Genomic DNA, 143,471 nt, shown 5'->3' with positions numbered 1-143,471 from the left:
GTCCACCAACACCAACTTTGGTCTGGATTTAAGTAGCAACCATTTGATGGACTGCCATGAAATTTCGGTCCTCAGATGATGTATCCTGGCGACTTTTGTGGTCCGCTGACATTTCTTCAAGCACCATGACGTCTACATTTGTGGTTTTAAGTGTTCAGTTCAAATGCGCGCATTAGCAAATGCTAGCATGCTAACACTACACTTCCTGCTAAACATTATCATATTAGTCTTGTCAAGATGAGCACATTAGCATGCTGACTTTAGCATTTAGCACCACTCTGCCTAAGTACAGAGCTGCTAGCATGTGTGTTCATCTCCATAAACAGAAGGTTTTGGTATCAGAAGAAGCGTTTCCATTTGCAGTCAGAGTAATAGTGACACATTGGAGCAGGCTTTGGTTGCATGCAGGTAAACAATAAGGCGGAACACATTGGGCAAAACTGACCACACTGATTACTGTCTGATGATGATTTAGCTTTATGTTAGCTTTTTTCTGCATCTATTTATAGAGATTAGCCCAAATGTTGAGTTGTTGGGAATTTGAAAGTGAAGTTGCCAATCACATAATTATAATAAATAATGACCGGCACGTGGAAGAGGAAGTTTTGGTCTGGATATGTTATCCGGATATCCGCTGGATACTCTGGAAACCCCAAAACATTGGCCGCTGCCCCCAGAGGCTAAACCGCCATCAGACAATAGCCCATGGGTTCCAACATTGACTTGCATATTGTTTGAATTCATCACTGGGGTTGCAGGCATATAGATGACTGCTAACTGCCCGTACAGCTTCATGCTTGCGGTCAGCATGTGACATCTTTATAGTTCTTACAAACTCAGGACCGTAACTTAAAGCATTTGTGCATCCACCAGTGACATCTTGTTTTCGCATGCAAGTTCACGTTATCTGCATTTAACAATGCAGACTTGTGCACATAAGTGTCGAAATCCTCCGCCTGTATCCACCTATGTTGGTGTGTTTGAGTGTGTGTGTGTGATTGGGGGGGACTCAGGAATGGATTGAAGCCACAGCATGAGGCATTCTTCTAAAAATGCCATTCCCACCAAGCCACAGAAGCAGCCAGCAATTGCTCAAAACTTCCACATTAAAAAGAGAGGAAGAAAAAAGGGAGAGAGAGAGAGAGAGGAGAGGGAAGAGGAAAAAAAGGAGCGAGCGAGTGAGAGGGCGAAGAGAGAGAAAAGAGAGAGGTTCCAGTGGTGGCGGCGGTAGTGTTGGTATGCCTTCCAGCAGACGAACCACAAGGCTCCCATGGGACCTTCGAGGCAAGGAGGAGAGCGGAGGGAAGGCGGAGGGAGGAGGAGGAGGGAGGAAAAAAAAAGGAGAGAGGGATAGAAAGAGGAGGAAGAAGAGAGGAAGAGGAAAGGGAGAATATAAAGAAAAGAAGGAAGAGAATGAAAAGGAAGTAAGGAAACAAAGGTAGCGAGCGAGCAGGAGAGGAGGGGAGGGTGGGGGGGGGGTGATTGGGCGAGGAGATAATAAATGAGAACCAGAGCGAGGGGGGAAAGGAATGACAGCGGGGAGAAAATGAGAGAAAGACACCGAGCTGACAAATTCATGGGGCCCACCACACCCTGGCACAAACATCGGCCTCAGAACACGAACGCTCACCCCTGTAGTGGAAGGAAAAACCATAGGCGGTAAAAAACACACATTTTATGTACTGTAAAAGGAACTGGCTCGCAGAACATTGTACACCATTCATCTTCCTCCAGGCTTTTCATCTTCACAGGGACCCAAACTTAACAACAGTGTGATCCTGGTACAGCACTGGCACACTCTGAGAGCCTCGGCCAAAGAATCCCCGACAGAAAATTACTGAGAACGACGAGGAAACGACCCCCTCTTGTGGTCAGATTTAAAAAAGAAAAGTTATGAGCGAGGAGATTTTATTTTCCAGCGAGGGCGTCTGGTTCACTCCTTCGTGCCGAAATGTCCCGAGGGAATATCCTGCATTATGAAATGTGCCCATTTCAGGACAGACAAATGGAAACGAGCAGAGATGAAGACAAACACATGAGCGGAGAGGTCCTGTGTGTGGTTTTACTCCCGCCCTCTCACCGTTTGAGATGGCGACACATGAACTGCAGTGTGTCATGGTTTGGAGGAGGCATGTTGAGCACCAGACACTTCAAACGATCCACTTTGTCCATGTAGTCCGACATCTCTGCAAAACAGATCAAGAGGCATGTCAGATCACCATAAATATGATCGTTTGCATTCCATTTCATGAACTTTATTAGCATCGGGAACCTGATTGACATCCACTAACTGATATCACATGTACTCTGCTAGCACTATCTAATCTGATCCAACAGCATGCAATTATCAGCTATCACCACTGCAGCCTGATGAACAGCGAACTGATGTTCACACAAAAACATCGCATGTATTGATAAGGAACAATTCACACCAAGAATGCCTTTACATTTGTTATCATTTTTTCTCAATGTGCAACTTTTCTTTCTGAATGTAATTTATTTTGAAATGCAAGATTATCTACTGTTTCAGGATAAGATATTATAATACACTGCTGTACCACAGAGTTTCATGCAATTTAATTGATGGAGAACACAGTTAACAGAAAAGTTAACAGTGAATCGTTCCTGCTAACAAACGTCGTATGTGAGCCTGATGTGGTTTATTCCTCAGAGCTGAGCCACACTGCTGCACTGCATGACATGTTTCGTTAATACCATGAACACGGGCATATACACTGTGCTAATGAAAATACTAATGAAACCACCAAATGTGCATTCGCCCGCAGCTGAAAATAGTCCCTCAGTCCCTTTCTGAGTAAACTTTGCCTAAACCTACAGTGTCCTGTTGTTGTCAGGAAAAGATTTTGGACATTAAACTTTAAATTTGTGGGCTGCTTTTAGAAGTTTGGTCTGAATGCACAGCCACAGACGAGGTAGGTAAGTGAAGTGAAAGACAAACTCCCACATTGCTGGTTTTGGTCTTTTCACTGCGTTTGTTGACAAGAAGAAAAGCAGAGAATAACTCCGCCTTTTCCTTTCAGTAACGGTGTCAAAATTCGAATACGAACATAATATTTGCACACGGGTTGAGGATGAAAGGACTGCAGCTGAAATGTGAGGATTTAAACTGTGAGGATTTTTTTTTTTTTTTGCAGTAAAACCATCACTTCATTTTAATTCAATACTGCCCAATAAATTTCATTTTTGTCAGTATGTAATTATTCCTCTCTCATCTTGGAATTCATGCAATTTTCTGTTTGGGAGGCACCGTTTTATTTTACTCTGTCCATATATCACTCGGGATAATATGTGGCGTTGTGCAACATGTTCCAGAGGTGGATAAAAAACGTGCTGTAAATACACTATATTCTATAATGAAGAAAACAACTTCCACCGCAGCTTGACAAAAGTGTGAAAGCGCCCAAGTAAAGAGGGGGCTGAGCTCTCTAACCAAGACTGCCCTGGTTTTGACTCATTAAAACCACAGCAGTGCTGCGAGGATCGAAAATAAAAGCACCTCAGAGGATAAATAATGAAGTGAGATTATGAAGTATCCTATGTGGGCGTCCTGGTGGCCTCGAGGTTGAAGACGCTGATCATGTAATTGCACTTTGAGTCCAGCCAGGGACTTTCATGCACATCATCCTTCCTGTTTGCTTTCCACTACTTACACTTCAGAAAAACAATGTCCTATAAAGATGCCTCACCTCAAATATAAAGGGGATTATTTTGTTTTACTTCATACAAACTTTGTAAGCAGTGATGAATCATTCTGGATGAAGTGACGCAATTAGAGAAGAGGTTGTGCTGTACACAGTTTATATATATACATATATAAAACAAAGAGTCTGAATGGGGCTGAGGCCGGTCACTCACTGACTGTCTCCACGATGTCGGTGAAGAAGCCGAAGGGCACCAGGGGCTCGGGAAGCTCGCGGAAGAAAAGTTTGAGAGCTCCTGTGACGACATGAATGTCCTCCCATTCACTCTCGTTCAAATTCAGCTTCTCCTCTGAGAGAGCGGGAGGATGGAGGAGGGAGGGGAGGAGAGGATGAAGGAACCGGGAGAAATTCAGACAGACAGGGTCAGAGGAAGTGAACAAAAGGCACGGCAATGTGAAAGAGAGCGACAAAGAGTTCGAATTAAGAGAGAAACGAGTGGACAGAGCGGCGTGTGAATTCACGTCAGTGTTAAGGCGTAACGTGAAGGCTCGGAGCTGCAGGAGGGAGATAGAAATGGTCTGTAAAAGCAAAAGACACAGAGGCACAAACACATAAAAAGCACAGATTTTCTTCAAATCCAGACAAATGCTTCTTGAATTGGATGATAAGAGCCAAGGGGGAGTAAAATAAACTGCTTCAATTTGTCCTCAATGCTCCATTTTTATGATACAAACATCTAATGATGAGACACATCAGTCAGAGAGCTACTGATGAGGGATTAGAGCACGTCACAGCACACGAGCGGCTGATTCTCCGCTTCGTCCACTTGGTGGCAGCCGTGGACTGTGTGAGAGCTCGCTGTACAACCTGCTGCGTGTTATTACATCAGAAAACTTAAGGCAGAAAAGCCTGAGGGACACACATACATGAAGCAAATGGAGGCACAACCACCAAACTGTGCACGTCTGCGCCGCAGCTCGGCTCTGAGTGCCTGTCTGTGGGTGGGCGTTTTGAGGAGTTTTTCACTGAGGCGTTCACATTATGCAACACAGCACGCACAAAGCAAGCAGGCCGAGGAACACGTGAAAGCGGCCGCTTTCCTCGTCAGTCTGAATCTACCTTGTACCAGCTCCTTTGGGAACATGAAACGGCCGTCGGTGGTCACCGCTCGCTCTGCAAAAACCAACAGTTACTCAGCCGGCTTGCCTGCAGCGTCCTCTTAAAGGATGTCATGTGGTGGGACAGTCACAGGTTTACAGTGTGTGTGTGTGTGTGTGTGTGTGTGTGGGTGTGTGTGTTATACAATATCATGTGTAGTCAGAGTGAACCAAACAGCAGCAGATGACATTTATCCAGGCTGTAAAAACAGGATGCAATTCAGCGATTTCTAACAAATGCAAGAAACGTCCAACTTCTGCTCCTCCGACACTTCACTCAGATTAAATTAAAAGTTTTAATCCTCACCGTGGTTCACCAGGAAGCGTAGTTTCTGAATCACTGCCAGGTTCCCTGAGACTCGATAGATGCCGTCAGTGTCCAGTCCTGCAACGAGCCACACAGAGCTGCTTTTATCTGCTGAACCCGGGTGTCTACTGAGACTTCAGGAGGTTGACACTGAAACTTGACTTTGCGAGCGAAAGAAAAAGTGTTTCCTCAGATTTCAGGCAGTCGGGGCTGATATAATTGTTTTGCCGCACATTGTCTGCACATCAATAATTGAGTGTGCCGAGGAAGTTTGCTTTGTTGCGTAAGAGCCCAAAAATGTGTGAATAAAGTTGAGCAAAAGCACATTTTGACACTTAAAGACATCTAAAAAAAAAAATTGTTTTTAAAGTTTGCATGATCACATGACCCCCATGAGTAGTTTTAAATTTCAGAGCTTTATGCTTGATGAAGGGCCTATAAAACTTTCTTCTGACACTGAGTTTCTGCTTTTTCCACACTGATTTCAACATCAGGCAGGTGATACACTGAAGAGAGAACTGTGAGTGTCACCTTTGTTTACTTGTTGGTCAAGTTAATTTTAACTGTATTGTCTGTGATGACGTTGCAATCTGTACAAGGCCTGAATGACTAATCAGTTAATTAAACTGATGAAGAAAATGAATCATTTTTCTGAGCAAAATGCTAAAAATTGGCAGATTCCTGCTTCTTAAACATGAACATTCGCTGCTTCTGTCAGTCCTCTATGAGAGCAAATTTAACTTTTAGCTTGTTAGCATGCATTTGAATCAACAGGGTGGTGTTTCTTTCTTTTCTTTCTTCTGCTATTAGTATATACCATAAATTTAACGATGAGAGAAGCTACTTTGTCCTTAAAGTTCTCCCGTTTTTTAGCCGTCTGTCACAGCCTTGATGTCTCCATCTGACTCCCCAGAAATATTTAATTCATCAAAACCAGGTTTTTAAAGCTCTAGTGATCAAAACACTGATTTTGTTCCCTGCGTGTATTAAATATTTATTTGCTGCATTGTTTCTAAACAGTTTCCAAACAACTCCATTTTCTCTCATTTAGATCTCTCTCTGGCTGGCAGCTGTCATGACTCCTCTGTACGCTTTACTCTCTGTCGGCGATCACAAATATTTTTCAGTCAATTTTTGCAGGATGATTTACATCCCTGAGCTGAACGGTAGGGGCAGAGTGACTGTAGCTAAAAACAGGACTGAGGGGGTTTTCTCATGCATCTGCTTTCAAGCTGAAAGCTGCACGTTTGCAGCGACTGTACCTCTCTTCTCCACGGCCTCGGTGCAAAGCTTGACGAAGCGAGGGACGGTGCTGTTCTCCCTCTCGCAGAGCATCTCCAGACGACAGCCAAACACCTGATCTGAAGCGTGATGACAGACGGACACAAACACACACACACAGACGGGCTTTTTATGTTGCTTCAGAGGTTTTTTTCTCAGATAACTGTGCCAACACATGATGTAAGAGCTATCTAGTGATGCATTTACTGTTCATTACGGAAGAAAACCTCAATGTTTCCAGCAGAGATGTAAGCTCACCCTTGATGATGCAATGCAAGTCATGCACTGTACTGTATATACTATAGGATGAAAAAAAAGAAAATCATATGCAAGCCTTTACTCCACGGCATGCTACGATTCCACTGCTGCATGATCGGACCGTGTTATCTCTGATGACGACTGTGAGAATGTCATCAAGAGGTGAGAGGTGCAAGCAGCTTAAATATAATGAACCATGTTTTCAAAGTAGCTGTGAAAGCATTTGTGGAGTCATCATTCCCTCCATCTGAGCAGCTTCTTCACTCCTAATGACATGCAGAAAGTCACGCTACGCCTCCTAGTGGATGAAGATGTAGCTGTGGCATTCTGTCAAAACCTTAAGGGAGATGAAGCTTTTCAACACGAACCGAATAACTGTTTTATCTATGAGGCGCTGGAGCGTCCTGACCGTGCAAGTGCAACAATCCCAGTTTGAGTCTGGCCGGGAACCTCTGCTGCATGTCACCTCTACTGCTTGCTATCAAGTGAATGCAAAGAAACACCTAAAAAATGGGTGCTTGGAATATTTTTGCTTAAAATGTGGAGAAAAAACTTAAGGAATGCTTTTCTGAGAGGCTCATAAAATGTTAAAATGTTATAAATGTCTGTTTATTTTTACTTTCTTGCTCTTTCCTCTTTTTGATGAACTTTATCTATTTTTATTTTTTAATTTTCAGGACACTGCTTTGTCTTAAATTCAGGTCTTATAAATTCTAATGCCTTATCTTTGTTAGAGTTCAGTGAGAATGAGAAACAGCTTTTCAAAGAGACTCATTATAGAAGTGCCGCACCGGAGTTCCTACACAGAACTGATGAGGGAGAAATTAAAAGGAAAAACCAACGTGAAGCGTTTTGGTAAGCTGCTGGGACAACGTGAGTCACCAGGACAGCTTCAACGGTCCCGAGCATCGATTCTCCAACTCTCTGAACGCCGCTGAGGGGGCGAACAGAAAATATTCCCTCGTGGAGATGCGCTGTCTAACACATCACAGCAAAATCTCCCTCAGGTGTTCGATGGGGTTGAGCCCCGAATTGAAGGATCATCCACTCAATTATTCAGACTTTTCCTTTAATTTGTCACCTATTCCTCCCCTTTTGAAACATCTTTTGCTTGGAATATGAAAAAAAAAAAAACCCCACAAGATCATTTCATCCTGAGAGAAGAAAGATGCATAAAAGATGTTAGACTAGTGTTGTAATCAGCAGACAAGCAGAGTGATGAACTTCGTCATTTTGGAGAAGCTCTTGCCAAACAGGCGAGCAGGATTGCGACGCGCATTCACTGGGGGATGTGGCATCACCGCAGGATAAGTGCTGAGATTTCCTGCCAGCGATCACAACTGCGATGCAGCTCAGTTGAATGGAAAAATAGCTTCAACTTCACAGCGGATAGTTTTAGGTGCAGAAGTGCTGTCTTGTAATATTAACAACTGAGCAAAAGAGAACACGCACTTCCATTATTCACCACCGCACTGCATACTGCTGGTGAAAGAATACTTGCATTGAAATGAAACTTCAAAAGGAAATCTCACCTTTAATGAGCCCTTTCTCCTGCAGCGCCTGCAGAGGAGGTCTCTTCAGGATCAGCTTCTTCAGCCGGGTCTTCACTCTCTTCCTCTCTGTGTTCTCCAGGTTGGACGACGAGCGAGGGACTGCAGAGGGAGGAAAGGAGGAGGTGGGGGAGGAGGAAGAGGAGGAGGAGGTCAGTGCGGGGCGATCGGCTGCGGCGCGGGAGAGCAGATGAGAGGGGATGGTGGTGAGGATGAAAAGCGGGAGGGCCGGGCGGCGGCGGAGGTGAGACAGGACAGACGGGGGGATTATCTGCCACGGGGGCCGCGTGAAAATATAAGTGGGCTGGATGGAGGAGAGGATGGAGGAGAGGATGGAGGGATGTAAGAAGCCTGTGTGGAAGTTTGGAGAAAAAGAGTGACGTTGATGGAGTGAGAGGCCGTGAGTAAAGTGAGGTGGACGGCAGGGACGGTTTCGTGTGAAGGAAGGAGGTCAGGGTGGAGCGATGACAGGCATCATGTGGAGATGACTTACGAGACGTTCTCCTGTCATCCTCGTCCCCGCTGTGGTCCAGCAGCTCCACGCTGCCCGCCCGCCTCAGAGAGTACAGGAGGACGTTGTCTAAGGGGTTCTCACGGTCCTGGAGGGCAGGCGGAGTGAAATAACGCTCATTGTCTTGACTGCATCACATGTAAACACTGCACGACATGGGCAATATATGGGCTGATTCGATCTCTTTTAAACAAACTTTTTTGAAAAGAATTCCTCAAAAGGAAAACATTTTGGTCACTTGGGGGCAGCAGAGAGTGAAAGAGACAGAACACCAGAAAAATGCTGCACTTCCCGTTTTTTTTGTTTTTTTTTTGAGAAAAACTGCAACAACTGCAGAGAAAGTTGTCATGTTGCTGGCGTGATGTTGTATGATTAACAGATCATTTTCTTTGTTTTTTTTCTATGCACGAAAGCCAGCAGTTGCTTATGTACACGTTCAGCAGACACAGAGCAACATCAGCATCACTTGGAGTCGTGTCTCTGACCACCTGCTGATCTCTATTAGCTGTCTCTACCAACTCTCTACCACGATGTCTACAGAGCGGGAGAATTTAGTGGGTAAACTACGCAATGGTGACTGTTTCTAAACTGCATCTGATATAACTTTCAATTCTCCATTTAACTTCTACAGTTTCTTGATACTTACTGGCCTTCATATACATCAATGCAGATACACCTCTAGTGATCAAACTAGTAGTACCAGCCATGCCATAACATCTGCAGAGATTCACGTTAATTATTCACCCGCTTGTGTTACACAAACTCCTGATTTTCATTAACCGACCAAGAAAACCAAAAATGTCTAAGATAGGATCTTTCTATGTTGTAATTTTCTACACATCTAAATTTGTAAAGCTGACTCAGCAGCTGTGTCACAGCCTGCTACAGTCAACAGTTACGACCTGTCCATCCACACACAATTATTCTTCCTTTTTTATATATGTAGATGTTTACGATTGAGCTGATCTTCACTACTTTATATACTGATGCACAACTTAATCTACAACAATGCATCCTATTCTATCAGTTTGTAGCATCAGCATGTCCAGTGAGAACCACGAATCTCTAACAAGTCAATTTTTCAAGAGCTCAGGAAAAACAGCCTGTTTTCAGCTTTGCGACAATGTTAATGCTAATTCCTGCTAATCCGAGAGGGTTTTTAAATAGTTTACTTAGCTTAAGAAGCGGGATCATTTTCTCAACTCGTGAAGGAACACTTAATCCTTCAGTGTATCACAAACATCCACATTCAAAATCACCAAATAAGGAGACATGTGATTTTTACTCAACAGGAAGGGTATGACAAACTGTATTCTGAAGAGCAACTCGTGACTAAAGCTATCAGACAAATGTAGTGAAGTGAAAAGTACAATATTTGCCTCTGAGATGTAGTGTTGCATAAAATAAAGTACAAGTACGTCAAATTTGTACTTGGTGAACGTACATAGTTACACTCCACCACCGCTTAAATGACACAAAAACTACATTTAAAAGATTCTGTTTAATGATGTTTAAGATTCAGAGAAAGGCAGCAGAGAGCATAAACGTTTCCTCTGAGGGTACCCGACACTATATTTTCATCCAAAATTTCACCACTAATGGAGAAGTGATACAGTATGAAAGTATGGCTGTGTGTGTGTGTGTGTGTGTGTGTGTGTGTGTGTGTGTGTGTCTCTCACCAGCCTGTCGATGACGTTCTGGATGGTGTTGTACCACTCTTTGATCAGAGAGTCTGTCTCTGACTGCAGCAGGAACTCGTTTCCTGTCACTGTCCTCAGCTACAACACACACACACACACACACACACACACACACACACACACACACACACACACACACACACACACACACACACACACACACACACACACACACACACACACACACACACACACACACACGTACAAACCATATCAATGCTTGACAAAAAGCCCCCAGAGCTACAGTATCTGTCAGCTGGTTCAAGCAGAAGCTGCCATTCATTAAACTCATCCTTAAACTCAATCTGCCAAACTTCACTGGAAAAATTCCTGATCACTGCTTCCTCTTCCTCACTGAGGGTCACCGTGGAGTGACTGGGTGAAAAAAGCTTCCCACTCTCACTTCCCTCACTGATAAGGACGATTTGCTGACAGAAAATATGAGTCTGTGTTTTACTGCTCATCAGCCATCGCGTTGTCCTCACTGCACATCAGCTCACATAAGGACTCCAACGACAGTGAAGTCTGAACATTGTGAGCTCACGTCCGACGTCTGTGTTTGAGGATGATACCGTGAGATCATGTGATTTTTCCTCCAGCTGGGTTTTCTGATCCTCGTTTCCACTCGTTTTCTTACCTTGAACACGTTCTTCTTGCTGGACAGCTCGTTGGCCCACTGAAGCTGCGCTCCTCTTAAATCCACACTGCTCTCAGGGCGACTGTTTCCTGGTTTCTGTTATCAATAAACACAAACACAAACATAAAAATCATGTTTTCTTCTGTTTTCTCAACACCTCATTGGCTGAATTGACCCGTGTGTGTTTCTAAAACTGGAGTTTGGGTGTTTTTTGCTGCACAGAACATCACTTTTTGCCCCTTTTGGCCGACTCCTACACCAGGATCAATTTTCACACACAACACTTGCAACTGTTTGTGTGACCTGTTTCATGATCAGAGGAGTTGCTGTCCAAAAAAAATCCAACATGAAGAAAATCTTACATCTTACAAAATGAATCACAAGAGCTGGCTGAGGATTTTGAAATGAAGAAATGTGCTTCATGTGATAATTTTGCACAGAGCTTTGTTCTTTAATATCCTGGATAAAAGCTCATTTATGCTTCTATGAAGACAGTAACTGGACTAAACTCATTAAACACAGACTCTGTGTGAGCTCTTACCCAGCTGGAAGGTGTCTGTGATTTAGGATCTTTGAAGAAAACCAGGCTGTTGCCGACCAACACCACCCAGGAAGGGCTCCAATTTTTCCTGCAACCCAACAAACACACTGGTCAGATGGGATGCTTGTCTTTTCATTTACTCAAACGCTATATTCATCCACACTTCACCTCAGTTTCCGGCCTCCTTCTGCAATCTTAGTCTTGTTCAAGAGGCCGGCTTTCTCCAGCTCCTGAGAACAAATGAACAGGGCTTTAAAATCTGCAATATTAAAGCGCTAACACTGTCACACTAATGTTATTACGCAGAGCGTGCACCAGAGTATGTGAGGAGAAGCTGAAACGTTAACAGTAAAGTACAGCAGAGGGCTTTTCCTCTGTGTAATATGCTGCATCCTGAGCGAAGCCATTTAACTTGACTGTTGCATCATTCAAAAAATAGCAGGAGGGGAGCTGCTGCAGAATCCCCCACTGCGGTGTGGCCTTGTTTAAGGTGCGAGAGGACAGAATTAAGACTAACTATGAAGTTAGAAGTGTTGAGTACAGCATATAGAGACAGTGAAGAAGAGGGAACAGAGAGAGTGGCTTTCAGTTTATTCTATTTGCACAGGTTTTGAGATCTTCATGCTGAGATTTATTTGTCATAAGGAACTGAAATATGACATAAAAAAAACCCCCTCAAAAGCTTTATATTTATTTGGACAGTGAAAAGCAGCTTTTTCTCACCGGTGTGCAGCCATCGCTGTCTGGAGAGCTCTGAGGAGACGGAGGCTCCACCACGATGTTGGTCACATTACAGGAGAAATCTCTGCACTGCTGGACCATCTGAAAGACAGAAAGTGGTCCTCATCAGCTATGTTCATTTGTCTCTGTGTGTATGTGCACATGTCCACAGCTTTGTGTGACGTTTATCAGCATTTCCTCTTCTCTCCGCGTGTGTGTGACTGCCGTGCACGCAGTTTATGAGCTCGTGTGTCCGTGCTCTGCGGGTGAATACCTTGCCGTTCTCAGGCAGGAGCATTGATTGGGAGTGGCTGAGCTGCTGCTTGGCATCGTGCTGGGGGCCAGAGTTATGGAGCTGGGCATCGCCTTTCCTGAACGCCATCGTGCTCAGGGTGTCAGAGGAGGCGGCACGCTGCATGCTCTTCATGGGGGTTTAGAGGTCAGGGTCAAATGTTTGGGTGAGTGGTGAAAAAGGGAACAGCCAAACAAGGGAAAGGGAAATCACTGGTTTATTGTGTGGGAACTGGTAAATAAATACAATAAGCTCCCATTGTATTGTTCTGCCTGTATCTTGTTTAAAGCATGTAGAGCTTAATAGAGCTAATGTGTTTATTTCGTTCTGAGTAAGAGACTATAGAGGAACCTTTTTCTTTATATTACATTTACTGTATATTCTAGTCTTTAGCGGATTCTTTGCCTCGAGCAAGCTTGAATGGGTGCAACAGCGCAAAGAGCATAAATTCCTAACAATTAAAAACACAAACAAGCAACAGCGAGGAGCAGCAGAGAGGTCAGGGCCTTTCCAAAGATTAAGCTTACTGCTTCTCTGCTAACGTCTTCATTTCCTATAGGAGCTACTGTTGGCAACACATTCAAATTGACTTGCATTTTCAATACAATTCATGTAAACCAGCGCAGAAAACTACATGAGGACGACATTAACTCTCTCATTTGCACTTTTGATTTTCAATCTGTGCAAACTGTGTTCACCTTAATGGAATAATAGTCAATAGCTAAAAGGGTTGATGCTGGAAGCAGTAATTTGTCTTTGTGGCTGTTTTAACTTCCATCTGCTCTTTTATTCCAGGACCTTTGCTCTCTACTGGGTCTGTGTGGGACTTTTTTCTTGTTGGTTTGTTTCGTTCCAGTGGGTAGTCGTTAACGAGATGCTTTGATGACAGCTTGGACAGCAGACAGCATTCAGTGCCACAGTCAGGGCGCTGAATGCTGGCTTGCAAATCATTCTTACATGTGTTTGGATGCCACTTCAATCACACAAACAGATTTTTTTTTTTTTTTTAAATCTTTCCGTGCTCTCAGTTCCCTCAGCTGATATCACACAGCCATTATGAAAGCTTATGCCATGTCACATCAATTCTGGGTAAAGTTGCAAGTATCTTAAACAATTCATCATGACTCTGAGAAACAACACTGACCACAAGTGCCTATTCTTAGCAGCACACACTGACAAATGAGCAGCTTCCTTGAAAAGTTCAAATTGCTTTGTTCCACTTCACAGGAGCAGCTGAGGCACAGAGCATCACAGACTCAGTGATACATGTATGTCCATCTGTAATTTACGTGCAAAACATGTATGCTTACAATCGCTCGCATGTACACATACAAGTGTGCATGATGGCACACAAATGCACCAATTCCCACAACTTCAACTTTTCATGCAGCAGCAGCCATAATTAAGTACCTTTCCCAATCCCTGTAACCCAGTTTCAACAATCAGACTAAATATCCCTCCTAATGTTTGCCGTCTTTTCATGCAAGGAGGATTAGCACGAAGAGCCAAATCTGCTCCTTTGCTAAGAGGAGGCCTTTAAAAGGGCTTTAAACCAAGTGCACCCACACCCCACTGTGATGCAACATGTTGCAGTAAGAACTGCTTGGTTAACAGCCTTTTCTTTTTACACCATGAGTTGCTATTTCACCACCTTCATATGCATAAATGCTGATATCTGAGAATCTAAAGAGCATAGCTGGCATTACTTTAATGTATTCTACAGTAATACAGTGGAGATGCAGCTTTTGCAAATCTAATGACTCGAGTTCATTGATTTTCATGAGGAAAAGCCCTTTAAGCGCTGATAAAACACTTAGGATTACCTTCCCAGTCAGGCATGCACACATGAATAACAAGGAAAGAAATGTCAGCTAAATGCCTTTGAAAGGAGAATACAGTACAAGTACTCTATAGATGGATAGATATTCATGTGCAGAAATGCAGTTCAGTGACAAAGTCAAGGTGGCAGAGGTCATAAGAACAGCGTGAGTCGGCCTGTTTTGGTACATGAATGCATCCTGTTATGTCAGGAAATGAAGGCTGTCAAAAGTGTTAAAAATGATACAATCTCTGTTAATTATACGTTCAATAGTATTGAAAGTACCAAACCTATAGAAAAAACAGATCTACAATCAGATTTCCAAGGCCAGGCTGCACAGACAAAACAACAGGGATGAAATCAACCGGTCCTCAACCCGAGGCTGATACGGCTCCATTCACTGCGGCGAGTATTAAACCAAAGTTTCAAATTCTGGACATTAAAGTACAGAAATGTACATAAAACTGGTAAAGGCTGCTTATCTTCCACTTTACTCTTTGACAGTTTTTTTTTTTTTTTTATAAAGGTGAAAGTCAAGGTGAAATGTTTTAAATGCACTCTGGTGATGAAAGAACGCAGCAGGTAGAGTTTCACCTGTTTCATCTGCCAGCCACCATCAGTATTCCTCTGGTGGCTCCCGAAGAGGAAATCAGGTGACAGCTAGAGAGAAAGAAAGAGAAAAAGAGGACAGAGAGACAGGAAGACGGAGACAGGAAACACAGATGAACAGTTACTATTTATATGTCCTAATTTCAAACGGGTGAATCTACTGCATTTTCTGTACTATCGGCCTGCCAAGAAGCATCAGACAGTGTTTCACTGTCGGACTTTCCGTCAGTTTTCTTTCGTTGCAAAAAATAGACACTGTTTACAAAGAATTTTCAGTTTGGATAAATTTCACACCAATGTGTAAAAACAGGATGCTGGCAGATGTGTTCAGTTAAGATCAGCCACGAGGGCCGGGCTAACGCTCACACCAACAACGAAACTGCTCCTCTGCCCTGCTTACATCCTGCAGGGCTAAAAATGGTCTTTGATTGGCCGCCACAGTGCAGAGGGACACGCACAAACACACACACACACACACACACGCACTCGTGGCTGTTAATGAGAGGCCGTTGCTGCCATTGCTCACAGGCTGCGTAGTACTGGTTTGACTCAAGCGTGCTGATTTTAAACTACTGAACTGACTCAAACACATCCAAGGCAGTCAGCGCCAACCTGGCTGACGATGACAAATCCCAATGAGTGAAACATATCAGCATGATAATCAAATGAAACACATTCAGCTCCATTTAAGGTCAGTTCACATTGCTGTCGGAGGTTTCACACAACAATGATGTGAATGAATGAAAACACGATTCAGTAAATAAAACTGTGAAAGAATGAAAATGAACTTACAGCATAGGTGCTCATGATTATCAACAATCAGCTACTCGATCCAGGCCCACTCTTGTCTCTGAGAGCTTTTTTCCTGTCGAGTTTAAGTCCTCGGCTGTCAGTCGTTTCATGTCATGACACTTTTTCGTCTGCGTGTCAAACTGTACAAACCAATTCATCTCTCCCTCGCGTCTCAGCCTGCGTCTACTTCCCCATTCAGGAGGGAAGCTGGCTTTATCAGCCGGTGCAATCGTGTGTCACAAAAAGGAGCTCAGAATAATCACACCCGAACTTTGCTAACGCTGCCACGTTAACCACAGTGCAAAAGGTTTCTGTTTGCAAGTATGAAGGCAAACACAGCCTTAATTCAGGTTAGCTACGGTTTAGCCTTTATAATAACTTAAAATGAACAACAGCACCTTTTATTCTGTTAGATTATTATATTGGATTTTTATTACTGACACCTGAGCGTGTAAACAGTATTTTAAGGTGTTGATCTTACTATTTTATAAAGTGTTTGGCAGTTTAATGCCGTGAAATAGAAATTATGATGTGATAAAAGAATTTTAGGGTCATGTTTGCATTTAGGAGGAAAAATAAACACACATTTAGGGTTACAAATTGGTGCAAGGCTCATTTTTGGTATATTTATTGTCACAATAACCAGTAAACTACCAGCTGCGACTCCACAAGACGCACCTCCCACCAAGATGAGTCAGTGTTAAAGCCTCGAGAACGCCTGCTGATGTTCAGAGTGTGTGGAAACTAGTGGCCAGTGAGCAGAGAAGGTAAAATGGACGACTAAAAATAAAAGATATTGGTATAAAAGTCCAACCACACATGGAACATGATGCAGGTGCAACGTCAAAAACACAGAATTTGGCGACCACTGGTTGATTCTACGACAGCGCTCAGTCAACTCTGCCTGCCACATACATGGGGCTGCAATGAACAACTACCTTTATTACTAATCAATCCGCAGATTGTCCATCAGCACTTCTCAAAACAACAAAAAAACCAAAGACATTCAATTTACAGTGATGTAACTCTGCCAATCAACAGACGATCCAAATCATTTTTCTAAATTGACTGCGAAATGAATCATCTCATCATTTCAGCTCTACTGTCAAAACTACAAAAACGTCTTTTAAATGTAGTAGAATACACGTATAAACTGTTGTAATTACTCAAATTCGCAAATGGAAATTATCAACAAATGTAAACGCATGAGCTCACAAAGGATGGAAAGGGGCCAACACGGTGAGGGCTAACATGGCTTTTAAAAATAAAAATCTAGATGACAGAACACTGCAAACAAGCAATGTGGGTCACTCGGGTTTTAACACCTGGGCCATTAACTCGTGAGGCACACAGCCTGCATAATATATCGATGGTGAAGTTCCTGTTGGGTAATGCATGTAGCACAGAATAAAAAGTGACACATATAGGTCAACAGAATGCATCTCACACTGACTTGATGGGGGAATCACTGCTTTGATCATCTGGGTATTTTTTTTGATGAGCAACATTAAACTTGAAACACTGACGCAACGTTGAGGCAACGCAACCTTGAGATGCAAAACGCTTATCTCTAACAATCTGGATCACGCAGCTGGCGTCGCTTTATCGCGCCGATGTCGTCATTGATTCAGTGGACAGGTCAATTTCAAGCACTGTTGCATAAATTCCTTTAAAAAAAAAAAAAAAAAAAAAAAAAAATCGTCCCTGTCTGACACAACAGACGCACTTCCTCACTGCGAGCATGTAAACACAGAAGGTGAAATGAATGAAACGGTGGAAGTTTGACGATGGCAACATCTGTGAGGTCAGAGAGGCTGATGAGAGGTTCCAGCGAGTGGTTTAAATTTAGCAACGCTTTGTAATGTTTTGGATTTGGAAGCGTCCTCCGTCTCGCTCTCTGCGCGGCTCTAATGGCTTCTGCTCATCTGCATCAGATCAAGAGGCATTACCTTGTTATTCCCTTCAGGGATTAGCCCAACAAGAACACCATTTGAGAGGAAGTGTGTGTCAGGGGGCAGTTAATAAATAAATAAGTAGGCCAGCGAGTCAGTCAGTAAACGACGGGGCAACTAGAAAGATGTAATCCCCCTTTTTAATTTGGCCTGCGCTCAGTGTTTCTCGCCGCTTTAATCCAGAACACAGTCCCGGTCTGGATCGTGTGTGCGCTCACAGATGCTGGCAATACATTCACATGTATAGAAATGAGCAGCGGGTGTGTCTTTTCTCTCACTGTGGTTCGTTCTGTCTGCCTCTGTTTACAGATGCCGAGCACAGCTGTTTGCACTTGGAAAAATGTCGCATAACAATGATTATGTAACGCTCTTTACATCACAGGACAGAGCAATAAAGTGAGAATATAAAAGCTTCGTCACAGTTCTGAGGAACCAAATGAATGATCTCAAAGCTAAACCAACCACTTTGATTAATCGCTGACTTGGCACACAGGGTCATAAACACATTCCTCACCACCTCATCAGTGCAAGCTCCCTTTTGACAGCGATCATTGGCTAAAGGCTAGAGTGCAAAGCCAATGTGTGGGCGTATCTTAAAATACACGAACACGTAAATGAGCAAATGAATGGATGTCAATGCCAAAGGTTCAGACTGCGATGCTAGCACACACACGTAACACACCTGAGCTCACTTCAAAGAAACTCCTGTGTGCTTCAAGGCAGTCGCTCTGTGTAGTGTAGTGGTTCTCAAACTGGAGGGTGGGGCCCCCTGGAGGGGTAAAGAGCCACTGCAGGGGGGGACATGGTTGACCAGGGGAAAGCGTGGAGTGAAACTAAGTTGACTGATGACTCATGGAGAGAAAATAAGCAAACACTGATGCTATCATGCTGATATTTATGTCAATAAAGTTCAACTTACATCCTTTTTTATGAGTTGCTTCCCCTGTCATTAATATAATCTGTGCGGTTTTTCAGCTTCTGAAAAGGTTTGAGAACCACTGTTGCAGTGATAAACGTGGCCATAAGGTCAGCATAAGGTGCCATAAGGTCAGCGGGACCTTATGGCACTTTAAACACATCGGCTTCAAAGTGCTCGATGGTGCAGAGGTGAAGCATGAGAGGAAGGTGTGTTCATGTTGTTCTCAGCGGTCAGTCACAGGTGAGGGTGGAGAACACAACAATAACAGCAGAACAAGAGTTTATCTAATCAACATGTCGTCATCATTATGGAAGCGTGGCTACATTTTGTCACCATAGTCGGGGTCAAACCTCACTCTGATCATCCCAAGAAACCCACATATCCTGTGATTTCTACTGTGAAAGGTGTTCCAATGCAGGTGAGGTCATTCAGAACTTAGATGTTAAATCACACAGAACGTCATCACGGAGGCTGAACTTGACTGAACCTTAGAAGTACAGCAGTCTTACCCTGTGCATTGTTCCATTGCCAGCTTCAGGAAGCGGTAGCGACAGGTGGTTGGTTTCCCTGGGTAATGTCTGAGGTTGTGCTGGACTGCCCTGCTACAGAAACAGAGGAAAACACACAGACTGTGAAACAGGAAAGCTCTTAGATACAACTTACTGTTGTAAGATGAGTTATTTTGCTTTAATAAATCTATCAGTAACCTTGGTCAGTTCCTGAGAATTGATTTTCACTGGAGCAGGTCTTTAGTATGCAGTCAGTTAGCTTAGCTTAGCACAAAGGCTGGAAACAGGAGGAAACAGCTCGCCCAAACTCACCCTACCAGCACCCCTTCATCGCGGGTTGTGACCCCGACTCTTTCTTGGCAGAGAGCAGGAACTTCCTGGAGTCTGTGCTGGTTGCCTGGCAACTGCTCAGAGCCTCATCTGTTTTTACACCTTGTTTTTGTACCAGTTAGAAAAACAACATATAACGTGTTAAATGGCGGGCCTTAGAGGTGCTGGTGGGCAGAATTTGTCACCTTTGAACAGAGTCGTGTTATTCGTTTCCTGCTATTTCCTGTCTTTGTGCTTTACTAAGCTAACTGTAGATTTAACAGACTGATATGAAAGAGGGGTCAATCTTCTCAGCTTTGTCAGGAAATAAGCATATTTCCCAAAATGCTGAATGATTCATTCTCTCTATCAGTGACCTTGCTCACCTACTATACAACATTCAGCAACGCTCCAAGTGTGAAGTTCAATGTGACCCCATGCGAAACAGAATATTTAGAGTAACTGCAACTCCAAACTCATCGCCGAGTCTCCCCACGTGCACGAGACCTCCGCTTCCAGCTGTGGAAACCTGTCCTGTGATCACAGTGTGCAACCCTCTCTGCAGCACCTCATGTCTAAGCAAAAAGGAAATATGCAAGCCAGCGTGCTCTCCTTCAGGTCTGATGAAGTTCTTTGGCTGAAAAGGTCCCTTTTAGTGCTGACACAGTCAAACGACGTGAGCATATAAACGAGCAGACTCTTTTACTCCACACCCTGACCCCTTTCTATCCTCTCCTCTGAGAGAAGAAGCTTTCATCCAGCTCTGAAATTGCCCATCTTTTCAAATTTAAAGCAATTTCACTGAAAAAGAGGAGTGGCGAACAGCGAATGAACACTGGCCGTGGTGGGTGTGCTACCTTGTTGGTGGTACGTCCTCGAGCCCGGCGGGGGGGTTTCCAGGACCTCTCCTTGGTGACACTGTTGACATAGTAGCTTCTCCCCGTGGACGCGTCCAAGTACTGCTCCCACAGGTCCATGATCTGAAGAGGCTGCTGACCTGGGGCTGGACTAGGCGGCTCTGGCTGAGACATACGTTTCTCTGGCTGCATTTCATTGTAAAGAGGGGAGTCCTGCCAGGACAGCTGGGACAGGTAGGACTCTGTTGGGACCTTGTAGAGTAAAGGGGGAAAGACGGAGAAGGAGAGAGAGAAAAGTAGAGACAGACATGGAGGATAAAGAAATGAGATCTTGGAAAAAATGGTACTCACTGACATAAGTTCACTGATGCTAACTACGACTTAAAGGACAAGGCTGGTGACATTTTATATTTTTCTTCAGATCCCATGAAAAGACCAAAATCAAATTTTTTTCCAATTAACAAATTTTGTCTGTGAGGCCAAAGCCTGATGTGTTAGTGCCATAAACCTCCATAGTTATCCAAGAACAATTAAAAACACACAAATGAGGAACACCGTTTCACTGGCTGAGAACAGCAATTTATAGTACGGTAAATAGTGCAATTGTTGGGCACTATTTTCAGCTGCGGATTAATACATATTTAATGTGTGAGTGAGTACTTACAGCAGCAGAATGGTGTATGTTTTTGACATAAAATAAACGACGCTGATGGAGCAGCTTGGCACATTTCAGGCTCTGGCTACACAGGCGGTACATGCTCATTGAAAAGATCAATTGCTGGCTTTTGTGGGATGTGCTGACAATGAGAACATCAATGAATATTGTCAGCGTTGTCTTTTAATTATCTCGAGTATGTGTTTGTGGTTTTCTGCATTATTAAAGGGGGGGGAATAAAGGGGAATGTCTCCCCCCGATTCTTCTTCTTCTTCTTCTTCTTCTTCTATTATGGGAATGCATGCACTCTGGACGTGTTTGTGCAACCTTACCGGGTTTTTCTTTATCACATTGTACAGCATACAGGCCACATAAGCTTGACTTGACCGCACTATGTGGATAATGTGCATTCAGGAAAATCCACATAACAAATACCACAAGCAGCACTTTGAACAAAAACGTCTCAGTGTACAAGGGAAACAAATAAGCCCCCAGCCTCTTACTATAGAACTAACAACGCGTCAGACTTCGGATTAAGACAGAGCTTATAGAAATATGTGCGCTCGCCCAGATAGAGAGGACTAAATCAACAGCTACAAGGGAGGACATCTACAAATCCAGTGAAATTAATTGAAAAGATATGCATGGAAGATCATCTTTCCACGAAATATAGCTGGGACATAATTCACTAACTGATTGACTGGCTAGCTGGCTGATCCCTGTTGCATAACACATAGTTGTTACAGATAATGACGGAGGGAGCATGGTGCGAATGGAGGCGCGTGTGTGTGTGTGTGTGTGTGTGTGTGTGTGTGTGTGTGTGTGTGTGTGTGTGTGTGTGAAGCGCATGTATAAAGGGATGTGACTGTAGTTTACTCCAGGGGGCAGCACTGAGCCCTGAGCGCACCTGAAGCCTCCTGTTGCCTCGGACAAATCATCCTGATTTGTATCTAAATGACAGAATCACTGATTTGAGGAGGGCATATACAGTATATTTTTCCTGATTCCTGCCAGTTTGCTGCCATAACACATAACCCACATCGCAGTCATGTAAACTACTGTAAATATTTTTGCACTGTGCAAAAATGATGTGAATTACATAAAAATATAAATAACTTTCTACTATAAAAGATTAAAGACATCTCAGCTTGTTTTTCAATCTGGTTTTTTAATGTACAAATATGGTAATGAAATCTGACAATGAGCGCGATCAGATTGCTCTTGGCGAGTGTGTGTGTGTGTGTGTGTGTGTGTGTGTGTGTGTGTGTATCAGCAGCCTCGTCATTGGCTCACCCTTGATCTTACTCAGTAATGACTATTTCAGACACTTCCTCCTCCACCTCTTCTTCTTCAGGTTTGATATTGTCGTCCTCATCAGAGCTACGATCGAGTGCTTATTCACAGCTGGTTGCATGTTCATCCTGACTGAGCATAAAATACACTAAAGAGGAGAGATATGTGAACTGGTCTGTGCTGTATCGATCAAGACATAGTGCACTGCAATACTGTGTTTACTCCAATAACTAACCAGTGTGAAAGTTTTCATGTTTTGGTCCTCATGGTTGGGGAAAGTGGGATATGAGAAGCAGCTGTTGTAAGTGTAAATGTGTGACTGTGGTTAGACGTGACAAGTTTGCGTCCTCGCCCCACGCTTTGCTTGAAAGGTTTGGTTTCTGTGGGGGGAGGGGTCTAGACAGAGTGGGAGACGTTGCAGGTGTGGTGGGTGTGTGTTTCAACTGTATGTGCTTTTCTTTTTCTATGGTAAGTCGCATTTGATTGGGAACACAACAGATGTAAAATCATAGTAAATTACCTTAATTTTGTCCTGTGATAATGATTTTTCTCTCCCCGTGTCTCATGTCTGTCTCTGCTTGACTTGACACTAAATGGCCCAAAGTATGTGGACATGTGCTCCAATTAAGGGACACCAGCAAGCAATTTTAGACAGTGGTGCGCTTCCAAGTTACATCTGTGCACAAAGTGAGGTCCATAAAGACGCCCATAGTGGAGGAACTCGACTGACCAGTGCAGAGCTCCGACTTACATATCATCTCTGCCCTTAAAACACCAGTAGGTCACTTGACTGGTCTGACCGGAGCTTACTGGTCGTCCCTCGTGTCTGACTGAAAGCAAAATGTGAGCGTGCCTTTGAAGTGCTGGCTCCGACGCTGAGGAACACTAAACCTGACAGACAGACTTAGATTCTGTGGTCTCTGTCTTTGTCTCACTTCATGCTGTCGTGCTTGTTTTTTAAGATCTAATGTTGCTTATGTTTTATTACTTTCTTTATATTTTTCTTTGATCATGTATTTAACAATTATTACTCTTGAGAAGCACTCCCTGAACTTTCTCTGAGAAAGGTGCAACACTAAATAAACTTTCCTTACTTAACATGCAACACCTTCAGGATGAATTTGACTGCGAGCCAGAAAACATCACTACTGCTCTTGTGGGCTAAATGGAAGCAAATCCCTGCAGTTATTGCAGCAGCATATCAACACCCATGTTTTTGGGATGAGATGCTAAACCACTACTGGGCAAACTATGCAAGTGTCCACAGACTTTTGGCCATGTAGTGTACTTACATATTAGCCATTAAATACCATTAAACACAACCTTTTTATAATTGTCAGTCCTTTCTCTTCAAAATCAAATGGAACTTCGCCCCCTGGAGGACAAAGATTATGTTGAATTGAATTTCATCATCACTGGGGCAGAAACATACAGTGAGAGTGTGTTTTCTGCATGAAGCACGGGGAGTTATGACCTGAATGTGGCTGCAATAATCCTGCTGACTGGTATTAAAGGCTCGAACGGAGAAGGTCCTCAGAGAGTGAGAGAGAGAGAGAGAGAGAGAGAGCGACAGATACAGAAGCAGACAGGGGGGAAGAGAGAACGAGAGACGCAAAAAAAAAAAAAAAAGAGCGCTGTCATTTCCAGGGAGATCACTGCAACCCAAAGTCAGGAGTAACTGGTGCACGCATGGTTCAGTGGAAGCAAGAGCCTGTTTGTAGAGACTAGCTGTGGGAGCTTCCCTCAGCTGAGGGACGGACAACCTGCAGCGTCCAGCCGCGCCTCGTCTAATCCCCTCTGATGTAATACAGGGAGGCTCTGACGTCACGACAATGCTAACTTGATTGCTGCTCTAGGAGGATTATTAAGGTCAAGTACAGACGTAGATCAAAAACAAGCCCTGCTGCCGCGGCTGTACTCAGCTGACACACAATGTCTTTTCTTATTTTAATCAGTTTTTTTTTTTCTTTTTACAAAATCTATGTCACTAGAATAATTTGTTTGCACCTGAAATAGCATCTCTGACTGAATGACCTGTAAATCCACCAGATTAGAGATTTTGACTATGAGTGGACATCAAATTTAATCTCATCCCACACTTCCATCAACGCCAGCGACAAGTGATGGATTTGTTTGACCGATCTTCATTCATTCACGACTCTTCATACTAATTAGGATCACAGAAATCATCAAGTAGCAGCTGAATTTATAGTCGAGGCTGTAGTTTAGCGGCTGGCTATCAGATGAAAATATCCATCGCCTTAAACCTGTCAAACTTTGATAACTCCTAACCATCGGAGGTTTCACTTACAGTATTTATGAAAATCTTTTACGAGCGTTGGCTTAATCTGCGTTGTTGTGTTGACCCTTTCTTCCACTTTCTTGCTCTTAACTGATCCAGATGAACTTTCTGTGCGAGAACTTAAACTCACTTTGTGCTTTGTTTCCAGGGAAATGCAAAGGAGATTAAAGTGCTGTGTCCAGCTTTACTGGGGTAACCGAGCACAGGGAGCAGATCTTTGTGAAAGGCATCGACCTCACTGGGCCAAAGCTTTACTCAAACACAGCTGATGTGAACATCCTCTACTTTGGCTTAACTCAAGGGAAATTCGGCCGTTTGTCCGCCTGGGTGTAATTCTCATATGTCTGTCCATTAGGACGACTGCTCAGCATGACCTCTACTTTTACTCACTGCCTTTGTTGTAAAGAAACTTGGACAAAGGACATTGATTGAGGAAAAAACATTTCCAAAAAACATCAATTTAACATAAATCATCTCAATCATCAACATGATAATAATATGAGAATAACACCCAGGTTTACAAACACAGTCCAGTAACTCCGCTCTACGCTCCACTGAGGCTCTGCTGTGTGAACCACATGTGTGAGTAACATCTGTGTGAGGTCTGTGAGCCTCTTCCAACCTGCAGATGGTTGTTCTTGCGCGGAGCTCCCACCATGTCCCACTGGCTGCAAGACTTCTTGGGCATCCTGTGGCTGCTGAAGCCGCCGCCCACCTCGTCGTACGGGTTCTCCGCCAGGTTTTCGGGCAGGTTGCTGGAGCTCTGGCTGCGAGTGATCATGGGGACCACCCTGGGGTTCCGCTGTGCTGTTTGGTCCGTGGAAGCTGCCGGGGACGCAGGGACCATGAGGTGGCCCGACGGGGAGGTGGGAGAGCTGGGGGTAAAGGTGAATCCAGAGAGGGGCAGGGTGGGGAAGCGGCCTCCACCCGCGCTGGTGTGGTTGCCCAGCCCCTGGAAGGCACTGTTGGAGCTGAGGTTTTCCATGGAGCGGTAGATGGGTTTGTTCACTGAGGGAGGAACAAATTTTACACAGATCAGTGAGTGATGAACTTAATTTCCTTCTATACATCAACGCATACATTTGTGTTATTTTTCTCCTCTCATAACACAGAATTAAACAGTCTTTGCCACTGAACACACACAGCAGATGTTCTCTCACACTTCCTCTCACCTTGATGCTGTTCACTATAGGGGGTCGCTGTGGGGCTGGGAGAGAGCGACACCCTCGGCAGTACCCTGAGGTTGGAGTTCAGCGAGGCGGACATGACCAGGCGCTGCGGCGAGGCCATCGGTGCAATGGGCACCTCCGTCACATATGTGGCAGGGACATACAGTGGCTTCGTTTTACTGGCTGCCCCAATCCTGCGCACCTGCCAAAGAACAAGCAGAAACCAAATGCTTTTTCACCAGCGTAGCTCCAGACATACACACACACAGTCTCTAAAAGTGTATGATTCAACTTTTCCACACGGTCTAGCATTAAAAAAGCTAAGAAAAATCACAATAAAACATAATATCAAATCACAATACTTCAGAGTTGCACTACTTAAGAGCTGCAGCACATATTGAGTATCACAAATAGTATCAAATTGGAAGATAAGCGTATCGTCCCATCCCTATCTGATATAGCATAGCTTATTTCTGTCCAAAAACTGCTAAAAAACATTAATGAGCCAACATGTTTCTTCACTATGATGAACACAGACACTGCACTTTATTTGTAGTCTATCATAAAATACACATTCTGCTGTGGTGAATACTCACTAGAGCACTAAATCAACGACGGAAAATATTCCCAACGAATGCATCATTTACTCCAGTTTGAGTAACGTTTGATAAAAACTAAAGTGCCCAGCTGTTTTAGGAATTTACTTTTTCTCGTTCTGAGACATTTATGTCTTCAGTGAGAACAAATGGGCTTGAGGCTGAGAGCCACAGTGAAGAGGAGCTGAGAAGTACAACAGATGAATTATCACGTTGTTGGTTTTGGTCTTTTTGTTTTTTGCTCTACAAAGAGCTGTTGGTGATGCAGATGTCCATGTTTTTCTAAAATCTCTGGTTCCACAGGCTCAAGACAAACAAAAGATGATCCGGTTTCTCACCTGCCACCAGTCGCTGTTGGTCTTTTTCAGGAGAATAAACCGTTCGCCCTCCCTGATGCACACCTGCCGTCCATCAGCCCCGCGGTAGTTGTAGTCATACTGGGCCTCGAGGACCACCGTGCCGCTGGGGACCCCGCACACCGTCATCCCCCTGGAGGGCACCGCAGGCGCTGCAGCAGACTGCTGGTGCCCCACAGAGCGCCGCCAAGTCCCAGACAGCATGGCTCACCAAACAGTCCTGTTCAGCAAGCTTTGCTGGAAGCGTGCCGATGCTCGATACTGGTGATACTGACTGGGTTAGCACAGGGCAGCTGAGACTGGAGCCGGGCCAGTGCCATGCTCTGAAACAGAGGAAAAATGGGCAGAGAGACGCAGAGAGAGGGAGATTATTGACGCTGTCAGAGAACAATGAGAACATGTCACCAGGCTGTGCGCAGGTTCAAACGGAGACAACATGAATCCTTTTAGAGCTAAAAATGGAAATCGGGATTAATCTGGGGAAAATCACTGATATGTGTGACACATTAGAAAACTATTAATTTTTCTCTGCATCTTTGACCCTCATACAATGTCTACATGCTCCACATTCAGTGCTTCCAGCTTCTTTTTTCCGCTCTATGTTTGGGCTTTGGATGAGCAGATTGAAACCAGCCCTGTCTGTGTTATAATAACATAATGACTGATGATATAATGACTGATGTTTCCCTCTCTCTTTGTACAAGGTGCTAGCTCAGTTTGTACCAGGCTGACAGCAGATGCAACAATTCTTTTGCTTATTGATTAAGCACTCATTATTTTCTCCTCATCTGATTCATCATTTAGTCTGTAAACTAAAAGAAATTACAGCCACGATAACGCAAAGCAGAGAGAAGCAGCAAATCCTCAAATCGAAGATACAGGAACAAGTGAATTACTATTTTTGGTTGATATATGACTTAAACAACTGACAAAGACAAATATTTTCTGGAGATAATCAATGGCATGATTAATTGCTTCAGCATCAGACAGAAGTAACTGACTGCTATTGCCAATATCTGTAGATGAATAAATTATGTTTTGTTTTTTTTCCTCTTGACAGACATGGATGAGGATGAAATGTCACTGCCCATATTTTCACACCCCAGCACACCACTTTTCTATTGTCCTTTCATGGTGGGAGACCTAAGAGACACGTGTGAGTGAATAACTCATGTGTTTGGAGGATGTAAGGAGCGCAGTACACCCAAAATAGCATCTGTCTCCATCTCTCCACCTGAGCCAGCATCCCCGAGCCAAACCCCTGCTCTACCCAGCCAAGACCCGCTTACGTAAGAGAACATCTAACTTTCTGCCAGACACATAGCGATACAGCCTCACACAGTGCACGCACGCACCCACCCACTCACACATGCACACAAACACACACACACAGAGGGGAACATCCCTAGGCACCTAGCAACAGTGCTTCAGTCACAGTCAGGCCCAACCCATCTCAGTCTGGGTGAGGAGAGGAGAGGCAGCAAACAAGAGGGATCCCAGAGCATTAATGGAGACATGCATGTTATTAGTGAGGATGTGCAGGGGCTGGGATACAGGGAGGACTCAGAAACAGTAGATGGACAAGACAAACCAGAGGAGAAAAAAGAGAATATATATATAAAAAAAGAGCAGATAGTCGGGTCTAGATAAAAAAAAATGGAGAAACTGAGACACGGAGGAACGGATGAAGCTGGATGGATCTGTGAGGCGATGAAAGGCAGGACAGGGTTAGCTGGCTGAACCTTGATAATCCCGCTGTTATTAAAGCACAGGAATGAATCTGTGACCCCCACCGTGACCGAGAATTACAGTAAAATCCTTCTGTACCAGCATATGGGCAGAGGGGCTGCCTGCCTGCCTGCCTGCCTGCCTGCCTGCCTGCCTGCCTGGCTGGCTGGCCAGCTCACAGAGGAGCATTTCCAAATCACTTCATCAAAATGTAATGGGTCAGAATAAAATACCTTTCCACATCAGGGAAACGTAAATATGGTAGACTGGACTGACGTCTACTGAGGACTCACATTACTGTATTAATGATAATATATTCTATTTTACAAAGATGTAAGACAAATATCCAGTAAGGTAAGAAACAAAAGGGATCCATGTCCCATAATCAATGAGAGATTCAAGAGTTTTCTGCACAGAGGCTATTTATCAGCAAGAAGTCAGACTGGGTACACATGATTTAAAGTGAGATGATGAAACTTTGCTGAGCAGAAGGATGATTATGCTAAAATGTAGTGAAAAGTCAGTGAACTGCTCCCAATTATGCAGTTAAAGTTCGCTAACGTTAGCTTACATTAGCCACCATTCGCCACCGGTCGTACCAGACCAAGCAAGGCGGTAGCAGCAAAACCTGTGAGTGTGAGAGCTTTAAACTGAGCAAGTGTGTTTTGTTGTGCACATATTTAGTGTTTAATCTGTAAAAAAACAGAATGTGTAACTAACCTAAATACTCATTAAGACTCCAAAACCCCACATGCACTAAACGGTAGAGCCCCGTCACAGCTTCACTGATACATGAGGAAATTAAAATTATTAGAACAGAATTAAAATAACACAAAAATAATCCAAGAGAAAACAAACAACAACAGAACACATTTAAGAACAGGTACGTTCAAGAGCTGCTTCTTATCTTTTATTTGACTTGAATATAATCTGTACAAATGTTAAAAAAAGCTGTACAAAGAAAAAGAAGAAAATGCATCTGTTGGTCTGCTGTTCACCAAAACTAAATAAAAATTAAGTTAAAAAAAGTCACATCGTGTCACCTGTGAGTTCATTCCCAGAACTCCTACACCAGCATGATGAAGCACACATGAAATGCTCGTACATTTGCAAAAAAAGAAAAAAAAGAAAAAAAAGTGAAAAGTCAATGAGTTCAAGCCTCCGCTCAATCTTCTGGCGTGCAGCAGGCCTCTTCTTCATTTCTGAAATGCCCCATCTGACTGACAGAGGCAAAAGCCAGAAGTACAAGATCAGCAAGCAAACAGGAAACTGCATAGACACGTCGAGTTCAACCACAGTTTGGGTCATATCCTTCTCCATCTTCCACTTTGTTTTTCCGACACAAAACACCTCAGTTCTGAGACCCTGTTGTGCCGCATTCACCAGCACTTAAACACAGTCAGCGACGCTGCGTTGCCCTGTTGCCCCATCTGATCACTGTGCAGCTCCGTGAGCAGCACTAATTACTGCCAAGCTGAGCCTTGAAGCACAGAGCAGCAGCCGTTTCTGGCCTGACAATCCTGCAGCATGGCTTCAGTAATGTGTAATTTACCATTAAGATAGGCAGGGAAGAATTGCTTCATACGACAGTGCCTTTTCACACACCCTGTCCACGATTTTGATCGTGGGTTCTTCTCCCTGCACGCACAGGAAGAGCCCTTCTGACACTGCTGCACACCTGCTTCTCTTTTCCTGTCGCTCTTCACGGCTCAAAACAGATTAAAAAGACAGAGAAAAAAATGAAGAAGCACAGAATAGCTGATACCCCGCCACTGTGGGGCTTTACCTAAGCTAAGTTGTTGAGTTTGCTGGGTACTCTCTCATCAGCACGGTACAGATGTCATACACAGTGGCGGGAGGCTTTATCGCGTCATGTGCAAATTAGGCTGTGACAGCGGGGTTAAAGTCCCTGCTTGTATTATTCAGAGTTAAGGCACTTTAACAATGCTCCCACAGGGCAACAGCTCAGCTAAGGGGAGCCAGGATAAGTCAGGAGTGGAGTTGGCCTTCCTCACCACATGACTCAAGAATTTAGTCACAGTGCTTGTGATTGATTCACACCAGAGACCTAAAAGGCTTTTTTTTTTTTAATGAATTAACAGGAAGTGCTTAAATAAATCTACCACAAAGGGTAAACCTCAGTTTAACATCAGTGGCTGTAAATTTAAAAGAAGAAATTATGCTGGGATCCTCGAAAAGGAAAAAGAGTCCAGACTGTGTTTCTATTTACAGGTCAGATGGCAGCGGAGGGGGCACTGGCGTCACACACTCAAACACACAGAGAGGCCCATATGGTGTCAGAGACAGACACAGGCACCCTGTCACGGCTGTTGAGAGGCAAGGAGAGTCTGTGCCAGCGGCTGAGGGCACAGGGCTTATGTTGTGGTATCAACAACGCAAATGGAGAGACGCAGGAGAAAACATAGAGGGAAGGAATAGAGGAAAAATGAGAGCAAACTTTCAAAAAGGCAGAGGGGAAAAACTGAGCACTATTCATGTGTCTGCCTTTGCTCGAGCGCTCAGACTGCGTGTGCATGCAAGCCAGACTGAGCCGAAGAAATGGAGAGTGCACAATTTGTGCATGCATGCGAGAGAGACGGAGAGAGAAGGGCGACTCACCATGGTCCTGAAGTGAGAGCGTCTCCGTCAACAAGGTCACCAGCTCACTCTGCAATCAGATCCATGCGCGCAACCCCACCGATAAACCTTAAAAACAAACAAACAAAAAAAAAAAATCTGCATGAGAAACTACTGAAAATGTCTTCGAACAATTGCCCACCAGCTCAAACAGAAGAGTCGAGGCTCTCGGGCCTGAAGACGATTAAAAAGCAGACGGGTTACGAAAAAGGTGGAGAGCAAACCACGAAAACCGACACAAGCTAGCAGCTCACTCCTGCAGGAAATCACACACAATCTCTCTCACACGCACACACACACAGTTAATCCTATGCAGCAAAATGATCCTGCCTCCAGTCACTGAACCCCTGCTGACCCGACCGTCCCCCATTTTGCCAGCATTTTGCTTGCGAGGTAGAAACAGGGGCTGGGAGAGTGTCACCTGACCATTACCCATTCATGTAAATAGACCATACTTGAACTTAAGAGGAAAAAAGTGAGAGGGAGAAAGAGATCGAGAGAGGATCTGTGTGCTGACCCAACAAAGGCAACCAGCAGCCAGGTCATCGATTGAGCTATTGATCCGTACACAGAGCCGACTGGACATCACAGATCCACCACACAGTGAAGCACGTCCACCGAATGGATGTCAGCAGCGGAGCAGAGGACATTACGCTCATCCACATCATCTTGTTTGGTGTCTGACGACTTTAAAGGGGAGATAAGCCAGGCTATGCTGTAAATGTTTTTATGACGCCAAACCACCTGCATTTTATGTTTTCAGTCACACAACAAATCCTGAAAGGCCACTGGATTAAATATTCCAGGGATTATAGGGCCTCCTGGTGGGTTTGCATGTCTCACTCAACTGTTTTCCGAAGCACACATCAATTTTTAGATTTACTTCTCAACTTCATGGAATTCAGCTTTGGCCACACTGGTATGAAAATCCACTTGAAGCTTGTTTAGGAACATTTAGTTGCTTCAGATCTTAAAGAACCCCTTCAGACCTGTTTTAAATAAAACAAAAAAGTTGTTAAAAAATCTTAAAATTCCATCTACCCCTTCTCCACCATTTAAACACGTATCAATATGGAAATACTGCTCACTTCAACCGTTTAACCACTGCAGACAAGATGTCTCAGTCTGTTTTCAGTGTTTGTGCACTGGAGGCTGCAAGTTTCCACACATACAAAATCACGCTTGTGAGCACATCTTTTTAGTCGTGGGGACTTTAAAACCTTTTGCCAAAGCGGCATTATCATCACATGGTGCCACAGTTGCATGCAGCTTTCTTTGCTGCCGTTCCATTGAAATCTGAGGGAGGTAAACACTGACTAAAACCTGTTGCGTGGGTCCCCCTCTGACAAATTGAGGGATGGACACAGGCCTCTGGGGGTGTCCTCCGTGGATTAAACTTGTTCCACAGCATCCCGCAGCAGCTCAATCACATTGAGATCTGGGGAGTCTGAGTCTGCAGCGGCGTTCAATGATGCGATCTGTGCTAGTCACTTCACCTTCCAGTGGTTTTGATGTTGTGGCTGATCTGGGTAAACACATGTGGCGTGCTTCGGAACAAGCAGTATAAAGTATAAACAATGTGTAGTTCATGGGCTAAGTTATGCATGCAAAACCAGCTGAGGACAATGCTATCGTGACACTTGAATACATGAGGCTGGAGGGCAGGGTGAGTGAGACGGACGGCAAATGCAAATGACCATCTAACAAATGATACGGTGGAGGGATGAAACAGGTCTGAGGGCTATCTGAGGGCAGCGAGCACCTGAGATGATGACCAGCGCCACGAGCTGCGTGGATAAAATGAAAAAGAAGTGCAATGTTTCAAGACAAGCCGCTAAATGACAAGTTCAGCTCCCACAGAGATAGTTTAAGATAACAGGACCTGTGAAGCCGCAGCACACGGCCGGACGTCAGTGGAGTGCAGGGTGGTGGTGGAAAGTTTGCTGTCATATCACATCCATATTCCTTCCATACGTTTGAAGTCGAAAGAGGGCGGCTTTAATAATCATGGCTACATGGCCTTCAAAGAGAGATGAGACATGGGGAAGAGGAGTATAGAGTGAATGAGGAACTTCAAAGGGTTTCTGCGTGCACTCCCACATCCGTATACACATAGCAAACAGACACACACACGCACACACACATTGGCACGTAGACTGTACTGTATTTACATATGAATGTCTATAACCAAAGGGTTCACAGGAAAAGGAGAAAGAAGAACAACCTGCTCCACATCATACACGCTGTTAGGTAACTTTAATCACTGCGAAAATACGGAAGAAGTGTGACACTTCAAGTTATCGGGACCGCTGATTTAATATCTGTGTCAGCCAAAACAGCTGCTAGTAGGTCTTTACAGTGATGTGAGCCAGGCTGCCTGCGCATCGTGACGAGGTTCCTCATGCAAACGAGCATCTGATGCTTTGTCTGCTCAGCTGGCTGTTCGAGCCCCAGCTTGAAGTCAGGTTTGGCCGTGTGAGGTGAAATGTTGCATCATGTGTCAAACATCATATATTATGAGTAAAAGGAGTTTTAACAGAGCAGCACATCTTAAGATAAAAACAGACAGGCCTCCAAATTTTCCTAAAATCAATGCTAAACCAAACCGTGACTCCACCTGAGCTGCACCTGAAACAGATTAAATGATCACAAAGTGGAGTCTTAAACTACGACGACTCGAGACGTTCAACAATTTAATACTTTTAGAAATGAGCAAAGAGCAGCTTCAGTGTGAATCCGAACAGCAACATTTTCAACACACCCCCAAAATGACTAAATAAAGCCTAAATAAAGGCGAAAAAAACGCTTCCCTGATGAACTAATTTAACCATTGAGCCTGAAATCTCGGCTTGACGAGCAGTTCTACTGAGGACAGCCATGAGAAGGAGCGCTCACTTTGTCTATGGATGTACAGTTAAAACTACTAGTGCTGATGTCTCTCTCTCCATATGAGACACACGCCTCAAGCCAAAACAGCCTTTCATCCTCCCAAAGCCATGCATTATTGATGATCAGACCAGAGAGAGACACTGAAACACACACTGTGGTTCCCAGTGTGACGGCTGGCTGCCTCTGCGAGCGTGTGTATGAGCACACGTCTCTGGGTGTGTGTGTGTGTGTGTTTTTGTGACTGAACAGGTGGGCTGGATTCTTTCAGTGATTAGCTGTGTAAATTGTGAGAGAGCCAATCAAAAAGCAGATGATGACAGTAAAGCAGCCATTGGTCTGTGCTCTCTCCCATCATCATGACAACAACTCTCTGTGACCAGCTCCCATCTCCAGCGTCTCCAGTATGTGTGCTATTTGTTTCTTGTTGCACATAACAACATTTCACATGTGTGATGCCATCATTTCAAGCGCTTGCTGACGCAATGCTCGTGTTTACAATGAACCCTGCGGCCTCCATCGACACATAGCGAACTTCTTTAGAGGGTTCGCTTGAATAACACTCTCATTTCTCCCACTTCAATACAAACAACAACCAGACAGACCAGTGCCTGCCAGTTAGGCAAAGTAGCGCAGGATCGCTCGGGGGCCATTTGAAGCTCCTGAAAGAATTAATTCAAGCGTCACATTTTTAATTAGCTTTATGCTTCTTTTTTTTTTGTGGGAACGAAATGGAAGGTGGAAAACACACTGCTAGTATACTTCTAGTTAAATCATAATAAGCTTGCTATAAGCTTGCATAATAAGAACGCCTCTTCTTCCAACAAGAAGCTTTTCTTATTCGTTTCAGATGATTAAATGACATCATGAATTAATATTACAGCACAGGAACTGGGGCTGCAACCAACAATTATTTGTGTTTTCAAATAATCTATTAATCATTAACTAAAAAATGGCCAAAAAATAGTGAAGATGATCATAACGAGTCCAAATTGCTTACAACTAAAGATAATCAATTTATAGTGACACAATACAACAGAAAAGTAGTCAATCAGCTCGTTTCAGAGGCTGGAACAGGTGACTGTTTGGCATTTGCTCGAGAAACGACTTTGACTTATTATCAAGGGTCAATTAATCTTCTCCGAATGACTCATTCCCTGCTCGTAAGAAGTCAAACTGAACTGCAGCACTGCGGAGACGTCCAGCCATGTTGCTTTCAAGACGGAATATAAGACTAGAGTTGGCAAGATATGGATTCTGCAGTGCATTGATTTTTGTCTGCAGCAGTCAAACAGAATAAGAAGTTTTTTAATTATTTGTTATTCATAAAACATTCTCTAAAGAATGATCACGATTCACTCACGTGGACGCTGATGGTCGGGCATGCTGTGGGTAATATTCATTTGTTAAGCATCAACCAGTGACAAACAAACAAGGTCCTCCTCTTTCACCATATTCCCACAATATTCTTCAATTGAAGAAAATAAAATGTTCCACAGAAGTTGAGAACAATCTTCAGAGAATAACAAAATAAACCTTCACTCCCTGACTGGGCTCATGGGTTTGTTGCTGAGCCTGTGGGAATGTGCGGTACATTGATGTTTCTAATGAAGAGCGCTGAGCTCCATTGATCCACCGGGGATGAGAGTGAGCTGTCAAAAGCTATCAGGCAAGTCAAAGACCCACTTTCAGCTCTGTGCGGCTGCAGAGAGCGCGATACTGCCGGGGCACGAGGAAGAGCAGCGAAATCTCCCAAGGCAAACGCTGCAGAGGAGAGGCTCACACGCAGACACAACTTTGATGCTTCGCAGGGTTAAAGGGGCTATTTGTTCAATAAAGAAACATTACACAAATAATAATAAGGGGTTAGGGGGTGTCAGACATGAGAGGAGTTTCTACCACTGGTGCCTTCAGGTCTATTTGGTTCAGCTGGTTTTCTAAGAATGACTTTCCTTTCATTTTGTCTTAAATTCACTGGATATGTGTAGGCAGCCTGGGCTACAACTGACGATTACTTTCATCAAAATCATTAGATGAATCAGTACAAAATGCACAAAAACACTGAGAATGTTGGAGAGAGTGTCTTCAAATAACTTGTTTTGTCTGACCAAAAGTCCAAAACCTCAAAAATAGCAAGTTTACAATGATGAACAAAGAGGAAATCCTCCCATTTGAGAAGCCAAAACCAGAGATTTTCCACTACTTCTGCTTGAAAAATGACCAAAATAGTCACAGATGTTTCTGTCAATCCATTTATCAGATAATTAACTGTTGAACAGCTCTAATGCAAACATTCTTGTGGCAGTTATCAAATGTGCGTTCTGTTTCAGTCCTGTTTGACGATGATATTTATCCTCTCCTCTGATGTTTGCACTGCCGTACCTATGCATAATACAAGCTAGCGAAAGCACAAATCATTGCACAGATACTCAAAGTAAATGCAGGATTAAACTGGATTAAAACAGAGCGCAGATGGGAATGTAGTTGGCGTTATTACACTGGACATTAGTTGTGACATGGGCAGCTGCTTGTATATAGACAACACAATATAGGGTCAGTAAATAGATGACCCGGTTTGTTCTGACTGGAGTCACATACTGCATCAGTATCACTTAACAATGTACACTGGACGCTAACTGCATATGCATTAAAATCACTTTCCTGCCAATTAGTAATATCTCTCAGTATAACACAGCACAATTCAAAAGCACAAAAAACTGTAGCCGCTAAAATGACCATGAAGTGAAATTACCGCCTCTCTAAAAGATTAATAAGTCTTAAAAGTAGGATTTATTGCAGCGCTGCTGTATCAGACTACATTAGCTTCAACTAGACGTTCAAAATAAACTGGCAACTGAGTGTACGTAGTGATATTTTTGGCATATTAGAAATTAAAATGTATATGTTTGAAATATACTTTCATTCGTGTTCAATCTGATTGAGGCTCCTAAAGTGTGTCAAGTGACAGTTTGTGGTCATGAGAGTTTCTGTGGGACAAAGAAACGGGGTCAGGGGGTAGAAAGGTTGAGAAATCCTCCTAAGACCAGAACTCACTGTCAGTTTAAAATGTTGACAAGGTAATGACCACTTCAGTGCCTTCGACAGACTAATGTGACCTGAAGAGACAAACCGGTACATTAATACCGAAAAAACAAATGTCCATCTGTCAGTTGTGGCAGTTTGTGAAGGACCGAACTGCTTGCAGAGACTGAATTGCGTTGTGGCTGACACCTGGTCTTTACAGTACAAAGCAGATGAGGTTTTGCAGCACTTTCTGATCTGCTACTGTATAATTTCACTCCCCAGCAGTCAGCATGCATGCATGCAAGCAGACACAAATCTCACACACTGAAAAAGAAAGAGAGAGACAGACAGACATAAGACTTGCTCAAATATCCCAAAGCAGCAGAATAATCTGACTAGTAACACACCACGATGTAAAACACTTGAGTATCTCAATCTGTCTTTGACACTGCATCCACAGCAGTGAAGCACACGCGCAATTACAGAGAACTTCCAACCCCCCTGCTAATACTGCACATGGTACGGGGCACTTTTAATCAGTCAGTGTTGCAACTGGAGAATAATCTTTCAAGCCTGTGTCGTCACAGGCTGGCGAAAAGGGGAGCAAATCTCCTGCTTTGCATGGACTTAAGAAAGATTATGAAACACCAAAAATGCAATGCGTCAGTCAAAGTGTTTCCATCACAGCCTGTGGTTAACCCGTCCATGCGCTTTCTGTGAAGCATCTAAGGGCTAAAAGCCTGCAGTAGCATGCAAATATTTCCGCATTAAAAGAGGTCTGTCATATGTAAAGTGTTGAGATTAGCGATTCTTATCAGTGTGACATTTCGTGACTGGGAAATAGAGATGACCAAATTTGTGGTCATGGAGTCAGCGCCATTGTAGTGATGGCATAGGTGATGATGAATCATCGCCTCTGAGGCTAGGTGCACATAAATTGAATTAAAATTAAAGAAAGTGAATTAGGTGTGAAAAAGAGTGTGTGAATATTGGCAGGGGCTGAACAGGAAACTCTGAAAGGTGGCTGGATGTACAAGTGTTCAGTGCCTGGTGGGTCTATAAAGGCTGGCCCTTTGTGGCAGCTGTTGTGACAGTGTAGGCGACGTGTGGTTTGACACTATGATGTGGAAAAAAAAAAGATGCTATGGAAAAAATAGACTGGTAACTGCAAAATGCATGACCTATTTATGTTGCTTAATATCAGTTACACCTCTGGTCTGTAACTTTTTGCACAAACTTTACAGTGGATGGACTTTGATCAATGCACTGTAATTTTATCCACTGAATCCAGGCTTAATCAGTTTTGGAATTAAACTAAAATTCACTTTTCCAATAAAGAGTAAACAGCTTACAGAAATGTACAAAATGGCAATAATTCAAGTAAAAAGAACATTAAAGCCATAAAATACATTGTGACAATCTGAAAAATTGCTTCTGTTGTAACACTGAATGAGTGATTAGCTTGAGAGAGAATAAGAGATTTCTTAAACCTGTGGCAGGTGATAAAATAACAACTTGAAAAGTAATACCTGCATCATATTTCAGTGTCGTTTCGTGGCTCACAGTCTAAATAGTTGCAGTTCTTCTTATGCAGATTAAAATACCGACGGTGAATGAACAACAGAAATCATGCAGAAAATGGTTCCAGCAATGATGTTATATTTCACAGCAGAAAAGAAGTTTTTCCGACCGAACCATTCTGCAGAAATCTTATCTTTTGCACTCGAGGTACACATCACTCACCTTGCAGCGGCTCGATGACAGCTCAGTTGTTTTTGGGGTGAACTGCAGAGAGAAGAGAGCAGGAGTTGCGTATTTTTCTCGTGGGAAGAATAAAAATATTGATGACTTCACATATTTCAGGTAACGGAAGCACGTAGATAACTCCGCCGTGCACTTTTGAAAATTAACAGTCACACACGAGCACTAAGTTGCCTGGTTCAGCCCTTGGTAACACATCCTCCTGGCGCTTTAAGTGGATGACAAAAAAAATAGCTTTCGCTGTGAGGTTTGGTGGTTTAGGATTGGCTACACTCTTCTAATGTGATTGTGCACACAACCAATAAGATCACTGAACCGGCGGCGTTGCGGTGCGCGCGTTTCAATACACGACTTCGCCCGGTATCTGATGCACATCACGAGAGACGAGTCCCGCCCGGTGGTGCTACAGAGGAAAGGCAAACAAGCGAATCTCATGGATGTCTCATATGACGCCCTCTGAAAAGCTTCATGGGAGATGTAGTCCATTTGATAGAGAGCTGCCGTGTATATGAATAACACAGACACCGCTCTAAAACTACAATCCCGCCATTTGTAATATGACGAGCGCCGCTTGCATCAGCGTGTGGACGGCACACACTGGCAAACTTTCTACTCGCAGCTTCTTGTCTTGTTTAAAAGTCAAGATATCGCCTATATTGAAGTAAGTCGCCAGTCCCTACATAGCGGAGTAGCTACCAACGGCCAAATGAAGCTCTTCGTCAGTGAAGGCAACCCCCATTGCGTGAAGGTGTTAGCCGCTTTAGAAGTGACTGGAGTTCAGTGTGACGTTCAGTATGTCAACCACGAAGGTAAGAAAGCATGGTTAGCTTAACGTTAGTCTGTGAGTCTACCAGCTATAAAGAATAATAACAGCTACCGTTTGCTACAAGCGGCAGTGGCAAGTCTTTATATGTGTTTTTGTCAAGTTTGAGTTGAGTTTGTAGCGTAACCGACGGTTAAAACTGTTCAATAGCTAGCTAGCTCTCGTCCTGTTCAAGTGATTGCTGTCTGTTAGTGTCTGTCAGTCACCTGTGAATGGAGTGAACAGCCCACCTGTATCTGCATCCAGGAAGCAGCCAGAAAACTCTCTTACTGCACATCACTGCTTTGTTTGTCTTGTTTTGGTACTCTTTGTGTAGTTTCACGTAGCCTTTGTTCAGCAGTGCATAGCTTCAGGTGTTACTGAACCTGTACAGTAAAGCTCACTATAGCTACACCTTTCATGCCTGGAACAGTCCGTATTTACTTGGATAGGGTTACATTATAAAGTGGAAGGGCTGTGTTATACTGACACAATCAAATGTTTTGTTAGAGCTTGTTATACGACATTTGTCACAAATCAGAACAAAATCTGACCTGGCATACAGTGTTAGGCTGTTATTCCTGTCTGACTGGCCAGGCTGCACCCAACGAAATACTTGATTAGATAAGGACATGAAAACTTACAAAGAGAGAGATTACTGCATATGCTCATGCTACTGTGATTCAGGGTATTTATCATTAGATGCATTGTTTAACTAAGGTCATCTACATGCTGCTGTGCAAAGGAATTAGACTCTAAAGTGATACACCCCAGCTTCAGGCTTGCGGTCTGATTGTCTCAGACATGTGAGGGAGGCTTCACTCCCAGTCCTAGATGAGAGCTAGTCCTCCTTGAGACCTGGATCACAGAGCTGAGTAATCAGGACCATCTGGCTTACAGCCACAGTGTATGACTGAAGTGGACTGTACTGAGATAATACCCCTGGATTGTCAATTAATTCATACAAAGTCTGAAATATTGCAGATTTATTGAGGCTAATATAATAAAAAATGAAAATGTTGTTATGGCTGTATTCAATCCCAGAGCCATAATAGCATATCAAATTGTACTGGCAAATGTGAAGCCAAGACATCAGTAATGGTTCAGTATCAGAATCCCCTCCTGTGGTCATCTGCCCTGAGTCCTGATAAATACCAGATTAAGAACATCAAATCCTTGACCTTTCACATGACCTCTGTGATCTTGATAGATCAGTCCACTAACTTAACTGATAAGCATGGAGCCTCAGAATTTGATCGAAGGATTATCCCTGAATCATCGAAGCGTTTGCCGAGTCTTGTGTTATTAGTTCGCCTTCAAAGTGTAGAAATGAATTAGTTTTTTCTTCTCTCTCTAAAGACACAGGCATTAGAAAGAGGAGTTACAGTTTGAGTCAACATGTTTCAACCAGGTGAAGAATCTAGTCTAGCTAGTCTATTAAAATACTCATCTGGGTAATAATCTTGTCAGCTGTTGTGTGCGTTTCATTTGGTGTTGTCTGAACAAGCGTATTGCGTTTTCTTTCTCTCTCCCCCCCCCCCCCCCCCCCCCCCCCCCCCTCAGAGAAAGTGGTGCCCCACCTCAGCCGTCCAGCCTTGCCAGCCCTGCTCCTGCCTAATGGACTGCACCTTTTCAGCTCCAATGCCATCTGCCGGTCAGTAGATTATAGTCCTTCTTGCTTGGTCTTTTATGAATGTCATTGCCAAGTTGGCACAAATGTGGAGGCTGTTAATCACTGCCTCTAGATATCTTTTCACATGTCCAAAATGGTGAAAGGCCAGTTCAACAGCAAAATATATTTTCACTTATATCAGTCATTATCTAGACGTGTGGATAGCTTCGGCTCAGGTTTTAATGCTGTGAGCCTAAAGACAAATAAAACCAAAACTATCTGCATGGCCAATAGGTAAAGGTGTCCAAAGGTACATGAGAAAATCTGTTTTTGTAATATGTATTTGTGTATTTTAACATCAGTTTCAGCCTAAGTCTGGCAATGATTACGTGACAATAAAATTGTGAGGCACACTGTAAGTAGCTCTCAAAGATGGAGCAGATACGTGACAGATATCTATATTTTAGATGTGTTTATTTGGTATATATCAGAGGAAAGCAACTGTTTGACAGGACTTCCTTCTGCTTCCCACTTCCCCTTTAGGTACTTGTTTGAAGTAAGTGGACAAGACTCCAGTGAACTTTGCAATCAGTGGCTTGAATGGGAGGCCACAGATCTTCAGGTGAGCTTAACGTTAAAAGAGTCTTTATTTCTTTTGTAATCTGTTGTACAAAACACCAAACCTCTGTAGAATGCAAAGCCAGACTAAAGGAGACATAAATCTTTGCAGCTAAATGATTAAAACTCCTGCTCTCAAAAGAACAAACAGAAGACATCTGTTAGTTTGCTCTGTAGGGTTTAAGGAAATGAATTGTTTAACCTCAATCGTGCATGTTTGGTTTACGGCTTGGTTAAATGTCATTCAGTCAATTCTAATTAATCTCTGCTCTGCTCTGTTTGTGCAGCCTGCACTGCTACAGGCCCTTCACATGGCAGTGCTGCAGGGAAAAGGATCAGAGGTCTCCACGGTCCTCCAGGGGCCCCTAAACTACTTGGACCAAAGCTTGAGCAAGGGGAACACGCCATATTTAACTGGGGTACAGCAGAGCGTCTTCCTGTTTACCTACTGCACTTCCTGTTTTTCAGTGTCCGTTTAGTTGCTGCATTTAGAGGATAAAGACAAACACAGTCACTCAAACAAGGCCTTTTCTGTCTATGCTATATAATATATGATGCAGTCAAAAGTTCATGATACCTTTGTGGAAGCTCAGCGGAGCTTAGCTGAGCGTCTCCTCTGTGCCGCATCGGGCTCCTCCGGCAACATTTTTTTTTTTCTTTTCTTTTTTCAGCTGCTGATGCTGAGCTAGTGATGCATTTTTGAGTTAAAGCGATTTATCTGGGGAGGAGGTCCCTTATGTTGCAGATGTGCCTTAGTGTGGGTGGGGGGGGGGGGGGGATCAGTTCTCTGTGCTATTTGCAGCCCCTGTGGCAACAAGTCATCTGCGTCTGTCATATATTTCATGTGTACAGAAATATGTTTTGTTCAGTCTCTTGGTGATTGGCATGGCTTGGAGGAAGATTGTGGTGAGCGCACACAGTGAGGAAGTACACATAGTCCATGTCTACTGAGATGCAAGAACACAAAACAATCATGCTGAAAATAGTCTTCCACATGGTTGTTCTGTATGTATAAAGTCAGCGGGGGTCTGCTGGATCCTTCTTCTGCCTTGTTTAAGGCTTTCAAAATGACAAGTGTTTAGGTTTTTGATGGGGTGACAGGAAAGGACGTATGGCAATTTCAGGAAGAGTGTATGTTAGTTGCTTAGAAAAGGCTGTTCATTGCACTGTGCTGTGTTTCAGGAAGCCGTTTCACTTGCTGATGTTGTTTTGTGGGCTGCGCTGTACCCCGTTTTATCTGACTCTTCACTAGCATTGGGTAAGCATTATTAAACTTTAAAATTCTTTGCTGTTGAGCATGCCTAAATTCTCCATCCATTAATTAATTCCTTCTTTTTAATACCTCAATGTCTTCCCTAATGTCATGTAACAAACCTCTCCTCTTATCTTCTTTCTTTAAGTTATTTTCAAATATTTTATTTCCAGTTTCTTGTTGTCTATGTTCAAACAGTCCTTACCACAACCCTTCGCTTTCCTCTTCAGGTGAACACAAGTCTGTGAAGACTTGGTTTGACCGTGGGGCTGTTATGCACAGTTTCCAGTCTGCTGCTCAGAAAGTGCTGCAGGGAAAAGGCCTGGAGGGCATGAAGAGCTACATGCAGAGGCAGCCTGCCCCTCGGAGCAGCCAGCACAGAGACACAGAGCCATGCAACAGCAACCCTGCTGAGGTATCAGCCAGATCATCAGGATAACTATTAGGCTTAAAGCTTCCTTACTGAACCAAACGCATTCGAAGTTGCTTCGGTGCCTAACTACAGTTATGCCTATGCTTCAGGAAACATGTGAGGTTTCCAAGAATTTGTACTGTCTTTTTTTATTTGTATAGATTCGTGTATTGTCGCACATGTCCTTTCCCACTGTCGCTTTTTTCCTTTGGGGGAAAAAAGTAAAAACATTCAAAGGGTTGCAAGGCCTGAATTCACCTCACTTAAGCTAAGCAAGGCTCTCTTGTAAAGCAGATGCAGTCTCTGTGTGAGAGTTAACCTGGCTCTGTGCCAGGATATAGAACGTGCAGCATGTAAAGGTTACGTCACCGTTTTCTTTATCCTCTGTTTCTTTCTTGTGTGAGCATGGGAGGATTTGAACAGGTGTCAGTCAAATATAGCAGCAGCCGTTATGGCTCCCAGTCAGAGGAAGTTGCAGAGTGTGGGTATCTCAGACTGCTGATTGCTTTAGTTTCTGGGTTAGAGGTCAAAAGGCCAGGTGAAAAGGGTCAACAGCTGGGTGTGTTTTTGTCTTTTTGATATGATAGTTAAGCGAGAGGGCGGCTGGTTCTTTACAAGGACTGATCTGCTAGAAAGGGAAATGCTTTCAAAAATCCACTCACTGTATACAGTGTGAGTCCTTTGAGTTTATGCAATTGCACTAAACACAAGACCAACTTTGTGCACGTACTTCAGTACCTCTTCTTATTTTTGGCTTGTTTAACATTCATGTTTACATTGAACTAATTCTGATTTTCAGTTCGCTGTGGTGTGTATCCAAAGCTGGCTCGTTATGAATAGTTAATGGAACGGCTAGTTTTAGCCTTTCACTGCTTTCAGTGTCAATAAACTTTTTATGTGTTGATCAAAATTTCCAAGATTTGAAAATTTGTCAAAGTATCACTTGGAATTTGTGTCTAGTATTTGTTATAGTTATCTGATTGAAGTTAATAACAACAGGAGTAAACTACAACTTTGTATTCGTGGAGACTTCTAACCTGATGATTCTTTGTATCTAAATGTTTGTTTAGGGTGAGGAAGGTGAGCGTGTGGTTTCAGAGGAGGAGATGGAGGCAGCTGTTCTCACCTGGAGTAAAGGTTTGAACGCCTGCCCCGTGGCTACAGAGAGACAGCATCCCATGTGAGTAATTAAAAGTGCCGTGTCCATCTGTGGTCATTGAGCAGACACTCAGAATGACTTGCAGTGAATATGGATGCTGCAGTTTAGGTCTTTATGTGACGTTATTAGGATCACATCACCTAAGATCATCTTCCTGTGGGACAGTCCCACAATCTAAAATGATACCCAGCGACTGTCACGTGCCGTCTCAAGAGGGCCAACCTAGTTTTCTAAACTCCTGAAATTTGTCAAGCAATCATTTGACAGCAGAAGAGTAGAGTCCGTTGAGCTGAGTGAAGAGATAGGCAGGTTAAAACCCAGATCTATTCTTTTTTCTTTCAGTTTGCCACAGGAGGACAAGCGAAACCTGCTTGTGACCAGCGCCTTGCCTTATGTCAACAACGTCCCCCACCTGGGAAACATCATTGGCTGCGTCCTCAGCGCTGACATCTTCTGCAGGTAGGATTTGTAACTCCTTTTTTCTGTCTACATAGGTGCCAACAAAATCCTTCACCAAGTAAAATTCTCAGTTGTTCACCGTGTAACTCCCCACCGTCATCTCTCTCCATTTCTTCTGTACACTTACCTCCCTCACTTGGCCCCCGTCTCTCTGAGCGCCTCTCACGTCTTCCTGTACTGACTCCGTGCGTCTCCTCCTCTCAGGTACGGCCGTCTGCGAGGCTGGAACGTGCTGTTTGTGTGTGGCACAGACGAGTATGGCACAGCGACAGAGAACAAGGCCAGAGAGGAGGGTCTGACGCCGCAGCAGATCTGCGATAAGTACCACGCCATTCACGCCACCATCTACAAGTGGTTCCAGATCGACTTTGACTTTTTTGGGAGAACCACCACCGAGAAGCAGACGGAGTAAGTGGAAGCAGCGAGGATGGTTATAGTTGGCCTGTTTTGTAAAAATATGATCTGCTGTTATGCGAGCCTGGTCCTCTCCTGGGTTGGGGGTCCTGATACTGCCCGGCTTTGGTACGTTAGGGCACGTTTCCATGTGATTACTGTACAATTACGCAACATAGGATTACTATAATCTTGCATTAGATACTGGTGTGGATGTCTAGCCCTCTCAAGCATATATTCTGCTGTACTTAATCTCAGATTATTGAACGTGATTGTAGAATGTAGGTTATTGCTTACATCTCTAGGGTTTACCACGTAAGAAAAAGAAATCCTATTAAAATATATTTGTTTTAAGTCTTTAGTTCAACACATTGTGTCTGGAGCTGCAGCTCTCACGTGTGACACCTGTCACCTATGAATTAGTCAAACACTGATACAGCACGTGTTGACTAATATGAGGGACGTGTGTAAATCTAAATTTAGACAGTGCAGGAAAAAACATCAGACGTTCTATAGTTAAATTATCCATTAAAATATTGATGAGGCAACTCTAAGGTGACATGAAGTTATGCATTGCTGCTCTATTGAATAACTGAAAAAATGAAAGCAATGGCGTGGGTGTGACTTCTTGTCAGGGTGTGTATGGATGAGGTAAATAAATGGAAAGATGGGGTTTTGATGGATTTATCTCCTTATATGCGGAAATGGGATACAAAAGAGGAGAATTTAATTCTTGAGCTTATACATTACCGAGATAAAAACTCTTGTTGAGGGCCTTTGCTTTGATAGAGTACAACATAAAAGGCATCAAACTCCATGCACCACAACTGTGTGCTTTGAAAAATGAAAACAGCCCACAGATTAAAGACTTTCGACTGGATTCGTGAAAAGTGCTTTGGATGTTAGGTCTTACATTTTAGATTTACTATCCACCACCAAAGATTACAATCAGCTTTTATTTTCTCATCAAATCAATAACAGAAACTCGCTTCCCTTCATCTTCTCTCTCTAGTGTATTACTCTTTACCTATGATGCTGTATTGATCCATTAAGTTTACATCACTTTCTAGCCAAAAGGGAAGAGCAGTATTAGAATGGGGTCAGGATTTAATGACGTGTTGCTTCCCACATGACACAATCATCCGTGTGTTCGCACACCTTTCATTCAGGTCAATAAACTGTTTCTCCTTGCATCTCAGGCACAACCCCTGAAGTCTCTTTCCACCATCTTTGTCTTCTGTTTCTTCCAGGATAGCCCAGGATATTTTCTGGCGACTCTACAAACACGGTTTCCTGGTGGAGGACATGGTGGAGCAGCTGCGTTGTGAAAACTGCAAGCGCTTCCTCGCCGACCGCTTCGTAGAAGGCACCTGCCCCCACTGCAGCTACCCAGAAGCTCGTGGTGACCAGTGTGATAAGTGTGGGCGACTCATCAATGCTGTGGAGCTCAGGGTGAGATGGAAGGCGCATGTTGATGAGAAAAGGCAAAAAGTGGATGATCATGATGAATCTATGCTGATTACTTCCATTAATTGACTCGAGTGTGACATATGGGAACATAAATATATATAAATGAGGTCTATGATGGCAGCTGCACCATGTATTAAAAATAGATCATTTACTGAAGTAGCAGTTCATGTATGGTCTGTTTGGGCTGCTGTGCCTTTTTTACCATATGTATTTTTCACTTTGTGCAAAACAGTGAATCTAGAAACAGAGACTTTCTCTTCTTAAACCGCAACCTTTCATTTGCTGTTAGTGTAGCGTTGTTGCTGCACAGAAACTTTTGAAATTGTTTGCTCTCACAGAGGCAAAAATACTGCTACATATTGCAGATTCAGGTAAAAATCAGGTTAAATTTAGCCTAACCAGTGTTGATCATTGTTGATGGCTGTCCCCTCCAGGAACCCCAGTGTAAGGTCTGCAGGCAGACTCCAGTCATCCGCTCCTCCAAACATCTTTTCCTGGACCTGCCAAAGGTATGCTTTTCACTCTGCACAGTAATGGCCTGACAGTTTAGATGGTTCTTTTTTGGCCACGGGGATTGAGACAGAGTTGGCCTGTTTAGAAAGTAAAAGCATAAAGTTGAATTTAAAGTCAAACAGCTTGTGCATGGGAGTTATCCCTGTGGTACTTTTATTGTTTAAGCATCTTCACTCATTCCAGAGCTGTGGTGTAGAGTTAAGACATTCGCTTGTTTTTGTCAGCATTTCCATTCCCCCTCCTTTCGCTCATGCAGCTTGAGACTCAGTTGGAGCAGTGGCTGGACAAGTCAACCAGCACAGGAGACTGGACAGCAAATGCCAAACAGATCACTCGTTCCTGGCTGAGAGATGGACTCAAACCTCGCTGCATTACCAGGGACTTGAAGTGGGGAACGCCAGTACCTCATCCTGACTTCCAAGAGAAGGTCGCCTATTGTTGCCTCGAGTTTCACATCTAAAAACATCGCTGTTTGAGAGCATTTGTTTGTTTATTGTTTATTACACAGTAGAAAAGATGCACACACCATTCTGAGTTTTTCCTCATTTATTGAAGTATAATAAAGCCCTACGGCTGAGCTAAAGTACCTGCTGAGGAGATAACGAATATCTAAGGTCAGGTTCCTAATTAAACATTGGAAATGACTGTGCACTTCATTAGCTGTTTCCAAATGCTGCAGTGACTGATGATACCGCAGTGCTCTCTAATAGCATGTTTGTGCTTCACTGGGAGGCTCTCTAGGTCTGACATGTCTAAACATGTCAGAACACGGACGACTTCTTCTAGTACATACCTCTAAAACGTTCTCCAAACACTAATGCATAAGGAAAGTTGTTAAAATCAACATTTGTATCCAGGTCATTTTTTTCCATTCCTCCCAAACTTTGTGTCCTTTGTAGTGTGATTCATGCCATCCTGAATTCATTTCTGTAGCACAAAGCAATGCAAAAATTGCATCCTTTGTCACTCACGCCTCTTGCTTCCTCTGTAGGTGTTCTACGTGTGGTTTGACGCCCCCATTGGTTATCTGTCCATTACCGCCAACTACACCGACAAATGGGAAAAGTGGTGGAAGAATCCTCATCAGGTAACCCACCGCGACGCACATGTTGTCAGAATTTATGAGCCGAGCAGAGTGCTGATGCACGAGCTTGGCACAGATTCTGTCCTCTTTACAACACAGAATGGGTCTGATTGCTTTTTTCATTGCCCCATCTGGTCTTTTGCACTCTCCATTAGAACACAGTGTAATTCCTAGCCCCATATAACCCTCTTGTGAAACAGATGAAGACATAACCTCTTCGATTGTGAATGAATTGCACATTCAGTTGAGTACCCACAGCCACGATGCACGCACAGTATAATGTGTCGAAGGCAATACAGGCCCAATTCTAGATTCCTCCCCTCTGAGATTAAAGTCTTGGCATCATCTGTCCACGATAGATTTCTTGATTTCTGCTGTTCATGATGCTGTCATCAGCTTTACTTAGACAAGGGGAATTAATTGACTCATGCTAGTTAGTTAGCTCATTCATTTACATGGGGACTTAAACTGCTACTGCTGCTTTAAAGTTCTTATAAAATGACTCAAACCCCTATAGGTAAAACAAGCTGACATATCTTCTCCACTCGCTCTGACTCATCTCATCTCCACCTAAAACCCCAGGATTGAGTTCCTGTAATGTGTGTGTGATGGCCTGTATTTGCGCACACAGAGAGGTGGGGGTCGGGAAGAGCTGATAAGACCTCTTTGAACCGGATGATCTCACGATGATCTAATATGATGTCATCCTAACGGTGCAGTGTTGTGTCTGTGCCATTAGGTGGAGCTGTACAACTTCATGGCCAAAGACAATGTGCCATTCCACAGTGTGGTGTTTCCCTGCTCTCTACTGGGAGCTCAGGACAACTACACTCTGGTCAGCCACCTCATTGCCACTGGTAAGACTGACTGATTCACTGGTTGATTAATTATTTTTATGTGATATTATTAAACTAACTGCCCTTAAAATGCTTTTAAAACTACTGTAGTGGCACATTCACTCTTCAGCAGTTATGCAACGCAGACACTGTGATTGATCACATTCACTCTGGGAATGAAGGCTCAGCTTTGACAGTAACTTACGCCGTAACTCCCCCTCAGAGTATCTGAATTACGAGGACACTAAGTTCTCCAAGAGCCGAGGCGTGGGCGTGTTCGGAGACATGGCCAAGGACACGGGCATCCCGTCTGACGTGTGGCGGTTCTACCTCCTGTACGTGCGTCCAGAGGGACAGGATTCAGCCTTCTCCTGGGCTGACATGGCGGTGAAAAACAACTCTGAGCTGCTCAACAACTTGGGCAACTTCATCAACAGGTTGGTAGACTTCAGATTTGCCCCATGACCCTAACAAGGTGACCTGCACCAGTTTTCTCATGACTTTGTGTTACTCATTCTTTTTCTGCTTTAATTGTTTTGATCAGCTCAGATCAGTCTCCAGCTAAATACTAAAAATGGGGCAATCCAACTCAAGTTGTCCACATTTTAGTACGTAATAAGTTTCACTCAAAAAGTAAACACACAGCAAAACTGTCATCCAGTCCAATTAACAACTAAGTTTTCACATTGTTGTACTCATTGAAAAAAAGTCTGTTAGAGCAGTAACTATTACAAGAGGCTCACCCTAGTTTTCTAAATTTGTTTGGGATGGCGTAATTTAGCCCCAATTACATCGCCTCAAATGATTTTTAAAAGATCGGGGTTAAATCCCACATCAAAGATTTTTCTCCGCAGCTTTTTTCCAAAGTACCTTGATCTTCAAAATTGGTCTCGGGCAGCAACGTTAATGCCTAATTGGCTCAAAAATATCTTGTAGATTGCATCCAGCCTAAGGTGTTGGAGGTGGAAAGTATTCTGCTTCAGAAAAGAAATTCTGTCCTTGCCTGGATCCAGTTGCTAAATCACTGCATCATTAGCGACACTGTGTCCATCTTATGCAGCTTTTTCAAATTCATAACTGATTCGGGGCTGTGATGCTCCAGCTAATTGCTGTTCAGTTGAAACGTTGACTCTTGACAATTTCACAAATAATCAGCTTGACAAACAGAAATGGGTAAATCCCTACTTAATATTTACCAGCAGCGTATCTTACTGTATTGATTCGGATGATTCAGTTATTATAACAATGAGAATATTGTTCTTTATTTTCCCAGGATGGAAAAAAACCCTCAGGGCTCATCAGTTTGACTAATTGAAAGACTTAAACAAATTAAGCATGCAGGTCACACAAAGTTCACGCTCACACATCAGAGTCACAGTTCATTGTAAATGTGACGGTTACGTCAAAGCGCTTCGGTTTGGCAGACCCTACAGAAGCTGAGTGATGTGTAGAATATAGAACGGTCTGTTGCATCAGACGTGACAGAGACCTTCTCACTATGAACGTCCCCCCGATGTACACATCATTTAAAGTCATAGAAAAAAATGCTTCCATGCACAGCTACAGCACGGAGGCGATGAAGGAGCTGTGAGGAGGCTCAATGCAGCACACTGTTGTTAGTTTACGCTAGCAGAGCACTGTATTACATCTGGAAACAAAATCTATAATTTATAAACAATTAGCAAGTCAAGCAATGTGCCCTTCTCTCATTATGCTCCCTCTCTTTTTCTCTCGCTGCCTTTCTCTCCACATTTTTTCCTGACCCCCGTTTTTTTTTTTTTTTTTTTTTTCCTTCTCCGTCTCATTAAAACCCCCATCTCGCTCTCTCCTCCAGAGCTGGCATGTTTGTCACCAGGTTCTTTGAGGGCTGTGTGCCTGCGATGGAGCTACAGCAGGAAGATAAGAAGCTCCTGGCTGTGGTGGGCTGGGAGCTGCAGCAGTACATCCAGCTCTTGGACAAAGTCAAGTAAGACTGCTCACATACCTGTCAAAAGGCTGATGATGGACAGAAATTTATCGATTTAATTCAAATGACTGTTGAGAAGAGATTTCAAATGATTACATTTAAAAATACATGTAAATTGTCAGTTCAGTTACGCCTCTTAGATTGGCAGTTGTGTCTTGAGCATCTTGAGATGCATCTGGACTCAGACATAATGGGTTGTGGTCATTCAGTTGTGGTCTGCCACAATCAAATTTTCTCTCAAATGTTTCCACCAGAATCCGTGATGCTTTGAAACACATCCTCAACATCTCTCGCCATGGCAACCAGTACATTCAGGTCAATGAACCCTGGAAGAAGATCAAGGGAGGAGACACAGAAAGGTGAGGCGGCCTTGACCAGCTTAACAATCTGTGCCTCTGTAGTTCAATGCAGGGAGGTGGATCTGTGTAGAACTCTGTCGGCTGTGACTCAAGTGTCGTTTCATATTAAAGACAGAGTTCTTTTGATTTAAATCAGTGGAGCGGTAATTAAGATCTAATTTCTGTGCATTGTGAGATGAACCAGAACATTTGAATCTGTGATGAGACTGAGCGAGCTGTTTCTCCCGTTCAGGCAGCGTGCGGGCACAGTGACCGGTGTGTCTGTGAATATCGCCTGCTTGCTCTCGGTGATGCTGTTGCCGTACATGCCAACGGTCAGCCAAACCATCAGGGATCAACTCAACGCCCCTCAGTCTTGCGTCAACACCATGTTGCAAGGCACTGGCACCTTTGTGTGCGCCCTGAGTGCCGGCCACCGCATCGGCACAGTGAGTACAGCCTGAGAAAGTACACACACAGTTCACACGTGAGCAGACACACAAACCTGTGGAGCCTCCTGTGTGTTGATGCCGGGTGATACAATGAGGATGCAACAGTCTGTCGATATTTCAGTGCTCTGAAGGACATTGTAGTCGTGTTGGCACTCACATACACACACACACACTTAAGAATAATAGCCTAGACGGTGTTTCGCGGCTTCAGCCTTTCGAACAACAAGTTTCTCTCAGGCCACTTGTCCCTTCAGGCCTAATTGTGGTGACCTGTGTTTGCAGCAGCCTGCCAACGCCGCATTCAGTCTCCAAGGCTATCACGATTCGTGGCTGTGGTCTCCGGGCAAGGAGCAGCAGACAACACTATTCCAATGTCGCACTCATGCACCGTACACGACGCTCATGTGCGCGCAACTTCGCCGACAAATCACGCCTTTTGTCGTTACTGTGTTGCTGCATTGAAGAGTGGCAATCATGATCGAAACTGTGCAAATTTCTCATCCAGTTATCTACTTACTTACTTGCATAATCCTCTTTGTTCAAAGACGAGCACAGAGCCTCCAGGTTAAATCTTCCAGCTACACTGGCCTTGGGCTGGATCCACAATCGCAAGCTTTATAAATATTCTTGAATATGTTTTTATGAATTTCCACCTTTTGTTCCCTTTGTCAACCCGTTTTATTCCCAGGTCAGTCCGTTGTTCCAGAAGCTGGAGGTGGACCAGATTGAAGCTTTGAAGAAGAGATTTGGCGGACAGCAGGTATTTGATGTTTATGATGCCTAATGGTGTGTGCATTAGTTCAGTCAGGTCTTGTGGTAATATAGGTTGACTATTTATGAATAATGAAGTGAGAAAGAATTGATCATGCATAGCCGTTCACAGGCCGTCTCTCAGACTGCTGTCATGAATAAGAATTTGTACTTAAGACTGTCTTTTAAAACATGATGCAGAGCAAACACACTGTTTAAATTATGCATTAAGCATCCATCATATACAGTAGATAAAAATAATCCCTCTCTAAACCTTCTTCTCAACCGCCTGCTTCTAGCCTGAAGACGAACCGCCTAAAAAAAAGGTATTGAGCGGTATTTGCGTGTGAAGAGTCACACCGTTGTGTCAATGTTGATTAGCGCACGCCTTCACTAACACGAGCACCCCATCTAACGTTTTTAATTTTCACTCATCCCCGTGTGTCCGGTGTGATTCACTGTCCATTCACATTTCCTGACTCATAAAATCCCGTCGACGTTTTGAGTGATGAGTGTTATTGTCTGAAATGAAGTAAGTAATCTCTAGAAATAATAACCATCAAAACGCCTCAAATTCAGACATCGTCATCTGTCTGTTTCCTCCCTCAGACGACGGCTCAGAGCGCTGCCAGCGCTCAGCCTGCCGCTGTGCCAGCTCCTGCTCCTGCTGCTGCTGCTGAGGTGGCGACGGTGAACGAGGTGGACCCGGAGAAAGCCAAGCAGCTCACACAGGCTGTGGCTGAGCAGGTGAGGTCGCTGCCTAGTGGCAACGCAATGTTGAGCTACCATCCGTAAACCCAGTTCTTACATTTTTGGACATGTTGGAATCAAGCATCCGTTAATTTGGACGGATTTTGTTTTTCAGTAAGATCATATTAATTGCATTATTTTGTCTTTAGCATAGTCCTCTCATAACAGCAGTAACAAAACGGATGTCGTCTTTCGTAAGGAATGAAAACGATCCCCAAAAATCAAATCACGCACGCAACGAAGTGCTGGCCGCTAAAATAAAAGACGCCTAATTTTAAAAGCTACATTTAAGTAGTATCTCTGTTTGAAAATTATCAGGCACTCGATTAATTCATCGAAATTGTTTTATCTGCAAATTTAATTTTTTGAATTTGACATTATACTTAGTACTATAAGTGCGCGGTTAAATTTTTTTAATTCTCAATATTTCCGAGCTCAGACAGACGCATATGATTTAAAAAAAAAAATAAATCAGAAATTGCCGCTTTAGTAAATTGCGTACTATTTGATAAGAAAGCTGCCAGTCTGACCATATAAGCTGAAGTGTTTAATCAAAGACAAACGCGAGCGTGAGAAATCTATTAAACCTGTCATTTTATCTCTCACAGGGGGAGAAGGTGCGAGCCCTCAAAGCCCAGAAGGCGGAGAAGGCCGTGATCACAGCAGAGGTCTCCATACTGCTGGACCTGAAGAAACAGCTGGCTCTGGCTGAGGGGAAGAGCCCTGAGCCTGCACCTCAGAAGGGCAAGAAGAAGTGAGACAGACAAAAAGTGAAAGCAAAATGATGGAGGTTTGTAAGAGGGAGGGAAGAGTAGAATGGTTTGAGGTATGATAGTGGAGAATGGGAACAAGATGTACACTAAGAGAGATGAGGGTATTAGCTTAAGGCAAAGCCGTGACAGGATCTAAGACAATGTGGTATTGGCACTGAGGACTAATGAAATGCTGGATAGGCCGACGGGGAAACGAAAACACACAAAGAGAGAGTCAAATGAATACAGCTACAGAATGGAGGGATTTTTCCAAATCCCTACACCAAAAGAAACTGATTTTATACTCTCCCTGTGATAAAGTCGGCATACGATATTAGCGTTGGAAGGTGTGTTGCATTTAAAGATGTTTTTTTATATCCTCTTGAAAATTGTGTTTGCCATTTGCTGCAAATACCTCTTTTAGATCCACAAAATTAAGTGATTAAGTTCAGCTAAAAATTGTTCTCTTCCCCTCCCCCTCTCTCTGTTACCTCTGGTTTACACCATTTTATAAAAAAAAAAAGCAGGTAAATAAAAAATCATTCATACACAGATCATTAAAAAGGAAAACCAATAAACATTACAATGACGCGAAAAGTTGGCACATTTTTTCTTTTATTGCAAATTTGGGATTACAATGAAGGATAAAATAAACGGTTAGGTAAAATACATGTATTTGATGCCATCAGTGATAAAAGCCATGCATATTATTCTACGATTAACAATTTATGTGACTACAATGAGAAAAGAAAAGTGGATATGTTGGTATTTTACAGTACAAGCCATTACAGTACAATTGTGAATATATATTACAGTGGTATATAAAAATAGTAAATCAGAGTAGAATAAGTTGTGGTAATTCTACCACAAATCCCCATATTGATAGAAAAGGTCAGCTTAGAAAGTATAGCCGGGTCCTACTTACTTTATCTAAATACACATACACACAAGCCATGAGTTATAAAAAGTAAGAAAGGGTATGAATTCTCTCCCAAAAAACTCATTCTCTCATACTCACACTGCACAGGGCACTTTCAAACTTTTCCTGAGCTCCTAAACTCTCCACAAATTGGGGCAAATAATCTCTGCTAGCCGGATTGCAGCCCTTACCGTAGGAGTTACAATTATTGCAAAATGGTGGGAACGGATGACAATGAAATGCACTCTCTGAATTAATTTCCTTTCTGTCCAACATACAAATCATCAAATGCTCCTAACTGTTATTTCTGCCATCCTATTTGGTGGAACTTAAGAGTTAGGCATCCTTTAAAATGATAAACATTCATCAAATCCACTGCATCGTTTGCACTTAGAGCTGTCTGTTCTTCCCTTTCCTTTATACATGCTGTGTCTTTTTATCTGCCGCAATGCTGTTGCAGCCCCTTCTCTCTGTGCCTTTTCTTGTCTTGACTTTCATCACTTTCCTGCTTCTTGCCATCTTAAGCTCTCGGGCTTTTCCAAAAAACCATCTTGCTTATGAAATATCTTTGGTTTCCATCTGTCTCAGAGGCATTTCATGACCACCTTGTTACACCTTTCCCCACCACTGCTTATTCCAATTCTGCAGGACCTGTCATCTTTAATTCCTGTCTTTCATTTTTTCCCTCATTTCCTGGTGTTGACTAATCTCTCTATCAGGGCTCTACGTGTCCTCTGCACCTCCTCTCCAAGCCTTTCAATCTCTGCTTTCAAACGCTCGTTCTGCTCCGTCAGCTCCTGTACCTTCCTCTCGTTCTCCTGCTCTCTTTCTTTGCGACTCTTTTTGGCAGATGAGTAGGATGAGGATGTGCGTTGCGTGGAGGAGGTGAAGGAGGACAAGGCACCGTTGGCCCTCTCGCTGGTGGTCCTCTTGCGTTTTCCCAGCCGGGAGGACGGGTAGACAGAGGGGGAAGAGACAGGTGAGGAGGGAGAAGAACAATTTTGCGATGGTGACTGGGAGGCTGAGGAGGAGCAGGATGGAGAATCGGGGACACAGGGCAGTTCCTCCTCGCTGGCTGACGGAGATGCAGGATGGCCGTTAGTAGCCTGGTGGTGTTGATGATGGTGGTAGTAATAGCCGCCGCTGATCACCGCTCCGCTCGGATCCACCATTCCCACTCCTCCTTCACTCAGCAACTCGAAGAACTCAGGAGGCAGCAGATCACTGCCACCTCCTGCCGAGCTCTCTCCACTTCTGCCACTCTCAGCCTCCGCCCGACGCTCTTCTGCAACAGCTGGACTCATGCAGGAGGAGGAGGAAGATGAGGAGGATGATGATGAGGTGTGATGCAGAGGCTGGGTGTTGTGGATCTCCTCTGTTGCCCTCTGAACACCCTCGCCCCACGTCTGGCTTCCGTCCGTCAGCCACGTCAGAGAACAACTCTCCAGAACATCCAGAAACTCCGGCTCCTTCTACAAACACAAAACGGAAATGTCAACGCCCGCCAACACATCCAAAGTATCACAGCAGAAGTACACTTCACATGAGTGTGAATGGATTTTTTTTTCACGAAACACTTAACAAATCTACAAAAGAGAAATATTGACGAAAATACAACCCGCCGAACACACTCACACTCATCATGGGTGTGATAGCCATTTCGCTCTTCAAGCTACTGACCTCGGTACATGTGGGGGCACGTGCCAGTTTTGCCCCTCCCGTGTCGGAGCCCAGAATATCCTGCAGGTCCTCATACCACGCCTCCAACTCTGCACCACACAACGGCCCCACACCAGGGGGGTACGGCGGGGGCAGGTGTAGCCACTCGGCAGTCATCTCGCCAATCAGTCGCAACTCACAGATACTCGGCCACACGGTTCACACTGGACCTGAGAGGGTGGGGTGTCCGCCACACACAGGAGGGTTGGGAAAACAAGAAAGATAAAGGGAAAAAAATGCAGAGCAGCAGCACGTTAGATGACTGACACATCACAAAAAGTAATTCGTGTTTTATCTCTATCGTTCCGCAACTGGTTGAGTTGTGGTTTGTAGGTATGCAGGGATGAAAGATGCCGTGTATCATTACTCAGAAGCCTTTATCTGTAGAATTATTTACATCGAGATAAAGAAAACTAGACCAAAGTACACCATATTGTGTAATCCACTTAACTGTGAAATGGAATAACAGTGACACTAAGTGAGGAAATGTCTGTACTGCACTAAAACTGCTGAAATGACGAATTTGAAGATTTAAAATATGTATGAAACATTTTGATAACTCCACTTCAATGCAAAGTTAATCTTAAAAGAAACGGGTTCATTCAAAATCAACGTTGCATGCAGCATTCAGAACGTCAAATACGAGAAGACCAATTTACCTTTAGAAAGTCTCTGTTAATCAAGTCTGCAAATTTGTTGGAGATAGATTGTCCCAACAATTCTGAAAGAAAAAAAGGATTTGATAGGTTAGTCTTAAATGATGTGGAAAATGTCTCTTCTGAGGGCCGAAATTTGCTGAGATTTCAGAACTGAAGTGATGATTTGCACAAATACAGAGCAAGAGAACAAAGGGTACTTTTAAATGAAAATGTGAGGGCTGCTTCAGGAAATTCAGAAAAATCAAAATAATGACCAAACAAAATAAATTGTCAATAATTGTTTAAATGATCAACAGTGATGAAGGAAATAAAATCCCATCACTTAATTCTTGTAAACAAAGACCAAAATGTTCTCCACTGCGCCCCCTGCTTTCTACGGTCCTCAACACACGTTGGGTTTGATAAACAAGTGGTTAAAAACGACCAGTTAATCCTCATATTGATCTTTCTTGGCCTGACAGTCAGGTCTGTTATTTTTATTAATTGCTTAAATCTGTCCAAATCCAGAATTACTCCACAAAAGCAATCAAAATTACTATGATGACTGTAGACAAAGCTTGCAGCTGAATAATTTCCTATTAAAAGAAATTCCAGCTTTTGCTCCTTTGATGTCAAAAATGGGAAAATAAAATGTAAATATTCCTACATAAATATAGCGTTGGCAGGGGTGTGAATTACTAAATTAAAAAAATGCTAAAGAATAAATAAATCCTCTTTAACTTGAAGCCAAACGTTAAAGTCCCCGTGGCAGCGCCATCACACAGGCATTAAAACTTTGGTTCAGTTAAATACAGCGTACCGGTTATTATTTTATTGTACCAATATTTAGCATTCACTGTGTAAATAATTTCGTCTTTAGTTGGGCGACATGTCCACTGTGAGCCAAGACAATTACGTCATGGAAATTCAAGTCCAGCAGGAGGAATGGGCGAAACAAAAGGAAATGTAGAGAGAGGAGCAGAGTGGGTCGGGAGAGAAACGACCAAACATTAAGAACATCCATTCATTCTGCGCTAAACATTTACTTTAAACGTGTTCGTCCAGAGTGCGAAAAACACGCACAGCTGTCAAAAATAAAAGCCGTGAACAGCCCCACCACTGACTGTCAGACGTCACGCGGAGGAGGCTCGTGTCTGTCATACAGTTCAAATGACATGACACCTCAGAAATATCCAACTATTGGATTTAGCAGCTACAAAATTCACTAAATTATTTTTGAAACGTTTCGCACGCTCGTGCCAAACCCCCCAAACTTCCCAGCCTGAAGTCCGTAGGAGCTCGACAACTTGTCAAACGCAGCAGACGACACATGAAAACAACTAGATGTACAGTGTGACTGATTAAGACAACTGCTCTTCTAAAAATGGCACCGGGACACCTGCCAAAAACATGAATTATTTCTTCTTTCCAGGACACCAGACCACTTCAAGAGTGCGTTAAGTAACCTTTACTCCCCGAAAGACTGAAAAACATCGACCAACTAATCGCTAAAACTACCGACAAGAAGCTCTACTTACCCTTTTTCTTCTATTCGCTCGCCTTCTCGACTGTCTTGAACTCGAATGTGGATATTTTAGTAAAAATTGGTGATTGCTCATGTTAACCATTGTTCAGTCTTGACGGCTGAATGTGATTTTTCGGAAACTCCCGGCGGTGTTTATATGGAGGGAGAGGCCAACCGAACTATGCATGGGAAGGTAGTTTCATCACAACCTAGCGGGGACGAGAGTGGCTGGCGTTTCAGCGGTCCAATCAGCGGAGCGGAGTTAAGATCTTTTCCTTGGCGACATCCAATAGAGTGACCCGAAATCAGCGCTGAGGCGGGGCTTGTGGACGTCTCGGCTGGTTGTTCTCTCTCCAGCCCGTATAGTTTGTACGAGCAGCAATTGTGATGCAGTCATAAGACGGCCAGGACGAATTTGGGGCGTATGGGAGTCACATGAAAGGAATGATGCAATGCTTGGCAACCAATTTCTAGCTGGGGATAACACCAGCAGAATCAGAACATGTTTTATTAAACAGTGTTGGCTCTAACTAAAATCTAAAAATATACATATATGCATGGATATCTAATGTCGAAGAATTGTTTGTTTCCGGAACACAAAAGCTGAATCGGTTTTCTCACGAATTGTTTTATCGCAGTAGGGAAAAAAAATGTCCGTTACGCGTCAACTGAGCGTTTATTGCTGATGTTTTCACTCACTGTTCTATTATCTGCTTGTTTTCACCTGACTTTTGACTGCAGGTGCGAGTCTAAAGTTTGTCGGTGCTACTGACATCACACACACCCCCTTCGCTCCAAAATCCACGAGGAAGAAAAAAAAAAAACGGTCCTCCCCTTGAGAGACACTTTCCTAACGGACCGCAGTCGCTCTGGAGACAGATGTCTTTTATTTGCCAGGTATTTGTGATATGCCACAGTCCGGACGTTAAGCACACATGTCCAGCGGTGTCATATTCTCATTCATTTCATACCGCGCGCTCTGTCGCAGCTCCGCGAGATATCAAAACACACGGCGGCCGGCGGAGCGTCTGTAGCGCGAGCTGCTGCTGGGTGTGAACCAACAGCAGACTGTCCCCCTTCTCACTGTCCGCTCATATTTTCAGCTGTTAGTGATGGAATTCAGCAGAATTCTTCATTAGTCCTTGATTAAAAACTTTTATTAGACGTTAATACACCTGATAAGTGTCTAATCGTTTTCACTTTATTGATTATTTCTAATTTATTTGGCTATTTTTACTATGAATGACCATAATGCAAGGTTGATTTTTGCTAGAATAATATAGGCTGATACATCACACCCAAACAATACTTTCATGGGACTGTTTTGCTAGATTATAGCTGAGAAAAACGCCCCAAAAACACCACTGAGCAACGCAGACACCCTATGCAATACAGTGTTTATAACAGATGTATAGATATACAAATTGCAGCTCTCCATTAAAATGTTCCACCATTGTGTGATTCCCACTTACAGACCAAGTTTAGTCCCTTTGGTGTGCATTTACATATAAATAGCCTATGAAAAGCTATATGATGGCTTTGTGATGCCACAGGCGCGATGAAGTGGCTGAGTACCATTGTTTTACACGGAAAAGAATCATTCATGGGTCACTATCGATATGTTAGTTGTTCCATGTAAGAAGTGGCAAACATTGAGTCCATTAATGTCACATTTCCAGCTATAAATATCCCATGAGAGGTGATATTGTCAATATGAAGCCACTATTCAGACGAACATTGTAGCTTTGTGACACCATAGATATGATAAAGTCAACTTAACACTGAGTTCAGACAAACACACTAAAACTGCTTTATAAAAATTAAATGTTATAATATGAGATCAACAGCACGCGGTTCAACAAGGTCACCATCGCAGACACACAAGAAGCCGCTCATACACTGGTGGACGGTGACCATTCATAAGGTGAACAACAACAACAACAACAAAAGTGACGGCGAAATAAAAGCCCGTTTCATCATGTTGCGCTCTTGATGCGGGCTCCTCGCCCCGCTCCTGACACTTTGAGCCCTAATCCCAAACTCAGCACACACAAACTGTTTTCCATGCACGGCTCAACGTGCGCAGCCCCATAGCAACAGCGCCAAGCAGCGAATAGAAAGCTCAAATACTGTCTCTAGGACCCGGGTTAAAGCCTGCAGGAAGCACCGTGAACACGTCACGGCTTGAGTGGCTGTTGCTGAGTAGTTCAGCATACTTTCTCTGCACCCCCCCCCCTCCCTCCCTCTCCACCCGGCCGTCTGTTTATTTTGTCAGTCCCGTCGTCTGTGGTTGTATTCATTATAAAACACTGTTTACGACCCCAGATCCAGGCTGCCTCCTTTCCCCTGTTTCAACACAGTCTGGCGATGACGACCCCTGTTTTAGGTCGATTTGTCGTTTTTAATATTATTCTAATGAAAAAAAAGTAAGTATGAAATAAAGATGCTGTATGTTATAGATGAGATCTGCTGTTTATCCTCTGTTTTTCTGTTGTTGTTGTTTTGTTTTGTTTTTTTATCACGCAGCTGAGTGTAAACAAGCGCTCATCCTGTCAACTGTCTGGTCATGTGGATCAGCTTACTGCTGTTTTTTGGAGACATCACTTGTAGAGCTGCAACCATTAATCAAGTAACTGTCATCTATTAAATCAACCAACACCAACTGTTTTAATATTCGATTAATCAGTTTGAGAGATGATTTTTTTTTTTTAATAGGGAAAAAAAAAGTCCAAATGATCTGATTTCAGCTTCTTAAATGTGAATACTTTCCTCCTTACAGTCAAAACTGAATATCTTTGAGTGGTGGAGAAAAACGAGACATTAGAGGAGGTCGTCTTAAGCTCTGGGAGACACCGATCGACATTTCTCCCCATTTTCTGACATTTTATTGACCAGACAACTGGTCGATTAATTGAGAAATAATGGACAGATTAATTGACAATGAGAATAATTGTTATTTGCAGCCCCAATCAGGTTCCACGACGTTGCTGTAATGTTTTACCTGCTGTAGCTTAATGGTCATAAATAACTGAATATACTTCTTTTGTTAATTAATATTTTTCAGAAGACCTTCATACTGTAATTCCTCCACATCTGCCACATATTACATCACATATTTTTAAACAGGCAAAACAAGAAAATCCAGTTGTGCCCTCATAACTTTGCCCGAGTGTGATAATGTGAAAAGTGAAGCCAAAATTTACAATAATAATGACAAAAACTGATCTGATTTCTGTGTTCAAGTGTGGACAGAGGACTGTATTCATCTCATTTTTTTCTTTGCTTATCCATTAGTTACTCTTTGTCATGCTACCATACTGAAAACCAACGTTCAACAACTCAAAAAGACACAAAGAAGAAAACATTGACACTGGTGGTTGTTAATGTTTTGACTTATTTTCTCCCCAGAAATCAGATTTGGGCTATCGCTTCTTTTGTTTTACAGGCACAAAGTGTCTGGGGAATTTCCAGCCACCACACTCCCTTCTTTCTGTCCTTTGCCCTTGGTCAAAGCTCCACACCCAGTTCCCCCTGTCACACACACATACACACACACACACACACACACACACACACACACACACACCAGCTGTCGGAATCCTTCCCCTCTCTGAACTGAGAGCACTGATACAGCTGTTAACATGTACTGGTGATACGGTAAATCCTTTTTTTCTCTCTTGGCTTGCCCTTTCTCGTTGTTTGTTTGTTTGTTTGTTTGTTTGTTTGTTTCCACTCTTCTTCTGGGTCCCAGACAACCAGCAGAAAGACCCTCATCACCTTATCACAAAGTCTGGCCGGCTGATGAGAACTGGGACAGAAAGATTCAGATAAATCTCTGCTTGTTTGAGCAATGACACGTCAGCTTGATACACATGTGAGATCCTAAGGCGATATAAATGGGATATTTTGCCCCAAATTATTACCGCCGGTGCTTTGTCTTTAAGCTTTAGGTCCCCAATGATACTACATTCATCTCTTTTGCCGATGGTCGTCTCAGCTGAGGCCAATATTGCAATTCTCTATTGTCTGATGATGCCCATTAATCAACTCATTAGCATTTTATTTCCTCATCCATCATCTCCTTTACAAGGAAGACGTCCTGCATCCACACGCAGCAGGGAACTATCCGCATTCCCTCAGAGTTAAGGCATCGTTTCAGGTTTATTTTCCACAGTGTTCAAGTTATCCACTCAATCCCGTCTCACCCCGTCCAGATTTAACAGCTAAATGTCACGTCCACTTGTTGAGATTTCTGTGTTTGGAGCTTCAGGACGACTTTGCAGACAATCTTGTTAGTCAGTTAAAACCCTGTTTACCTCTCAGCCTCACCTCTCTTTACCCAACCGTCTGCGTCGTCTTCTCTTTTTTCTTCCACTCGCTACAAGCCCCATTCTGCCCCACGACAGCATCCATCCTATTTTACTCTGCTTACCTCCGCCCGCTTCGTCTGTCCTCCTCTCTGTTTCACCACAGGCTCCTCACCTGTCCAGAGCCATTCAGGGAAATTTGACAAACTGATGCAGAGGCCCTTGTGTGATTAGCTTTCTCTTCTCTTCTCCTTATTTTTGCTTTCTGATGTCAGATGTTCTTTCTCCACTTTTCCCTGCCTCCAAATTAGTGTTATCCATAGCTCTGCAGTAAAGGTAATACACTGAAATTTTACAAAGAATTTCTTATGTGACATTATAATTAATCTGTAGTCAGTTTTCACAATCTTTGAATTGCTCCAAATAGTCAAATTTTCTTGATTTTGATTTCATTGTCTCAAAGAATCTCAGTACAGCACAGAACAGACAGCCTTGATTTCTTCATTTCCTGACAAATGTGTCAGGGATGAGACATAAGAAAAAAGGCAAAGGCATAAAAACAAGCCAAAGCAAGAGACTGTAAGGCATTAAACTTTAAAAGCCTGTCTGAACAGGTGCGTATACTGGCAGCGAGACACACACTCCAGGCTCTTACTCCATCATTTTCTTCCTCTCCTCTTAGTTTCCCCGATCTCAGCACCAGAAACAGAGATTTTGGAGCAATTGGCGATCCCTACGGCCTCCTCTGTGTTCAGCTGCTCTGTGCTGCCCGAAGACTTCAATATGTACTTTGTCCAGTGGAGTAAAGGTTGGTGTGGGCTACTGACATATATAAGTAGCTGTAAATTCACTGTAGGGTCAAGAATGACTGGAGATTGAACGTCATTTATGTTACAAAAAGCCCTGTTCGGATTTATACCCCGCTGCTAAAATCGTCTGTTTTTCAAATGGGCTTCTGTTTATCATTCATTCATCATCCTTCTGCTCTCATTCATATTCAGGGCCACATGGAGAGCTATAGTCTGAAATAAAACCGTAATGCTTTTTCTCGTGGACAGTCTGGGCTGACCTCTTGGTAATCTTCAGTTTGTAATTGTGCATAAACGCCTCTTAACAGACGGGGGCCAGGCTGACCCAATGTAGCGCACCCAAAATAGAAGGACAAATGCAGTATAACATGATATACAGTACATGGTATGTCTCTGTGCTCATCTGGGGCATTCCCTTCTAAGTTGGAGCTCTGGATCGAATTCCCAGCAGCTCACACTTGATATGTCCCGTCCAAGCAGGCCAGTGTTGAAGTCCCCCCTCGTGTAGGGGACACGGAAAGCTGCTCAGCACTTAATCTTCTCTGAAATAATAATAAAAATGTGACGCAGGCGATAAGATGCAGCTGTAAAACTCAGCTAAAGGAGAAATCCGCAGACAAATTGGCCACAAGCACACGTCCAAAAGGCTTTTATGTAACTGACCTCTGGACTACAGTGCGCTGTGTCTGGATGACTCATCAGGAACACCTGATCCTTACCTGCCTGCCACTGTCCCCAATGCCATCAGCTGACATCAAACATGAGCGAGATGAGCGCTTTGTTTGGATAAACCTGCTAATGCCAGAAGGATTCGAGGTTGACCTCTCAGGGAAATTCATGGAGTGTCTTATGTTAATTTACTCTGTGAATGCCAAAGACTAGCTGTCCTTGGTGTCTCACTCGGCCGTAAGTCTTCATTCACTGTCAAGTAGAACTGCGGTTGTGGGCACGATGGGAAAAGAACATTTGCCATTCAATCCTTCAGGACAGTGGTCTTATCCAGAATCGCTAGCCGACATGTGAACCGGGGACGTTGGCCCCTAATCTCTTGTTCACTTCAAGTTTTCAAGCACTTTTTTAAATGCAGTTTTCACATTGTCTAAATTTAGCTCTTCCTATTTGAAATTCAGTTGGCCAAGAATGTCAAGTCACTTGTTTTTTAGGGATAACCAACGCTACAAGGTTGTTAGGAGTGTGATAAAATGTATTTCTGCAGGGACAGAAATACGTTGGCAGAATAATTTTCACTGATGGAATCTATTTGGTCTCTTTGAGAGCTGAAAAACTGTACAGTGAGCTGGACCTTTTTATTAGATGCTGTGCTGCCATCTAGTGTTCATACATGGGCATAACAATTAATTCCAAGAAAACACAAAGGAGCTATTTTTTTTTAATTATTATTATTTTTAAGATTTTAAGCGTGTAGGTGCACCAGATTAGAGATTAATTAAAAAGGCAAATATGATTTTCAAACATATCCTTCTCTATAAAACATGTTTTTACATGACAGAATATCACAGCTGTATTTCGCAACACCAGCAGCTTTTGACTCATTACTTAACATGTAATCTTACATCATCCCTTCATTCATGTGGTGTTTGTCAAACTGTTCAGGCACCTGGAAACACATGGCCACGTAATCCATAAAACTGCCAAAAAGACTTGTGTAACAATAGTAGTTTTATTTTTAAGAGGTGGGCAGCCGTGTCAACGATTAGTAATCATTAAAAAAGTGATTTTCATGTCACAAAAAAAAACGAGCCAATCTTATCGCACTTTGTTTTATTGATCAGTTTCCATGACCACAGATGTACAATACAGTTGACTTGTAGGCAATGACAAAGCAGATTAAAAGTTTGTCTGTGGTGTCTGATCTCAGTCATAATAATATAGTTACAAGCGACTGAGCGTGAAGAAACAATAAGGTACACAGGCATATTTACAAGCTTTCCTTCTGTGACTTGGCCCTGACACTCGCACAGACGTGCTCCTGCTACAACACTATGATCCTGATTTCCTTTTTACACAGCTGACAACATGTTCAATGCGTCATCCATCAACCCAACATTACCGTGATCCATATAATCTGACCAAAGTGTACAGTACAAATCCAGAATTAGTGTGAGGTTCCAAAGGAAATGGAGGAATTTCTTATATTTAATACCAATAATTATAAAAACAATCCAGTCCAAAACTTAACAAGCTTAACAGGGGACTGCAATCAGTGGCATGTATAGAGTAGACAAATGTGTTTTCAGTGGATATCAATTTGATGCAAGAGAGAGGAAGAGGAAATGAGGGTGGACAAGGACATTTGGTCTCCTTTTTTTTTTTTGTTAATCCATCTTTTCCATCTTTCTAAACATTCCACTTAGTGAAAAAAAGGCAGAGGCGAAGTAGAGAGCAAGAGAGGAACGGCCAGAAAGGACAGAGTGAAAGCCCAAATCCCCCCTCTGTGCTCTCCAGCCAACTCTTATTTGTCCATGTTCTACACTCTCCTGGACCGGACCAAACTCTGCCTCCGTTTATTTGGAGAGCTTCTTCATCCTCTGATCTAGTGCAGCAAAGTTCTCTTCTACAGCCACCAGGTTTTCCTTCATTGTCTGTTGGACCTGCGGCGAAGACGGGGAAAAAGAAAAAAAACGTTATGGAAGAGAGAAGGCAGTAAGAGAGAGTTAATGTGTGAAGGAGCACAAGAGAGACATGTTGATGGAGCAGAGCAGAGCAGAGGGAAGTGGCAGGAAGGAAGCTGTGAGTGGAGAGAAGGACTGATGATAATGATTTGAGGTGAGGCAGGAAAATAAGCAGGGATGCAGGAGGAACCTGGTCACATTGTAGGAAAGTCAACATTCACTGTTTCCAGCTACTCGAATGTGCGAATTCACTGCTTTTGTCTCATTTATCACTGTAAACTGAACATCTGGCTTGTGTGGATTTGCTGCTCTTGCTGTTTTGTATCATTTTAAAAGGGATATCCTTTGACTGTTTTTCGCACAAAACAAGCAATTTGTGGGCAGTGATGGGCATTTTCAGGTTCACCGATAATAAAAATAGTTGTTAGTTGAAGCCCTGTTAAATATATTTACACAAATCTGTCATGGATGTGCATGGTAAACTTCACAGGGCGTTAAAACAGACAAATAATGACTGAAAATGCTACTGAAAGCCGTCATTACAGGGCAATGTTGTTCCAGGAGGCGAGAGAATAACTGAGCTTGCTGCAAAAGAAATGACATTTTCTGTGAAAGCATGTTCACGTCAGATTCAATAATCCTCTAAAGCCTGAGGACGCCACTTCAGAAAATGGTGCAAGTCTATGAAAAGTAAAAACAGAACTTTTCTGATTTCGTATTTTAACTCTCAACAAACACCATCAAAAGAAATGCTTTACTTGACAAGGCACTGCTTTGACCGTGTAGGCAGGAGCCTTGAACTGTGAAAGCACAGGTTGAGTATTGACTGAGCCCAGAAGAGGCTTTTTAGACAGCCTCTGTCCTTCTAATGGGGAGCTGCTGCACTTTGTTAGATTGTTATTTTCGGCTTTAAAGCGCACTCCAAAGTGTATTACAGGACACGTTTTACACTCATTTATTCTGCACGCAAGATGTTTTTGCCAAGTGGTTGAGTTTGTCCACTCTCTTCTTTGAAAAAACAAGTCTTTGGCTACAGAAAGCGATTAGTTCCTGCAACATGACGGTGTTGTCTGAAATCTTTTTGCGTGAACCCACCACTGAGACAAACATCAACTGGCCTCATGCCGACGGTACCTCACACGAGAGGTCAACATTTAAGTGGCCAAAATAGTTAAAGTGAAGTTCCACCCTCCAGCAGTGTTAGACAGGACCTGTGTTGAAGTTCTACCTGTGTTAGCAGAGTGTTGTTGTCCTTCAGAGAGTTGTTGATCATCTGCTGAGTGGTGTCCAGGTGAGTCAGCAGCTGGCCAAACTGCATGGCTGCAAGTCGGCGGGGTTGGATGAAGTCAAATGGAGAAGCACGAGCAAAGAGAGAGGGAGAAGGAGTAATAAGATGGAGCATTAGCTCTCAAAGTTACACATTTGTGGTTAAAAAAAAACAACTTTTGCTCTCAGCTAAAGTGAAGGGCAGCAGAGAAAACTGTAATCTGAAACGGATGAATGACTGCCTGAAAGATTAAACATTATTTTCTTTTACTCGTCTGTCTTTGTCTGTAAAGCAAGATCAGGAGAGAAAAACAGAGAAAAATAAAGTCAGCGCAGCTAAACTCTATCGAGCGAAGAGCACTTTAGCTGCAGACTGTGACAGATCGGAGCGAACAGAGTCTGGATGATAAATGACCTCTTTCAGCTCTCAGAAATGAATTATCAATATAATCTATTAATGCCAAGGCTCTGCTTTCATGTGCTAAATAATAAAAAGATGATAATGTGATATATAATATCATGCATCTCTTTCTCCCTGAGGGGCTGTTTAACAGTATTGCTAGATTTAGTGTAATTCTATTACCATTTTGAGGCTCCCTTTCACTGATTTTTTGCCCTTTGTTGTAATAGAATGGCATGGTTTTGGCTAATTCCATTATCCCTTTGAATCCCATTTCCGCTTAGTTTTCATCTTTTGTCTCACACGCAGACGTTCCCATTGCAAATGCAAATCTTTCAGACCAAGCATCACTTCCCAGCACAGACGCGGCCTGAAACATGATCCGGGTTCACACCCTGTTATGTTCTGTGGCTACATCCTACATATTTTGAATCTTTAATCCCACTCCCCACCCCCACTAACCTACATATATCCTCTCCTTGAACTCTCATGGGTGTCATTTCAAGGTTCTTCACCCACATAAAAGAACAGAACATAAATTATATTATTAAGTTTTCATTCTTATCATCCTCATTGGAGTGAAATTTGCCCCTAGAGCAATATTATTCCAATATTTGCAGTATGAACCAATTACTCAACACCAGTACACCAGTCCTATAATGTTAAGTGATGTGACAGTAAACTCCTCTACCACAACAGCTAATACTGTCCCATGGCTTGGTGACTGAAGCTGAAGAAAGTCTTGGGCTGAAACACTGTGAACCAGCTTCAGTTCCTGTGTGTTACTGTACCTTGCTCATGCAGCTCCTTCACAGCGACAAGCCTCTGCACCACCTGGGGTATAGAAGTGGACATGGCATCCCACTTCTGCACCACGTCGTACAGCTGCGACACCTGACAGGTAAACACACACAGGCACATTTCACACCACGGCAGAGCCCTCCAGCGCGAAGAACGTGTTTGTTTTAGCCAAGATCGATAGTAATGATTATACTTTTAATTATAGAAATGCACACTGATTGAAAAAAATCATGAACCTCTGCCTATAGAGCAATCAGTGCTGTTGTGATGATTTGGTAGTCGACATTTGAGCAGTGTGAGGACTGAATGGTTTCTGTCCATCCTGCATACATACTGCATTTATTATTATGACACACAGTCACACAGTGCTGTGGTACTGAATGCTACAAACATCACTCATGCTGCTTTCCAGTTCCAGCTGTTTTTTATGGCTGAAGACATGGGTTACACAGTTACTGTGAGTGTACAGTTTAACAGTAAAGAATGCATTTGTACTTCTTCATTTTGCAAGTAATCCAGTCACACACTCATTTAGTAAATCTCGATCACAGTACTTCACAGTCTCTCAAAGAATCAAACAGTAATATACAATATGAATCAAAAACTAACTCCACTGCATGACTTTACCATCCACCATCATGATATCACTAGCATGCCCTGCCCTCTGCTGGCCTTTCACACGTACAGCACTTCAAACAATCAGTCAACGACTAAGACACATGAAAACGCTGGCTGGAAATCGCTCAGCTGAATCTAACACGGAAAAAGTTTGACTCATTACCGACTCAGAATCTAACTGCCTGATGTTTGGCTCTGACTGCTTAAAGGCTGTGCCTGCTGCTGGTTAACGACAGCACTGAGTTCAAATTTAACATACGTATGATGCTGTTCTTTACTGGTTAGTCCAGCTGACGGATCCTGTCAGCTTCTAGTGAACGTTCATGTTGTGTTGACTGGATGTGCAGGAATTACAAACCTTGTTTTGTGTATCAGCGTCCTCAATCGCTGCCTTGTGTTTAGCGATCTCATTCATCTTCCCGAGGACGCTCTGAACGACAGGGGAGAAGGTACGATTTTAAATGAGGCATTCAAATACATAAAGAGGAAAAAAAAGACATTGATTAGATTAATGTCAACCCGGTGGGCTACGCCACAAGTAAACCGACCGTGTGGATTATTTTTAAAGTTAAGAAAATACATTTTCAAAAGTATTTATCAACATTTCACAACAAATGGATGGCTCCCCTCCCTGAGTTTCAGCAACCATTCAGTACTTGGCTTCATTTCAAGAACACCTTTTTAACTTTTACTCCTGTTTCTATGGGAAAAATGCTGCACAAATCAATGTTATCAAACTGCAAATGGCTTCTGTGTGGTGCGCATGGATTAGTCACCTGCAGTCTGGCCTCCACTTGATCCAGAGTAGCAGAGTCCAGTGCACTGACCCTCGCCTGCAGGAGCTCTATGGTGTCCTGATACAAACAAGCACAGACACACAAGTTAAATATAAGCTTGCAGATAAAACTTTTGTGTTCTTGCCCTAGCTACTGGCACAGCAGCGGTAAACAAACTTGGAGCAACTGATGTCATATTTGAAGCGTGACCCAGTTCTCTGGCTGCACATCAGATACACAGAGTTACGAACACAGACACAAACTCCACACAGTGTTTTCCAAAAGAAGGGAGTCGACTTCTTACCATCAGACTGGCTCCTTGTACGCTAGCGCTCAGAGGCCCCTGCAACATTAACACAAAGGAGGAAAAATACATTTTAACATGAAGCAGTGAAGCCACCCCCATAATTTACATACATCAAGTGGAAGATTTTATTTCAGTTTCTCTTTGTGGATGGTTACACAGCAACAGGAGCATGAAAATTCTGCTGGTGTCAGAGTGAAAGAGAAAAGGAGATAAACAGAATTAGTGTGAATGAAAGAGAAAGGCATTAGAGAGGGTGTGTGTGTATGTATGTGCGTGTGTGTGTGTCAAGACTGTGTGTGAGTCACTGTGTACCTGCTTGTCTGATCCTGAGCCAACAGCGATCTCCAGCTCAGCGAGACGCTTCTCCAATTCCGCCATCTACAGGGACAGAACAAGGCAACACATGGCTGGCAGTGACAACGGCATCCCACAAGACACGCACGAACGCCCACGCACGTACCTTCCCGCCTTTGTCCCGCTCATTGCCATCAAATATTCTGACATTCCTCTCGTGAGAATGAATACAAAACGCGTCTAGCTGATCGCGCCACTTAAACATTTGCCCGCACATTCATCCACCTCCCTCTCCACTTTACCTTGGCAGACTCATTGAATTTCTCCTGCTCTGGTCTGCTGTGCAGCTCGTAGAGCACCACTCCATCTGGGGCCTTAGCGGACGCCGTCGGCTTGCTGTCCCCTGCGGTGCCGCCACGGCTGCCCTTGGCCGCTTCCAGCTGGGTGAGCAGACGCCTGTGGGAGGAAAGGATAAGGAGACACAAAAGGATTATATGTTCAATATTGCGATCAGCCCCACGTGCTGCCGTGCCCTCCCTCTCTACTGGCACCAATCATTTCGGGCCCTGTCGTGAACTGCAAGGTCAAGGTGAGCTTGGATCTTTTCACAACACCCTCCTCTCACGAGTGTAACTGCCTCTTTGCCGGTTGTAACAGTATGTTTTTATGCTCTCTCCACCTTCTCTCACCTTCTCCAGTTTTTATTTCCTTCCTCAATCATCTGTCCATCAGTTCTTGTGCTCCCCAGGTAGTGCCACAGAGCGGTCGGTGGGATTTATGTGAGCAGTTGACACCAGCTGTACTGCCTTGCCCTTATTACTCTCTCACTCCTTATATCTGGGTTTTAGTCCAAGGCTCAGTAAAGTTAATGCTCCTGCCCTTCTCTCCAACCATATATTATGGACTCTCTCTATTTCTTTTTCCTCTCATACTTTCCATCCTGCCCCCGCCTACCAGCTCATCACTCTGTCAGGGTCTGTAGCTTCAGGTTTCAGATTCCAGATGCTCATCCTCCTGCTTTATTGTTTACCCCCCCCACCCTTTCTCAGCTTACCTGGCCAGCGCTCCATCTGGGTCAGCCAGGTTGATGTGTGCCTGTGGTCCCAGCAGCGAGTCGAGATGGGCAGAAACCAGCTGCTGTTTGAGCTGGGCCGCCTGCTGGGCGAGTACCACCGGGGTGAGGCGCTCCTCTGCATTGCTTTCCTTTGTGGCAGCCTTGAAGCAGAGGAACACCAGGGTCAGTGAGTAACTGAGATCTACACAGCAGTGACAGCGTTCTTTATTTGTTTATTTATTTTTTTGACAACAAAGCAGAGGTCTGTCTGGGCCAACAAGGTATGTTTTTCACTGAGTCCCATGGCAGATTAAAGGAAATTCAGGAAAATGTACTGAATACATAAACATGCACGCTTGCATGAGGCATATGAAGTGGATTTGTTCTGATGTTATATTTCAAATAACAATGCAAATACAAACTACAGGGATATTTCAGTAAAACCTAGATTTGGATTAGTGATTGTAGCTAACCACACAGGGATCTACTTAAGGGTAACGAAATTAAATACAAAAATGCAGCTAATTTCTGTGTTTACTTTTGTTTCAATTCAGACAAACATTTGAAACAACTCGTGTAAGTTTGTTCGGTAAGCTTAGGAGACTTGAGTTTGACTCGATGTTTTCCTGAATCTCTACAACAGACATGGCAGACGCAAATTATTTTCACTCATTGTCAAAACAGCCATAACTACGAGATTAAGACCAGAACAAATTCCAGAATCTTCCTGTAACATTAACGATAGCCACAGTTGATGATCTCATGATTTCTAGTTGTTCAGCACAATTTTGGATAGGCACGCTCACATCTCTGGTGTCACCCCTGCGTGATAATTTACAGTATCATCAAACATTATTTAATCTGTGAACTGCTGACCATTCTCCCCCAAGCATGCAGCATTTGACTTCACTACAGTCAACCTGATGAATGGAGCCACATTACTCGGAGCGAGTCCATTGCTCCATGGAGGTATTTCATAAGTGCAAATCTAGAGGCTGTAGCAGAGAAGCAGCCTGTTCCCCACTGTCAGACTGCATATTCTGCCAGCATGACCCATATGAGCTAAAACCCACACATACTGTCACAAAAACTGCCAATTCACAGATTGAATAAGAATTTGGTGTTGGACTCATAGAGCGCCAGGCCCTGCTCTGTGTGTATCCAAGTTAATGACACCCAGGGTTTAATTAGTTTCTGGATTGTGGGGTCTTTGTAAGTCCGAAAAGCAATTCCTTGCACTGGTTTTAATCAAACTTATTTTCAGGGAGACTTTAATGCTTTGGTGCACACACCATACTAAGCTTTGGATTGGACATTCAGGTCTGTAGTGCAACAATGGACTGGACATAAATATTACACCTCTCAAAATGTTCTGACTACAAGGTTACACTCCCCTGAATAAATACATGAGAGCAGAGTGGAGGACAGTCCCTCCGAGGAAGGCTATTTAATTTGCGTTCAGAGAACAGGATTAAAAAAACGGATTACCAGAGAGTACCAACCCCTGCCAAGTTTTGTGGGCAACGGGAAAAGTGTGCTCAGGTGCGTGTGTGCGTGCGTGCGTGCGTGCATGTGTGTGTGTGTGTGTGTGTGTCTCGCTGTCAGTTCACCTGGATGGTATCCACCTCCTGAGTGAGTTCCTGGATCTCGTTCACCAGGCGCTGGTACTTCTGCTGAGGCGTCTCCTTCACTCCACAGCCCTCTCCAAGCTAAACAAAGGTGAGAGAGTGGGGAAAAAAAAGCACATGAATATTATACAACAGCAAAATGAGTCTAGTGCAGAAGAGCGCACCTCTGAGATGACCTATCACACACAAACACAGTCTACGACTTGTAACTTTATCAGAAAGCACATGTAGCGACTGAAATAAAAATCACAATGGTGTTGTTACCCTCAAAGTAGATCATCTTCTGAAAGAATAAAAAGTGAAGTAATGAATTTCTGCTGAACAAAATGCACTCACAATTTCATATTCTCCTGACTCATAGCCCACTCTTCTGCTTTTACTGATTCGGTCTGAGAAGTCTGCGAAAAAGGAGACAAATGGGTTATAGGAGAAGACAAAAAACAGACAGAAAACGCAGACTGGTCATCAGTAAGACGCCCAGTCTGAGCCACAACAAGATTTGGGGTTTGAAATCAACAAAGGGACAGATCGGTTTTGTTATGCCTGTATCAGAAGAGCAACATTTTGAGGCAACAGCACTTGCTAACTTTGTCTGCCAGTCTTCTGCAAAGAGCATTTGAGCATTGCTGTACGTTTTTAATATCCAATAAAAGTAAATATTAGATTTTCTAAAAGCTATTCAAAAAAGGAGGACAGTAAAGCTGTCTTTTATACCGAGTATTCATGGTGATTATTGGTCACAAGACTGACGGACGTACTGTGTATAAGTGCAATGGAAATAAGCTTCGCAACCTCTGTGATGAAGGAAATACACTCAGTTAGCATTTTATTAAGTACACCTAGCTAAAACTAATGCAGTCTAATACAACAGTCCTGCAATAAATCCTCCTTTCATACGGATGGATATATTTTATACTCAGTTTTTGTCTGTAGGTTGTGGTGCCGTTGAATCGTATTACATCATACTGACAGCCGTTACTATGATTTCGTCCACCCCACTGTTATCAATGAAGGTAGGCTAAATAATAGAAACACCTCTCTGTATAATGCAACACAGCTATTGCACTGTTATATTTTGTATTTGTTGTGAACTCACAGTCCATATCCTTTCTGACAGTGATGTTGCCTCTCTGTACTACCTTCATGAGTCAGTTAAATGAATATGTAAGGAGTAAAAGAGAAGCTGAGAGTGATTTTTCATCCAGTATGAACTGACCAAGTCCCTTGGTGGTGACGTGCTTGTCTTTGAACTTGTCATAGGCTGCATTGGGGTTGACCACAATCCTCTCCACGCTGTCACTACAGAGCTCCTCCTGTCATTGAAACCAGGAAATAAAGTCAGACGAAGATGAACAAAATCATTGAAGGCATGTGAGACTATACAGACAGCAAAGACTTAAAGACGAGCCTTTGCTTACTGAGCCAGTGAGCCAAAAGACTCGAAGCCCAAGGTAGACTTGAAATAAGTTGACAGGGTGGTAAGATCTGTGAGGAGATTCTACGCTTGATCTTTGCCCCGAAATATGATTTAAAAAGATCATGAATTCTGCAGTTAAGTCAAAAGGCGTATTATAGCTTACAAAAATCAGCCTCAGAAATTAAAAGCCAGTGTAGCCATGAATCATGAAAATCTGCAAGAGTTTCAGTCCCATTATTTGGGGCCGATCTCTTGGAGAACCAGATTTTTTCAACACAGTTTAGAGTACCAGCAGGCAAGAGACCAATGTGCAAAATCACAGATGTAGCTTTACCCAGGCCTGATTGTAGACTCTTTATAGCATCTTTAAAAAGGTTCACCTTTTATAAAAAATGTCATCCTCATGTTATAAGTCTACGATGGTAAATCAGTGTTATGTGAATGACAACGGCAGAACCAAAGCTGGAAGCCACTAACACTTTCTTTCTAAATGACTTTTTTTTTTTTTTTTATTAGTGATTCTGAGGAGCAAGAAAAAAAAACGTAGATCATTTGCTCAAAGCCTCCTAGTGATCAATTATGATGAACTAGAGGTTATGGGTAAGATTAAAACACCACTGACACATACAAATAGATGACATGAGTCTGGGCAAACACACAGATTAAAAAAAAAAAAAAAAAAAGACAGATCAAGGAAACACACTGAACACGAGACAGTTGCACAGATGTAGGGAGGAGGAGTGAGGAGGAGGACTGAGGAGGAGAGTTAGTCAGGCTCTTACCAGCTCCTTGGGTTTCCAAAGAGAGTTAGAGAAAGTAACGGAAGAGCAGAGGGAGAGAAAAAAGTAGGGGGGAGAGAGAGAGAGAGAGAGAGAGGAGAGAGAGACAACACAGATTAATGTGGTTATCACATGCCATGCACACAACAGGAATAGCTGGCCAGGGTCGGGGAAAGATAAGAAAGAAAGCAGTGTTCTGAGAGTTGCTGCTAAAAAACCCTGGAGACACACTGCTCAGACTGCTTATGATGTCTCCAGCTCTTTCTCTCTTCCCCGATTCAGGATGGTAAGATGGACCGTTAACATAAACAAGTTACTTTCTCCTTTGATTCCATACTGTACCTTATAATGCAGTGCAACCATTATGCTCTCATGGAGGGCATTGTAGGTCTCACAACATTATGTTATGGATGCAGGGGACTGGTGTTTTAGAAAACAATCAATGGGTAAGAATGGAGGGTTCGTGGTGTTTTAAGGGTGCCTAAAAGAAGTAAAGCAAAAAGGCCTCAAAACCCTAAAACGCATTCCGCTGCGAAAATTGAGATCTCTCATAAATCATTCAGTCGAGGGAAGTTATTTCTTAATGACATGCAATTCAATCTGAATGAATCTGCTAGACTGAACCAAAGCAGTAAATGAAGTGTATCAAAGTAAAGGTCCCTATACACTGTGTGATTTTGGGCTGTCCCTGACAATGTCACATTATGATGACTTTGGTCATAAATCCATGATGGTGGTCGTGTTTGGTCGCACTTTCAAAACACGAGAGCACCGCAGATGAATTGAGCAAGTTGATGGCCTGTTTCTGCTTGCATTTTTTTCAGTTTACATAATTAATGCTATAATTCATTAGGGATTCATCAAACAGTCTGTCATGTCTCAAAATTGACAACATACACTCCAGCACAGATTCTATTATTACTCTATCCATTTGGCAAAGCATGACAATACAATGAATCTGCAAGATGTTATCGCACAGTGTATAGGAGCCTTGAAAAGGTCCAGTTAGTTAGAATAGTGTGGTTAGCCAAGGAGCAACTGTTAGAACATGAAGACAGGTTAAAAAGGGAAATATCTACAATAAATTAACACTTCTCTTTCTCCTGCAGTGCTTCACACTCACACATACACCTTCACTGCTTGGTCAAAGCATGACCCAGCGAAAGAGAGCGAATTTGAGTGCTGCCAAAGTCCCATCAACATCATTATTCCCTTAAAGTAGTTTAAATGAGCAACATAAATAGGAGGAAAAGAATCAATTCCTTGCACTTCAAAAGAATCAAAAATTGATGAATTACAGAGCACGAAAAAGGGACACTCCATCAATCTATTTCTCATTTCAATATCCCAATCAATAGAGGCAGGAAAAGTGGATATGAGATTAAAAAAACATGCATAAAAAGCATGGCATTAAGCTCACTGAGAGTAAAATGGAGCCAGTCTTACTTGTACAAACTAGGGTCCCAGGAGGGGTGGGGAGGAGTCAAAACAAGGGCAAGGATATGGGAAGAACGAATGTGGAAACATGGAAGGGAAAATGCCAATTAGGATTCACTCAGCTGGTCCGTAAACAGCCCAGACATGTTTAAAAGCAATGTCACACCAGCATCCCTCAACTGTTTACAAAATCACAGTTAAAAAAAGACTATACTCTACCAATGTGACCCCTAACTATGGATGACTGCTTGACATTGCAGTTAGGTGACAGTGAGAACAGACATTTCTAAGAGTCACAAGACCATCCACCGCACATTTTGTTCCTAAACAAAGGACGCTTGGGTGGGACTTTGGGACAAAGTGTTTTTTGGGACATTTTTCATCCATTTTATACTTATTTTCCTGTAGCTACTTCTTTCCATGTCTAAAGCAGATATGCTAATATAACAATAAACAATGACCTCAAATGGGCCCTTTAAATAAAATAACATACATCAATTTTGGAAACAAAAGACCCTCAAATGAATTACAAGTCATTTATTAATAATCAATAAAGTCAAGAGGTGGCTAGATATCATTTTACAACTTTTGATAGGTAGAGGAACACGTTTTAACTGCCCTACAGAGTTAATAAAGCCGGGGCAAACGCCAGTTTAACCTAAATTTTATAAATGACACCTCAGTAACTAATATTAAGCGACATCACGTCACTTACGTGCATCAACACAGTCACTTACCGCTGACCTACAGCCAGAGCTTTGCCATGTAAGTAGAAATGGTAAGACAACTACATGCGTGGTTAGCTGTTGAATCGTGGCACGGATAATGCAAACTGATTACTACGAAGACATACGCCGTTATCTAATCTGTATACGGTAGGTTAGCTTATATGCAGCGACTGAACTAGTGTGCAGATATACCCACTGTATACAAAACGTCCACTTACCGACTCAAACTGAGCCTGGTCATCTTCTGGAAGGTCACCGGTCTCGTATACGTCCGGCTCGTTAAAGGCCTATTAAAACAATGAGGAAAACAGAATATAATACAATGTGATATCCAGTTTATTGTCATTAGCCTGGCCAACGCCCCGGCCCATTCAACAACACGTATTTGCTAACCCTTGCGCTCTGTTGGTTTGTTCTACGAGACACAACATTAGCAGAAAACTTAGCAACTACAATTATTAACGCTAGTTGCATAGAACTTGCAAGCAATACAACAGGGTAGACAGCAGAGACGTTAGCTAACGTCGCTGCCACAGCTTGGTGCTAGCTTTGCCACATAGCAATCAAGCTAATCTGTCTGCTAGCGTTAGCCACTTACAATTCCTGGCAAGTTTGCGTATTTAGGATCGGCCATTGTCAACAGGAAGCAACGACTAGAAGAACAATTTACGACAAAGTATAATGACAGTTCTTAAAACGTGTAAATTATCGATGAACCGAATCGAATTGTAACAAATGCTAACGATAGATGAGCCAGCAGTCTCTCTGCCGGCGGACGTTTCCAGGCTGATGTGGTCACTAGCTTGATTTGACAGTGTGTTGTGTACGTTGGGTTTCGTGAAAGCGCGAGCAAACGGGCGGTGATGTGTCTGCTTCACGAACAGGAGAGAGCTCAACGGCCTGCCCAAACCAACGAAACAAACGTCCCCTACACAGTTGAGCGTCTGTACGCATGCGTGCCGTTTGACCAATACGATTTAACGGTCCCATTTCTGTTATCAACCATCGTTTTTTGATTTTCCCATCAAACACAGGGGTTGCAGTTGCACTCATAATGTATTTAACAGCCATCGTCAACAACAAACTTTTTCTGTCTTTATGTACAAACAGGTATATGGTTGAATTGTAGCCAATGCGTCACACGGTGGCGCTAAAGGCACGAGCAATCAACTCAATCAATGGGCCAAAGATGGTCGATCAATAAGATGATTCACTCCGTTGGAAATATCATCCAATGTATCTAAGTGTTTGTTAAGTATTACACAAAATCCAGAAATGAGTGATTAATGAGTGTGAGAAAATACTGCTGTATGTTTCTTGTTTTAATTAACCAGTCATATCTCAGGACAAACAACTATATTGAAAATCCTGAATACATTGACAGATTAAATAACTCATTCATTAAAATAAAATACATCACAGTATTCTGTTCCCTTTGTCACACTTGTTACATACCAGACAAAAATGCACTCAGAGTGAAGGGACTGATTTGCCATATCCTAAATGAAAAGGTAAAGGTAATAAATCTAATAATTAAGTAGGGGTTTGGTTCTGGTAATGCACATTAAAAGTATAAGTCTATTTCTTGGGATAGACCTGTTGCATACATAGCTTGCCTTTGGTTATTTCATAATACTATAATAATACTACCTACTCTACTGTAAAATGCAAATTCATTCATTTTAAATGTAAGTTGACTGTAAGTACCATAGTTTTATTCATTCTTACTCTATTTCTTGCCTTGCATACCACAGGAACCACTGTGAGAACCCATGTGCTTTTAAAAGGGGCACTTTTTACTGATGAAGGTCTGTTTAGCCATCATGAGAGGTAATTAGACCATGGAAAGTTTGGCCCCTGGAGACTAAAAAGTTAAGATATCAGGAAGTTTGCTGCTTCAACTTCTTCAAATTCTGTTTTTAATCTGTCTCACTTTCATCCAACTTGATGAAATCGCTGGAGTACCCCTTTAAATCTCAGGGCAAAAATGATGGCGCCTTTGGCTCCCATGTGACCACCCAGTTTGTCATGCAAAACAGCATTGCCATGACGACCAGTCTGGTGCAGACCTGAAAATAAAAAGGACTCTCCCCCAAAAAAAACTACTGGCCACGGAAAATATCTCACCATATGCAACCAGTACCTTCAGTTTTCACGCAAGTTAAAGAGAACAATAAGAACTTTCCCGTGCGGGCCAGTGAAGGTGTGGGTGCGGGAAGATGGAGCCGGGCAGTACCCTCCGCCCCGCTCCGCTCCTCGGTCCCTGCGCTCAGTGGTGCTGATGAGAGAGGATTTGAGTCGCTACTTCTCCACGCCCCGCCCCCAGTGAGAGAGCAGGGATGGCAGTGATGCAAGGCATGCCTGTGAGGATCCTGCAGCCTATCCAGACACTGCCGACCGGACCAGTGTGGAATATACTCCCCTCATTTACAACTCTCCACCTGTTCTCCACCGCTCAGCTGCACCTGAGTTTGCATTGAGGGCGTTTGAAACACGACACATCCTCAAACGGCTTCTTTTTTCCCCTTTTTGTTTTACATTTCTTTAATGAATTTGGCTGTAGTCTCTCCCCAAAACTCGTAGTTGCCCATTCGTCCAAATGCTTCGTCTGCTTCTCTCGCTTGTGTAGCCGCTGGTTTCAGCCTGCGTCCAGGTGCTTTACGGGAAAAGGTTGCACGGGGAATATCTCATTTTTCATTCAGATAAAGAAATCCTTTTTTTTTTTTATCTTTTGGAAGTGCGTCCACTATTTATTTTTGCACAATGGCTGATGCCAACGCGGAATGCAATATCAAGGTGTTGTGTCGGTTTCGCCCACTGAACAAGTCCGAAATTATCCGCGGAGATAAGTTCATCCCAATATTTCGAGGAGAGGACACAGTCATCTTCGGGGTAAGTTATTCCTAACGATCCCTTCCTCTTTTCTTGTCACCTTCCCATGCAGTCGATCAACGCTAACGCTAGGGGTTACACTTTTCATCTCGCTCACACATCAGATCAAGACCAGGGGCTTAAAGGCTCCTGACAGGGATCAAACTGAGTATAACCTCTGTCAATACTCTGATCAGCATGCTGCATCGTTCAGGTGTGTGCTGCTGTCATTAAGGAGCAACAAGGCTCCCTGATTATCCAGGCTGAGCTTTGCAGGAAAAAAGGCTGGATCAAAATGATGAATTGCCTCTCATGTCATGTTTTCAGATGATTTGCCAGATCCTCTTTTCTTTCTGAAATTCATTCACTTGTGTTAAAAAAGGAGAACTTGGATCTCGACCCCACCTTTGTGATCTCACGCTGTGCCTCATTATTTGCTTCTTCTGTGGTATTGATCTGCAGGATTTTGGTGTGTTTCCTGTATCAGAAAATAATGCAGGATTGATGGATAGTTGGTGATGTATCTTGTGTAGTCAGCCTTTAATGCACCGTTCATTTATCAGGAGCTGCAAGTCTACTGAGCTCTGTGGGTTGTTTCTGTCCAGTGAATAGATTTAAGCTTTTTCTCAGTGCAAACTGAATATCAGCTGACAGTTACTGTCATTGTTATGGGGCAGCAATGGAAATGAACAAAGCTATAGCATGTTCATCAATCTGAGGCCGAGGTTAACCGTGAGATTAGAGTGCTCTAAATGCAAATGTTCTCATTATTTGGATGTAAAGCACATCTGGGCCAAGGCTAACACACACACACACACACACACACACACACACACACACACACAAACACACAAACAAACACACACTGCAAATACATGCACAAGCATGACAACAGAAATGGACACGCATGCAAGCACTGGAACATACACACAATACTGTGCATTTCACACCAATAACACAGCTCATGCTCTTATCCAAAATACACACACACACACGCACACACACACAAAGAGAGAGAGAAAGAGATCCACACCCATTTGGCCTGAGGGTTGACTTCAAGTGATGATGAAGACAGCAGAAAATCCCTCTCGGCTTACTCTGTCACACACATGCAACACACACGCACCCATATTAAAATGCAAGACAGCATTGTTGGGGTAGATATCCCTGTGCGACTGTCTTGTATATCCTGGTTGTATCAGCAGGATGTCTTCCACAAGCAGATTGAATGCTCATTATCACATTATTTTGATGCCATTTGGAAATGGCAGCTTGGCAGTACAACAGCTTGAGATCATTCATTCCTGCATCAGCTGTATGTGAATGTGTTGCTGGTGTGTTTGAAGGCGGCAGAAGAATGACACATCCATTCAGACGCTCATTCTTGTAGATCATCAGGTTATCTTAAACAGCTGTATCTCAGTGTTAACTTCTACAGACAATCTTGATTCACTGTCGTAAATGATTTATTTGATGTCAGCGCTTCTGTTCCATTCAGGCTGTGTAGTGTGTTAGACAGAGGAAATGCATGCTTCATTATTCTGCAAATGATGACAGGTGGAAGCTGTGTGCAGAAATGAAGTAAGATCATATTATCTGATTACAGGAAATGTGATCCCTTACTATGAAAGGACAACATACACACTGTACTGCTGTAGATGCCTGCCTACCCGTCTGTATGGCAGCAGGAACCTTCAGAACTGATATTGTCTGGAAGTTCTCTCCATGTATTTCCAGTCATTTCATGCACCACCCCTCAAATTCCCTCTGTTAAGATGACTGTAATCACAAAAGCATGCGCAGCGTTTTCATCTTTGTGAATGTAATTACTTTGGAGGCGCGTAGGTTGGGTTTTTTTAGGTGTGCAAATTTATTCAGACTGTGTGTTTTCCATCTGAAGCCCTTCTCGTGTAGCTCGGGAATACTCTCAGAGGAAGTTGTAAAAAAAAAAAAGAAAAGAAGTCTCCTGAGAGTTTAAATGCTGTGGCCGTCAGATTGGATCAGGATTTAAAATATCAAGACGGTAGGCAAGCAGGCATGCTGCAGGGACCCTGTAGCGACATTTTGACGGTTGATAAAAACAATTCGCATCTGGGCAGCGCTGATGGCCCCACATTTGTCTGCTCCTTCCAGAACTTGTTAAGTGACAGAAGCAATGATTTGAGTTGTTGAGTGATGGTTCGGCTGCACCTGGGTGGCAGGCAGGAGGACACTTGGAGAGATTAAAGAAGGGAAGGGACGGCATGATGGTGCGTTGGTGTGCTCTGAATTGATGAAGGAACATCTCTGGGGCCTCAAAACATTGGGAATGGGTGCTGTCTGACTCACAAAATGTGGCGTGTTTTCCTGCCAGAGTCAAAAAGCGAAGAGTCCTGAATCAGTGGGAGTTTTGATGAGTTGGACTTAGACTTGCACTTGAAGTAGACACATCAACTGAAACATTAACAATGAATCTGTCTATGAAAAACACGACATCAGCCGTGAGAATGGCAGCATGACAAAAAAGAAATGAAATGACCAAAATATAACATGTAATTTATTCTAACAGGGATCACTTAAAGCAAGACGATGTAACTTTAATAATGTCTAGTGTCACAGTGCAGCAGTAGTAGAAGAAGATCAGTGTCATAAAGATATAAAGATACAAACTGAAATATTAGTTATGCAGCAGTATCTGTCCAAACATTTCTAAAATAAGACTCCATAGGCTACTGGTGGTACCAGACAAAGGGTTGTAGCAGCAAACCATCTGTAGAGTGTATAAAACTGACCAGGGTTGCATTTTATAGCTTAAGAGCAGAACTTCATTTGTAAGAAAAAGCCTTTCAAAAGTTACATAATCCCACTTAAAGCAGCAACAATTGATTTCTGTTGGGGCTGCACTGATTTATTTTGACCTCATAAAGTTGTTATTACATCCAGCATTAACGTCTGTTTGAAGTTGTGTTTCCCACGATGAGAGTCCAAGTTGCAGCTCTTTCGCTGCTAAATGCTCCGTGTTCATCAGCTAGTGGTTACGTTTGTTTGTCTGCTGTGGTGAGTTGATGAGAGCCTTTTTCTTAGCTGAAAACAGATGCCCTCTGCAGCTGGAATCAAGGCTGATGAGAGCAGTGAGACTGAATCAGAACAGTAGAGCTGTAAAACCAAATTCTCAAGCTGAAAGATGCTAAAACGCACCATAGAACTGTGAGGGACTGCAGAACCTGGTGAGTTTATGACAAAAGAAGTAAAAATGCAATATAAATTGTTAATGTTAATGCTGTTTTTTGGGAGGTGAAAATGCTCTTTAAATATGTATGATGACCTTTTGTTTCGTAATCTGAGCATGGCAGGTAGAGTGACACTTAGTGCAGGAAGTCAGTCATTTAAGGGATGTACCATTTTGCATCTTGACAGCACAAGACACCACAACAGATGTGTGCTTTTGGATTTGTGCTTTAGTCCACCATTACGTTTCAGTTTTGACGCTCCAAGGGAAAAAGTTTGGCCACCACTTGTCTATGAGTAATTTCTTTCACATTACACATTTGATCCATTGATAACATGTTGTGCAAAAGTTGATTAATGCAGCTTTAGACTTAAGGGGGTACAAACCTGAGTGCTCAGAACTCAGCTCAGTCAGACAAGACTCGACTCAGACGTCACCTCGGTGACTTGGACTTGTATTTCACCTTGAGCACTTGGGACTTGACTTGACACTTCAGGTTTGGTGAATCTGCTGCCATAATAGAAGATGTCCAATGCTGCATCCACTTGACATCAGCAGTGAGTCAGGGCCAACAGCAGTCTTGTATAACTCACCAGCAGCACAAAGAGTACTGAGCAGATATTCAGCTTTGAAACGTTGGATCATAAAAGAAAAAGATGACATTTGTGTACGCAGAACAGGTAAACCTTTAGCTGCACAGCCCCGGGTAAGACAGCCAGGTTTCTCAGCAGTTCCTCGAAGCACTTCCAGGCACTGCAGCACAATTTTTCCCATGAGTAATTTTGATGACAATAGCAATATGTCACACCCCACATTATTATTAGTTTTCTTCTCATGTCTTTTTTCATCTCACATGCATGGCCACCTGTGGAGCTCCGCGGGGCTGAGTGGCTGTGTGACAGTAATAACCATACTCAGTCTGTACTGCCCAGAGGCACGGCCTTTGTGTTTGCTCCACGGTGGAGTGACACAGCTGTCTCTAGTATTTCACTGTCTGGAATAATGCGGCGTCACAGGGGCCAGATTGTCCCTCCTAATCTTCTGGCAGGCACAAAAGACTGCCACGATGAATCACGCTTTGGACTCAGTTCTATGAATAAATAAGTGATCATGGCCGCCTTAGAGGTGGCAAGATATGGAATTTTTCTTTCTTGCTCCCAGGCAATGACATGCCATGCACGTGACGTGCCATACGCAGGCTAGGCTTATCAAAAATGGATAGTATGCATATATGCATCATACCGTTACGATAATAGGATATGTGTTAGGAGTCTGTAAGAAATAGCTGCTGTTTCAGACCTGTGCTGTCCACTCCATAATCATTTCCTGTCTTATCTCCTTAAGCTGCAAAAGGTTTAAGGTTGGATTGGATAAACAGGATCTCTTTCATTCCCTTTGTCCAAAGTGAAATAATTTTACGGTTCATTTGGCTGCTGTTGTTGCAAACCAGCGTGATTATTTTTAGCTGCACGCTTGGGCTGATTTTAACTTAAGGGGGTACGGTAGTATGACATAACTTGTTGACACAGACTATTAGATCCAATTTTCAGCGAGCAAGAGGAAATGCTTAAAACCTCCAGAGTGGATTTTACCCTGCAGTGTCTCTTCAACTATAGGTCATTGTGTCTCTGAAATTGTGAGTCCATTCTATCACGTGCTGTTACTGTCCAAGATTAGAGGTGCCATTTTATTGAGCCTGCACTGCAGAGAAAGACCAGGCTGCTTTAGTTTTGGACCGAAATACAACAAGAAGATGCAAAGTCTCCTGTTTGTGTTTGTTACCCACACTGTCAGTCATTATCCTGTCAGACTGAACCTCAGGGTGTGAGCGTGCGCCTGTTCATGTGTGTATGCTGAGTGGTTGACTTGACTATGGTTTAAAACACCCATCATATCAAATCCCTACCCTGCACACTGACCTCCCTGTCATTGTCATATGGAGGCGTTTGATTTTTTTTTTTTTTTTGACCATGATGGATAGCGAGGAGGACAAACTTATTTGCGATGAAATATGTTTCTCCACATGAGTCCGACTGAAATGTGCGCATTAAGGAACTATTGATTCTCTATTTTCTGCACCCCATTTGTAATTCTATGGATTACCTTTCCCTGGCTGCTGTTCTCTTGTGTGCTTACAAGTCTACTATAGAAATCCCAGGGCGTTAAAGGCTGCTGTATTCACAGCTGCAAAATGCTGTTTACATCTTTAGGAAGAATAGAGGATTAGAACAATCTTGTCAAAAGGTTCACAGAGTACAGTATATTCTCCACTAAAGCTCTTAATTTTCTCTGCACTTTGCACAAGGAGGCATTTTTGCTGTCCTCAAAGTTTTTTCTGGGGTTTATGAAAATGAATTAGTCATATCATCATCATGTGGTGTGCTGCTGTTGCAGAAAATAGGCATGTAATGTTGTTAAAAATTAACTGATTATTCATCAGCGGCCACTTTCTAGGATGTCTGGTTTCTGATGGAGCTGCGGCTCTTTTCCTGTCGTGCTCGCCTGAGAGCTAATTCTCTTTTCTTCTCCCATCGCTTCCTTGATTAGGCGCCAAGGTAGAGAATAGGAGGGGAAAACAGCTGCTGTTGAAACAAATTGTTGACAGTGCATGTCGGGCGCACTGTAAAGTCATCTTCTTCTCTCATACCTTTTTTTTAGTTCCATCGGTGCTGTTTCTCCTTGCAGATATTTCTTTGCAATGGATTTAACTGTCTGCAAACCAAACAGAATCAGAAATGGAGGTCCAAAGGGCTCCCCTCATCTCTGCGCCAGTGCACGCTTTGGCGCTCTAATTCTATCACTGCAGTGCACACACCCTGTCCAATTAGGTAGCGTAATGGGATTGCTGCATCGGGTCAAGATCTGCACTCATTTCTCCCGCTCGCCACCGCCGTTAGAGGAGCTACCACTTGGGATCAAACCTCATCTTCTGCCCCTCTTCATGTCTTCCTGTTTCTCTCTTCCTCAATACATGCTTCACTGATTTTTTCTCTGTCTAGCTGTATTTCATGGTGTAATGTTCCTGCTGTTCGTTTCCCCGTGACTCAGCAGCAATTTTTGGAAGATGTGAGAGAAGAAGCTCAGCTTGGTCTGTCGTCTCATTAAGTTAGGTAGGAGCTGCTAGCAGGTTTTAATGGTGTCAAGGGGGGAAGCTCCTGTCAATCAGGAGGGATCAAGTGACTTTGGTGAGGTTTGCTTCGCGGCAGTCTGCCCAGAGATGTGAAAATCTCCAAAATGGAAAACAAACTAGCTGAGATTAATTTGGCTGTATTTCAAGAGTAAAATCAAGATTCTAATCAACACCACTTTATGGACTTTAAGGACCTAATCTGTCTACCCACAACCATACCAATAAGGGCTGCCAGCTCTCCCTCTCATCTTTTCCCTAATATTAACATTAAACTGACACCAATTTAGTCAGCAGCCACCCTCAACAGCATATGAGCTGCCAGTTCCTTCTGCCCCTCTTTATTTTTACTCAGTGTGCACACATGCCAGGGTTAGATAAGCTCATGCCATTTCGTCAACGCTCTTCCTGCACATTTCTCTCCCTTCATGACAGAAGTGGGCTGTGACGGCCAGGCTTTCAGCTCCGGGGAGCGTTAATGGAGCATCCTCTCCTCATTAGCCACGGCCCTGCCCAGGATGCTGCCCAGTCCCCACGTCTGCCCTCTGTGTCTGCGGGCAGTACATCGCAACCAACCGCACATGTTCACACACGTGTGTGCACATGCCAGGACCCCAAGCAGTTGGCGCTATATTAGCATGGTAATAGGACAGCAAGGAAATCCCAAGGAGACAAAAGGAGCATCCCTGCTTTGTGTAAGCTCAGGACTTCTGTTTCCTTTAATCACAGCTCAGTTTATTGATCGTACACTTGAGACCTCTGACATCTCCTCTAGGTCACTGTTCTTCCTCTTTCAGTGGAGCGATGCGTTCAAGCACCCTTTCCTTTACTGCTCTTGATCTAGGTTAGTCTATTTTAGGACATTATTCTAACTACATTAAATAAAAGAGATGGGGGAAAATATGAATTTTGGGCTTATTTGAATCTTTGCATGGCCCTGGACTGGTCCCAGTCCAGACTTTTAGAAACACTTCCCCAGGCTACAGTACCATGATGCTGCTTCCTTGTGGTTCCCAGTAGGTACATCGATAATCACAACACACTGATTTTTTTGCTCTTTCACTTCACCTCTTCTGTCTCCCGGAGTTTCTAATTAATTACATTTTATGCAAATTCTGACACCACCCCATTTACTTTTTTTTTTTCTGGAGGCTTTTGTTATCCAAATTACCTCACTGCACGGCTCTGTCATTAGTTGCGGCTGAATTACAAAGAGAATCCCCCACAACCATGTTGTTGATTTTTATAGCAAGTTTAAATCATTGCTCACTGCTAGTTCTTGGATTGCTTCATTTTCCACCCAGCTATTCCTCCAGCTTCACTGAGTTTGATAATCGCTGTCAGCAAGTTGATAGAAATGTGTGCTTATGTTTCCACATACCCTTTTATGGTCTAATTTATTATTAATTCTCCGGCACATGTGGTCATTAACGACGCTTGTACTAATGGTGCGACACAGCTCGCTGGCACAGTTGGTGGATTACTGCATGTGTCTTCCTCTGGCACTTGTGCTTTTGAGGATCAGTCACAGCGTCGAGGCTCTGGGTTCAGATTTAATTGAAACTGTGGACCAGGACCACACAAACCTCTGTTTCAATTTGGCACAGAGTGAGAGATGTCTGCGGTTGTTGCATTATAAGTTGCCTGCATTATCATTTCAGATTGGAGCACTACTTCTCGTCTAAATAAAGTCAATGCGGTTGGCTCACGGGCTCATGTGCAAATTGAATTACTGGTTGAGAGGGATTGATGGCTCGGTTAAGGGCTTTCTTTCCTAGTATGGCTTCACTATCAAAAAGAGAGGGCTAGTTTTGTAGAACATTGTTAATTCCCCTCACAAATGGTACAACATGCACACTTTGAAATAAGAAAACATTCAGAGAAAATTTTACTTGTGAAGTCAATGCACTGTCTATTCCCACAGTGTTAGTAAGTGTTGATTGGACTATTTTACACATCCAGAGATATATTAGCACTTTGGCACAATGCTTTGTTCAAGGTAAGCTTGTCACCTCGTCTGATTTCCTGTGTATTAAATGCTAAATGTGTTTGGCTTTTTCCCTGTTGTGCTGAAGCGGCACAGACAGAGACAAAGCTGCTGTCAGGAGTCAGCTTGTATGTTGTGTGAATTAATTTTGACTCGATTTACGTATACACTGATTTAGCTGAATGCAGGTGGATGTCGGCTAAAGGAGGGGTGTTGACTCCAGGCCCTTAAGACTTTGGAAATTTCCTTTGACATGAAATATTTCCTTTGACATGAAATATTTCTTTTGACATGAAATATTCCCTTTGAGAGGCAGGACAGCGAATAGCCGGCCTCTCAGACCGTCTCAGGTTATAATCGAAGCTCTTTGCTGCAGGCTGAGGTCGCTGATCCCAGTTCATGTGCGACAACTCAATTCTCTCTCAGGGTTAATTTCTATCTTCTGGAGGATTTCTATAAATCTACAACGTAAATAACTGGAGGGCATATGAAGGCTGGAGACCCAATCAAATGTGACACTGCAGGCAAGCACTGGAACAGTCAAAATGTCACTTAGGTGATGGGGCGTCTTCGTCATCGCTGACAAGTGTTTTCCTTGGTCTCCCTCCATTTCAACCTCCTCCATTCTCTCGTCTGTGCTGTATCTTCATTGCCAGTCTGTTTGAACTGGGTATCATTTTCTGTGTGCTTTCCTGTTAGAGGTTGTTCTGGCCTCTCCTGAGTGTATATGTGTGCTTGAGCTCTTTTCCAGAAAATAAAGGGAGGACTGTATTATCTAAAATTTTAGGATCCTAGTGCCAATATAATGCCCATATGAAAATCCTGCTTTATTCAATGCCTGACTTTGAGAAGTGTAAACAATTCCCAAATGTTACACATTTTTTTAATCATAACTTGTACAAGAATTGCCAAAATAATGCAGTCAAAATCTGTCAAAACCTAGCTGACAAAATAATCTCACCTCAAAGTCCATTTAGTAGATGTTTTCAGTGTTATCACACGATCTTCATCAGCAGATTGAGTGTGCTCAGGTGTCATGGAATTGTAGATGTTCAAATTACCATTTTTTGGTCAGCTTGGCATAAATTGGGTTCAGAATCAACAAAGACTGAACAATAAGTGGTGCAAAAAATACAAAATAAACATATATATACAAAGAATGGTGAGGCAACAAACAATATATTCAATGAAATTTACATTATGTGTTGACAGTGACAGTGAGTGACGAATGTACCTGTTAAAAACGGTGCTGTAAGACATTAAGACTGTAAACAGGGCAACATTTAGCCTGGCTCTGTCCAAAGTTAACAAAATCTGTTAACCATCACCTCTAAAGGTCACTAATTAGCACATTATATCTCACTGGTTGTCTGGCAACCTCATGGTGACGACAAGACTCCAGAAAGGCTCTGCTCACGGCAGTCCCACACACAACAACGTATCGTTTTTACGCCTCAGGTCTGTATGGATCACACAAATAAGACACGTTAATTAGTCAGCTTCAGAGAGCTTGCTGTTGTGCTGCTTTCACTGCCTGCGTTGCCAAACTAAGCTAACCAGCTGCAGCAGATTTACAGCAGCGACAAGAGAGTATCTATCTTCTCATCTCATCTAACTGTCGGCAAGAAAACGGATAAGCAAATTTCCCAAAATATCAAACTGTCAAACTGTTCTTTTAAAACGGCTATGCTTTACCACAATAATGCATCAAATGATAGTGTGACGAAGTGAAAGAGGTCGTTTGTGATGTAGTGATGAACCTACAGAGGAATATCACCTGGATCTGCAGCTCCCCTTGGATTTCCTGAGCTTTGTAGTTTCAGCTCATTGTTTAGCTGTCCGCCCACAACTTTACTGCTTTGGTTCACTCTCACTGCTCTCATAGCGTCATTTTCGGCTGTGGCAGGCATCTGTTCCCAGTGAAATAGCTCTAAAAGCCCACTGTACGCTACCTGCTCACCACTTAACGGCAGACAGACACGGCGAGCAACCAGCTGGTGAACATAGTGGAGCATTTAACAGCTGAAGACCCAGATATTTCCCTCTGGAACTAGTCAAAACCAAAAACTGAAAGAGGTAAAAGAGAGTGAATATTGGAGTTGCATTTGCTAGGTGAGCAGAAACATGGCTCCAAATGAATCATAATGGATGAAATGAGTAAAATTGATTTAAATCAGCAACTACTGATGTAACAAGATTATGAACATGAATAGACATTCAATGCCAGCTTACAGCACTTGACAGTTTCTGATAGACTGTGCTACAGACACATTTCAGTGTGTACCAAAGAGGCCCTGAGGCTTAATATCCAGCCCTAAAAGATAGGCAGGTCAAGCCATGATGGCACCTCAGGAGTGGATGTGTCATTTTCCAGACGCACTCAGAATCAAATGGAAGAATATTCAGAAAGTTTATTACAGTCTTTTCTCTCTCTGTGCCTGTCTCTTCTGTAATTTTCTGGCAGTCATCTCAGTTCATCTCTCAGTCTCCTCAATTGGATGTCGATGTGGTTCCTTTCTACTCACTCCACTAATGTCCGTGGGGACGTTGATGTTGCTCTTTTTCTCTGGTCTGAAACTCAGTGAACAAAGCCCAGTCTTCCCTTCCCTTCCCTCTGTTCTCCACTCCTCTGCCTCCTGCTTCCCTCACTCATCCTAATGAATTATGCAGAGTATTCCACTTTGATGGGGGACTAATTGCTCCACTTCAACGTGTGGATCCTTACTAAAAAACTTGATGAAGGAAAATAAGTCAAATTATTAGATGACTGTTAACAAAGTAATGCTGGCTGGTAAACGTTGGTTCCCTAAGCTAGTAATTAAGTAGCGGCTAGAAAATTGTTGTGATCAGTACAAGGTTGCTGCAAGACAAATCAAAAATAACACCACCACCATCACATTTCACCATTCAGTCTTCACTACTGTATATCTGAGACACTGCGAGCCGTTTTGCCCTCGAGGCATTGTGCCAGTCGACTCTGCTTAGGCTTGTCAGCAGGGTGTGTTCGGAAATACAGTAATGTTTGGTAATATTGTGTGACTGGAGTTTTCTCAGTTGTGAGGGCTTTTCTGTTGTCGAAAGAATCACTAATGATGCTGTTATCTAGGGCTCGAAGCCTGATTAGCTTGACTGATGGAACAGGCATTGGCAGCCTGAACTCCTCTCCTCAGTCAGTCTCGTTGTGTTTGTGTGTGTAAAATGTGTGTGAGGAGAGAGAGAGGGGAGTTGATGAGCTGGTGGGGGAGACTGATACAGAGACTGACAAAGACTCACACACTGGCTCTGATAAGGGAAAATAGGACCCCTTCTTCTTTTCCTCCCCTGCCCTCAGTCGGGCTTACACACCAAACCACTGCAAAGGAGCCATGGAGCAAAAAATGAGCAGCCGCCTGCCTGTCAGCCCATCAATGTGTAGGAGGAGGAGGAACACATGCCTAATCTTCTTATCATCTCATCCAGCTCTTCCCTTAAAATGTTCAGCTATATATCTCCTGGTTAGTGGGAGGGACACTTTGGTGTGAAACTGGATGGAGAGGAAGGATGTGACAAGAATTAAACCTCCCTGAATGGGAGCTAAATGTGCGTGTGTTGGAAACTATTGTTCCCTCGCAGCATGTATTGGCACCAGATAGTCACCATATGCAGAGGCAGTTGTATTCTGTGTTAGCCCTCTCCTGTGGATGTTGTTGCAGTACATCACCGGGAAAATGAAGGCATTGCTCAATTGCTCAAACACTTAAAACTATGTTTTCCTGAGAAACAACCTTTTGTGGCCTTGTGAGTAAGACCTGTTGTCTGTCAGGAGCAAAGGTGGATGTAGCATGAGGTAATTATTGTGCAAAGCCTCTTAGGGAGAAGGTTGGGGTGGCTGGCGTGTGGCTTGACATGGGAGAGTGCTGTTTGCATCTCGCTCCTATCAGTTGCCAATGTTGGTTTTCTAACCATTACTGATTTGCGTTAACCATGTTCACCTCCTTAACCTCAAAGCCTCCCTGTGGAATTTGCTTAGAAATAAAGTTGTGTTTACATTCACCGTTTTTACTGCAACAACTACTGGATGGATTAAGTTGAAATCTGGTCCCTGAAGCTGATATTTGTGATTTTAAGTGGAATGTCACAAAAACTATGAGATGGATTGTCATGATAATGGCCACGCACATTCATGCCCTCCTCAGGATGAAATTTAACAGAATTTGAATTTGGTGTTCCCTTTGTTTTAGGTTTAACTTAAAAACTTTGGCTGTTGTTTCACAGTCTAGGAAGTAATTGTTATAGTTTCTGTTGCCTAATTTAATTTAATTTATATTGACTTATACTTTGGTTTATGATCAAATACCTGCAAAACTAAAGACATTCCCATCATCCTTAGCTGTAGTTTGTGTCTAGTGCTAATTAGCAGATGTTAGCATGCTACCACTTTAAACTATGATGTGATAGCATTTAGTTCCCAGCAACACTGTGCCTATTTATGGAAGATTCAAAATGCAAACAAATCAAACACAGAAATAAAGTGAAATACAATACACATTATTATTTATATTTGCTATTCATGCTAATAGAAATTTGCTACCTACTGCTAGCTAATTAGTGTTAGCTTGTGCTAGCTAGATAACACCAGTTAGCTCAGCAGTCAGCACTGAGAATTCAGCCAAGACGATCCCTCCAAGCATCTGTTTGTATTTCATGGTTTCACTGCTGTTTCCTAGCATGTTAGGGTTTGCATACAGACATGAGTATAAATTTCATTGTCTTTATGCTGTATGTATGTGTCTGTGAGGGCCATGGTCAGACAGGGGCCACTTTGGTCCCAAGGGCCTTAAACATTGTGTACCAGGGGACCTCCAACTGAATTCAACAGCTGCTGCTACAACCCTTCACCCCTCTCCGTTTTCTCGTTTCCTGGCTCTTGGCAACTCATTCTTTTTTGCCTTCAGTCGATTCTCTCTTGTAAGTTTTCCACCTCCCCTTTAATTTTTCATCTTGACTTTATTTCACTCTCTGTCTCTCATGTTGTTGCTGTTTATATGGGTTATATCTCTCTCATTTTCGGCTATTCTTTGCCCACTGCCAGCGATTCTCACAGTTTCTGTTGATTATTCCAGTTTTTAATTCTCACTCTGTCTGTCTGTCCCTGCTCACTCTCTCTCTCTCTCTCTCTTTCCCTCTCTGCCTGCAACCCACCGACCGCCTCTTTGTCTCCTGGCAGACAGCAGCAGATTGCAGCCTGTACAGGGCATGTGGGTGTTTGACATGGCACACAAAGCTGAGGGCCGAAAACAATGTCTGCATGTACAAGCATAATTTGATATATTATCTCCACTCATACACACACACGCGCACTTTGCTTCCCATTCCAGCATTCTACATCAGCGTGCATGCACGTAATTGAAAAGACATCTGTTAAATTATACAAACACACAAACAACTAAATGTTTCCATACCTAGCCAGACTGACAGGCTGAGAGATGGCTGTGCAGATATAGATCTTACAAAATGTCTAGTACATTTATGCTATCATTATATTTATGCAGCACAGGAGCTGCAAAAGGTGGAGCCGCAGAACAAATGATTGGCAAGGGGTTGTTTTTCATCCAGCTTATATAACTGACTCATTTTATTCACCCCAATGAAGACCACATTATGATTTCTCCCTCCCTCCAGACTTCCCTCCCTCTGCATATGTGTGCACTGTGTAGTATTATGAATGGCTCTATGGGAACAGTCTCAGCCTTAATCACTTCTGATGGAAGCGTGTTTGTACCTGCAGCTGTGATTACAGTACTTGAACACAACAGCAAAAAAGTTCAGCTTATTAAGAAATGGATGAGGAATACACGAAATTGAAGCTTGGGTTCTGCCAAACTGTTTCCACCCTCTGTCACAAACAATTTATTTTATGCAAAGCTATAACTGTAAAGTGGGAGCTCACTGTGGGAATGCTCCCACTCAACATCGTACTCTGTGGTGATGCTGCCTGTTTCTCTGCCACAGCTCTTAAGAGCGGCACGAATTCATTTTTTTTTTACTTTCTTTGTGGCTTTTTTTAAATAAAACAGTTAGAATAGAAGCACTGAGTGGCACGTGAAAAACATCTGGATTCTCTTGGCAGACTGAAATAACAAGTCTGATTTAATCTCAATATGTCAGCTCAATATATTGGCTTCAAAATATTTACTTAAGAAACATGGAAAAGCATCACAAGGCTGAACTTTTCTGTTCTGACAGAAATGAAAATACTCTTTTCTTGATGCAGGTTATGTTACTCTCTCAGTCTATCAACTAAACGGCACACCAACAGCACTTTAAACCATGGCATCACAGAAAGGGAGAAAGCTATTAGCGGCTCTGTAGCCTATGACAGTACTTAGATCTCATTTTCATCTTAATAAACAACATGAAAATGAAAATGTGTATTTTTTTTTTAAAGAAAAAAATAACTTCTAAACAAACACAAAAAGAACACACACACACACACACACACACACACACACACAAAAAAAAAAAAAAAAAAAAAACAGACACAGACACAGACAACAAACCACAGTAACAGCGCTCCGGCTAGCTAAAGCTAACTGGTGAGACGGTCACAGTTAGCCTTAGCTAAAGATAATTCACCTTCACTTTTCTACTTGCCTTACTCCTATGCTTCTCATAAGTGAAGAATCAATTTTGATGCTTTGATGCTTCACCATCAGAGTAATTGAGTTTGTTATACCACTTAAATAAGACAGTGGCTAAATGAAATAATTACAAAAAATCTAATCTGCTGCTAAAACTAGCCAGCCTGGGTTCACAGAGCTACTCTGTGAAATATAAATGTGATTTAGTGTGGTTAAGATACATTCAAAGGACAAAAAAAAGGACACATTATTACACAAGTTTATCTGTTCAAATGGACAAAATAACAAAATAACACATTTTGTTTGTGGACACTAAACACTGCTTATACATAATATAATCCCTGGTTGTGTAGGTTAGTTACTGTTCTGGTAGATTGATACCAAATTTTAGTTTCCATCATTCATCATAACTTGCCATAATTCATTACTTATCATACAAAAATTAAATCTTTACTGTGAATCTTTACAAATTTGTAGGCCTGCTCCTTGACAGATAAATGCAAAGTGTTTAAATTGAATGTGACTTGAAAACCAGCATAATAGATGTGTTTGTGAACTGAAAAAGAACATGATAAATTGTGAGTTGAACCACGAAAGAATCCATTCTTGAAAGCCAGTGATAAATTTGTGTGCATCAGGATTTTGTGTCGAGCTTGTTGTTGAATGTGTCATTTAAAAGGCTGAGCGGCAGCACGGCCCATGTGTAATACTTGGAGGTGCAGGGGATTACTGGTGTATTTTATTCCAGACTGCTGGTGCAGACATAATCACGGTTTAGAGCATCCTCCGGAGTTGTATGGCTTTTATGTAAAGGGCAGAAACATATGTATGGCATATACTGTATGTGCAATATTGTCCAAATAATGTGCTCATAGTGTGCAGGCTAACATGGTCCCTGCAGCTTGCAGTGTTTCTGTATTTGCTTGTGTTTTCTCTGTAGACTGAGCTGTTCATCAGTTAGCAGCAGAGTTGGCATTTGACTAAACTTTCTGTAACAAACCCTCCTTTCATAAGAAAAATGTTTAGTTTATTCTTATTGTCATTATTTTTAATTGCTGACCAATTTGTGTTTGTAGTGTGGGAATAAACAGAGCAGTTGGAGTATATCCACTGAGGCAGGAAGCAGCTCCAGGTCTGGATCTGAACCCAGAGCTGCATCCCGTGAGGCTAACTGCTGAGCCACTCTACTGCTTGGTTTGGTTTTGGTAGTTTGATGAGTTTGTCTCTGCTGCTCTTGTTTGAACAGTCTGAACAACCATCCACAAAGGAAGGGTGATGTCTCCTTGGGGTGACTGCTGTTGTCCTGCTTGTCTGCGTTGAAATTGTCACAGGGTTTCAGCTTGACATTGAGGGACTTAATTTCAGATTGGAGGCCCCTCTTTCTCCCTGGTCTTCAGCTGGAGCAGATCTTTGAGCTCGTCCACTTGATCGCACAGCTCGTCCTCTCTCGCAAAGGTCAGATGCTGCTTCTCAATAAATGGGCTTTTTCAGCCCGTAGCCTCAGCTCCAGGATCTGATGAAGCTCTGCAGCGTTTTGCTGGCTCACAGCCTCTTTTTGAGCCACAGCAGTCGCACACTTTTCCTTTGCGATGCTGAGTTGATAGTTCAGCAGCTCACTTTTATGATCACGGAGCTCCTGTTTCATGTGGATACTTTTGTCCAACTCTTCTCTCAGTTCTTGTACCTCTTGTACCATCTTCATTTATACAGGCTACTGAAAGGGATTTCAATGGGAAAAGCTGTATCCTAAAGACTCCGTTGGAATTGCATGTGTAACAGAGATAAATTCTCAGCACAAAAACTTGAAAATGATACCGTCTGGTTTACTGTTACCTTGCACACAGGGAAGGTAAAAACTTATTCTGTCCTACATGCTCACTGAAGAATTTGCTAGTTTTATGTCAGCATCACCACTGATGAAAATATAAACACATCTGCTGCAGCCTGCTTGTTGGTAATTCAACTGCAGAGTGGGAGAAAAACGCTAAAATGAGCGACAGAAAAAATATCCCATCACTGCTCACCGAGCTGCCCGGACCAATGCTGCATGGACCGTAGAGCAAAAGCTCTGCCAATTATCAGAGGCTCCATGTAAGCTGCAACGCCATGGTTAGCAGTTCAGGCCGGATCAGGAGCGGGGGAGAAACCAGACGCGAGACCAAACTACTGGAACTTAACAGAAGAGTGACCACTACAAAACTTAAATGATCATTTTAGTTACTTGACAACACAGAAACAAATAGAATATCACAATACTCTCAGTTTATTGAAGATGGTGAAGGTTTTCCATGCAAGGACGACTGGAAATACCATGTACCAACTGATGTAGTTCAGCAAGCACAAATAAATCATATCCCATGGACACAATAATTGTATCCATTGTGAACACATATATGAATAGTTTATAAGTCAAGCAATGCCCTTGATTCAACATGCAAGATGGCGCACTGCGTATGGCAGCTGCTCTCACTTTCTTTCTCATTTTACCGCCTCTAATCTGTGTCTAAATCCCTAACTTTTGTTTTCTCTCAATCTTTCTCCCTGTGGGATCAATAAAGTTGGTTTTTATCTGAATAATAATAGCAATAATAATGTGTTCTCCCCCTCAGCAAAAATGATCTTCTCTTTCCAAGTACAGGGGCACGAATAGAACAAGGCCAGTGGAGCTTATATGGATTTAATGCCTTGCTTATGTAACATGGCACTCCCACTCACTATACAACCCTCAGGACAATAAAGATAGAATGTAAAATTGTTGGTTTGTGGCCACTATAAATCAATAAATCCCGTCCATTATACAGTACATCCAGATTACATAAGAGACCTTTTTTTATCAGTCGTAGAATGAAGTGCCATCCCTGCGGGCTTGACAGAGACATAGCTGAGTCACTTTTCTGTGGTTAATTATGGATCAAGACCTGAGACGAGTCCCATGTCTGGTTCTGTTGTGTCCTCCGCACTTTAAATTCATCCTACTGAAATGATGTAATTTGATGAAATGCACATTCCAACAATTAAACAAATAAATCTGTGTCTCCCAGTGGTTACGTGGTTAAAGTTGTGAATCCAGCTGGGATCCTTTGTGGCACGTCACGTCGAGTTTAGAAAACATGTCTAGAAATGGTGTGCCGTTGATGTCAGAGTGCCTATATACAGTATATAAGTCTTCCATTAACATGCAGAAGGGTCGTCATACAGCCTCCACACAGTGAGCCAAGGAAAAAAAATAAATGTGAGTATAACGCAAGTGTGAAGGTTAGATTAGTCTTTGCTTCTCACAGTGGATTTCTGCAAGGCTTCTGAATGCTTTACACATGTATGTGCATGTCTACACCCACCTACACACACGTACATTCATGCACACACTCTACTTAAAATAAGGCCCATTAGCAGGTGAGGTGTGTTTTTTTAAGGATACTCGAATTTTCCCAGTCACTGCTCTCATCACTAGAACTTGGCTGATGTGTGGCTGAATATGTTGGGCTGGGTGGTTTACTGAATATCTATGTGAACTGGCTTTCCCACTGAATGATGCTAGCTTGCTAATTAATTGGTTCAGTGGCAATCCAAGCCCGTCTGTCGAATTAGCATATCTCTGGTTGGCTGTGTGACTTGTTCAATTTCTGATCGTTTGCTGGTCGGCTGACTTGTCGGGTTCCTCGGGCTGCTTAACTGACAAGACTCTCTGTTCTTTTCCCCCTCATTCTTTTTGTGTTTCCTCTCACATGCAGCCACTGGTTGCAGGTCATCATCTTTCTTCTGACCTCTCTATATCTCGACTCCTCTGCTCTACTCCTCCTCTCCACTCCATCACTTCACTCTTCCAGTCCTCGAACACCGCCTCTAATGGCCTCACCTCAGATGTGATCCCTTTCTCTGTCTCTCTTGGGGTCACACAACCTTTTTTCCAAGGCTTCATGCTGCGCTGCACTCATTCAAAACACCCATATATATGATATATGCGCCACTGTTCAGGTCTAATAAACACAGACGGACACAGGGTCCATTAAGCATGTTCACTGTGCGTAAAGGAAATATTGATGTGGCACTTTTTTATTGTGGCAATATGGCTTTACATAATGTTTTAGTGATACACACGATGTGTGAAGTCTTCCTCTCTTTGACACACACTCACACACACCCTTGCGCTCTGCTTCACAAACTTCCCAGGGCGGATTTTACAGCGAGTCACAGGGGAAGATGAGGTGTTGACAATAATCTGAAGTACTCTTTAAACTGTCTGTGTGGTCGTGCAGCTGAATGTGTTTGTGCTGCCTTCACAGGGGAAGTCGTACGTGTTTGACCAGGTGTTCCCCACCAACACCACCCAGGAACAGGTCTACAACGCCTGTGCCAAGCAGATTGTCAAAGGTGAGTCATGTGCATGGTTTTTGCTTCTTTTTTTTTTGTCCAAGATTAATGAGTCACAGAAAAGGGAGACAGCCACTACATCTTGAATCTCCGTATCCTTGGGTTCCCCTTAACGGCTCTGTCAGTTTACGTTCTGTTCACTGACTGGATGCATTAGCAGCTGTACAGACACACAACCTACAGGTATGAGCATGAAAATGCGCTGGTTAACAAGACACGTTCTTATCAAAGCACAGCGGGACTGGTGTATCCAGAAGACACGAGATCAAACGAAAGCAATGCCCTCGAGAGCCAAGTCTTCCTTCTTTCGCCCCTCCCCCTGTCCGCACCTCCCTACATCCGTCTGCCCCTTTTTCGCCCTGTTAGGGTCTCTTCTTCTGTGCCTCCTTCAAAGCGAGCGTGGAACTCTGTTGAACTAGTTCTAGATGGAGCATGAAAACGAGATTGATTTGGTGAGAAAGATTACTTACAGTGCGAGATTACTTAGCAGGCCGAGGAAAGCTGGAAATAAAGAGGTGAGATGAATCGCAGTGCAGAGTTGGGAAAAATTCAAGGTTAGGGATTTAGCAAAATGAAGGAATGAGATGAAAAGTGAGATTTGAAATGTGTCAAGGGAAAAGGGCAACAGAGAGGGCGAGCACGGCCAGAGAAAGCCGGTTTGGGGATGCATGTTTACACACTGTCTCCTTTTCTGGCTGTCTGTCTCTGTTGTCCTCTTTCTTTGCCCTTTTCACTGTCTTTCTCTCACACTCATGCCGTCTTTGCTCTTCGTCTCCTCTCTTCTTCTCTTTCCCTTTGCGGTGGTCTCTGATGTCAGGCCATCTTATCCCCCGCTGTCTTTATTTCCTCTCATTGACAAACTCTTTATTCTTTGCTCTTTTATGTGGCACATTCTGGTTTGGTCTCACCATGACCGGCGTGGAGCCAGAGGAAGACATGTCGCCGAGCTGAGAGACACAAGAGCTAAGGCAAGGGAAAGGGCACCTCGTGTTTTCAGCTGAGAGCCTTTGTGATTAGTTTGTGGTCAGCTGACCTGCGGCAGGCGGCCTTTCAGGGTGATGTGTTTTTCTTTAGCCATGTTTGACTTTTACCACTGGAGTTTATTAGACTGTGTCAGCAATATGACATTCAGCCGTGCTACTGCTTTTATAACCTCGACTGGAGAGCAAGTGCTATTTCCACTGTGGCTCCTACCAGATGAATGGCGAGAATAATGTAGATATACTTGTTTGGGACTTCACTGAGTGCCTCCTGGTGGCTTTGACACCGCGGGTAGATGTTGTTTATTGTGTGTAGCCACAGAGGTCGTTCAGCACCTAACCAAGCTTAAATACCGTGTGCTTCTAAGTGCAAACAGGCGTTCTGAGGCACAGTTTGATGCCATTGTCATTGGAGCAAAGGTCAAAGATATTTGTCTCTGTCTCTGTGCTTGTCTGCCTTGTTTTCATGGAGTCAGTATTTCTGTCACATTTTCTCTTTGTCTGGCACTCATTTTTCATCTTCAGTGTTTTCCTCTTTGCCTTTTTCTTTCTTTACCATGCCTTTTTCCTTGTTCTCTCATTCTAGATGTACTGGGTGGATACAATGGGACCATCTTTGCCTATGGGCAGACCTCCTCTGGAAAAACACACACCATGGAGGTATAGTATTGCTAAATAATTCAGAAGGCAGACTAGCTGTGGAGCGCGCGCGCGCGCGCACACACACACACACACACACACACACACACACACACACACACACACACACATTTTTTTTTGAGATCTGCTCCTCTGCTCGCCCTGACAGTACATCTCCCTCCATCACTGTCATCGCTCACTATCTGTCTTTACCAGCCTTCTGTGGGCACTAACCTCCTTTACAACTCTCTCAGGGAAACGACCCTGTTCCCTTTCAAGCCAAAAGCCTCTCCGCTCTCCTGTCTTTTACTGTTCCCCATGCTTAATCTGTCCCAGGGTCTGCATTTGCTCTTCACTCACATCTTCTTATCTGGTCTCTTTCTTCTCGCAGGGGAACCTTCATGATCCAGAGGGAATGGGAATCATCCCGCGGATATCAGAGGACATTTTCGAACACATATTTGCCATGGATGAGAACCTAGAATTCCACATAAAGGTCGGTGTGAATTTCGGTGTGCATCTGTTCATGCGGACATATGTGCACTTGTCACACAGGGATGTAGATGCTCAGTTTTGGTCTTGCACACTATGATACATCCAGTGGGAGGTCAGACCGGGGCCTCTGATGTAATCCTCACATGGGTGGGCTCAGTGGAATCAGCCAAGCATCAATAAATCATGATATATAAACCATGATAATCCAGCAATATTTGTTGTGCTTTTTTCCTTTTACACCACAGTCTTCTAATGGAGGATAATACCTCGTCAGACCCAGAGAGGACAGATTACTGTAGCAGCATTTTGCATATTTCCACAATGAGCATCCATTATATCCTCTCTCTCTCTCTCTCTGTCACTTCCTTGTTTCTGTCTCTCCCCTTCAGTTTTCCAAAAATCAGCTGCTCCGTGTTTTTTTGTTTTGCTGCAGGTCTCCTACTTTGAGATATACATGGATAAAATCCGGGACCTGCTGGATGGTGCGTTGATGCACTGAACACACGACTTGAAAACAGTGAAAACACAACATGCATTTGTGAATACTGCACAGGCCTCTTGCAGTAGAGAGTTGGACATTCAAACCTGTATAGCTCGGTGCATATGGATAAAATGTAACATTGTCATCCAGGGCATAAACCCCACCAACCCCCCAGTTTTACTAGAGAGTAGTGTAGCAGGGCTCAGGGCTGAAATAGGACTTAAACCTGTTTCTGCATGTTTTGGGGGTACAAAATGAAAAATAAATCTGTATTTTTATATAGACACTTCTGAAAACAAAACATATGCATTCGGTTGTCATCGTGATAATAACTAAGTTATGAAAACAGTATAAAAACTCAAGACATTTTTACTGATGAATTTAAAAGGAAGAATTAAACAACCGGGATGCCTTCCTTTACTCTTTTCTGCCTAAGACAATAAACACATTGCACACACAGCCACACCACAACATAGTTCATAGTCTTATCGCAGAGATATATAACTGGTGTAAAGTGATGGAGAGGCCTGCACAGGGAGGGGTAGGCAGCATCCTTGTGATTACATCTTTAATCGAACCAGAGACGATGGTGAAAGCCCCCATCTGTATGCAGGGGAGTTCACAGCGGCTGAGGAACACTTAAGCTATGAACAAAAAACGAGTCAACAGCAAGCGAGATGAATCGAGGCAGCGCAGAGAACAACACCCTGTGGAGGAACTTCCACAGAGAAAAAGTGACTGTAGGGTGATAAAACACAAACACACACGCAGAAGCACACAGTCTCCAAGGAAAAAACAGCCCCCGCAATCCGGTGAAATTTAATTATCATCGACAAGATAGGACTTTCAAATGTGAAGTGACTAAAGCAGCAGTCGGGGCCAATAAGTTTCTTTGCCAGAAATTTTCTTCATTGACATTAGCGGAGGCATCTTTTTAACCTCTCTGTGACTTTGGCACAAACATTTCAGCTCCATTAAAAACAGTCATAGCCAGAGCCTCACGTATTCTGTGTCTGACTCACATATATGGAGGGAACATAGTTAGGTCTGAATATATTTGTGCAGAGAGTAAAAAAAAAAGAAAAAACACATTCACATGCAGATGCTCATTTGTGCGCAGATAATGCTTTGGGTGACACAATGACCTCTCTCCTTATTTTCCCTCACACCCTAGTGACAAAAACCAACCTGTCAGTGCATGAAGACAAATACAGAGTTCCTTATGTGAAGGTGAGTCATCAGCAGTCTGACATGATTCGCTCTGATTTCTCTCCTTTTATTATGTAGATGTGGTTTCTGTTATAGTAGTTTGTTAAAAGAATGGGAAATACGCTTGTTGGCTCTCTGGTGGAGTGTTAGACGCCACACTCATCTGTCTTTTAAATGTGACCACGGCTACAGCCAGCAGGCAATTAGCTTAGCTTAGCACCAGTACTGGAAACGGGGTAAACAGCTAGCCTGGCTACATCAAAATCAGCCTGCCAGTGCCTGTAAAGATGATTAATTAGCACACTATATCTTATTTGTTCAATCCATACAAAAACCAAAGTTAAAAAACAATATTTCACCTCGTTGCAGGATTATGTGCCAAGCTAACTTCCTGGTGCGACTGGAGTTTCCCCCAGTTGCAACTATTCAGAGCCAAGAAATAGTCAGACGCACAGCCCTCTGCTTTTTGTATGGATTTGACAAACAAAATATAATATGGTGGTAGGTGGGTTTTGGTAATTTTTAAAAGAGGCAAGTTAGCTGTTTACCTAATTTCAGTCTTTCGGCTAAGCTAAGCTAACCGGCTCGTGGTTTGAACTTTGAGTGTTGTCAATCATTTCATCTAGTTTGCTAATATAACTCTATGTCTCAAAGAAAATAAGCTTATTATTACCAAATGTCAAATGTTTGCTTTAAAGTTAAGGACACTGATTTGAAGTAAAGCAAATGGCAAACTTCTTTTTTTTTTTTGTATGTTTTTATGTGCCTTTATTTGTGCAGACATACTGTATATGTGCAAAGTAGAAGGTAATGGGAACATTCATTTGCAGATACAGCATGTTGGTGGTGCATACCATATATACAGTGTGTCTATCTATCTGTCTATACACACATACAGTATATATGTTTATGTTTTCTTTACAGTATAAATGAATGTTTGCACATGCCTGTCTTTCACAAAGGGCTGCACAGAGCGCTTTGTCACAAGCCCCGAGGAAGTGATGGATGTGATAGATGAAGGGAAGGCCAACCGTCACGTTGCTGTCACCAGTGAGTCACTCTGTTGATCTTCGTAATGTTCACACTCGTGCTGTCAGACACTTCATGTCAGATTTCACTTCACGGTTTAAGTATAACAAAATGAAGGTGCAAAGCAGAGAAATGCATGACGAGGTGCAAAGCTTAACAACTCCGTCTAAGAGAAATAATGAATTGACTGACGTTTCATAAAATGAGTCTGAATTAGACTTCCTCCTGCCCTTACTTTGTTCTTTAGACATGAATGAGCACAGTTCACGGAGTCACAGCATCTTCTTGATAAACATCAAACAAGAAAATGTGGAGACAGAGCAGAAGCTAAGTGGGAAGCTGTACCTGGTCGACCTTGCTGGTAGTGAGAAGGTAGGACGAATGGGGTATTTTACTCTACAAACATTAAAAGTGCTACTAACTCTCAACATTCACCATCTGCAGGATTGTGGATCACTGGGACCAGATGTCTTTCTAAGAAATGGTGTTTTCAGATATCAAAGAAGCAGATAAACAATGTATTAAAGCCCTGAACTTCACCCTTAAAGCATTTTAAATCGCTCACTTTATGGCACTGCATTACATTTTTATTAAATTCCACATTATAAAGAATCTGTCTTAGAGGCAGAGGATTGATTCTCATTTTGATTCCTGAATTTTTCAGTTTAATCCTGTAGTCACTGATGCAATATCAGGGGTGGTGTTTGCTCATTTTGAGGGATTCAGTTGGTCCCACTCATGGAGGCAAAAAATCATTTTCTGAGAAATAATAAACTCTCAGAAATTCTGTTTCTCGGTTCAGATAAGCCTGATAAAGGGTTTCAGCCTAGACAGAGGTCAAATTGAGGGGAGCCACAAACAACTAATTGTTCCCCTGTTTCACGGCCTTTTAGGTGAAATCTGAATCAGCGGGCCCCATCACACCATCTATGAAACAATTTATCTCCAGGACATAGGTCATACTCTGGAAAGCAGACAGAAAATACATTAACAACACAGCTGGCTCCTGGGTGTAGTCTATTGTTTGTATTGTTTATGCCAAATCTAGAATAGTGTGTGCTCAGAGTAGTAGATGTCCATATAGTCTGGATAGATGCTCACAACCAGGGTTTAGGGAGTAAGTGCTGATGCTGGATCTGTTGTCTTGGTCCTCCCTGGGGATGAAGGAGGAAATGGTTAAATGGTTTTGCTCCAACAACTTCTTAGACATGAATACACAATATTACTCTCTGAACAGGAAGCTGGTGAACGCTCCACAGAAAGCTTGCTCAACTTGCACTCTTCTATAATTAAGCTCCTCATTATCTTGCTGTAAATAATTGTATCCCATGACGACTGTGACACAGTATGGTGTGCCTTTCCCATTAAAGTAAAATGTCGTGCATAAACTGTCTGAAAAGCTGGTTGAGTCTCAGTGTTTCCTGTCTGTTTTTGATCATTTACAATACAACGCATGCTTCGTTTTACAGTCTGTAGTTTCTCTATAATTTTCTTGGAAGTTTCCCAAAACAAATGCATTTTTGGTGCTCTTACCAGGGAAAATAGAGAAACATTTCTGAGACAGTTTTTTGAGCTTACTTGGTTGTGTTTAGTTTAGAGGCAGTTGTTTATTTCCAGAAATAAGAATTGCATGCTGTATACAAGATATATCTGCAGGAACCTGCTTATGAATTTACAGTCACAAATCATGTTGTTCGTAGGACATTTAAAGAAACTAAAAAAAATAAATAATGAAACATCAATGTTTTTTATGAAGATAGCATATTTTCTGAGATAATTCCTCCTATGTGTGTGTATCTGTGTCAGGTCAGTAAGACAGGTGCAGAGGGAGCAGTGCTGGATGAGGCCAAGAACATCAACAAGTCTCTGTCGGCCCTGGGGAACGTCATCTCAGCCTTGGCCGAGGGAACGGTACGGTGGAGAAAATCTCTGCAGCCTGCCTTATCATCGTGTGTAGCAGCTGCCGAATGCTTTTCCTCTTGATTGTTTACCTGCTGCCAAAGCAATGTGTTTTACAAAATTGAGTCAAGGCTGCAGTGAATTATTGGAATGTATTCGATTAGAACAGCCTAAATGTCTTCAACGTCTTTGGTTTGTATAGTGTCCAAACAGTCAGAGCCAAATCACAGAATACAATTGATCAGCCCAGTCTATTTATCTTTTATTAATTAATTAGTAATGCCCATAACATTAACCCTACCTCAAAAGAATCGGTAGGCATTTTGGGAAATATGCTCATTTGCTTTCTTGTTGAATGTTAGATGAAAAGATCAACACTGCTCTCAAATCTATATGGTAAATGTTAAGCTGTCACCAGCTATCTTAGCTTAGCATAAAGACTGGAAGCAGGGGGATAACAGCTAGCCTGGCTCTGTCAGTTGATGTGCAGTGTCCTGGAAGTTACTGGTCCCTGCTGAGAAATAGTCTGACACATAATTCCTTGAAAAAACATATTTTTTTGTTTTTAATTTGGTTTTGTTTGCATTGCACTGTGATGTGTTAATTACTGATCTTTAGTGATACCGGTAGGCTGATTATGTTACCTTCAGACAGAGGCAGGCTAGCTTTTTCTTATGGTTTTCAGTCTTTGTGCTAAGCTAAGCTAAGATAACAGGCCGCTAGTGGCCATGTCTCTGAGGAAGAACACAATAAGTGGATTACCTGGAATATCAAACTATTCCTTTCACAATGTTCTTCTTGCTATAACCACAGTCCTTTCCTGTGTTAACCATCCCATAGTCGCCATATGCCATTAGATGAATGCTGCAGTGACATGCCAGCTAGTTTTCTGTCCCTCATCTGTAATTCCCATTGCTGCTACAACTGGTAACTCATATCCATATAAGCAACCAGGATATTCAACCACTGGATCCATTCTCTATGCTCTATGCTAGCCTCATCATCGCCATTAAAACATTCACTATTATGATAAAATTCTCAGGGAACTTCTCATAAAACAGAAAAGGCACGCAGACTGTAAATGGCTCACAAATCTTTCATAATCTACTGGCATTCATTCTTTATTCATTGAGCAAGGACACAGTCTTTGTGAAGACGTTCCAAAGGTTAAAAAGTAATTCTGTGAATGATGCAGCAGAAACCTCATCTTTCTTTGTTCTCCGCTGATGCTCACAGCACCATCTTTTTCATTTTTTAAAAGGAATGCAGGTGCATGGTGGTCCCAATCTTTTAATATTTTTCATACCATCTTTGCTTCCCTTTCTAACCGCCTCTCTTTATGTTGTTGCAGAAATCCCACGTGCCGTACCGTGACAGCAAAATGACTCGCATCTTACAGGATTCGCTGGGCGGGAACTGTCGCACCACCATGTTCATCTGTTGCTCTCCCTCCAGCTACAATGATGTGGAGACCAAATCCACCTTGATGTTTGGCCAACGGTAACTGGCTTCCATGCTAAGTAGCCACGGGCTGCTGCACCGTGCAGCGCAACACACATTTCTGTCTCGCTCAGCTGCAGCTGTTGGGATGTTTTTCTGCTGAAATGTGCTCAACTCAGATATGCTGTTCACATATTACTGCCTCCAACTTTGCTTTTGACGGCCGCATCCTGCTTTTGGAGGCAAGGTCTGTGTTGCAATTTGTTTTCTGATCGTGCCGGGATTGCTTAAAGAGCATCTTTTCTAATCTTAAGCGTAAGCTGGACTCACAGAAGCTGTGGTTTGGTGTGCTTGCCAGCTTTCCACTCCTATTGCTCACTGTCAACTCAAAGAAACCCACAGATGCAAAGAAAGATCCCCAAAAAGCCTCCTTATGCCTCCCAGGCCTGTTTCCCCCTACCAATGAATTCCTTGAATAGAGACTGACACGAGAGTTGGCTGAAATAAATAATGTATGACCGAGCAAAGGGAGTGACAGAATCCACAGCAGACATTATAATTTTACTGAGCAGAAAATTTTGTCTCTTATCTCCCTCAGTCAGCCACAGCAGCTGTTGAAAACCACAATTAATCTCTTTCTTAACATCAATGTAACACCAAAAATACTATGACATGATATTAAACAAATTTCTGTCACTCTTTATTTGGATATTTTCAGCGTTATCAATATATCAAGTGACTGTATATGTTTCAGAAAAATGCCCACAAATGAACAGACTTGAGGGGAAGCCATGTCATTAAGAGCAGGGTACTGAATACAGTGTCTCAGTTAGGGTTTATTTCAGTTGTTTTATTACTATTAGAAATAGAGTTTTCATGGTTGGATGGTTTGGGCACAAACTATATAGGTGCAGCACATGAATTAACCATTACCACTTTGTTCAACATTAACTTTATTGCCACCTGATGTTTGATCATCTGCACTATCCAAACAAAGTGTTATCTCTATTCAGATGTGATGGGACAGCTTTAGATAGGGCTGTTTGTATTGCTAATATCAGGGGCTAAATGAATAATCACAGCAATGTTATCCCACTGGACTGTAAAATTAAGTGATAGCCACTGATGTGAAATTCACAGCCGGAGCTGAGTGCTGCAGCTGTACCATCATAAATGTTTCAACTCTGTGACGCCACTTATTTGCGTCATAATTGAGGAATAATTTATAGCCCCATACAGTGCTCTGTCCTCGTGTGAATCGTGTGATTGCTGTGTTTGATGTGGAGGTGTTGTGAGAGGTCTGAAGCGTTTTGAATCCTTGCCTCCGTGCACCTCCTTCTCTCTACATGCACCATCAGACACAGTTGGCAGAAAGCCAATTTGCATACCAATTAATGAGATGCAAGCCCATTTTCATTGAGCAGCCAGCGCTGAAATACCCTTGTTGACAGTTTCTCTATTCTCTGCCGTTCTCTCACACTTTCTTTCTTTTCCGCTTTTCTGTATCTTCTCCTCTCACTCTCACACCGGTTCCTCGCCTTTCTCTCTCTTTCTGCTCTGTCCCTGCTTCTCCCTGCTTCACTGCAATTAGAGCCAAGACCATCAGAAATACTGTGTCAGTGAACCTGGAGCTCACAGCGGAGCAGTGGAAGAAGAAGTATGAGAAGGAAAAGGAGAAGAACAGGTCACTGAAGGAGAGTGTTCAAAGACTGGAGGCTGAGCTGAACCGCTGGAGGAACGGTAATACTCGCGCTGTTATCACACTGGCAGCTCAAAAAAAAAAAACACAGAATGTCTAAGTCAAACTGTGGAAATTGTTGCCCAGGCTTTCTGGCATTATCAGAAATAAGTTTGTATTTTTAGCCTTACAAGCGGTGTTGTGGCAGGCTCACGACTTTGGTCCAGACTGAAATATCTCAACCACTACTAGATGGATTGCCATGACATTTTGGACAGACATTCATGGTCTCCAGAGGATGAATCATCATGACTTTGATGCTCCTTTGGCCTTTCATCCAACACCACCATTCGCTTAACAGTTATGTTTTTAAGGGACAAATAATTAAATTGACCAATACATCGATGTAGGACCAAATATCTGCAAAACCAATAAAATTGCAACTCCCATTTTCCACACCCGTATTTTGTGCTGATTGCTAATTAGCAACTGTTAGCATGCTAACATGCTGCACTAAAACGGTGAACATGCTAACATCATAGCTACTAAGCATAGACATGTTAGCATTGTCACCATGAACATGTTAGCATGCTGAGTTAGCATGTAGCTGCGTACAGAGCTCACAGAGCTGCTAGCACAGCTGTAGAATGTTAAATCACTGCAGGCCTAACGTGTATGATACAAAATGAATGGAACTGTATCCCCTTTTTAAGAAAATTATTCTAAACTGGGACACTAAGTCATTTTTTTTCTTCCTACTCTCCAGTAAAAAAATGAGAATTGTGGTATTTGCAAGTAAAGAGCTTGAGCTGGAGAGTGCTTAGAGTCAAGTCCAGTGAACACAGCCTCTACATAGTCCCCCTCAGAAAAATCCCTCCACTATATCTCCTTGTTCCAGTCCCTTTTCATGCATGAAATAGTACCTACTTACAGGAATGAAAATTTTACCATCCTGCTAGCCTGCAGACATTATTTTTCAGCCTGCGTACATGCAGGTTTAACCTCATTTGATATCATCTGAATACATGCCAGTGGTGATGAGGGAAGAGAGCAGCCAATCAGACTTGCTGGACTTGTGCCCAAAACACTTAAAAATCCCTTTTTGGCGGTTTCTGTTTCATATTATTCAGACTTTTACACTTTGTATAATTTGATTCCCCTCATATTGTGCTGAAGGCAAGAATCACTGCAGGCTTTATCTTTTATGACTCCTTTATGTATTATTAATCATCACAGCAACAATAGCTAATCACATAGACAGAGAAGTCATAACTTACACTGATCCTCTTCCATGTTAGCACACACACACACTTGTGTCAGCTCACTTACAAAAGCACAAGCACATGAAGCAGTGCGTACACACACACTCACAGTTAATTACACACACACACATTTCTAAGCACCCTCCTCCATAGACTGTAGGTCAATTCAAATGTCAGTGCTCTCAATAGTAGTGATCGGTTGACATTCAAGCCGTGTAATGAATCCTGTCCGGTGTTTTTCTTGAAGATCACTCCCTCAATGCTTGACCTGAATTTTAAAAACGCTGTAACACATCTTTATTGAACACCTATCAGTGAAAATGATTGCTTTTATTGCTTCATTCGCCTTAGATGCTCTTGTTCTCCTTCACACAGCCATCCACTCACTCACACACAATCTCTTCCTCCGCTCTCCTCCTGTGTGTCTCTCTCACAATTTAGTACTTTTAATTTCCTAATGAATCATTTTGACAACATCGTTGCCCCCATTCCCACCTCACTGCCCCATATATTGTTGCCCACTTCAGGCCAGGAACTCCCTGGGACAAATGCTGTTGACCTCCATCTTGTATCACATTATCCGGCTCTTTAGTCAAGGATAGCTCAAAGACAGGAACAGCTGTCTCTTCCAGTAAATTCCACACCATCACCTCTGCAGTCCCGAGCGGGGATCTCCTATAGTGTGTCACTACGTGTTTTCAGGTTTCAGGCCTTTAAGCAGGCAGCTGTTGTTATTAGCACACCTTTAGCTGGACAAGAAGACCTTATCGGTGTCAGCTAGGTGTATTGTCTCCACTATGGATTACTTTGAACTCATCTTAATGGGGCAAAGCAGTCAATTGATCCTGATTGATCCCCTTCTTTCCAGCTGCATTGTATCAGTCAAATTAGTGCAGTGAAATGCTGGAGTCACACAAAAAGCAGTGGAAGAAGGCTTTCCAAATGATTCAGTAAAAACGCAAATTAAAAAAAGGAGGGGGAGCGCATGAATGCAGACAAATTAGAAAATTTAATATGCTAAATAAATGTGCACAAATGCACAACTTAATCGTACTACGAACCAGGAAAAAGGTAGCATCAAGAACTTTCTGCTGTTGTGTCTTTAAAATTAGGGAAGTGCCATCATATATACAGTGTGTATATGTGTATACAGACAAAACTGCAAATACAATTGAAACAAAACCAATCATGAGTTATGTTAACTAATTCTGTGTTAAATGTGTCAGTGTCATAAGATCTTACTCTTGGAAGCATCCCACTATTATATTGTATGTATTGTTTGTGCTATTTTATCGCATCTCGTTCTGCTTTTGTCCTGTACCGAGGGACACATCATCATAAACCTCTCGATGCAGCCTGAGGAAGAGCATGTAGCCAGAGACGCATTACTAGAGGAGCAGTTGGTCTTAGCCTTTTTCTGTGTTCTTTGTGGCATTGAGTGCCTGTACTTGAGCACAATTAGCATAGAGAGTATGTTCCCTTTCTCCATTCGACAGCCTTTTTCTTTGTGAAATACTGGAGTCTGAGCCAAAGAGAAACACAGGACATCTGACATCTTAATGCTATATAGGTCTGGTAATTTGTGCTGCTGTTAGGTCTGAGTCCATAGAAATGAAGCTCATTTACAGCACAGAGATGTATGAAACCTGAGATTTGAATGTATCCATGAGTAAGGATGGGACATACCCTGAAGATTAACTCACTAATCCCTTTTTTTACGCTTTAATCCATAGTGGAGGATTTTCCAGAGATAAGAGCAACACCAAAAATCTAATATTTGCTCCCTTTAGGTGAGGATGTTGTTGGGTTAGAGCATCTGAGTCCAGGATCAGAGGACGTCCCCCTGGTGCCTCCCGAATCTGAGGAGCCACTCCTCGACATCTGCAGCCCCTGCAGCCCTTGTTCAGTTGCCTCCTCCATTGTGGTTCACATCTCTGAGGAGGAGCGGCAGAAGTATGAGGAGGAGATCCGCAAGCTTTACAAACAGCTGGATGATAAGGTGAAGAACGGATGCCGCATGAGGCCTGTTTGTGTGCATTAATGTAGAGCCGTGTACACACGATGGAGGAGATTTTTGTGAGGGAAAGAACATATCACACATGTATTATTCATGTTAATGAATTCAAGATCAGGCACAAAGTAGTCACTAATGTATCAACTATTAGGAGCGGATGCCATGGGGGAAACCATGTTCTACATCGAAAACCACGAAAGCTTTCATTTATTTAACATATGATCTATGCACATGTATGCTGTGTTCCACACTGCTGTGTATTATTATTGCTTTTATCAACAGATATCCCTTTAAATTTGCAGAGCCATTTGTGTGTCAGTGCAGTGGCACAGTTTGTATTCCCTTTACATTTCATATCAGAAAGCACATAGCACAAAACCCTTTTGGCATTTTCACACATGTGGGGATATGTAGGTGTGTAGTTGCTCATACTGTACAGGGCAGTCCATGGGGATGCATACATTTACTCTGTGGTATAGTAGACCTGTAGTATTAATACACATGACATATGTGTGGCATTGAGAGGGCTTGCTTTTTCCATTGTATGCACGATCAGTTGACCACAGGCCATTAAATAACTGCTGTCTAAGCAGTAATTTATCATACCCTTATTAATATACTGTGCTTTTCCTTATTGTTATACTGCATTCATGTTTTGTGACAATATTAATTTATACAAATTCACCATTAATTAGTTTCTTATTAGCATGCATATTAGTAGCATATTGGCTGTTTATTAGTCATTGTAAAGCACTGTTTTAATGCCTTGTTCTGGGGGTTCGGGTTATTAAGGGTTAAGTTAGTAAGATTTTAATTCATATACAACAGCTTCCTTCAATAAGCAGTAATTAGGAGGCTGTGGAGGGAAACTTGGTTAATGGTGTAACAATTGTAGATGATGAGTAGCACTGAATGAGGAACTAATACATGCTTTATGATGACTAATAAAGAGCCAATATGATACTAATTTGCATGCTAATAAGAAACTAGTTAATATTGAATATGACCTGAAAGTCAAAGTGTTTGTCTCAAATAGTTTTGAAACTGCAGCATATCTCTCATGTAGTGTACAAAGTATTGTTACAGCAGCAGTGTCTGTAACACATAACACTGTAAATAAACTGTTTCTATTCCATGTGTCTCTTTGTCACTGAAGGATGATGAGATCAACCACCAGAGCCAGATGGTTGAGAAACTGAAGGAGCAGATGCTCGACCAGGAGGAGGTAAAAGACCTCTGTTTTACATCCTTTCATCCGTTTGGTTAAACGGCCCACAGTCGGCTGCAGCACTGTGGCATTCAAAAGCCACACTTTGAATAGAACTCAGCCATGAGAGGTTTATTATCTTGCCCTTGAGATGAATGAGGGGGGAAAAACACTTTTCAGGTGCCAGAAAGCACTTGAAGAACACAAAGCGTTATTATTGTTGATCACGAGTGTATGTGCATGTTGACAGCAGTTTAAAATAGAATGAGTTTCAGCAGATGGTTGGACACAAATGATTGGAGGGAAGGATCAATACAAAGATTGATGAAGGATTGAAGCATGTAGGCTAACATTGAGACATTGTAGCTCATAAACAGACAAAGAAATGCTCGCAACTGATCTGATATGTGATTTAATGTCCTGTGGATGAGCGTCGCTCCGCTATCTTTGTGAATTTGGAGACCTTTTTGTTCAAGAAAATGGTTTCCAGCCCGTTTCTCACACAGATCTATAGTTAACAGGTCTGTCTGTCTGTATATACTGCTCGTGGGAAGCACAGCAATCAAAAGACTCCATTAAAAGGTAATTAAGAAGAGTATTTACAGCAAGTATTCATAACAGTAGCTGAACCAGTGGGCCAGACAGCCTGCACAACGCTTAGGCATGTAGTAAGCTGCCAATTCAAAGTCTCCATATTTGCTAAATTAGTTCATTCATATCCCAAAATGCTTAGCTAATATGAAGGTTACTACCCAACCTTGGCTGGTGTACAGTAACACGACATCCTTTTAGCCAAACATAATGTGTGTGCTACAGCACAAACACACAGGCACCCTGGGTAGAGCTACATCTACATTTAATGACATCCATTCAATAAAATGACTCACAGTGGGCTGCAGCAGTGCACATGCAAACAACCGCCATGGTGGCAGAAAATATCAGCTCTTATGGTGCCAAGTGATAATCTAACATGAATATTTAAAATGTGTTTCATCTGCTAAACTACTCCTGTATTGTGTAATAGGGTTGGTAGACATGCTTATCTGTTACTAGCAAAGGAGCAAGATAAACCCCACAATTATGTTTTATTAAAACAACGCAGCTCTGCCTCGTGAATAACGAAGAAGCTGCTGCTTGTCGTACTCAATGATCCAAGACACTTTGCTTTCCTCTGTTCTCTGTTTTTACACCAAATCTTTACGGTTCATATTCAGCTGTTAAATCTCTGTGTCCCTCAGCTTCTGGCATCATCCAGGGGTGATAGTGAGAAGGTGCAGTCGGAGCTCGGCAGGCTGCAGACAGAGAATGAATCTGCTAAGGCCGAGGTAAATGAAGTCCTTCAGGCCCTGGAGGAGCTGGCAGTTAACTACGACCAGAAGAGCCTGGAGGTGGAGGAGAAGAGCGTGCAGAACAAGCTGCTGGCTGAAGAGCTTGCAAAGAAAATGGTGGGTTTGGCTTCCCGGAGGCTCATTTTCATGCCGTAAAGGCGAATATTTATTGCAGCAAGAGGGCCAAGAGGGAAAAAGAGAGAATGATGAAGAGAAGAAGAAAAACAAAGAGGCAGCAACAGAGAGGGATTTTACATGGCTATCCTCACATTAGCAAAAACTGATGAAGGCATGGGCTGAGGTGCAGTATGCAGCACTAGAAAGTATATTTGCGGAAAAGAAAGAGAGAGAAAATGAGCATTTAGGTGTAAAATAATCTATCCATCTATCCATTTATATCCTTGTCTTTCAAGAATATGTAGAACGACTGGTTCAAAATGCAATTAGAGAGATAATGAGTAGAGCTGCGTGGAGGAAAAGATAAAAGAGAAAATTCAGATAAATGGTGTGGCTGAGAACAGATCCATGTAAGAAAAGTATTAGGAAAGTCTAAATATAATGGGGGGAAAGTTGGAGAAGAGGGGGAAAAGCCTAGACTTGTTTTATTCTCCATAATCACCCTGGACAGTCATCAAGAACTTGACATAAAACATCGTAAATATTGTTCAGATTAGAGCCAGCAGTGGTTTCTTTGCCTCGACCCTCGAATTCAGTCATGGCTGGTTATTTCGCACAAAGACCACAAGTAAACACCAAGAAACATTAAAAGCTGCAGCTGCCAAGAGAGCACAGGTCTGACTGGTTTTGATTGAGGTCAGTTTTTGAAGTCATTTCATAAATGCACTTCAGAAGCAGGTCACTGAATGGCTTGTTTGAGGTTGTGTTTGCTAGCAGCAACCACTGTTGTCAAAGTCTGAATTGTAGTTAATTCAATCTGTCACAGTTTATCTGCAAAGCCTGCAAACTGTTGTCATTAATGATATTCTGCTTCTATTAAAAATGCTCCTTTCAGCAGCTGTGTACAGCTCTGTTCGTAGTCAGACGCATTCATGTCAGCTTTTGAAGAGGCTTTGAAAAGTAGGAAGGACTGCATTTTCGATTAGTGACGGTCTGAGGATGTTTTATTTCTGAGTGACAGCTTAAATGCTCTGAAAACTCTTTTTTTGTCCATCAGCTCCTGAGTGTGAGTGTTGGGATCCTACATGAGCGTATTATTTTCTGCAGTCTTGGTTTCTGTATTTATTCAGTTTTACCCTCCAGTTCGAAATGGGCGGGGCTCAGATGGAAAAGTGATGTCATTTACTTCTGTTCCCCAATCAGAGTTTAACAACATTTGAATTGAATTGAATTGAATTGTCACCATCAATTAAACCACAACAACACAGTCCTGATGAAGCAGATTAGCTGTATTTTAATAGAACTTTAATTGCTGCTTACCTATTCTCAAATATTTAATGTTACAGAGAAATCATGAAGATTTGAGGGCAACGTTTTCAGGGCCTTTAAAATATGGGATGAGTTCATCAGTGAAGCCAACTTACTTGTATGTATTGATGATCTGAAGCGTTTGCATGTGACTGGATCTTTGTGCACGGGAAATTACTTTTGAAAAAGTCAAATAGAGATAACAGAAAGACCATTTGCAGCGCTGGTCAGTCCTTAATAAAGTTATTGTGACTGGCTCGGTGGACAGTGAGGACGATTACTCACCTTCTTAAAAGCTCTTCAATATTTCACGCACCGCTTTACAATCTGCCACAGAGCCCTCTCCTCCCTCTCCGTCTTTCTCAGGAGCTGGCCCAGAAATTGATGAAATGATTTGACAATATAACTACTCACTGCACAGTTTAGTCGGCTAAAGCCAGCTGAAGTCTCTGTCTTTTCCTCAGTCATCTCACTTAGCTCAGCTTCTCTGTGGCCTCGTTAGTCTGTCCTGCCCCGACCTCTCACCTGACACATCTTCTCAGGTACGTCTTCTGGCAGTCTGACGAGTTGGAAAGCGAAATACGTACAAGAAACCATCCAGTGACTTACAAAATTCCAGTTATTCCAGCTTTTCCAGCTTCATCCCCCCCTGACTCTTTATTAGCAAATCTCCACTTGCTTCATCCCAGCTGTTCTGCTGATTGCCGCTTTTTGTATTTTTCCATATCTGCAGTAGAATTGGGGCAGCATTGACTGAGAAAAATGGTGCAATGGAGTACATTCATCACTGTCTTCACCCCACCATCTTCTCAGCTGTCTTGATCGCTGCTTTCAGTGGAAACCCCTCTCTTCTTCTGCAGGAGGCCAAGCCATCGCTCACTGTCACTGACACTCATCTGCCACTTTAAACACCTTCTTTCTTCTGCCCGTCCACTCAAGCCCCCTTTCTATCATTATGATGAACTCCATTCATCATTCAACAGACCATCTCTTCTCTTCATAAATCTTTCTTCAACTAAACATTTTTCATTAACCTCCATTCTCCCGTTCTTTTTACTTATTCATAAATGGATCGATTTCAGTTAATTATTTACTGCGGTTTTTTGCTAAGCTAATGTTTTGACGTGGGAAGTGACCTGGAAAATGATCACATGGCTTGAAGTTAATGAAGGAGATGAAGATGGAGAGGTTGACAAAGGAGTAAATGCTACTGTATTTAATGAAGGCGGTTAATGGTGTGTTCAATTGACTGATGATCCATGGGGGCTGTAGCTAAAATACACCATTAAATAAGAGCTCAAATAGATTATTTATGTGACAATAGATGATTCACTTTGTATAAAATGAAATAACGTCAGTGTGTGTAGCCCTACCACCATAGACAAATACTGAAAAGCTTATATTTGATAAGGTTTTATTTGAAATGAATACATTTTTGTTGCTCATGGTCACAGTGAACTAAACTAAGAATAAGGCTATAGATACCACTGAGGACACAGAGGTCTCTCTTCAATAATGCTTCTAGAAATTTGGCTTTGAAGGCTGATTTTAATATTCTTCAGACTATTGTGTGTTTTCTTTTTTGCCTGTTTCTCAGCAAAAAATAATATTTAATGGAAATTTTAACAGGATTTTATCCTGGTGTTACAGAGAAACCAATTCTAGTAATTATAATTCTAAAAAAGAAACATAATATTATATGTATTTTGACTTTTTTGATGGCTAGTGAAAGTTTTTTCTGGGGTGGGTGGGGTTTTACTTTGGTCTTTATTTGGTTTTATTCATGGTTGCTCATGTTAATCATGTTTAAAACTTGATGCATGGTTTTTCAGGATCAAAGAATTTGCTCCAAAGGCGGACAAGCAGCACCACCCTTCTTTCACTTTATTTTGTCGGACCTGTTGAGAATCGATTGGACCCAAATTGTTTAATCGTGTTTAAACCATTGAGGCTTTGGCATTGTATAGACGCGGTACAAAATGGAAAAGGATAAAGGAAGCTCCATCATTCTCTCTCCCAGATGCTTTCATTCAGCGCAGATGCCATCAAACTCTATTTCAGCAGTTTATTGATTTGTAATTTAGCAGCCATTATGTTTTGCTGTTTGGATTCTTTGGATGAGAAGGGGGTCAGGGGTAATATGTGTTTGGCAGCAGTGTGTGCTCACAGGTTAAAGGACTCTCAATCCCAGCCTCTCTAAACCCTCTGCTATACAATTTTCTCTCCCCTTATTATTCCTGTTCTTTCCCCTTTCCCCCTTCATCTGTTGTCCCCCTCTCTGTCTCGTCTTCCTCTGGTTGGCTCCCTCGTTTCACTCCTCTCCTCCCACAGGCTCACCTCATGGCTTTGGAGGCGGAGCTGTCCCGTATCCAGGAAGTGAGCAGCCACCAAAGGAAACGCATTGCTGAGATTCTCAACGGGCTGATGAGGGACCTGAGCGAGTTCAGCACCATCGTTGGAAACAGAGACATCAAGCTGGTGAGTGGGACACAAAGTGCAGGTCTGGAGACATTGTATGCACTCACCAGAGACGTTTAAAAAGAAACGGATATAATCATCACATGCAGAGTGCACAGATGTCATAAACAGACTCCTGAGACCAGCGCAGCTTCCTCTCTCCAGTAAACACCCCATGTCTGAGGACAAATGTCCATACATTCATTTAAAATCATATTAAAAAGGTTAATATCTTTTCTCATGATTATCAAATTTACTCTCCATGGTGCAAATGATGCTGTTAATGATAACAGGTTAAAACGGTTCAAGGTGTAGCCCAAAGTCCACTGACACTTGCTGCTTACGTGACTGCATGAAAAATATGTTTTTTCTTTGTAATAGTACATTTTTTACATTACTGAGGCTCAGAATGTCTGTCGTCGTGCTTCTTGTGGCCTTGGACACAGCGACATTCTCCTTTATATATTCATATACAGTATTTGGTATTTACTTGCTGTGTGTTGAAAACCTATAGGCAGAAATAGGCAGCTTTATCACGCAGTGAAATATTAAAACCAGAGAATTGGACATTCAAAATATCTTTTGCAGTATTTGACAAAAAATTCTCTCTGATTCAGCCCCGACATCTTTGGCATCTGTGGAAATTTACACATATATTACACAACATAGTGATGTATATTTCCCTTGACTATCAAGCTGTCTGTATTATACCTGAGGAAATGTTACAGGCATATCCAGTGATATAAACCTTGGCTGTAATATTTCGACTGATTTTGATGTGTGGATGTAATCTTCCACACAGCAGGAGTCAAGCATCTGCTAAATGATGCTCTTAACCTAATGGATGTGCATGCAAAATGGCAGAAATGGTTTCTAAGATACCTCCCTGGCTCTTTAACTTCCCAGCTGTCTTTAAATCATCCCCACTCGATCTTCACCAAATGTCTCCGCCGCTCCTTTAACTATCTCTCCTCCTCTCTGTCTCATTCATCTCCAGCCCATGGAGATCACCGGCGTGATCGAGGAGGAGTTCACAGTGGCTCGCCTGTACATCAGTAAGATAAAGTCAGAGGTGAAGTCCATGGTGAAGCGCTGCCGCCACCTGGACAACCTTCAGATGGAGTGTCACCGCAAGATGGAGGAGACGGGCAGAGAGCTGTCCTCGTGTCACCTCCTCATTTCACAGGTCAGGCACTGATGGAGGAACTAGCAACATGTGAAAACATCTGGTGTGAGAAAGAAGTTTGTAAATCTGGTAATCCAGTGGGAAATTTGGGTATTTTGGTGCTCATGTGGAAAAAGCCATTGTGTTGTGAGTTTTACTGTCTTACCAATAATGATTCAGAATAGATCAAATCCATTCCACGGTGAGTAAAAAGGACATTTTATCCTTGCTGTGAAGCGTTGTCTCAGGTAGAGGCCCTTTGCTCATCAGTATACTCTCTGCATCTGAGACGTTGTGTTCTGACTTTCAGCATGAGGCAAAGATCCGCTCTCTAACGGACTACATGCAGAATGTGGAGCTGAAGAAGAGACAGCTGGAGGACAGCTATGACTCTCTGAGCGAGGAGCTGGCCAAACTCCAAGCTCAAGGTAGACTAATGCAACATTATCATTACAGTAGAAGACATCATCATGATTGAAGTACAACAATAGCTTTATCAAAATATGAAACACAGAGAACGAGCCAGCTAACAAGACTCCAGCCAATGTGGGATTCTGGCTGCACTTCAGCACTGTGGTGCTTAGAGCTAAATGCTGATGTAAGCATGCTAACATGCTCACAGTGACAATGCTAACATGCTGATGTTTAACAGTTATGTTCACTATCTCAGTGTAATATTTTTCCAGGCTAACATTTGCTAGTTAGCAACACAAAGAGAAAGGACAACTAATGAAAGCCAGCATGCTAACAAGCTCAAAATGACAGTGCTAGCGTGTTGATGCTAAGCAGGTTTAATGTGTACCACCTTAGCTTAATGCTATAATTTGCTAACTAGTTCTAAACATAAATTAGCCTATAGCTGAGGTTGATGCCCAAGTCATTAGTTTTGCAGGTGTTTAGTTATAAACCAAAGTACTGGACAAACGTGATGATGCTGCTGATGAAAAGTGAAGAGAGAAGCTATAAGATCCATCCAAAAGTTTTGGAAACATTTTGCTGAAAAGCACAAATCTCAACCTCGCGGCACTATAGTCAGTGGGAGTCAGTGGGATTAATTGTCTGTGAGGCATGAATGCGTGTACAAAATTTTGTTACAATCCATCAAGCAGATGTTGAGATGTTCACTGGATAAGCCAGAACTGCTGGTGGTGCTAATGAAAAAGTCACAGGGAAGTCATCAGGATTCATCTTCTGAGCACCATGGCAGCCATTTCATGTTCAATACTTGAGTTGAGATATTTCAGACTGGACCAAAGTGGTGAACCAACTGACCAATATGGCCATCCATACAGTCATGATACTCAAAACTACTCAAAACCACTTTGAAATATTGAACTACACAGTAAGGCTGAGGATGCAGCTTATTTGTAATAGTACATGAATTGAACTTTTGAAGTGAAATCCAGCCAAACCAGGGGCTCAAGGATCAATATTGCATAAACAGTCAGTGCAGTACATAAAAAATAGTGCAGGCTCTGTGTCTGTAATAAAAGCGTCTTTGCCCCAGGCACAGGTCCAGATATTTTACCTATGTGAGCGAACTCACAAACAAGGAACAAAGAGTTTAACATTTATTCAGACTCTGAGATGAAGGAGCTGAAAATATCAACATGGTCAGACAAGCGAAACAACATGTGTATGGTTGATAAATCAGGCAGAATAAAAGCCTCCAGCTCAAATCCAATCAACATGTTCAAACAGTCAACAAATCAGCCAAATACTGCAGGTTTAAGCAGAATATTCGTCCAGTGGAGGCACCTGTTTTTAAGATGACAATGTGCTGAAGGAACTGAATAATAAATCATGATCTCCTTGGTACTGTGAGACATTTTTACTCACTGCACAGTTAAGGACAGTGTTTAGATTGATCTGCGTTGTGAATCTTAACAAATCGCTGACTTGAGATGACAAAGTCAAATATAAGGTCAATGTTCTGACACAGTCAAACACAATCATGTCAAATTTAAAAAGGACAACAAGCCCGTCTGTCTGACTGCATTTCAGCTCCACCAGACGAGAACTGAGACGAAGTGCCTCCTCGCTTAAAACAATTTTATTGGCTTCAATGGAGAGCTTTAGTCTGTGCCAGAGGCCTTTCTGTCCTGTCAAGAAAAAGAAAAACAAGAGTAAACACTGATGAACAGCTTAGGCTCCCAAACATTTCACAGCACCAGCACAAATAGATTAATGGTAGGTTTGAAATTTGTGCCAGGTCCAGCTAACTGCAGGTACTCCCAGGACACCGACACAGTTCACAAATCAGGCCAAAGGCAATGGAAGGCATTCTTCCCGAGGAGTCCCATGGAGCTGCATTAAATTACCAGTGGATTTAAGGGTAGGTCAATCAATTTTGGCCTTACGCCACACCCGAGCCAGGGGGTCCTCGAGTCATTACAGAAGTAGATAAATACAAAGGGCTGCAGGTCACGTCGATCACGCAGGCTGGTGTGAAATACAGACCCCGGTAGTTTCATCATGAGACACCAGGAAGAGCACTGTGTTAACAACAGATCAGATCAGTGTGACACAATAGCTGTCATTATCAATAATAGATATTATTACACCCAAGGCACAGCTTAGATGGCGGCGACCTCGCTGTCAACATCAAGCGACGGTGCTGCTGTGCTGTCAAAGTCAGGTCACTGTCACCTCTTTCCACATCACAGTGTTTCTCTCTTTTACAAGCCTGCTTTTCTCTTCCTCTTGTTTCTTCTTCTCTCTCTGTCTCGGTTTCTCTCACTGTCATTCTCTTTCTGTCTTCTCTCCTCAATGTGTGTGTGTGTGTGCGTGTGTGTGCGTTTCAGAGAGCATGTCACAGGTGGCCAGTGGGAAGCATCACACATCTGGCCAGGATTCCTGCGATATAAAGGTAATCATGGCCATGGAGAGAGCAGCTTGGTGTAGTGACCTTTAATCACACCACACCAGCACTCAGCTAACTGTATACATGCAGGTGTATGTGTGTGTGTGTGTGTGTGTGTGTGTGTGTGTGTGTGTGTGTGTGTGTGTGTGTGTGTCTGTGTGTGTGTGTGCTTGTTTTTATGATTGATCGATTTAAGGAATAGTTTGACATTTTGGCATTTGCTGCTCACCTTTCTTCCCGATATTCAGATGAGAGGATTCATGCCACAGTCATGTCATGTCTGTATGATGAATATGAAGCTGGAGTTAGCATAGCTTAGCATAAAGACTGGAAACCACTACACTTGCTTTGTCCAAAGGTTACAAAATCATAGCATAAAAATAAAAATTTCCTATTTTACAGGGAGGGTGATGTTTCTGACTGTTTATTGGCTGGGACGGGTAACTTCCTGGAGTCTCCTCTGGTTGCCTAGCAACTGCCAGCCAAGAAATAGTCTGACACATAACGGCCTGTAAAATGGAAATTTGTCATTTTTATGCTATGATTTCTGTATGGATTAAACAAGATTTAAAGTGTTAGTGAGCTTCAGAGGTGCTGGTAGGCAGTTTTTATTATCTTTGGACAGAACCAGGTTAACTCTCTCCCCCTGTTTCAAGTCTAAACATGTAAGTGGAGGCTGCTGCCTGCTCTTACATATAAGCGGTATAATACATTTTTTTCAGGCAAGAAAGCAAATAAATATATTCCCCCAAACGTCAAACTATTCCTTTGGTGTCAGATACTTGGGAACAAATGCCTATCACAGTTTCCCAGAGCCCAACATAATATCTTCAAACAGCTTACGTCAAATGAATTCCAGAGATATTCAGCCTCGCATTTGAGATGCTGGAAACAGCGAACGTTTGGCATTTTTCCTTGATAAATGACTTTCAATTAGGTTTGCCAGCATTCATTTGCTGTCGGGCCTCTGTTACCTCCAGGCTCCCATCACATACAACACACACGGCACGTTAAAGACTGCAGCTTCGTTATATTTTGCACAAAGATCCAAAAACAAACCCGTAACCTGGAAAACTACCAGGCCTTAGGTTTTCTGTGCGCCAGTTAGTTTGTAGAAATTTGATGAAACACAGCTTTATTTAAGAAAATGCACCTGTGAACACAGTATAATGTAAAGGTGTTAGAAATATATTTTGATACAAGACAGGGCCCCTTTACAGATGAGGACACAAGACTATGCAATAATGCAGAATCTAGTTCATATTGTTCTTTACTGGTGCAAATTCCTATGCAAATTTGGCAGTAATAAAATGACCAAAAAGCAGCTGACACACAGTGTCAGAGGGGCTCTTGAGGTCCAGCTGCTAATCCAGCCTCCTGGTAAACACCCAGCACATGCGGTTTTCAGCTGCACACAGCTATTTGTTGTTTTCGATCATCTGCCTGTATTTGTGCACATGTTCGTGAGTGTGTTTTTGCATGTCAGTGTGTGACATGCTCCAGTTTCATTGGCCATGTCTCCCTTCGTAACCAGTGGCGGTCTGCTGTGTATGGGTTCAGCGCCCATGTGGCCCCCTATGTCCACATGTGCACCGGTGTGTGCAATCGTATCCTCTCTTGTTATTTAGTCATTTCGTTTTCTTTTTGTTTCCACCTCCTGATCCCGTCTCTCTCATTATATAAGTATGTCTCTCACCCCTTCTTGTTGCCTGTACCTCAGAGGGCTCTGGAGCAGCAGATGGAGTCACACCGTGAGGCGCACAGCAAACAGCTTGGCCGCCTGCGAGACGAGATCAATGAGAAGCAGAAGATCATCGACGACTTAACTGAGTCAGTGCCTCATTGCAATTCTTCACCTTCTCTGATGTACTAAACCAGGGTTTAAATCAGAACTCTGCTCTAGTATACAAGCATTCTGAAAATACCTTTGGAAAAGGCTTCTGTCTTTGAGACTGGACTGTGTGGCAGTATTCAATACAGACCAGTTTCAGAGGCAGACAGCTTACCCACTCTGTCAGCCAACTCTGGGCTCAAGTCTGAAATTCAATTCTGCCATTATAAGCAGCGTGGAAATGCTAAAATTGGGGATACATGGTCTCAGTCAGTAGCTGAGTTCTGAAATAAGTCTAAGCCCTGCTGTAGCTGCAAGAGGGGCTGAAATATGAAATAAATGTGTGTGGGTGGTTGACATGGTGAGGAAACTGCAGCGTGGGAGGACTTTAGAGTCAAGCTGCTGCTGAACCACGATGTGAGGAGCACTCGGCTGGTTCGGGCTCCTTGAAAAGACACCCCCCCCTTCAGGTGCCTCGTTTTGAAGATGTTCTGTAGCAGGCGTGACCGTCTGCAGACTGCAGGGCAAGCCCTCTTGAGAGACTAAAGTACATTTCCCAGCTGGCCTGGGAGTGTCTGGTAACACCCGGGGAGCAGCTGCAGAGAATTATGAATGAAAAGACATTTGGGGCTGCTCTGCTGGCCCTGCTGCCACAGCCTGATTTGGATAAGCAGCTTGAAAATGGATGGATGGTTGGATGGGTGGATGTCAGCGAGGAAGAATACATTTGAAACAGGAGCAGAGAGGCCCCTTCAGATCCTTGAAGCAGCGTAGGAAAAGTGGGTGTACATGATAAATGTTCCTCCAGAATTCAAGGAGAGTAAAATCTGAAATGGTTCAGCTTAATGGCTCACTTTGACCTAGTGCCCTATTTAAGAAAAAAAAAAAAAAAAGAAGAAGAAGGCTGCATCTGTACCTTAATAGACTTCAGTTCTGACCTTGGGCCGCTCAAGTACCCCTCTGATCAGCCAAAATGCCTGTCTCTCTACTACAGCTCTGATGTGACTTTGGGGAAAAATAAATCCCAATGCTGCATGCAGAAATGCTTCATCATTTCTGCTGGCTTTGAAAATCTGTGCTCGTCACTGAGCTGGAGCTTTACACCTCAGACTCAGGAAAGACAATTTATTCTTCTCATGTGACAGCGAGGGGGTTGTCATGCTGCTCTAAGGCAACAAAACCCCATCACAATGCAAGCAATCAGCCCATGAAATGGCATTTTTCTACCTGTTTAAGAGCCTTTAATAAACCTCTCTGGTGTCAGCTCATTTTCTTTAAAATAGCTGAGGGTATAGCAGTGAAATTGAAGATGGACATTGAGTCAATAGAAGTTCAATTATAAAGAAAACACATTAAGGAAAACGGAGTTGATTCAGTCATATTCCACATGTGATTTTGTGGAGCTGACCTCCATTTCCAGGTTGAATCCACTATATTACACATTCTGCTTTTGTAGAGTAAGTATCTATTTCGAAGCGATCCCCTGAATCCCTCAGTGAGCCATTGTTCACCTTTGCAGTTGTAACCAGAAGCAGCAGCTGGAGTTGGAGCAACTGCACTGTGACTTTGAGCGTCTCAGGAGCCAAGAGCATCACAAGAGCCGGCAGCTGGAGGAACTGACGTGAGTCTGTGCTTTACCGTCCTGGACAGCTTTCAAACACTTCACCATATGGAGGCCTGGGGCCGAGCTGCCTCTTTTGATTCACGTCTTCCTTTTCCCTCTGTCCTTTGTCTTACTTTTGTCTATTTATTTTCCTCTCGCTCTGCGGCTCTGACTCTTATCCTATTTACAGAGCAGTCTGTCTCCGTGGAGTACTATAGTTATACAGTTTACCTAAAATTACCTGGGGGCTAACCCTTTTTAACTCTCTCTTTGCCTCTTTCTCTTTCTGTCTATCTCTTTGCTTCTCCATTATGGAGATTATTGGGATAATGTAGCAGCTGGCTGTTAATAGGCCTCTTTCGGCACTGACCTTTGCAGCGTATTGCATCAGATTGGCAGATGGGTTACAGCCCATGAGTGGGGCAGCCAGTCCATGCTGCGTTTGTTCTTTATTCATGAATTATTCTGGCAAGAGTGTGGTGCTCAGTTGGAGTAAAGAGAAATTAATTTTGAATTTCCTCTCTATCTGCCTGACTGTATCTATCTGTCTATCTATAGATTCCTCCATGAGCGACATGAGCAGTCAAAGCAGGACCTCAAAGGCCTGGAGGAGACTGTTGTAAGTCATTATTTGCTGTCATGATTCACTTGGCTCCCTCAGAGACCACTGATCCACTAAATGCTCTGTAACTGCTTGAACTGCACTATTTCCTCTCTCTGTCTCTCCCTTTATACCGAAGGCTCGTGAGCTCCACACCCTGCACAACCTCCGCAAGCTTTTTGTTCAAGACCTCACGACTCGAGTCAGAAAAGTAAGACACACACAAGTTGACTACAAACACACTTAAAAGCTTTAATTCCCCACATATGCAGTAACCTGAGAGTACCTGTGGTTTTACCTAGACTGTATGCAAATTACTTTTTTGAACTACATCATTTGCGACAGCAGTGTTTTTTTTCGTTTGTTTTTTTTTTTACACGAAAATATCTCTATTGTTTCTGTCAACAGAGTGCAGGGATGGAGCCTGATGATAGCGGAGGATACTTTACCCAGAAACAGAAGATTTCCTTTCTTGAAAACAACCTGGAGCAGCTTACAAAAGTTCACAAACAGGTAACAGTATAAGCAGCAGCTATAAGCAGAAAATGACATGTTACCAGGCCAACATTTCCTTAAAAAGTAGGACAATTCATCTGGCTTTCCTTTGATCTGGAAGCCTGATTCTCACGGTGTCGTAGGAGAGCAGTAAGGCAGAAATGTCCTCGCTGGGTAGAATCCGAGAGGAGACAAGAAGAAAGACAAATTAAAATACAGAGCTGTGTGCGCTGTTTGTCATTGCTCTCCTCTGGGCAAAAGTAATGCTAGCACCATCAATCATCTCAGCAGAGCAACTTCACATGAACATCTCCTTGAAAACAGAGCAGCAGGAGGTGTTGAACCGCGCTGCCTTCAGGGAAAGGAAGCCGCACAGAGCAAAACAGTTACTCACATTCAATAAACACAAATGAATTCATCACGCAGGTGCGCACCAACACGCCGAGTCTGTCTCCCCTCTCTGGCTGCCACACACAGGCTCTCAAAAGCAACACAGCGCTGGAAACGATTCGACATCAACACACACGCGCCTCACATCTTTCTTTAATATTCCTAAATGGACCGAAGCAGTGGACTAAGTGTTGATGTGCTAACTGTTCTGCGGATTGGCACATATTCTCCGTCTGGCAGATTGGTGAGAGCTGCACTGCAGCAGTTTGTCAGGCAGAAAACCAATCCTAAAGTGGCTGCGGGGAGACTCCAACCCATCCACCACCTGCTGATACTGTGGGATGGAAGATGAAAGTCATGGTCATATATCAGCAAACTCCCAGTGGAGAGTGATAAGGCTCCCACAGACTGGTAGTGGACACTGCACCGGGGCTATGTATGAGTTTCTCTCCCCCTGCACAGATATACTAATGTCTGTCCGTCCGTCTGCACACGCACAGCTGTGATGAGTTCTCTTATGACATCACTTATCTCCTGTCTTTTGTTTTTGCCTTCAAAATGACTCATCACAAGACAATAAACCAGCACTGCCAACCTCCAGTGGTTCTGCTGAATTCCCTGAATCCTTTGCCGGCTTCGCCTGTTAGATAACTTCGCCCTGTTTGCTGAACCCTCTGGTCTTGTACTCGGTATCTCTGCAGGCTGTGGATTAGTTTTCATGATCACGTAGCAGCAAACTCTCCCTGTTTAAAGTGCTCAGTCCCTGGTCTTTCCCACATATAAGAAACGTGCTGTGGGCAGCAATTTAATATCAATAAACCTCCACATTGATTTTGTTTCACAAACATAATCATAACCATTCAAGTTTTTACATAAAGGTTTACTTTTTATTCCTGTTGTATGAAATGCAGTGAAATGATACAAGCCTTCATGTTTACACAGTACTGTGACGTTAGTGACAGACAGTATCTGTTAATGGATGTTATATATTATATGTTATATAAATATGAGTTAGCTCTATGGGTGCTTTGTGTGTTTACCATGTTTTTCAGGTGAGCGAGCGTTCAATTTGATGCAGTCAGTCATGTTTCCTCAACATAAAGGGCAGTATAGGTTGTCTTTTCTCAGACAATTTTCCCATCAGATTGTACTCGACACTCCTCTGTTCCACCCTGCCGCACCGATTTAGCTCTAACTGACAGAAATGTTCCAGTTCAGGCCAAAGAGTCTATGTGGTCACTTTGCTCCTTCTATTGTTTTATTGTTCTTCTCACTCACACTGCACAAAAGCAGAAAGAAAAATCGCATTAATTCTCTGGCTTCAAAACAAACACAACAGGAAAACAGTGCAACAGTGAAACATCATACCCAGGTCTCACAGTGGTACATGCAGCAATTCAAAGGGACTCTTGTTCCTCCTAAATTGTATTCAGAGAATGGTTATCCCTGACAGAAAGAAGATGTATTTCTAACTTTCCTTTAAATGTTGCATCTCATGAATATCTTTTTGTATAAAGGAGGTCATACTGCACGGTCACTGACATGCTCGCTGGGTGTACTGAATGTGTTCTTGTGTGTGTGCGCGCATGAGACAGCTGGTCCGTGACAATGCAGATCTTCGCTGTGAGCTTCCAAAGCTGGAGAAACGTCTTCGGTCTACAGCTGAGCGAGTTAAGGCGCTGGAGGGTGCACTGAAGGAGGCGAAGGAAGGAGCCATGAAGGACCGCCGCCGCTACCAGCAGGAAGTGGAGCGCATCAAAGATGTGATGAGAGCTCGCAATCCGTTCCGCCGGCCCCATGCTGCACAGATAGGTAACCCACGCGCCCCGCCCGCAGGTTCTGCTTTTTCAAAATAATTGAACAGCCATCAGCAGGGATCTGCACACAACATTACATGGATGCATGTGTTGTTTCAATAAGAGCTGCGCAATCAGATAGAACGATGGAATTAAAGCAGTTTCTCTTCTCTGTAGGTCGACAGTGATCCATTGCATTCATCCATTGTAATCTGACCTGTGGGTATTAACATGCAATATTTTTATGACTTTCTTGTTCAGGACATTGAGCACTTCTCAAATTAATAAGTTTAATCACCAGGATCGTTTAAACTGAGCAGCACAACGCCTGCAAAAAGCCCCAACTTGTGTGTCAAGTCCACTGAAGTTCGGTTTTGTAATGTGGTAATGTCCAGTTTCCTCTGCCGCCAGCTCAATTACAGCCATCAGAGGTCATGCTATACACCCTCAGTTTCAACTCAGCATATTTCTCCTCTTTGTGGATGTCATAGCAACAGTATCTGTTAAGTAAAAAGAGTCAATATACTTTTGAGATTCATGTAAATTAGTACAGGAAAAGTTGTAGAAATCACAATGTAAACCCTCTCCACCACTTTACAAGGCTGGACGTGTTAACACTCCCGCCTCTCTGGCCACAGCACTTTGTCTGCTTCCTGTGACAGAAGTGGTGAAACCACTGCTGTGTGATTTCCTCTCAGACGACATCCATGGTTGGATTTGCTTCCCTCATGCTCCATCATCTGTCATCCTCCTAACCAGAACACATATTCACGCACCTCCTCCTCATGCACGAGCGAGCTGCGAGACAGGTTTCTGGCACCAATCTTGTTCTGTATTCAGGAAGTGAAAGTAGCAGAGACTCGGGTTCACCGCTGTGGGGACGCACAGACATGTTTGAGAACTGTTAACAAATGCTTAATCAGACATATCTACTCAAATGGGTGCGATGGTTGACTGGAATATTTTGCATGTGAGGATTTACACAACGAGCATGAAATACAATTTGTGATAAAAGCACTGCAATCCATTTTGATCACCAAGACTCACTTCATCACTGTGTCAAAAGAGGATAATTGCGCTTATGCATTTGAAGCCTGTGTGAAAGAAATGAGAGACGCATCTGCTGCTGTGAGAAAATCAGCTATTGATTTGAGAGTGCTTCTAGAATAATGATTTCCAGTGGAGGATTATACCGAAGCACCGGAGAATAACTGTGATATTGTGAGGTTTATTAGAGTCCAGATGAATTCACGTTTAGTCATCCCTTTTTGTGAGTTGTGTTTTTCAGATGTGGTCTTAATAGCTTTTATTCTTGAAAGAAAGAAAAACAGTCTTTTGGGGAAATAACGTCTCAGCCGGCTGGAGGGGTGTGTCCCTGTCTGTGTTTGATTGACAGCAGCTGACAGGCTGCCAGAGCGCCGCTGTTACACCGTACGGAAAGACAGACAAAGTAAACAAACTTACATTGTGGCCTGCATGTTATGGGCGGACAGTTAGTGGTGTTGAAAAGTAAGAACCGCACCAGCGTATAAATCAGAGTTTCTCAAAGCGCGGCATGTGGGGCAATGGCGGCCCTCAGAAACATTGCAACCACAAAATGTGTCCTCCACAGCAGTTACATTCCATCCTCAACGCTGGTGCTGCTAGCTGAAGTTAGCTTTTTTGGTGGACAGCCCCTGCAATTTATTGTGGATGTGAGATGGAGAAGCCACCATGGAAAAAACGCAGTACAGTGGAGGAGAAACGGAGGTTTCAGGGCAAATCGATCAATTCTTACTTCGTCAGAGCTCAGGGGACACATAAAGTGATCTGCCTTATCAGGTGAATTTAGTGCTCAAAGCATTTAATGTTAAACGCCGTTACAGACCGATCACAAAGTCTACCACAAGTTAATGGTTTTTCCTGTACTGCCCTCAATCATAATCTGGCTCCCTAAATTGGCATTAAGAGCCCCTGATCTGCATGGACCGAAGCGATCTTTGCAGGGACGTTTGGATGCTGTTTAATGTGCTGCAGCTGAGCAGCAACCTGACATCAGCAGTCAGTTTTTCCCCGATGAGTGTTTGTTTGGTGGCTGGTTCAACAAGCTAATGTGCAGGACAAGATGTGTTAGCAGGAAATCTGATGTGGGTTGTTGTTCACAGTCTGTGGCTCAGTGTGACCGTCTGCTCTGCCTGTGATAGAAAGCTAACATCACTGCTTTATGCAAGATTTGACTGGCTGTATAGAGATAAGGTTTCCATCTGGGACGCATACTGAAGCATTGCTCCTGTTGAATTGATGCAAAACTTGTGGATGCCGTCACGAAACCCAAAAATATTCTCACTTTTGGATTCTTACTTTTCCTTAAAGAGAACAGAGTGATTTACAGAGCAGATTGCAGAAGACAAAAAAAATGGAATTTGACTTCAGTTGGACTTTAACGTATTCTCTGTATTGCAGCCTCATTAAAAATGTATTGTATTGTGCTACAGTCGATGTGGCGCTATCCCTTCAGGCCAAAATAAAAATGATGTTTTTGTATTTTCTGGATGAATGCATCAATCAATAGATGAATCCTCTTTTATCACGAACAGCCAAGCCCGTTCGTCCTGGCCACTATCCAGCCTGCTCCCCCACCAACCCCTTCTTCATCCGAGGCTACAGCGATCACCCCGCCGCCTTCTGCAGAGCTGCTTTCCACAACACAAACAACCAAGAGGCAGCTGCTCCCTCCGCTCCTGCAACACCGGAGAGCGAGCCCAGGTTACCCGAGGCCAACTCCAACCAGAACAGCCCCACCAAACGCCTCGACTCCCAAAACAACGATTCGCGCGACAACGACGCTCAGGACAACGTGTGAGTGAACTCGTCTCGTGTGGTCGAATTTGTGATTTTAACATCATGGAGTAATTTTCCTGCAGGTGATTAAGACACCACATCGGTGGATATACAAGTTTGGGCTTAACTCTTGCTTTCAGCCACACTTTGTCGACCCTGAAATAGTCTACTTATAGTCCACAAGCTCGTTCCAGAGGTTTCAACACAGCTTAGTTGTCATGACAGTCTGATGATGATGGCTGTGAAATGCCGTTGAATGCTTCAGAAACTAATGAGTGGATTTCCAAGGTTGATCATGAATGTTCATGCTCAGATCAAAGTTAAACCAGCAGTGGACATGCTCATTGCTTTAAGTTGTCAGTATGAAGTAAATGATGATTGCACGGTGGAACGGCTGTAGAACAATGACACCATCTGCATTTAGATGGGTTCCCTATAAACCTTGCTTTCAATGGGTAATTCTGTCTGCCACCGGGTATCATCTCCTGGGAAATGAAGGCCATCCAGTCAGGCTGCTTTCATGTCTGCATTACAGACTAAATGAATGAATGAACTTGGGCTTTTCCTCCCAATATGCTACTCCCCCCTCCAACCCGACAGCAGACCCTGCTGTTGTTATTTGTTTACTCAAACTATGTGATTACTCTGTTTGAGACAATTTAATTGTAGCTCTTTGGTGCACATGCTTCTTTTTTCACTCTTACTTCCAAAGCGGTGTTGACCATTTCTTCACGAAAATTCGGAAACAAGATCCAGATTCTGCGGCGCAGATCCCCCCCCCCCACGTTAACATTTCGACATCTCTCTCTGCCGTCTGCAGGCTTCTGGCTGAACCCCCGAGCCAGGCGGAGAAGAACACTGCTGAGATGCTGGATTCAGAAAACGGTGAGCCCTGTTCAGATGAAGCCTGTTGAAATGACACTATGATGGAGATCAGCGGGAGGAAATTCACTTCTTATTACGACCCTTTTTTTTTAGTGGTTGCCATTATGCCATCATACCAACCATTATGTGAGAATGTTGTTTTATATACCCTTACAGAGTGGTGGCTGTTAAACCAGTTTACATCGATTGCCCTGCTGCTATGCTATGATACTTTTTTTTTCCTCTTCTTGTAATGGGCTCATATTCAGCAGTCTTGACTGTAATACCGAGCCGCTGGTGATGAGGAGGAGGGTTTCAGCCTCGGTCAACACTCTGCGGATAAAGCGTCCGTATATATTTACACAGCCTGACATTTTAAAAATCACTATGGAGATTCTCTTTAGTTATTATAACATACTGCTGCTGCTACTTGTGTGCACTTTTGTGCATCTTCATATGTGCGTGTGAGCGTGCTTGTCTGTCCGCGCCCATCAATAACAGACTCCGGAGGAGATAGATTAAGCTTGCAGTGTCATTACTCTGCCAGACGGGCCGAGCGCCCACCTCAGCCCGTGACCCAGTGATGACAGTTGTAGAGTTGTATAACAACACCACACCTCTTCGATTCTCCAGGAATATCAATAAAAGTCAGAAACAGCGTTAGAGCCAATATATCAATCTGCTGCGGCAGCACCTGCCTTTTATTAGATATCAGCGATGCTGTGCAGCGAAGCCGAATTTTCATGTTTCCCGCGATGGAGTTTCGAGACTCCTGCCAACATCCAGGGAAAAACGCTGATGTTTGTCTCTCTTGGCTCAGGAGTCCTCACGCTCAATACTGGCAGCAGTTCAGATGAGATTTGTAAATATTTGTACTGTTAAGAAAAGAATTAGCTTGAACCTTTTTTTCAGATTTATTTGATCCAGTTTTTGTTTGTATTTCATTTAGTACTTTCCTCCAAAATGGACATACGGCAGTTTGGAACAACGGCGCTCGTACGCTGTAATGTATTCTCAAGTCAGACTGGGAGGGAAATTTCCTTCTGGCCCATCACTTGTAATTTTCACTCTGGGATATAATTCTGCTCAGTGTCATGAATTTCAATAAGAGCTTATGGGAAAGTGTAGAAGTGAAGCCAAACAGCTCTGCGTGGCCTGTTACTTCCTCTGGTTGAGGTGTAGCCCTGACAGTCCCTGCTTGGATAAGATTTTTGCTAAGTGTCACAGCTTTTTTTTTTTTTTTTTTAAAGAGATTTAATTGAACAGCCTTATAATCCAGTCAAGCATGGGGTCCCTTGATAACAGCCCTCTCATCAATATTGAAGTAAACTGTCTGCCTTGAATAACAATGAATAAATGAGACTCCTTTGTTGCAGGAGACTGAGAAACAGTGCAAACTTTTTAATATGTCTGGGTTTCAATATGTTGTGTCACATAAAAGACCTTGTAGTCATACAGTAGCTGCTCAGAGTAGGATGACCTTTGACATAGCACTCACCATTAATGGACCTGGAAAATGAATTCAGTCAATCAGGCTCCACAGACTGTAACTTTGATCCAGGAACCGCAAAAAGAGCCATCCCGGAGGACTTTCTATTAAAACGTGAAGCACTTTGTTATTGTTATTATCAGCTGCACTGATAGAGGCAGAAATACGACTGTCTTCCCCAGAAATATGGCAGAATTTATTGTTTGTTCAAACACATTTTCCCGACGAGCAACCTCCTGTAGGTGTGCAAATAAAAACCTCTCCAGAATAACAACGCTGGTCATTTGTTTAAACAGTGTGAAATTAGTCATGCTTATGTTAAGTAGCATGTTCTTATATTGCTGTGAGAGCTCCTCAGGAGGAGGCGGACGGTTACAAATGGCACAAAGACTCTAACTGACACTTCCTCCTGTAAAAAGTACTGCTGTGCATTTGCTTGTCTGATTGAGTCGCTGGTAAAATGCACATACGGGCTGTTTGGAAAAGCACTGACAAACACACCATTCAGTCATTTATGTGCAATGACTTGTTGTCTCAGGACCAGCACATTACGCAGCTGCTTGTCATCTCCGATGGCTCTGGGCTGTTTCAGTTCAAGCCGTATACAGTATGTGTCTGTGACAAACCCACCTCTCCCCTCATTTACGCACCACTAACCCTCTCACTGTGCACCTGCCTGCCTCCTTATGCACCTCTCTCTGTCTGCAGGAAACACCACAGATATCAATGACAACAGGTAAGACTGGCACACCATGTTTGATTCCTGCGAAACACCTGCTGCTATTTGTTGTCTTACTGCGAGCTCCAGAAACGTCTAACAGCACAAGTTCAGTATTTACTTTAACAGGAGATAATCAGCTGCCTGTTTCAAGTCGCAGAGCTAAGAGTAATTAACTTATACTTCTAATGTGTTTGATAATAGTCAACACAATTAAGTCCAACACTGCCACATCTACCCTGCATGCACTGACACCTCCTGTGTTGTAACACAGTAGCATCACTGAGTTGCTTCCCTCACTGCTTTGTCTCTCTGCTCCATCGCTGCCCCCTTGTTGCTGTCACTGCCACTGCTGCTGCTGCTGCTGCTGTGGATGCTGCCGGTGATTGGTAGCATGTGTCTGAATGTGAATTCTGTGCCCAGAACCGACGTCTGCGACAATCAGGACCCAGCCAAACTCTACAGCCTGCAGCCGGAGGCTTCGGCCAGCTAATAGTCCTGAGCAGGTGAGAGCAAAGCAAAGCGGAGCAGCTCGCCAGTTTATTTGCTGCAGAACCACAGAATCGCGACAAAAATCTCCATGAACGGCTCGTTTTTACTTCTTCTTGTGCCAAATTACCAAATGTTATGAGAACCTGAAAGCTTTTGAATAGTTGTGACTTTGTGACTCAATGTTTTTGGAGTTTTTCCTTATCCAACTCGAGGCTCTTCTTCTCGAGGCGAATCACGATTTGTGGTTCTGGGATATATAAACAAAATCGACTTGATAATTGAATTTCCATAATTAATGTGAATGCTAAGAACCATGAATTCATTTGACAAGATCGGGAGTGAAGGCAGCGTCACATCTCACGCATGACTGCAGCCTGCAAACTGCGGATACATTTGTGTCCCGCGGTCATGCGCCAGGTTGCAACCGTGACCTTTGTTTTGGTTATTGAAACAGAAAAATGAACAGGAAAGGAAACAATCTAATAACGCTGCTCATCAAACACTGAAATATATAAATGCTCATTGAAACAGGATACATTAAAGTACTATTAGGAAGGATCTGTTGGGGTGGGAGCAGACACTGTCTTGTGAATTATCACTATGACTTTGGAGCCTGTTGGGTCTCAGCTCCTGGTTTCTGTGTGCAGTTCACAGCAGAAACCCTGCCAGCTGTCAGGGTGAAGGGACTGATTTTTTTTTTTTTTTTTTTTTTTCTGGGGCCATCCACACTAAAAATACCTCCACTCTCTGACTGCACTGCGAGGCACTAAAATAGCCAACAAACAGCATCTGTCTCAGATCAGCCGGGTTGAAGATTATACATTATAAAAATATTGCTCTGGGAAAGACCCGTACGAGAAAGGTGGATTAAATTATCACCGGCTCTGGGGTTTTACTTCACTCCACTACTTTTGCAGTCACAGGGTTTATTTCTCTTTTGCCTTTTTCATGTATTCAAGTTGATAATATCCAACAACACTTGTCACAGGAAATGAATTGAACTCTTTTGCAGAGCTGGTGCTGTAATTTAATTCAAACAATATGTAATATTCTCACACTCCTGCAGACTTATTTATGAGTGCTATATGACGAAATTTAAAAGTTACTCCAACTTTTCAAGCTCTGCGAGCTGGCATGAAGTTTGCGGCAGAGTAAATATAAGTTTTGCACCGTGTTGGTGAATTTTACATCCTATGAAGTCTAAATCTGGCCCCAGAGTGCTCCATGCAGCTCCCAAACATAAGTAACTCACAGAGAAGACACCAGAAATAAAATGAGTCGAGACGTGTTCCTTCTGGCTATGTTAGCATGACTCACTGGCTTCTGTCTCTTCTTTTCTGCCACCGTTCGCTCTCCCTGTTTCCCTCAAATGTATCTGACTGTTGCTCTCTCTGTTTCTCTTTGTGTCTCTGTCTCTCTCTCCAGGCAGACGCTCTTTCTGAGGCCTCCTCAGTAAATCTGCATGCATCCAGCCTCTCTCTCCTCTCCCATCCTCACCTGCTGTAAACATACCTCTCTCTCTCTCTCTCTCTCTCTCTCTCTCCCTCCCCTGTGTCCCTTTTCAAATCCCCTGCTTGCTCCTCTTGGATCCCTTCTCCTTCTTGTGCAATGATGTGGGGTGTATGTGGGTATCAGTAGCATCCATGGCAAGCACTGCATCTCAAATACCCGACCTGGCATCTTAAGCCCATATTGCTGCACACCCTCCCCCATGACTTGGAAAACAGGGACCACAAATAGGAAGGTGGGCCAGAAAGGTGCAGTGCTGTAGGTAACCACTAGGGTGTGCTGTCTGTCTCAGTGAGGGAATCACAGTGGACATAAAACAAGTACATTCAGCAGTGAGCAGAGGTTAATCTTTATCATCATTATTATTACCATTATTATTATTATTGAACATGCGTATGGATCTGAAAACTCCAAGTTAAACTGTGTTAGACAACATGAAAACAGCGTGAACCTCGAGCTCACTTTACTAATATTTATACTTCTGACTGTGCATGTTGATTTTCAATGTTGCTCTTCAGCTTTTCTCGAAAAATACATGAAAGACGAAGAGAGCCAGCGAGGCAACATTGTCATGAAATGTTTCAGTCCAGACACCAGTGCAGGAGAAGCACTGTAAGTCAGTGTGGATGGGAAATTCGCTCTTAAAAATCAGTTGTGTGTTCAGGATACGGCTGATAGTATTCAACACTATTGTCAACAAATCTTGTGAAAAGGCCAAAACCACCAATGTGCTGCTTTGTCTCAATGTTTTCCGACTTGCTCAGCCTGCTGGTGCCTCTCAGTCTCAAGGCAGCTGAAGACATAAATCTTTGAAACAGGCCTTGAACATATTGTTTCATTTTTTATAAAACAACAAGGCACTATAGTTTTTGGCAAATAGTACTAAAACAGTACTAAATAGCATATTTATTGGGGCCTATTTTCTGATGTGGATTAATACACATTTAGTGAGTTTTTACAGCAGCAGGACGGTGTATTAGGGATTGGCTGAAGATAAACTGTGGTACAGCAGCAGTGGCTCGTTGATTGGAATCATTCACTGTGACTGGAAACAATGGAGGTCAGAGGAATGAGATACCGCATCAGGCTTTAGGCACTACACCTGCAATACCTGTCAGTAGGATCAGTTCATCGTTGGTTTTTGTCTTTTCATAGAATTTGTTCACATAAAGCAAAATATCACTAGACTTGTCCTTTAAAGTGAGTTTGGAAACATTCAGCAGTTTCAGTCCAAACTGAAAGCAACATTCAGGCTAATTTTAACATGAAGCTCTAAAAACCGTCGCATAGTAACAACACAGTCTATAATGTTTTGTTCCATGCAGGCTGCTGTTTTCATGTAGGTAGAAAAGGAGACACTAAACAAAGCTGGTTAAGCTTTAATTTAGACTCCAGTTTCTCACATTTGACCTTTTTTCTACACACAGTGCAGTATGTAGGTCCTCGATCGGGGCGGCTGGGAATGGCTTCGCTTGAAATAAACGTTTTTCAGTGCCGCTGTCTCGAGATCATCTGGTAATTATTTTGTTATCTTGAAAAAAAAAAACTACCTTTGTTATCTCGAGATAACTAGATACTCGACCCGTTATCACGTGAATAAACAAAAGGTCGTGTCCTCCTATCACTTACGTTGCTGATTAAAGATGGAAAGGTCAGATCAAGATCACCACGTCTGCATGTTTCTGTTCAGCTTTTCTAGCACTGGCTCATGAAGATGGCGACCGTGTCGTGATTCATGATGATAGTCCAAGCTGTGTAGCCTGACTGTGACTGGAGCCGCTGTTTTTGTTGTGATAAATGATCTCGTTAAGAGAAATAGAACTTCTCTTTTCTTGAGATAACAATATAATTAACTTATGACCTCGAGATAACGGCATTAAAGAGAATAATTATAAACACAGCTCTTCTCAGCCTCTGGTCTCAAGCACTTCAACAGTTTTGTGTTTTGGTACCGTTGGAAGATAAATTTCAGATATTAACTTCCATATTACAGTATTTTTCTCTTGTTAGATGAAGAGGAATAATAAACCAAATACCATCTGTGTCTAAATACAGTAACCACCTCTTCCAGTTTCACACTTCTTTTTTAGAAAAACCATTTGAATCGTAAATTTTCAGATGGCTCTGACAGCGAAACATCTCACCAAGAGCAGGAAGAACCAGGGGGCCAAATGAGGAAGCTGGTTACCGAATAGTTTAAAATAAAACACTCAAATATTCAGTGGTTAACGTCGGTCGCCACATGTCTGACTTTTGCTTCCCTGCACTGGTTTTAACTGGTCTGAGAAGCATCTTCATCTGAACCGCGAGTGAAGTCTGAAACACATGAATCCTGATTGTTTCAAAAAATTACTGACTGCGTCGTAGTAGAGAGACTTTCACGCTGTAAATCATCCCTCCAGAAGCTGCCTGTCCGGGATCGTCTGAGATATTAAGTCATTGTCATGTCAACCAAAAGCATGGCAGAGTGGAAAAAAACAAAATGTGTAGCAACTATTTTTATACTGCTAGTCCTACTTTAAAAGAAATCTATATTAATATCATTTGCTCTATTTGAAATGTCCTTCTTTCGCTATTTATCCTTCATTTATAGCAGTTGTTGGATGTGCAGCGGTTGTTTTGATGTTAAAATGTATGTTGACACTGTTTCATTGAATGCGTGCACGTGTTCAGATGCCGTCTCCATATGAACTGACTAATCCCACAGCTCTTTATGAACCACCTCAGACTGAAACCAAAGCCCTGACGGGTCACTGAAAGAGGATCTTGCCCTCCAGTAGTCAACGTATATATGACGGAGACATAAACCAGGGGTTACTGTAGGTTATCAGGAGCTGATACAGCCCTGCCTTTTCCCTCTGACACACACTCAGATATAATGTCTCATCAGCCAGTGAGCTGTTTGACCTTTGACCCCAAAATGCAGATACAGTTAATATCCAGGATGACTCGGAGCAGATAAGGTGATTGACTGTCTGAGTGATGGTCAGTCGCTCCACGACGCCCATCAGGCTCTGTGGACCTCCTGATCAGCCAATCAGGACAAGAGAGTCAAGGGTGAGAGTGGAGGGACTGTGTGTGTGTGCGTGCGTGCGTGTGTGTGTGTGTGTGAGGGAACAGGAGCTGTATCTCAGCAGAGACTTTCTTCAAAGTCTTTAAGTCTCTTTTTAACTAAACAGACCAGTAACACTTTAAATTACAGCCTGCAAATTACAGTGTAAATATTTTGGATAGGCACAAGGGAAGATGGAGGTCAGGGGGCTGCACATTTGTACTTTTGTCAGTACTTTGTGGTACAAAATGGTGCATGTTGAAAATCACAGGGTTCAGACAGGGGACCAAGAGGATGAGCAGATAGCAGCTATGTCTTGAAAACGAGCCACTTTTATTCAGCATTAAAACACTTTTATTATCGTTGTGAATACAAAATATTACATCATCATTTATCAGTATAAGAACAGACTCATTATTATTTTATAGCAACAGCTGCAAAGTTACGCACAAGCTTAATCGAATGTCTTGTTCCCCAATGACATACAAAGCACACCATATTTATAGTAATAATAAAAATAACGAGAATACTTGTACTCCATATTTAAATTCTTTGGACAGTGTAATTTCCCAACAGAAATCACTGTAGTAAATAAAGTAAAATAGTTTTTACCCCCTTTATACCCCCATCTTATCTTCTTCTCCTGTACTTTCTTCCCCATATTTGTCCCATATAGTTACCCAGTAGGTCTTCACTGATGCCCTGCATATACTTAATACTTACATCGTACACTGAGCTGTAATCTAAAGCGTTGCCAACATCAGAAACACATGAAGCACTTTATCACGTCGTCTTCTCTATGCTTGGTCTCTTCGTCCCTCCACAAGCCTTCACACTGCGGTGGTTCAGTTTGACTTTCTCCAAAGGGTCAAAAAGGTCATTGAACTTTACATCAGCACTGAAATTGAGAGTGCGTCTACAAAACCTGCAGAAACCGCGAGTTGAATGTGAACAACCTTTTTTTTTTGTCAATCAGCTGTGAATCAGTGAAAACCACAAAGAAAAAAACAACGGTTCACCTGAAACGCACTGCGGCTGTAAACTGAGCTGTGACTGTTCTGACGATTGAGTGTTGAATTTACTTCCAGTCTTATTGTTCTGTTTGTTTTCGTAAGTGTAAGCAATCTGAAAATATTCTGGCAAGGTAAATAATATGTGATACTGTAGCCTAAGTATGCAGAAATAAAACTATGACGAGGGTGGAGGGGCGGCTAAAAGAAAAAAACAGAGGCAACATGTTTGTATTTGTTCGTATGTTCGTGCGTCGGCTGGTTTGTTTATAGCGTGTGATTTAGTGCATGCAGTACTTTCTTCTGTAGCTGCTGAGAAACAGTACTGTTATCTCATGAAACTCCTTCCAATAAAGATGATCCTGTGTACCTGTTGGTGTTACATTGTCGTGTTGTTACTCTGCTGCTCTAATTATTTGGTATTTTTACCCTAAAAAACAGACGCTGACGCTTCTGTGATGTCAAGAAATATATACAGAAATACTGAAATTCTGATTTATTTAAGAAAGATTAGAGTACCTGTGTTTACACCACTTAATGAATAGATATGTAGACTTAAGATAGTGGGATGGGGGGTGTTTCAG

The 143,471-nt window shown here is 42.8% G+C and overlaps 5 protein-coding genes across 19 annotated transcripts in view; 2 read left to right on the top strand and 3 right to left on the bottom strand.

Annotated features, from left to right (window-relative positions):
• arhgap9 (Rho GTPase activating protein 9) overlaps nt 1-39,001 on the bottom strand; it is a 40,382-nt gene extending 1,381 nt beyond the window's left edge. The window contains exons 1-21 of one of the 14 annotated variants that reach the window (XM_076740091.1): nt 38,772-39,001; nt 31,101-31,187; nt 26,736-27,076; nt 25,805-26,003; nt 25,255-25,640; nt 20,383-20,634; nt 19,217-19,309; nt 15,030-15,095; nt 12,599-12,745; nt 12,328-12,426; nt 11,773-11,834; nt 11,605-11,692; nt 11,064-11,159; nt 10,406-10,504; nt 8,709-8,814; nt 8,198-8,317; nt 6,389-6,487; nt 5,127-5,204; nt 4,782-4,835; nt 3,877-4,011; nt 2,081-2,186 (exon numbers count right to left, since the gene is read on the bottom strand). In XM_076740091.1, coding sequence (XP_076596206.1) covers nt 2,081-2,186; nt 3,877-4,011; nt 4,782-4,835; nt 5,127-5,204; nt 6,389-6,487; nt 8,198-8,317; nt 8,709-8,814; nt 10,406-10,504; nt 11,064-11,159; nt 11,605-11,692; nt 11,773-11,834; nt 12,328-12,426; nt 12,599-12,745; nt 15,030-15,095; nt 19,217-19,309; nt 20,383-20,634; nt 25,255-25,640; nt 25,805-26,003; nt 26,736-26,957 — 2,507 coding nt within the window. In that variant the 5' untranslated portion in view covers nt 26,958-27,076; nt 31,101-31,187; nt 38,772-39,001. Of the gene's footprint in view, nt 1-2,080; nt 2,187-3,876; nt 4,012-4,781; nt 4,836-5,126; nt 5,205-6,388; nt 6,488-8,197; nt 8,318-8,708; nt 8,815-10,405; nt 10,505-11,063; nt 11,160-11,604; nt 11,693-11,772; nt 11,835-12,327; nt 12,427-12,598; nt 12,746-15,029; nt 15,096-19,216; nt 19,310-20,382; nt 20,635-25,254; nt 25,641-25,804; nt 26,004-26,735; nt 27,077-31,100; nt 31,699-38,771 lie in introns of those variants that run through there. The other 13 variants (XM_076740107.1, XM_076740115.1, XM_076740135.1 and 10 more) reach the window with 13 other exon arrangements.
• Nucleotides 39,002-39,361: 360 nt separating this feature from the next.
• On the top strand, nt 39,362-55,004 carry mars1 (methionyl-tRNA synthetase 1). 2 transcript variants are annotated; one of them, XM_076740069.1, is made up of 22 exons: nt 39,380-39,598; nt 41,155-41,245; nt 41,747-41,825; nt 42,109-42,240; nt 43,004-43,079; nt 43,304-43,488; nt 44,556-44,665; nt 44,987-45,103; nt 45,308-45,511; nt 46,747-46,948; nt 47,401-47,475; nt 47,736-47,906; nt 48,471-48,566; nt 49,303-49,420; nt 49,623-49,836; nt 51,234-51,365; nt 51,620-51,724; nt 51,957-52,152; nt 52,844-52,915; nt 53,205-53,231; nt 53,515-53,652; nt 54,264-55,004. In XM_076740069.1, exons 1-22 carry the CDS (start codon nt 39,496-39,498, stop codon nt 54,411-54,413), a joined length of 2,793 nt encoding a protein of 930 aa, XP_076596184.1. In that variant the 5' UTR covers nt 39,380-39,495; the 3' UTR covers nt 54,414-55,004. The 2 variants fall into 2 exon arrangements, with proteins under 2 accessions (XP_076596175.1, XP_076596184.1); XM_076740060.1 differs by lacking the exon at nt 53,205-53,231 and having other exon boundaries at nt 39,362-39,598.
• Nucleotides 55,005-55,007: 3 nt separating this feature from the next.
• ddit3 (DNA-damage-inducible transcript 3) lies at nt 55,008-59,362 on the bottom strand. Its single transcript, XM_076740079.1, has 4 exons — nt 59,222-59,362; nt 57,705-57,766; nt 57,007-57,215; nt 55,008-56,798 (listed from the first exon to the last, which is right to left on the bottom strand). The coding sequence occupies exons 3-4, from the start codon at nt 57,160-57,162 to the stop codon at nt 56,013-56,015; spliced, it is 942 nt and encodes a 313-aa protein (XP_076596194.1). The 5' UTR covers nt 57,163-57,215; nt 57,705-57,766; nt 59,222-59,362; the 3' UTR covers nt 55,008-56,012.
• Nucleotides 59,363-66,091: 6,729 nt separating this feature from the next.
• dctn2 (dynactin 2 (p50)) lies at nt 66,092-79,412 on the bottom strand. Its single transcript, XM_076740034.1, has 14 exons — nt 79,061-79,412; nt 78,681-78,749; nt 75,318-75,414; nt 74,438-74,499; nt 74,084-74,182; nt 72,474-72,634; nt 71,722-71,875; nt 71,438-71,503; nt 71,123-71,161; nt 70,819-70,896; nt 70,401-70,472; nt 69,415-69,517; nt 68,186-68,277; nt 66,092-66,936 (listed from the first exon to the last, which is right to left on the bottom strand). The coding sequence occupies exons 1-14, from the start codon at nt 79,094-79,096 to the stop codon at nt 66,850-66,852; spliced, it is 1,215 nt and encodes a 404-aa protein (XP_076596149.1). The 5' UTR covers nt 79,097-79,412; the 3' UTR covers nt 66,092-66,849.
• Nucleotides 79,413-80,827: 1,415 nt separating this feature from the next.
• Nucleotides 80,828-143,269, top strand: kif5ab (kinesin family member 5A, b). The gene is made up of 29 exons (XM_076740020.1): nt 80,828-81,354; nt 100,559-100,646; nt 102,213-102,286; nt 102,657-102,761; nt 103,194-103,242; nt 104,416-104,471; nt 105,413-105,500; nt 105,727-105,851; nt 107,286-107,390; nt 108,730-108,878; nt 110,410-110,558; nt 113,549-113,757; nt 114,929-114,997; nt 116,218-116,424; nt 120,064-120,210; nt 121,187-121,375; nt 121,665-121,782; nt 124,159-124,223; nt 125,938-126,047; nt 127,568-127,669; nt 128,210-128,270; nt 128,392-128,463; nt 128,661-128,765; nt 130,733-130,949; nt 133,510-133,771; nt 134,574-134,638; nt 136,815-136,842; nt 137,218-137,330; nt 138,742-143,269. Exons 1-28 carry the CDS (start codon nt 81,226-81,228, stop codon nt 137,315-137,317), a joined length of 3,243 nt encoding a protein of 1,080 aa, XP_076596135.1. The 5' UTR covers nt 80,828-81,225; the 3' UTR covers nt 137,318-137,330; nt 138,742-143,269.
• Nucleotides 143,270-143,471: the final 202 nt, after the last annotated feature.

This window comes from Chaetodon auriga, chromosome 2 (assembly GCF_051107435.1).
Source record: "Chaetodon auriga isolate fChaAug3 chromosome 2, fChaAug3.hap1, whole genome shotgun sequence".
NCBI classification, from domain to species: domain Eukaryota; kingdom Metazoa; phylum Chordata; class Actinopteri; order Chaetodontiformes; family Chaetodontidae; genus Chaetodon; species Chaetodon auriga.
The sequence above is the reverse complement of the archived record's forward strand: the minus strand, read 5'-3'. Positions and strand labels throughout refer to the sequence as shown.

What these genes read in the sequence shown, in the direction of transcription:
- kif5ab (XM_076740020.1), top strand. Translation starts at nt 81,226, where the DNA reads ATGGCTGATGCCAACGCGGAATGCAATATCAAGGTGTTGTGTCGGTTT. An exon ending in ACAGAGTTCCTTATGTGAAG is followed by an intron (nt 104,472 to 105,412) that starts GTGAGTCATCAG and finishes TCTTTCACAAAG; the next exon opens with GGCTGCACAGAGCGCTTTGT. An exon ending in GATGCTGGATTCAGAAAACG is followed by an intron (nt 134,639 to 136,814) that starts GTGAGCCCTGTT and finishes CTCTGTCTGCAG; the next exon opens with GAAACACCACAGATATCAAT.
- dctn2 (XM_076740034.1), bottom strand. Translation starts at nt 79,096, where the DNA reads ATGGCCGATCCTAAATACGCAAACTTGCCAGGAATT. An exon ending in CGTCACCACCAAGGGACTTG is followed by an intron (nt 74,500 to 75,317) that starts GTCAGTTCATAC and finishes CCTTTTTCGCAG; the next exon opens with ACTTCTCAGACCGAATCAGT. An exon ending in AAGTGGAGGCCAGACTGCAG is followed by an intron (nt 70,473 to 70,818) that starts GTGACTAATCCA and finishes CCTGTCGTTCAG; the next exon opens with AGCGTCCTCGGGAAGATGAA.
- ddit3 (XM_076740079.1), bottom strand. Translation starts at nt 57,162, where the DNA reads ATGACTGCCGAGTGGCTACACCTGCCCCCGCCGTACCCCCCTGGTGTG. An exon ending in GTGCCCCCACATGTACCGAG is followed by an intron (nt 56,799 to 57,006) that starts GTCAGTAGCTTG and finishes TTGTGTTTGTAG; the next exon opens with AAGGAGCCGGAGTTTCTGGA.
- mars1 (XM_076740069.1), top strand. Translation starts at nt 39,496, where the DNA reads ATGAAGCTCTTCGTCAGTGAAGGCAACCCCCATTGCGTGAAGGTGTTA. An exon ending in AGCTCCAATGCCATCTGCCG is followed by an intron (nt 41,246 to 41,746) that starts GTCAGTAGATTA and finishes CTTCCCCTTTAG; the next exon opens with GTACTTGTTTGAAGTAAGTG. An exon ending in AGAGATTTGGCGGACAGCAG is followed by an intron (nt 52,916 to 53,204) that starts GTATTTGATGTT and finishes GCCTGCTTCTAG; the next exon opens with CCTGAAGACGAACCGCCTAA.